The 142,641-nt window shown below is 44.8% G+C and overlaps 2 protein-coding genes across 3 annotated transcripts; one reads left to right on the forward strand and one right to left on the reverse strand.

The window, feature by feature from the left end:
- The first annotated feature begins 16,957 nt into the window (after positions 1 to 16,957).
- Gpr137b (G protein-coupled receptor 137B) lies at positions 16,958 to 55,447 on the forward strand. The gene is made up of 7 exons (XM_075970211.1): positions 16,958 to 17,445; positions 36,894 to 36,943; positions 42,016 to 42,238; positions 44,412 to 44,561; positions 46,004 to 46,132; positions 47,902 to 48,026; positions 49,599 to 55,447. Exons 1-7 carry the CDS (start codon positions 17,077 to 17,079, stop codon positions 49,708 to 49,710), a joined length of 1,158 nt encoding a protein of 385 aa, XP_075826326.1. The 5' UTR covers positions 16,958 to 17,076; the 3' UTR covers positions 49,711 to 55,447.
- On the reverse strand, positions 55,317 to 94,660 carry Ero1b (endoplasmic reticulum oxidoreductase 1 beta). Of its 2 annotated transcripts, none has more exons than XM_075970210.1 (17): positions 94,366 to 94,660; positions 84,814 to 84,933; positions 80,544 to 80,627; positions 78,932 to 78,973; positions 76,968 to 77,050; positions 76,365 to 76,438; positions 72,572 to 72,692; positions 72,421 to 72,467; positions 69,941 to 69,952; positions 67,518 to 67,544; positions 65,572 to 65,664; positions 65,185 to 65,431; positions 64,280 to 64,349; positions 63,640 to 63,726; positions 61,962 to 62,095; positions 57,964 to 58,020; positions 55,317 to 55,602 (listed from the first exon to the last, which is right to left on the reverse strand). In XM_075970210.1, the coding sequence occupies exons 1-17, from the start codon at positions 94,465 to 94,467 to the stop codon at positions 55,587 to 55,589; spliced, it is 1,416 nt and encodes a 471-aa protein (XP_075826325.1). In that variant the 5' UTR covers positions 94,468 to 94,660; the 3' UTR covers positions 55,317 to 55,586. The 2 variants fall into 2 exon arrangements, with proteins under 2 accessions (XP_075826325.1, XP_075826324.1); XM_075970209.1 differs by having other exon boundaries at positions 55,317 to 56,894.
- Between the last annotated feature and the right edge of the window lie 47,981 nt (positions 94,661 to 142,641).

A 142,641-nucleotide genomic window follows, 5' to 3' on the forward strand; every position in this document is an offset into this window, starting at 1 on the left:
GACAGAAGGTCCTTCTGTCCATGTGTTGCTTTCATTGGTTAATGAATAAAGAAACTGCCTTGGCCTAGTTGATAGGGCAGAATTTAGGTAGGTGGGGAAGACAGAATTGAATGCTGGGAGGAAGAAAGGCAGAGTAGGAGAGAGACACCATGGACCCGCTGGAGATAGACTCTGGGAATTTTCCCTGGTAAGCCACTGCCATGTGGCGATACACAGATTAATAGAAATGGGTTAAATTAGCCGGGCGGTGGTGACACATGCCTTTAATCCCAGAGGCAGGTGGATCTTTGTGAGTTTGAGTACAGCCTGGTCTACAGGAGCTAGTTCCGGGCTCCAAAGCTACAGAGAAGAAAGAAAGAAAGAAAGAAAGAAAGAAAGAAAGAAAGAAAGAAAGAAAGAAAGAAAGAAAGGGGTTAAATTAAGATGTAAGAATTAGCCAATAAGAAACTAGAGCTAATGCCAAGCAGTGATTTAATTAATACAGTTTCTGTGTGGTTATTTCGGGACTAAGCTAGTCAGGTGGCCGGGACAAACAAATGGCCCTCCTTGCCACAGAGAAGCTTCTGAAGCATCTTTAGGCCAAACTTCTTCGAAAGGTGCTTTCCCTTGAACTCTGTAAAATCTCGTCACTTTTTCTTAAGGATTTCTGGGACAGCAGCAGAAACTTTCCTTCCCTTCTCCGGCACAGCCTCCAGGGTCCCCGCAGGAAAAGGAGCTGTCAGGGATCTTTCCATGTGGACTTACGCATGTGCTGCTTGCTGACCCTTCTCTTCTCTTTGGCTGTTTCACTGTGCAGTAAGGCAAGTGTGCCTCAACTTAGACTTACAATAGAGCATCATGCCCATAAGCCCATGGAAAGATGAGAATTTTGTAAGCTGAAAATGCATGCAACCACTAAACCACTGAGCTGACTATTAGGGCTGGAGAATGTCCCATGGTTTCCTGGAAGTCTTGGGGTGACTCTCAGGGGTGCTTCCTCAAGAGCTTTCACCAGTTTGGGGGCAGTCTCTTTCACTGGGACCTGGAGCTACTGATTAGACCAGGCCAGCTGACCAGTGAGCTCTAGGGACCTGCTCCTCCCTGCCAGTCTAGTGCTGGGATTGCAAATGCAGGTCACTATGCCCAGCTTTTCCACATGTTCTGGAGACCAAGCTCAGATCCTTGTACCTGCTAGGCAAGCACTTTAGCAACTCAAATATCTCCCCAGACCCTTTGTGTGTGTGTGTGTTTGTGTGTGTATGCATGTATGTGTGTGTGGTGTGTGTATGCATATGCATACTGAGGCAGGGTTGGCGTGGACTACATGGTCTAAGTGACCCCTACTCAGAGCTTGTCATTCTTCTGTCTCAGGTTCTCCAGAGTTGGGGTCACAGGTATGCACCTCTTCCAGGATCTAAATAATACTTCATTAAAATTATCTTTTCTACATTTCTCTTATAAAAAGGTTTTCAGAATTGACTCTGTTAAAGATCAGAATTTACTGTTTATCAGTCTCACAAATGATGAAAAACCACAAAATTCCAGCAGATGGCGCCAAGATCCATCTTTCACACAATCCCAGACCCACCTTTGAGAAAACAAAGATTCTTCACCCACACGGGCTGTGCCACTGAAGAAAATTCTGGTAAAATGGTCTAAAAAAAAAAGTTACAAAAGTTGTAGTCCTAAGAGATATAACCAGAAGTTAGATGGCCCTGTAGAAAGGCCTCCCATCCACCACCTGCCTTGCTCCCATAGAGAAAACAGCCCAAACCTTCAGGACACTTAGGCTGGCTTTACCAGACTGTGGCAGCTGAAGTCCTTGGCCCCCTAGGGCTCCCTGGATCCGTTAAGCCCACAGCTCTGTTCCAAACTTCCACCAGGATCCAGATGCAGAGGCAGGAGAGGGTGTGGCCTGTCAGGTTGGAAGTGCTCCCCAAATCCAGGAGTAGAGGACTGGCAATCAAGGGAACCAGAAACTGAGGCAACTAAATAAATACTTATGCCATCTTTCCTACAGTGTCCCCTGAATACATTGTCACCTCAGTGTAAAAACTGTACATTAAGTGGGTCCTGCCTTTCAGGAAGATTAAGGCCCAGGGGAAACCGGTAACCCTTGGAATATTTAGGGGAGAAACTGGCAGACTGGCAGCTTTTGTGAGCGGGATTGCCCACCCTGTGCCCAGAGCTGAAGATCAAACATCCACCAGCCCCCACCTCAAGCCTCTACCCCCCCCCCTTCCTCCAGGCACACACCTCTAAAGTCAGGACGGGGAGGACAGTCCCCCAGGGTTGTGTTCAAGGTCATGCTCTCTTTGACATTCTCTGAGGGGGGTCTTTGAAGGTGTTGCTCAGAGTTTGGTTCCAGTGGGAGAGGTGTTTGTCTGAGCTGCTTTTGTGGAATGCTGTCCTCTGGCCTTAACACAGCCACGGCTTTCCCGCTGTTAACATTCCATCCTGGAGTTAATGGTTGCTGGGAAGGAGCAACATTCTTTGATGGTATAGCCTCGCACTACTGTAAGTAACCTCTGGCCCATCCTCCTTTAAGTTAGCCCTAATTTAACTCATTGGTTCACCAAGCTAGACTTGAGTGGAAGTATTTCTTCGGTCTGGTGCTGATGGCCTACTGGGATAACAGGGTTATTGGGATACAGGGCTAAGCTCAGGAAACATCAGCCCAGATGTGAGCAAGCTGCAGCTCCTACCCTGACGTAAAGTGCTTTTCCAGGCACCACGCCATGATGGTCTGCTCTTTTTGAACCTTGAGCCAAGAAGTCGCTTCTGTCCGGTAGAAGCCAACTATACACCAAGATAACGGAGTGTCCGAAACCTGTTGCACAACGAGGAGGCCTTGTGAATCCAAATTTGATGGGAGATCCATGAAATGGTTCCTTTAAAAAAAAAAAAAAAGACAGGCTCTCTCTGTGTATCCCTGACTGTCCTGGAGTTCTCTATATACACCAGGCCTCGAACTCAGAGATCTGCATGCCTGTCTCCCAGTGGCTGGTATTAAAAGTGTCAGCCACTTTGCCTGGCAAGACACGATTCTTATTTGCTTATTTGTCTATTCACTTGCTAATGTTTATTAATATTTCCCTTATAACCAGACTCTGTGTTAGCCAGTTAGTTAGAGAGGAGAAAAGAGGGCGGGCTTCAGAGCTGCACAAGCACAGATGTATCCAAGAAGCCAAGACTATAAACTGAACATAATCCTGTGCCCCTGGCTACTCTCCCTGGACTATCTCTCAGGAGACTTGTAGACTCAGAAGGTGCAAGCCAAGTGATCTAGCAGAGGGGCCCAGCTTACATGAGAGTATCTGCTTCAATACGACGACTCCAAACGCCCAGAGCACATTGAAGATCCTGCTCTGATTCTTTGGACCTGTACAAGATTAGCAAAGGTTTATCCTAATTTCAGACCCACTCCTGAGAATGCATTTTTCGGAGCTTTGCTAGGTAGTGGGCCCCTGTTCTCTGGTACTATAGTATGTTTTCAAAACATACAGAAGAGAGAAGAAAAGACTTCCCTGGGAAGGAAAATTAACCGAATGTTTCACCGCTCCTATTAAGTTTGGCAAGAGTGACTCTATTCTAGAATAAATAGATCTTCTACTAATCACCGAAAAAAAGAAAGAGGAGAGAAAAACATCTTTTAGACTCAAAAGTTCTTAGGCAACAAGCCCTTTTCCTACAGGGAAAGCTAGCGTATTTTTCTCTTCCTCCATCTTTTCCGATCTAATCGCACCCAGGAGCCTGAGTGGGTGGCACATTCCTATAATCTCAGAACTGAGGAGGTAGAGGTAAAAGCTTAGGAGCTCAAGGTCACCCATAAGGAGTTCAAGGTCAGCCTGGGCTTCTTGCTGCTGTCTTAAGAAAACAAAAAGCAAAATCCTCACATTTGCATTGTGAAATAGACTGCAGCTAAGATTATTCCTTGACTGAAGCCCATGGCTCATAAAACCAAGACAAGAAAGCTATCCCTGCAATGTTGAGTTAGATGTCTAAAAAGTAATATACATTATATGTATGTGTATAAATCTGGAGAAAATGAGTTAAGATGTTTGTGAGTGATATCTCTAGATGCTAGTGCTGATCATTTTAATTTTCTTTCTTGACCACGTGCATTCCCAGTACTAAATACTGGGTCTCAGGGTGTTGGAATTCAAAGACCCTTTGGTGGGAAGGCATTTCTTCCATAGATAGGCTGTGCGTGCTAACGGCAAGCAAGGGACTCAGCCCAGGAGTTGAACACATTTTCTTTGCAAATATATTTGAATTGCAAATATAACCAAATTTAATGACTCTGGAGCTCAGGATCTGCCTTTGGCCAGCAAGAGCTCAAGACTGGATGTTGACGTAAAGAGGGGAGGAGGTGCCAGGCTGTGGTGGCATACACCTTTAATTGGAACGCTGGGAAGGCAGAGGTGGGTGGAGCTCTGTAAATTTGAGGCCAGCCAAGCCTACATAGTGAATGTCAGGTCTGCCAGGGCCACATAGTGAGACCCTGTCTTTACAAAGTCAGGAGGAGGCTGGGCGTGGTAAGTTACCAGGCCTTTAAGCCTTTAATCCCAACATGTGGGGAGGCAAAGGCAGGTGCATCTCTGTGATTTCGAGGCCAGCCTGGTCTACAGAGCAAGTTCCAGGATGGCCAGAGCTGTTACACAGAGAAACCTTATCTTGGAAAAAAAAAAAAAAAAGGTCAGGGGGAGAGGAGAGAGAGGGAAGAAAGAAGAGAAAGGGGGAGGACAAAAGGGAAAAAGGAGAAGAAAGAGGAGGAAAAAGGAGGGAAGGAGAGAGATTGAAGAGGAAAGAAGAATAGTAAAGACTAGGGAAGTAGGTGGGAGAGGAGGAAGGAAGAGGAGGGAGAAAGCAGAGAAGTGTGTGTGTGTGTGTGTGTGTGAGAGAGAGAGAGAGAGAGGGAGAAGATAGATGCTAGATAGATGATAGATAGATAGATAGATAGATAGATAGATAGATAGACAGACAAACAAACAGACAGACAATGGGAGAGGGAGGAAAGGGGCTTCCTTCACAGATGACTATGATTTCATCTAAATACTGATTATTTAGACAAGACTGTTAATTCAAGTTGGCTGTGACTTCCAGGGTAGCCTACCCTGGAGCCCCCAGGGAGGCCCACAAGATGCCATCCTGCTGAGCTATGGGTCAATGCCACTATCCTTTATCCTACATGCAATAGTGTAGGATCTACCTACATCCCTTTCTTGCAACATTGAAGTCATGATGGGGAGAAAAAAGATTTACAAACTAAGAAACTGAGGCCAAATGTCCCCAAGCTGGCCCCAGGGAGCTGGCTGGACACCAAAGGTCACTTTAGGCAGCATCTCTCAGTGGGTCATTGCTAGATGGAGAGCATTTGGGACCAACCTTGCTGTCCATGGCTGTGTGTCTTTGGGGAGCACTTCTAACCTCTCAAAGCCTTCTCTAGCCACTTACATCAGGAGAACAGAATGATAAACTACAGGACACAATGAGGAATTGATGCATTTGCTTGTTTGTTAAATATTCCTTGGGGCTGTTTAATTCCAACTCCCTACCTTACTCACCTTGATTTTGTACCCTCTGACCTCAGAGTAATTCTGGTTTGTGTTACTCTCGGGGAGAATAGAAACAGGAGACCGAGCCCTTGACTCTGAGACCTTCCAGTGTCCTTAGTTCATCACGCTTTAGGCTAAGTTTTCTGAACCCCAACAAGCACACATGGTTATAATCCTGCTTGCTCTTCTGAGATCATATACCCATGAACTTATACTCATGAACAACCAGTAAGCCAATGCCTGCCTGCCTGCCTGCCCGCCCTCCCTCCCTCCCTCCCTCCCTCCCTCCCTCCCTCCCTCCCTCCCTCCCTTCCTCCCTCCCCCCCTCCCTCCCTCCCTCCCCCCCCTCCCTCCCTCCCCCCTCCCTCCCCTCTCCCTCCCTCCCTGCCTTCCTTCCTCCCTCTTCTTTGTCTTCCTCCTTTTCACCCCACTGTCTTGGTCCTCACAATGGAACCCAGGTCCTTACACATGCTAGGCAAGTGCCTCTCTCTAAACCACATCCTTAAGGTCCACTCGGCACAGATTGGCCCAGAATCCGTTCTGTAATCCCGTGTGTCCTCGGCCTCAAGCCATCCTCCTACCTCCTGTGCATTAGGATTGCATGTGTGAGCCACCACATGGGTGTTGTCAATCAAACCCCATCCTCTACAAAAGCAACTAGTGCCCTTAACCACTGAGCCATCTCTTTAGCCCCCTTGTTAAAATTTTAAAAAGATTTTTAAGCATGTGGGTATTGTCTGCTTGCCTGCCAAGTTATAACTATCCCATAGTCTCAGAGCTGGCCATGGTGGCCAGTGTATTACTGCATCTAAGCGGTACACACACACACATACACACACACACACACACTGCCTGGAACAGCCCTCCTTCAGCTCCCACAAGTCCCATGGTGTGCACAGAAATGGCGTTTCCAGTCTAGCACTTGGTCCCTTACAGCCTACTGTTGTGGGGTCAAGGGTCATGGAGCCAGAACCCAGACCAGAGCAACCTCCCATAGCTACAATGTCTTTGCTAAGTGGTCACCAGGAACTGTCCTTACCCAAGCAGAACAGAGCTGGCTGCTGCTGGTCCCAGCCCCCACCCCCATCCACCTCATGGGGCTGAACAGAGTCCAGCATCTGGTTGTACATTAAAGGACAACAGGCCAGTTCCTAGGGCAGTGGGGACAGTAGGGAACTACAGCTTGGAAAGCTGCCAGCTCTGGGGGCCACAGGAACAGGCACGGCCTCATCCAGGTTTAATGGGCTGGTGATTACCAACAGGCAGCATTGCCCAGTGGCCCAGACTTAGACACAGGGTGTGCTAGGCCAGTTCTGCTGTCTGGGAGCTGGGTATTGTTGGGTGAAGGCCTCTAACTTCTCAGACCTTCCTTTAACCATCTATGAGCCGGGAGAGCAAGACAGTCAATTAAGGGAATATAGGGAACACTGTGACGTATTTCATTCTAAGACCTGAAAAAATAATTGGTTTTAGCTGGGAGAGAGGTGGTGTAATCCTAGTACTTGGGAGGTAGAGGTGGGAGGATCAGGAGTTCAGGGTCATCTTGGAGCAACATAGTGAGACCCTACCTCAACAAAACAAAGAACCATCGCGGACAGCAGTTGGCTTTGAGCTGAGCATGGTAGTGCATACCTGGAAAGCGGAGGCCGGAAGATGATGAATTCTAGGACAGCATGAACTCCACAGGGAGATTCTGAAAGAGAAAATGGTTTTAGTGTGCTTGCTTGCTCATTCTGTTCTCCTGTAGTTATTCTAAGCCTGAGCTTTCCCAGCTCTGACTGCCTGGGACACCGTTAGCTCACCACCAGACCTCTTTGCGGCTGCTCTCTTCAAACCCTTCCTTCCTGTCTTCCTCGTGTGTGTGTGTGTGTGTGTGTGTGTGTGTGTACGCACGCACACTTGTGCTTATACTCATGAAGGTCATGTGTTTGTGAAGGCCAGAGGTTGAGGAAAGGTATCATCCTCAACTAGCCCCCTACACCTTTTTTGAGACAGGACTTCCCACTAACACTGAAGATAACCAATTAGGCTAGACTGGCTGGTCTGTAAGCTCCCAGGATGCCCCTGTCTCCAACTCCACAGCTCTGGGATTACTACCATGCTGGGCTTTTCACATGGATGCCTGGGATCAGACTCAGGTCCTCAAGCTCGCGTGACAAGTGGTGTATGGGACACCTCTCCAGTCCCCACACTCTTCGTCCTTCCACACCGCTTCCTGCTTGTCCTTGGAGCCTCCCTACCTCTTGCTCCATCCTGGGACACCCAGCCCTGAAGCTGTCAGCCCTCAAGTGACTGCCTTGTCACAGCCATTGTGTCCTAGATGCTGTCTTTGTTAGGGTTTCTGTTGCTGCGAAGAGACACCATGACCATGGAAACTCTTTTTTTTTAATTTATTTATTTATTAAAGATTTCTGTCTCTTCCCCACCACCGCCTCCCATTTCCCTCCCCCTCCCCCAATCAAGTCCCCCTCCCTCGTCAGCCCAAAGAGCAATCAGGGTTCCCTGCCCTGTGGGAAGTCCAAGGACCACCCACCTCCATCCAGGTCTAGTAAGGTGAGCATCCAAACTGCCTAGGCTCCCACAAAGCCAGTATGTGCGGTAGGATCAAAAACCCATTGCCATTGTTCTTGAGTTACAGGCCTATCTCACTCATGGAAACTCTTATAAAGGAAAACACTCAATGGGGGTGGCTTACAGTTCAGAGGTTTAGTCCATTACTGTCATGGTTGGAAGCATGGCAGCATTCAGGCAGGCATGGTGCTGAGAGTTCTACATCTTGACTCACAGGCAGCAGGAAGTGGTCTAAGACACTGGGTGGTATCTTGAGCATATATGAGACCTCACAGCCTGCTTCAACAGTGACATACTTCCTCCACTAAGACCACGCCTACTCCAACAAAGCCACTCCCACCACTCCCTTTGGGGGCCATTTTCTTTCAAACCACCACATGGTTTTGCCATAACAGAGAGCTGGACAGGAGGAACACAGACCCAAATCCACTCATTACCACTAATGCAACAATTGCTCAAAGCTCTCAGTCTCCCCACCGAACCATGTTCTTGCCATTGTTACTCTCCTAATAACTGGCCGTGTCAGGAGAAAAACTATTTCCCTTTTAGCTCTTAGTTTGGGTGGATCCCATAACATAAAAGAGATCAACAAGTAAAGAATGAAGAAGTGGCACCCTGGTTAGTTATCCAAGATCCACAGGAGCTACCCAGAGAACTGAGTAAAACTCATTGCCTCTAAAACCAAGAAGGAGCAGCATACGGCATATGGGAACTTCTGGGGTTGGGGATGGCTCAGAGTAGGGAGTCACCCAGGAAAAGTATAGAAGTAGACTTGCTAGCAGAATTAAATGGGAACTTCCTCTGATAAGACTTAATCACCCTTTCCTGTTCACTGATGTTCTCACCCATGTGGCTTTGTTTCTAGACTCAAATGTTTTTATAAAAGACTTCCTCTGTGGGCTAGCCCTATGCCTGAAGTTTGCTTGATAGTCCTTATTCCATGGGTTGTATCTAGGTGATGTAATCTGCTATACCTAGGATCTTGTACTGTGGGCACTACCCTGGAGGCACACATATCCGTGGTCAATCATTTTCATAGATGCTGAGGTTCACTGGAGTGCAGGCTTGGGGTTCTTACAGGCTTGTAGCAAACCAGAGATAGTTCTTGTCTGTTGTACCTGTGCCTAGAGCCATCTACTTCTTGTTCTTCCCTTAGGACCCTGTTATGGTTTTAAGTAAATGCTGAGTGAAGGTCCTGAGTGGCGGCAGTGGGCAGCAGGCCATGAGAATATGCTGCAGGCCCCCAAAAGGTGACAGACAGCTGGTCCTGAGACCATGGCAGGCCATGAAGGCAGCCCGGTCCTAGGCAGGAAGCTATGTGGCAGGTGACAGACTGAGACGAATAGGCACACCATACAGAGTGAAGTTGAATACTTAGTGGGTTATGGAAGGGAAGAGGAGGAGGGGAAAGAGGCAGAGAAAGAAAGAGAGAGACAGAGAGACACAGAGAGAGACAGAGAGGGGGAAAGGGGAGAAGTTGGGAGAAGGGAGAGATAGAAGCTGCCTCGTCGAGAGGGGGAAAGAACTCAGGCTGGAAGCTGAAGATCAGCTTGCCTCAGCAGACAGGGGAGGAAGTGGGTGTGACTTGTCTCTTAAAGGGACAGAGCAGACCATTACAGACCCCAGTGCTTCCAGAAGTCTCTCTGACTCAGCACGCCTACTCCCTTCACCCACAGGGGCACAGCAAGTGTTTTCTGGCTCCCACCTAGTAAGGGACTCTTGCTGACCCGCAGCCAGCCATGGTGAGGTGGCCTCCGGTATTAAAGGTCACCGCTGAAGCCACAGGGTGATTTTGTTTTCTTTTTTCCTGGTTCCTCAGACAGAGCCTCCTGTAGTCCAGGCTGGCCTCAGACTTGCTACATAGTTGAGGCTGTCCTTGAACTTTTGACCCTCCTGCTGACACCTCCTGAGTGCTAAGATTACAGGCCTTCCTTGTTGCACCTAACTTGGCTTTGAGTTCTTACCACGGGTAGAGGGAACACTCATTCCATGACCCCCATACTGCCTCCTAACTCCTGGACCTCCACTTCTGAAAAAAGCCCATGGCTTCCCAGGTGCCTTCCTTCCCAGCCTAACAACTTCTTTGATTGAATTCCTTATGGACAAAACCCATGCTATTGTTTTTGGAATGGGATCCCTCATCGTGTTCCTGTCTTGAAGGTACAGCCAGTAAGCCCTTCCTTCAGGCTGGACCACTGCATTCTTGAGGACACTTGAGAGCTTGTTCAGAGGTTCTAGCAGCTACTCACGTACCCTTGGCCAACGACTGGTCCTCCTCTGTGGTGAAGGTCATCCACTTTGACTGAGTGCGCCACTCTGGAATGGACGCACTTGGAGTTCGGGAGGAAAGGGACACCACTAATTAGCCCGATCATTAGTATTGATCCTGGCAATCAATGGGGTTTCAAGTGTTGCAGCCACATGGCCTTCATATCTTAAGTTCTTGCTGTATTGCTGTAGTCTGGAAGGGTTAGTCTATTCTGAGGGCATCTATCCTGACCCGGGCCTGTGATGGTCAGATTCCACCCTTGGAGCCCTGGGATGGCGCATGCTCCCCTCTCAGGGCCCAGGCTTGCCTTGCTCAACTCGCCTCCTCTCCCTCCCTTCCTTGTCCTCAGATGAAGCAAGCTGGGCGCTCCCTGGCCTGTGGGCTGAGAGGTCACTCTTCCTTCAAAAGCACAAAGCCCTCACTGTGCTCTGAACCAAAGGAAAATGTAAATGGAGTCCTGGGTGTGACCAGTCCCTGGGGCCCCAGAGCAGGCCTGCCCTTGTTTTCTCTTTTAGAGGGCTGAACAAGAGGGCCATACTTACTTACATACATACTTAAAACTGTAGTATGTGAGTGTGTGAGCATAGTCATACGCTGGCTTATGCGTATCAGCAACCCAAAGGGCAGGGTACTCACTACTGCTCAAGGTAACCAGAGATGCCCTAAAACTTAGGGATCAGAATTGAAGGCAAAGTAAAGTAAGGCTCACTTGAAGTTCTCCAGACATAACTGAGTATGCTGGTGCATACCTGTGATCCCAGCCCTTCAAAGGCTGAGGCAGGAGGATTGTGCTTTTGTAGGCAAGACTAGGCTAGGCTGTAAGACCTTACATCAAAACACCAAAAAGGAAAAAAGGAAAGGAAGGAAGGAAGGAAGAATAAAAGCTGGATATGATGGCTCATTCTTGCAATCCCAGCATTCAGGAAGCTACGGCAGGAGGATTGCTCTGAGCCTGAGGACAGTCTGGCCTGCTGAGAAATCCCTTAGCCTTCCTTCCTTCTCTTACATCCTCACTGAAGACAATAGCTCACAGACAATGCCAAAGGCCATTATGATCTGATCTGATCTGATCTGACTGTGGTGGCTATGAGGACTGACTGTTGTGGCTGTGATGGCTGTGGTGACTGTGATGACTGTGATGACTGTGATGGCTGTGATGACTGTGATGACTGTGATGACTGTGGTGACTGTGGTGACTGTGATGACTGTGATGACTGTGATGACTGTGGTGACTGTGATGACTGTGATGACTGTGGTGACTGTGGTGACTGTGATGGCTGTGATGACTGTGGTGACTGTGATGACTGTGATGGCTGTGATGACTGTGATGACTGTGGTGACTGTGATGACTGTGATGGCTGTGATGACTGTGATGACTGTGATGGCTGTGATGACTGTGATGACTGTGATGACTGTGATGACTGTGATGACTGTGATGGCTGTGGTGACTGTGATGACTGTGATGACTGATGACTGTGATGACTGTGGTGACTGTGATGACTGTGATGACTGTGGTGACTGTGATGACTGTGGTGACTGTGGTGACTGTGATGGCTGTGATGACTGTGATGACTGTGATGACTGTGGTGACTGTGGTGACTGTGATGGCTGTGGTGACTGTGATGACTGTGATGACTGTGATGGCTGTGATGACTGTGATGGTTGTGATGACTGTGATGACTGTGATGGCTGTGATGACTATGATGACTGTGATGACTGTGATGACTGTGGTGACTGTGATGACTGTGATGACTGTGATGACTGTGATGACTGTGGTGACTGTGATGACTATGATGGCTGTGATGACTGTGATGACTGATGACTGTGGTGACTGTGATGACTGTGGTGACTGTGATGACTGTGATGACTGTGATGACTGTGATGGTTGTGATGACTGTGGTGACTGTGGTGACTGTGATGGCTGTGGTGACTGTGATGACTGTGATGGTTGTGATGACTGTGATGACTGTGATGACTGTGATGACTGTGGTGACTGTGATGACTGTGATGGCTGTGATGGCTGTGATGACTGTGATGACTGTGATGGCTGTGATGACTGTGATGACTGTGATGACTGTGGTGACTGTGATGACTGTGATGACTGTGATGACTGTGATGACTGTGATGGCTGTGATGACTGTGATGGCTGTGATGGCTGTGATGACTGTGATGACTGTGATGGCTGTGATGACTGTGATGACTGTGATGACTGTGGTGACTGTGATGACTGTGATGGCTGTGATGGCTGTGATGACTGTGATGACTGTGATGACTGTGGTGACTGTGATGACTGTGATGGCTGTGATGACTGTGATGGCTGTGATGGCTGTGATGACTGTGATGACTGTGATGACTGTGGTGACTGTGATGACTGTGATGACTGTGATGACTGTGATGACTGTGGTGACTGTGATGACTGTGATGGCTGTGATGGCTGTGATGACTGTGATGGCTGGGATGACTGTGATGGCTGTGGTGACTGTGATGACTGTGATGGTTGTGATGACTGTGATGACTGTGATGACTGTGATGGCTGTGATGACTGTGATGACTGTGATGACTGTGGTGACTGTGATGACTGTGATGGCTGTGATGACTGTGATGACTGTGATGGCTGTGATGACTGTGATGACTGTGGTGACTGTGATGACCGTGATGACTGTGATGACTGTGGTGACTGTGGTGACTGTGATGACTGTGATGACTGTGGTGACTGTGGTGACTGTGGTGACTGTGATGACTGTGATGGCTGTGATGACTGATGACTGTGATGACTGTGATGACTGTGATGACTGTGATGACTGTGATGACTGTGATGACTGTGGTGACTGTGGTGACTGTGATGACTGATGACTGTGATGACTGTGATGACTGTGGTGGCTGTGATGACTGTGATGGCTGTGGTGACTGTGATGACTGTGATGGCTGTGATGACTGTGATGACTGTGATGACTGTGGTGACTGTGGTGACTGTGATGACTGATGACTGTGATGACTGTGATGACTGTGGTGGCTGTGGTGGCTGTGATGGCTGCGATGGCTGTGACAACTGTGGTGACTATGATGGTTGTAATGGCTGTAATTATGATCGTGGGATATGCTGGTGATGACTTTGTTGACTTTGAAGGCTATGGTGATGGCATTGACTGTGGTTTGAGTACTGCTATGATGATTGCAGTGGTGACTAAGATGAGGGTGAAGGCTGTGATGACCGTGAAGGCTATGATGATGGTAATGGTTAGGATGACAGTATGGATTGTGGTGATGGTAATGACTATGATGACAATCATTACTATGGTGACCATTTTGCTCTGATGCTAGTGATGATTAAGGGTTGTGTTTATGTCATGAGTGAAAGGAGGTGAATGGATGGCATCCAGCCGTGGAAATGTGACCTCCCTCTAGTGGCACACCCAAGGGCAAACACTCACAAGCTAAGACCCTCATGTGGATTCCCCCTGATAAGGGACCTGATAGAGAGAAAGGGAGGACGGTAGCTGTGGCTCAAAGTTAGAGCACTTTCCTAGTACTCACCACACCTTGGGTTTTATTCACAACACATAAAATAAAATAAAAAAGAAATGGAGATTATACAGTGTACCTCAAAGTGAGGAGTCACTAACACCATCCCTACCTTTAAGACCATCTGCATAACAAGGACTCAAACTTCTACTTTATTTTTTCCTTGCCATGTCATAGGTAAGTTTCTCTCTGTTTGATGTAAGCATACTTTTCCACTTGTTTTTTTTTCTACTTTTTTTTTTAAACAGGCCAGCTAGTGATAGACATCTTAGTACTTAATAAAAACAACCATTTGGTTAGTTACTTTTCTAGGTGCTGTGAAAAAAATACCCGATGAAAACAATTTAAAGAGGGGTTTGCCTGGACCCACAGTTTGAGGATACAGACTACCAAGTTGGAGAAGGCACGGTAGAAGGAATGTGAAATGTTTGATCACACTGTATCTATAGTCCAGGAGTAGAAATAGATTAATGCTGATGTTCAGCCTGCTTTCTTCCTTTTACACAGCCTATGCCTCCAGCTCATAGAATGGTGCCATTCATGTTTAGGATGAGTCTTTCCAACCCAGTTTACTCAATCCAGTACCTTCTTCACAGACACGCCCAGAAGTATGTTGCCTAGGTAACTGGGGATCCTGTCCAGTCAACAGCCAATATTAAGCGTCACCCTATGCCTAGCTATTGTTGACATCCTTTTGAACATGTGGTGCAGATGGATTGTTCTCTCTCAGTTCATTCTCCCTTCATCCAGAATATCGAAAGTATGACTTTCAGAACTTTAGAGCACCGTATAGAATGAACACTATCTCTCAGCCTCTTCTTGCAGCTCGCCTACTATGGCAATCCAATTCTACCAAGCAGAAATCAGATGCATGTACATAATTTCTGGGATGGCTCCATAAACCAGAGGGGTCAAATGCTCGTCAGTCCTCTCTTCTTTCTGATGCCTGCATGGCTGGGGCCACAATCGTTGGAGAGCAAGCAGCCACCTTGGATCAAGAGGTAGTCTGCACAGTGCAGGACAAATGTTAAAGGTTGTTTTTTAAGGACAAATTATGTTCCTTCAGTATAATAAAAGAGAGGGTTGTTTTTACAGTGGGCCGAGGGAGCCGATGGTAATCAAGACAATGTTTCTATCACTAGGAAACTTACGCAGATATCACTATGACTGATAATCAGGCAGGGGTGTTCTGGAAAGACACAGAGCATTTAGCCTAGATGACCGGCACGTGGTAGATGTTGTTGTCTACTCGATGCATTGGTGCTTCAGGAGGTAGAGGCAGGGCGGTTTTGAGCTCAAAGCCCAGTGAGTTCCAGGATAGCCTGAGCTACAAATCGAGACCTTGTCTTGAAGACAGTTTCTGGAGGAAATGTTCCATACAGATAGGTGAAACGATTGGGCCAGAGATTGAGGAAGGCATGAAAGCGTTGTCTTGTCTTGCCCAGGCTGTTGGCAGGTGTTGGTACTGTTTACCCTTCCTCGGGAGTTCAGTAAGCGAGAGGCTATCGGTCCTGAGAAGGTGCGTGTGCAGTTAAGGAGCCTCAAGCTTGAGAATGACAGGCAGGTGTGATCTTTAGAAAGCTAGATGCAGCTGTGCTGTGCAGAACCCACTGGAGTGAATCAAATCAGAAGCAGGCAGACCAGCTGGGTACCTACCGGGGAAGATTAGAATCAGATAAGGCACACTGACCTTGTTTAGTTGGAAGCGTGTGTGTAAATCGCAATTTTGAGGAAAAGCCAGCTTCATGTTATTTCTGGCTTTTTGAGCTAAAAGAACATACAATTGGGAATGAAATTGAATATTGGTCAAACATGAGAAAGGGAACCAGGAGAGACGGAGCTGTCTCTTGGAAAATCTGCTCTTTCCTTCTGCTTATTCTAATTGCTCACCTAGTTACGCCTGCACTCTTGTAACTTGGTTTCTTGAGAGCTCAGAAATCATCCACGCCCAACACTACCACTATAAAGTAGTGTGGCACAGGGTTGGGATAAACAGTCAACTTCACCTGAGACAGAGAACCTCTGAGCAGCAGCAGCTGAGAGGAAGGACAGGGTATCTGGGTGGATCCGATTGCGCTAGTCTCACCTAGTCCTTGCTGCGCCTCTGCGCTGACAAGAGCGCAGCCGCACTAGGGCGTGCAGTTAGGTGTTTCGGGAGAACACTGTGCAGCTAGGACTAAAAGCAGTAGCTACCAGCACAGACCGGCGAGAAAGTCCAGCCTTTTGACCATTTACATTTAGACTTCAGCAGCGTCGCAGAAGCTGGCCAGTTCGAGGTCACAATTTTATTTTTAAAGGCGGGTGACCGCGTGGGTGCACGGGAGAAGGAACTTGCAAAGTGGTTTGGTTTTTAAATAAAAGAGTGAACTGCAAAACCAGGCATCAGCAGAAAACGCGAGGTCAAGAGAGCAGACACGCCCCCAAGACACACCTCCAACGAAACAGCAGGGCTGGACTCCCACGTCTGGAGAGCTCAAACTCGTGGTGGGGTCAGTGGCGTGTAGTTTGTGTGTGAGAGAGCAGATGCTCAGGTCGGGGACACAGATTTCCTTCGTTACCAGAAGGCACGGGAAGTCAAAGAGATGCACGGATCAGGGGTGCGTGCTATAAGGGGGCGCACGGCGCACAGTGCGGGGGCAAGCGGATGCTCTTTAGCGCCATCGATGGGATTGGGGGAACACACGGATCCCAGTTATGGATGTTCCCTAGTCCCATCCCCAGACCCAGCCACGGGATAATGGGGAGCACACGGGTCGGGGGCACAGATTTTTCTCTAACCCCAGGGTTGGGGTCCTGAGAGGCGTGTGAACCCAAATTAGGAGGCGTAGTGCACCCGCGTACGGATCACCCCTAGTCTTGGCCGTTGGTGAGCACAGTCACAAGGGTACTTGGCACGCGAATACCGACCCGGCTTCAGCTCTCAGGCCGCTGTCCCCGGGACGCGCGCACCAGGGGCGCGCGGGACCGGGATGGGCGGGCCGGGTGCGGGCGCGCGCTCCTGGGGGCGCGGCGCTGCCAATCGCAGACAAAGGCCGCCCAGCAGATCATGTGGTGCGGCGGGAGGAAGTGCGGCTTGTTTTCCCGGCTGGGCTCTGGAGCGGCGGGTGCGGCGCGATGCACGGGTACCAGGGAGCGGACGGCTGCGAGCCCCGATGAAGCCCGAGCGGCCCCAGCCCGATGGAGGCGCCTCCGTGGGAGCCGGTGCGCAACGACTCGCTACCACCCACGCTGAGCCCGGCCGTGCCGCCCTATGTGAAGCTTGGCCTGACTGCGGTCTACACCGCCTTCTACGCTCTCCTCTTCGTGTTCATCTACGTGCAGCTCTGGCTGGTGCTGCGCTACCGCCACAAACGACTCAGCTACCAGAGCGTCTTCCTCTTCCTCTGCCTCTTCTGGGCCTCGCTGCGTACTGTGCTCTTCTCCTTTTACTTCCGAGACTTCGTGGCGGCCAACTCGTTCAGCCCTTTCGTCTTCTGGCTGCTCTACTGCTTCCCCGTGTGTCTGCAGTTCTTCACCCTCACGCTTATGAACTTATACTTCACCCAGGTGAGTCCCGAGAGAGTCGCTCATCTGCTGGGGTCGTCTTCCATCCTTCAGGCGGGGACAGGTGGAGAGGGTGGTGGCTTGGCGCGGGTCCTGGGACCATCCTATCGTCAGACCTTACTTGCAGGTGACCCCACTCTATTCTGAAAGTAGGGAGGACTCACCGGGTACTGGGAGTCTTCCGTGCACATCGTATTCGGTGCTGATGCAAGGGGTGCCTGAACTCTAGTTTCCCTTGTCTCCCTTGCTCGTCTTTAGACACCCCTTAGTCTGGTAGGCCATTTGAGTCTTGACCCCACTTTGGGGCCAGACACGGCCTATTGGAAGTAATGGTGGGGCGGGCTTGGTTTTGATGAGATGTTTTGAACCTTTGGGATTAGGAGCCCTGCTGTACTGTGAATTAGTAACTCATTCCACAGGATTGCTTCACCAGGGCCGTCTGGTGGCACGCCCAGCTCCCCAGCTGCAGGAGGTTTTTGGCTTGCTGTCTGAGCTCAGCGGAGAAGCCCCAAGAAATAAGTCATAAATTGAACCTGGGCTCTTTTTACAGGCTCACCAGCTTCGTTTTATGAGACCTGGAGATAATAAGCTAAAGGATTGCATGAGGGCTCCTGTGGCTGTGTCTTTACTTAGTGAAAACACAGTGATTGCAGGAGGCTTTACAAATACCAAGCCAAGTACTTCTCCAAGGTTTTAATGACACTGCAGCGTTATCCTTGCCTTCTCCAGTTCCCTTTAGCTTTCCAGGCACTAAAATGCCCATTTTCACAAAGGCCCTGTCCAGGGGGCAAGCTCTGTGTCACCTGGTGGGAGTGATTTAAGTATCTTCTTCGTGGCAGAGGCCCGTGCAAGCAGGCATTCTGTGCCTTTGAACAGTTGCTCTGTTTTCAAAATGTTTTGATGAAAAGAAACGTGTGCTTTTTGGGGTGCAGGTCAGGGGTGCAATGAATAAGGGGTCTGACTAGCCGGGGCAGAGTTGTCCTGGTATCGTAGAAACTGCTGACTGAAAATATGGAAGAAATAGTTTTGCCTAACAAATACCAGATGTGTTGGTGCACACTTGAAATCCTGGTACTTGTTGAATGGAGGCAGTTGGGTCAGGGGTTCTAGGCCAGCCTCAGCTACATAGTAAGTTTGGGGCCACCCTGAAGTGTCCGAGCCCTTGTAGGGAGTCTGAAGGAAACTAAAGGGGAGAGAAGGAAAGATACCGGACATGTCAGGTTTGGTGGTTCGTACCTGTAATCTTAGAACCTGGGTAACTAAGCCAGGAAGATTGCTGTGAGTTCTAGCTTAGCCCGAGCAACAGATGAGACCCTGCTTCCCCTCCTCCAGTCAGATGGAATATTTAACGGAGTATGTATGTTTATATAGTGCTATTTAATTATATATATATATATATATATATATATGGTCTCTGCTTGGAGCCTTCTTTTTTTTTAAAAAAAATTTATTTATTATGTATACAATGGTCTGCCTGCATGTGTCCCTGTAGACAGAAGTTGGCACCAGATCTTATTACCGGTGGTTGTGAGCCACCATATGATTGCTAGGAATTGAACTCAGGACCTCTGGAAGAGCAGTCAGTGCTCTTAACCACTGAACCATCTCTCCAGCCCCTTGAAGCCTTCTTAGTGGTCCTGTGGGTCAGCATATTTTCTAGTCCAGGAGTAATGGGTGTGGCTCTTCTGGTGCTGCCTTTAAACTCTAGAACCAGTCCAGGCCATGGCTTCATGACACACAGGTTTTGTAATTGAGTAGAAATGGGTGGTTCCTGCAAGATGCAAATGGGATGTAAGGCAGTGTCATTTGGAAAACCGTGTCTCAGATGGAGATCTTATCTCTGGTCCCTTCTGAGTGTGCTGCCCTGTCTCTCCGGCAGTCACATGCCAAGCCTGCTCTTAGAGCCAGATTAGGGCCCGGCTGGTGCATTTTCTGCACCATCTGCTGGTTGTTGAGTAAATGCTGAGCAAGAGGAAAAGTGACCAGGCAGACAGAGCCACTTGTCAGGGGGCTCCAAGTCACCATCCTTGTTTTCTTTATGTCCCCCAGGTGGGAGGACACAGTAGCAAGGGGGCGTTTGTCTGAGGGCTCAGGGTAGGAGAAGACAGCACCACAGTGAGGACGTTCCTAGCTTCCTGACAAGAATTCTGGTCCTTCTGGAGAGTTAGGAAGCTGACTCTTGGACTCCAGCCTGCTTTGCCATCTCTTGTTCTCTGACATGGGTTCTCAGTCACTAGAAGTGCCTGGAATGTGGCTCTCCAAGGATCCCCGTGCTTGAGCTCATTTCAGACCACGTAAATCCAGCTGTGGGGGAGAAGTTGTGTGCTGGCTGGGCCCAGTGTGCGGGTCTGTGGTCTCAGCTCTTCAGAGGTGGAGACAGGAGGATTACTGAAAGTTCAAGGCCAGGGTAGACTACAGAATGAGACTTATCTCAGTCTGCCTAAAAATAGTCAAATCCAGTTGAGGCGATAAGGTCTGTACACACATACACACATACACACACACACACACACACACACACACACACACACACACACACACCGCATCATGACTTGAGGGGCTGGAAGACTTGCACAATGCGATGCCTTCATCCCCAGGGATGGGGGTCCTGAGGCAGGGGACTGGATAGAAGAGAGCTAGAAGGCCCAGGGGTTGGAAATGATCAAGAAAGGAGTCTGGGAGGTAGAGGGAGCTGCCTTCTGATTGTCACATCCTTAGGCCTGGCACGCTCATGTCACTTACAACCCATGAACTGTTCCTCCTCCCAAGACTCAGAAAGAGGCAGCATTACCACGAAGTCAGCGTCCTGTGTGGAGTGCCCCCACCCCTGGAATGCCCCGCGGTATTTTTGTTTTACACAAAGAGCGGTTTGGAGAAGGGCGTGTCTGCTCTCAGCCTGTTGCTGCCCTATGAGGAGCAATACCTTGCCTGGTAGCTCAACCTGTCTGCCCTGGTCCTGTTCTCACTCTGCCCCTGTGGGTGACTGCTTTGCGAGGTGGGTCTCTGCTTCATTCCGGCCCACTTTCTGCTTCTTTTGAATGAAGCCTTAGTGGTGGTAGGATCCCCTGCACTGCTTAGTCACACAGACGTTGGGCTGGCGGTCGGATCCCCCATCTGGGCCCTTTTGCCTTGCCGGACAGAAATGTACCCCCATCCTGCGCGCATGCGCAGAAAACTGAGCCAGGCGCTAGACCCTGGCAGGGTGAGCTCTTCCAGAACTCTCTTAGAAGTCCACTTTCCGTTGCTATTTATACCCATTGGGCCCACCCAGTCTCAGATCAATGGGTGCCTGTTGAGGCTACTCAGGGACTCTGAGGAAGGGGCTCTCATGCCAGTGGGCTCGTGAGACTCTCCGTCTCAGCCACACCTTCTGAGGTAGCCAGGAAGATGGAGGCTGGCTTGGCCTGCTAACCGGAGTGTGTGTGCTATCCCTAAATGTCTGAACTCTATTCGGATAGACCTGTTGTTCCCAGTGATGGGTCCTTGCACCAGCTCCAGGGGCCGGCTGAGGTACACACAGCTTGCGGGGGTGCGGGGGTGGGGCAGACATGCGCGGAAGCCTTGGACCCAGAGTCTGACGAGCTCCACATCAGATCACGCTTTTAATGGTTAGGGCCTGATAAGACTGTGACCATGAAAGTCCCTGTGTGGGGGCATTGTGTTGTCCCCCTCCCTGGGCTATAGGGCAGATGGTCCAAAGTAAAAGGTCTCTCAGCTTCTGCACGGGGCAGGTCTATCTGTAGAGCAGAGGGTCATGAGGTGGTTGGGGCTCTGCTTGCTTTGTGTCCCAGACACCTTCCTAGGAATTTCCAGTCCAGGACTCCAATTTTGGAGGCTCCTGGGGTTGGTTGGATGAAAGGGTACAGGCTTCTCTTGGACCCTCTGTGGTCTGAGGAGAGGAATGGAGGAGTGAGCTCTCTGTGGGGAGAGGTGGCTTGGCGAGTGGACATTGACTTGGGAAGTAGGAGCCACCAGAAAATGGAGTCTGTAGACTATGTCACCATGCCACCAGGAGAACGGGGTAGTGGATTTTGGACAGAGTGCGTTCTTACTGTGACTTGTAGCAGTCAGTTCAGTCAGAATTTATCTGTCAAGTACTTGTTGTGTGTCAGGCCTCTGGGAGCTGGGAGGGAGAAGCTTCTAGGCCTCTTGGTGATTATGAAATGGTCTAAAGCTTGGGAAACAGACAAGACAGATCTTGCTGACTCCAGGTATCTCATGTCAGAGCTGGGACTATGCCTAGCCTGGGCTATGCACCCCACATGGTCCAGGTGCCTTGGCCCTTGTGCTCATACCCCAGGCTCTCGGTCAGCTAGAGCTGTGTGTATTTCTAGGTGTGCATTTGTGCGTCTGCCTGTGTGACCACAGGTGCAGAGGTTTTGCCCACCCTGTACTCAGTTGCGCCTGTGCTCTGCTTACCTGTCAGGGTCTGTGTGCATCTGTGAGAAGTTGTTTATGCATGCATGCTATGCATGCTTGTGTGTCTTTGTGTACAAATACTTGCATTTACATGTACCTGTGTCTCCGTGTGCCTGTATGTGAACCCTATGTGTGTCAGCACGCAAGTTTGTGTATATGCCTGTGTGGGGGCAGCTGTGTAGATCTGTGAAAACTCGCCCGTGTGCGCATGCTTGTCTTTGTCTTGTGTGTACACTTCTGTGCATGTCTGTATGTGAACACCTATGTCCCTATCAGTATACATGCTTATGTATGTTTTTGAGTACATGCTTGCTAAAAATGCTCGTGTGTTTCTCTAAATATGTTTGTGTGCTCCTCTGCATGTTTGCATGTGCTAGTGCTGGGATGCCAGTGTGTGTGTGTCAGTGTGCATGTCTGTCTGTGTTTGTCTGTGAGAGCCTGCACTCACTATCACTCCTCCTGTCCCCAGTACCTCCTGGGTAGAACCTTCTATTTGAGCAGGACAATTGCTGCCCCTTCAGCAATTTTTTTGTTTGCTTGTTTTGTTTTGAGACAGGATCTCCCCAGGTTGTCAAGGTTGGCCTTGAACAGGCAATATAGCCCAGGCAGGCCTTGAACTCTTGACCCAGGCTCCTGAGTAGCTGGGATGTCAAGTTTGGGTTACCAGATATGACTTTACCATCTTGTTTTCCTCTCTTTCCCCAAACTTCCTTTGCATGCTTGGCGCTCTGGGAACAGGAAGACAGCTCTGTAGCAGCGGTTCTAGTCCTCTGACCCCGGCTCTGTTCAGTGGTTCTAGTCCTCTGACTCCGGCTCTGTGTAGCAATGGTTCTAGTCCTCTGACCCCGGCTCTGTGTAGCAGTGGTTCCAGTCCTCTGACCTCGGCTCTGTGTAGCAGTGGTTCCAGTCCTCTGACCCCGGCTCTGTGTAGCAGTGGTTCCAGTCCTCTGACCCCGGCTCTGTGTAGCAGTGGTTCCAGTCCTCTGACCCCGGCTCTGTGTAGCAGTGGTTCCAGTCCTCTGACCTCGGCTCTGTGTAGCAGTGGTTCCAGTCCTCTGACCCCGGCTCTGTGTAGCAGTGGTTCCAGTCCTCTGACCTCAGCCCCAGCAGAGGCTTGGCTGAGGAGACTGCACGGCAGTAGTTAGGAGCTCCCAGTGCTGGTCCCTTCCATCTCAGTCCCTGCCTTTGCATGGTCACACAAAGAGACATCAGGGCAGAGCCCTGTCCTAAGTTGGTGTCATTGTGTGAATGAGCTCAGTGACCCATACCAGGGTGCATCTGCCCGCCCTCACTATCCTCAGGCCCCATACCTGTCCCTAGCCTGTTAGATGTTCCTCCTGCTAGCTGCTCAGCACTGAGCCCAGCATGGGCAGGGAGCGTGCGAAGGGCTGAGCAGGCACGCAGTGCCTGTGCAACACTCTGCAGAACCTCCTCGCCAGGGTGTCTGGGGTTTGGGGAAGGTCCGATCTGTGTCCACTTCCTTCAGCCCTTCCTGGTCACCTTGGATTTCCTTGTGAGGAGGAAGCCCTGCCAATCTTGAACTCCAGGTAGCCAGGGCTCCTAAGACAGAAAAACAGCTGCACCAATGGCTGACTCAAGCAGCACCTATGGGGGCTTTGGGGGCTCAGAGATTCTAGTTCATTCTTCAGCTGAGATCTTTACCTGGGAGGGACGAGCGAAGCCTAGTAGTGTCTTCACCAAGATATCCAGTCCTCAGACTTCATGTGGAAGATGGGGAGAAAGGAAGGGGTGTCAGGTACTGGCCAGGACATCAGGCCTGTGAGCCACATGTGGCCTCTGTCACATAGCCCTCTCCTCCTTCCTTCTATTTTCAAATCATCCTTTATAAAGGTAAAAACCGTCCTTAGCACACAGATTTTAAAAATAGCCTTCGGGATGGACTTGGTCTGTGGACTGTAGTTCGCTAGCCCCGGGGTTAGGACAAACCTGTTTGTTTTCCTGGCTCTCACACCTCCTTTAGTTTGTGGGGTTTGTTGGAGCAAGTCCTGCAGGCAAGTCGCAAGCCTTGGCTTTGCTCAGGAGAGTATCACTCATTCAGCGCCCAAGTTTTTACTACCTCTTTCCCAGGAGGGCCACACTTCCAACATACAGACAGATCTTTGGGGGCAAATCATATCCAACCCGTGGCTTCCATTAAACAGTCACCCCTTCCTTCCTCTTCACGGCAGCCTCAGGCTGTCCTTTCTGTCTGGACATTACACATCATTACACAGCAGAGGAGTCATACAGCGTGTGACCCTCTTTGTCCAGCTTCTCACACTTAGTCTGTTACGTATTTGTTGTTCATTTCACAGTGCTGGGAATTGAACCGAGGGCCTCCCAGATGCCATAAATGTAATCCCTTTAAGCTATATCCTTAGTTCTCTTTACTTTTTATTTTGAGGCACTAAGTTGCCTGAGCTGTCTTGAACTCATTCTGTAGATCCAGGCAGGCTAACTTGTGTGTCATCTTCCCAAGTAGCTAGGATGACAGGCCTGTACCACTAGGCAAAACTGCCTTTCTACTTGGAACCAGCCATCCTTGGTGCCCTCCCTTGTTCCTGACACGATACGGACTTATCCCTCTCCTCCTGGTTGCTGTCCTTTAAAGTCCTACCCAGAAGCTGGGCCTGCTGGCCCAGGCCTATCAGTCCTGCCACACAAGAGACTGAGGCAGGAGGATCAATATTTTAAAGCCTACCTGGGCTGCAGAACGAGTTCAAGGCCAGCCCGGGCAGCTTGGAAAGTTGTTGTCTTCAAATAAAATAGAAAAGGAGGTTGGGGATATAGCTCAGTGGAATAGCACTTGCTTGGTATGCTTAAAGCCCCAAGTTCCATCCCGAGTGCGAGAGGTGGGGGAGAAAAAAGCCTCAGCCAGGCTGCTTCCTCTTCAGGAGTTCCCATAGCTATTCCTTCTTTGTAGAACACGAGGAACTCCATCCAACACCACATGACCCGCAAGGTCACGGGTTCCTGGGAAAGTCTATAAACCTCCGCATTTGCCTTATTTCCGAAGCAGAAGGCTACTCCGTGGGGGAAACCTGGGCATTTTTAGTGCTAACTTGTTTCGTAGCTTTTGCATAATTTACTTTCCAGGAAGGAATCCTGTGGTAAGATACAGTGTGTCGCTGCTGTGTGCTGACCAGATGACCCTTCTTTGTGGAGCCCTTGGGCTTGACTAACTAGTTCCGCCAGTCACTTGGTTAATCTCCTTTGGATCATGTGGCAGTTGAGGAGTCCCGGCTACTGGACTAAAGGTTCAGTGATCGTGGCTCACTGTGAGAATATGATCATAGCACTACAGCTCGGTCACTCCTGGGACTGAGAAGAGAGCTCGTGAGGGAGGCTGTCCTCGGATGTTAGTCTGTATGCCGAGGCAGGTGGACAGTGCTTCCCCGGTCTGCTTGGAACGGGCAGTAACAGGAGGGCAGGGCGGTGTGTAGCTCAGACTGAAGCAGTCCTTGAGTCAGCGAGGGCACCTCTGCCTCTTCTCTGGACATGAGGCATGTCTCCTTAGAATGAGGCTGCACTGATGGTCTTGGGTACCTGAGGACAGAGGGTACAGATATCTCTGGGACAGCACCCAGATGAACGTCTTTCCACCTCAGTTGTATGGCAGATGCTGAGCCCGTCTGAGCCTGGGACTGGGCTGACTCTGGATCCAGCTTGCAGCAGGACAAGAACAGGGAGAAGCATTTGGCGTGCCCTTGGGTTCAACTTGGAGAACTTTCCATAGGAGGGTAGCCTTGACCTCACTGTGTAGCCCACGCTGGCCTCAAACTCATCATCTTCCCACCTCAGACTCCTTAAGACTGGAATTACAGACATGTACCACCACGTCTAGCTTCTAGCTGCCCTTCTTAAGTGACGGGATGAGTTTGTCCTGGGGGACCATGCGTACAGTGTCGTCTCTATAGGCCCAGCTCTGTTGCCATGGACACGGGCTAGGTGTGGGGCTGCAGACCCTCTCTGGTCCCAAAGCTGTATCTCTCACCCGGAAGGAAAACTAACAAAGAATGCAGAAGCACTCTCACTTCACTGTCTTGCACTGCTGACCTCAACTGCAGATCCCCTAGGGCGACTCCGAATTCTCCTGGGAATCCTGTAGGAAGGGCCACACTCTGCATCTGATTTCAGGGACCCTGACCGTCTGTGGTCCTGCTCGGTGAAGTGGGACGCTCAGGGCCCGTGGACACACACCATGAGGCAATGAGATGATACTGGTGCTGGCAGGCAAGGGAAGAAGGAAGAAGACCAGGGCCTGGGGGGGGGGAGGTTATGTAATTTCCCCAGTGTATCAGGAAGTGGGCAGTGCAGCGTGGCCGTGAGTAGGTGCTCACGTGCCGCTGAGTCCCTCACCTGGTTGAGTAAGAGAGCTCCTTTTATGGGTCAAGAAAGCATCCAGGCTAGTCTTTGGGCATTTAGAATCGAGGTTTGAAGACAAGCCAGGTGATCCTGAATCCTAGTAGCCATGTGGGCGCCACAGGACTCCATAGCGTCTCAATAGGCAGGTGTTTGGCATTTCACTCACCGAGGCCTCAGGAATGCACCGGGCAGGTGCTGTTACCCGTCCTATTTTAGGGGTGCCGGAGGAGTAGTGAGGTCAGGCACCTGTCCCAGATGCACAGCTGATAATTGGTGAAGCTATCGCGGTTCAAGCCTGGGTTCAGCTCAAGCCTCCCCACTCTTCCCCTTGTTCCTCCCCTTGAGATGGATGTGTACAGGTGGCCTGCGAAGGCACGGTGACTGTGGCGCTAGGCGAAGATGCAGGAACTAGAGAGCCGTTCCACTGAGCGTTGTCGTGGGTGGACACGCCAGCTGTAGAAGACTGCGGGAGGGATAGAGACATTCATAAGAAATACAGCCGGTTGGTGGTGGCTCAGACCTTTAATCCCAGCACTCAGAGAGGCTGAGGCAGGCGGATCTCTGTGAGTTCCAGGCCACCTTGGTCTACAGAGTGAGTTCTAGGACAGCCAGAGATACACAGAGAAACCCTGTCTCAAAAAAAAAAAAAAAACAAAAAAAAAATAAAAAACGAAAAGAAGAAGAAAAAAAGAAACACAACTGGTGTGTGACAGCCCCATCGTTTCTTCTGCATACGTACATATACACAGTAAAAGTATAAACCAGCCTGAGTCGAAAACAGTAGCCTCAGGGAAGGAATCACCTTGGCAGGGAACAGAACCAAGCAGGGCTTAGCTGGCAATGGTAGCAGTTTTATTAAAATCAAAGTGCAGAGCTGGAGAGGTGGCTCAGTCAGTCAAGTGCTTGCTGTACAAACATGAGGACTTTATTTCTGATACTCAGCATCCACATTAAAAACAAGCAAACAAATAAGCCAGGCATACATAGTAACATATGCCCGTAATCCCAGCACTGGGGAGACAGAGACAGGAGGATCCCTGGAATTGCCTGCATAACCAGCCTGGCTTAACTGGACATTGCCAAATTTAGTGAGAGATACTGTCTCAAAAAGTAAGTTGGACACTGGTTTAGGAAGACTTGTGATGCTGACCCCTGGGGCGTACACACTCACGTTCTCTCTCTCTTCCTCTCTCCTACTTGGGACAGACATACAAAGTGTTACTATTGGAAGTGAATGCTGGGCATATGAATTACTCTCTGTGCATGTGTGCATACGGAATGTTTTGAAATAAGATGTTTAAGTGGCTGGGGATATGGTGTAGCATATGTACGAACTCTTGTATAACATATGTATGAACCAAGTAAAAAGGATGTATGGGCCTTAGAGGTGATGGTGCGGGCCTGCCATCCCAGCTACCCTGGAGGCTCCGCGGGGGGGAGGGGGTCTGGAGTTCACAGCCTGTCTGGTCTTCAGAGTAAGTTCAAGGCCACCCTCAGCACCTTACTGAGACGCTATCACAAAACAAAAAGGGAGAGGGATGTAAGGGATGTGTAATTCAGCAGGAAAGATGCAAGCCTGTCTTCTTAACATTGCCAGACCAGCCCACATACATACATTTACAAACCTATGTGTGCACAGCTAACTTCCCAGCTACTTCTAAGGGCTCCCCAGTGCCTTCAGCCCACAAGGCAGGGCCATGGTTGGCAGAGGGTAAGGGGATAGTGCTGCGGCCCCAAGCCTATCTTTTCACAGGATTGGGTACAGACTCTTAAGAAGGTTATATTTTGGAAGGATTTTGAAGGTTTCTGTAGAAGAATTCTTTTTTTTTTTTTTTGTGGGAGTGGGTGATTTGCAAGTAGGATCTCAATATACAGCCCCAGACTAGGCTCAAACTCGAAATGATCCTTCTGCCTCAGCCTGCCAAATGCTGACATTACAGGTACGTACCCACACCCTGCAAACAAAGGAGGAATTCCAAATTAAGTATAAGTTAAGAAATGTCATGGAGCTCTTGGAACATAGTGGGAACGGCTGTGTCTCTGGAGTCAGCAGGTTTGCAAAGGACACTGTCACACATGGGAAGGTAGGTGATGCGGGCTGTTTCTACCAGGACCAACTATTGTGACATTAGTGAAAGAGAATGCCAATGCCAGCGTGAAGTAGTGGTTGAAAACACGGGTTATGGGGAGTTCAGAGGGTGTGAGCCGATCTGTGACATCAACAGCCTGAGATTTATTAGGGGAGAGAGGCAGAGGTCAGCCACTTCTCAAAAGAACTGCGTCACACGCAAGGGCCTGTCATCTGGAAGGGTGTGGCGAAGAGCCTGGGGTTCCTGGGGGGTCTTGAGGTTAATTATAGTTGAGTGTAGTGAAGAAGCCCGTTCAGGGAACCATGCAGGACCCCCACATTCCTGTCATCTGTCAGCTGCAGCCTTTTAAGGCTGAAACTCAGATGAACAGCCTTCACCATAGAGAACAAGTCACTGAGTGCCACCTAAGACCTGTGTGACACCCTGCCTGGACCCGCTAGGACAGACAGACACTGAGAGGACTTATTACTGTCTTTTCCGCGCCTTCCCTTTCCTCTTATTGGAGATTGAACCCGAGTTCTTTTGAATGTGAGGCAAGCTTGCTATCACTATGAACCCCGGCCCTTTTTGCTTTTCATTTTCAGACAAGTCCTCACCCAGTTGACCAGGCTGACCCTGGACTCAACTCTGTACCCCAGGCAGACCTTGAATTTAGATCCTATCTCGGCCTCCTAAGTGGCCTGCATCATAGTATAGTGCCCAGCTCCAGGTAGAACTTAAAGAAGCAGAGGAACTGGGTATGGTGGTTGTGGGACTGTCAGCTCTGTGCCTGAGAGACAGAGGAAGGGGCTTGAGCCTTTTAGGCCAGCCTGTGCTAACCGATACCCCCTCCCCACAATAACAAAAGGCTGATGAAGTGAAGTTAAAACTAAAAGGAATTTACAGGCCCCTTTGTCTTGGAAAAGGCCCAAGAGACAGGCCTGTAAGACCTGAGGTGACAGGCCTATGGTGTCTCTGATGAGATTGGTATCCTCCTCCTTCAGGCCATTCCTGCTGTCTCTCTGTCCCGTTGGTGGGGGAATCCCCTGAAAGCCCTGGTCTCAGTGTTGGGAGGGGAAGGAGGAAATGCCCAGTTCCTGACCCAGCTTCTCAGGGTGTCTGGGAGCCTATCTTGGTCAGTGTTCTGCTGTGAAGAAACACATGACCAATGTAGGTGGAAGTTTCTGTCCTGGCCGCCTGCTCCTAAAGAACCATAGTTTTAATATTAATTATCAATGCTCAGCCAATAGCTTAGACTTGTTACTATCTAACTCTTAAATTTAAATTAACCCATATTTCTTATCTGTCCTCTGCCACATGGCTCATGTCTTGTTACCTCATTTTCTATACATCCTGATTCCTTTTCATCTCTGGCATCTCCTCTGACTCCGCCCTTTTCCTTCCCAGCATTCTTAGTTTGGCTTTCCCACTTAACTTTTTCCTGTTCAGCTATTGGCCATTCAGCTTCTTTGTTAAACCAGTCTCAGTGACAAATCTTCACAGTGGACAAAAGGATTATTCCACAGCAGACCAAGGCGATTCTTATAAAAGAAAGCATTTAATTGGGTGCTGGCTTACAGTTTCAGAGGTTTGTCCGTTATCGTCATGGCAGGAAGCATGGCAACACACAGGCAGACATAGTGCTGAGGAAAGTAGCTAAGAATTCTACATCCTGATCCTCAGGTAGCAGGAAGAGAGAGAGTTCAAAGCCCAATGACACACTTCCATTAACAAGGCCACACCTCCTAATCCTTCTAATCCTTTCAAAACAGTTCCACTTCCTGGTGACTAAGTATTCAAATATATGAATCTACGAGGCTACTCTTTTTAAATAATTTTTATTATATTTTTTTACTATGTAAAACAATTTTTAAAAATATTTATTTATTTAGTATGCAATGTTCTGTCTGTATGCCTACAGACCAGAAGAGGGCGCCAGATCTCATTATAGATGGTTGTGAGTCACCATGTGGTTGCTGGGAATTGAACTCAGGACCTTTGGAAGAGCAGGCAATGCTCTTAACCACTGAGCCATCTCTCCAGCCCCTATGTAAAACAATTTTTAAATTGAAATATATTTCGATCATATTCTTCCACTTCCCCAAGTCCTTCCAGATTCTTTCCCCATCTCTACCCACCCAATTTGAAGTTCTTTCTCAAAAAACAAAACCCCCCAAAACCAAGAAAACAAAATAAGCCACCACCCAAAAAGAAGCAAAATGAAATGCCAAACTGCAACCAATTAAAAGCATACAAAAAAAAGTGACATCCATTATATGCTGGTCAACTACTCCTGAGCATGAGACCTGTCCTGCAGTGTTGATATGCCCAGTGTCAATCCAATAGAGAAAACTGATTTTCCCTGTCCCAGCAGGTGTAAGTGACAATTCAGTTGTTAACCTTTACCATAGGGACTAGATTTTCCCTCCTTCCTTTCTTCCTTCCTTCCTTTCTTCCTTCCTTCCTTCCTTCCTTCCTTCCTTCCTTCCTTCCTTCCTTCCTTCCCTCCTTCCTTCCTTCCTTTCTTCCTTTAAAAAAATACAACAAAGTAAAATATAATAAGATAAAGCAAGAACTATCAAAAACAAAAACTATGACATCAAAGCTGGACAACACAGACCAAGAGAAGGCATAACAACCAGAGACCCACTTGTTTGCACACTCAGGAATCCCATAAAAACACTTCACTGGAAGCAGTAATATGTACGAGACCCATGCTAACTCAGCTCTGTGAGTTCAGATGAACTCCTGTTGATTCCGAGGGCCTTGTTTTCTCGGTGTCCTCCATCCCCTCTGGCTCCTACTCTTTCTGCCTCTTCCACATGGTTTCCTGAGCTCTGAGGGGAGGGATTTGATGGAGACATGTCATTTAGACTGAGTGTGCCAAGGTCTCTAACTTTCTTCGTAATGTCTGGCTTTGAGTCTCTGTATTTGTTCCCATCTGCTGCAGGAAGAAGCTTCTCTGATGATGGCTGAACAAGGCACTGATCTCTGAGTATAGCAGAATCATTAGGAATCATTTTATCACTGCATTCTTTTTTTCTTTTTTAGCCTAGTTTTTTGGTTTTACCTTAGTCCCTGGGCTGTCTAGTTTCAGGTAGTGTCAGGGTATGGGTTCCATCTCATGGAGTAGGCCTTCAAGGTCAAATGAGTGATTGTATGATTAGTGGTAGCTTTGTGCCAGCATTACCCTATTTGCAGACAGTGCACCATTGATGATAAAGCGTTTGTGGCTGGCTTGGTGTTTACATTTCTCTTTGGATGTGTGCGGAGGACTTCCCTATGACAGAGACCCTGGAACGGAGGGAATGAATGCTCTGTGCTGGTCCCAGCTGGACATCTATGTGTTCAGTGAGTTGTGTGGTGTTGTCTTCAGCAACGGGGCCTTGCTGTTAGTTGTGGAGAGCAATCAATCACAAGCTATAGTCTTGGTGACAGCCTGAGTTGTTTGGGGATCCCAATGGGGCTTCTTTGGGCAACAGCTCCATTAGATGTAATCCAGTCCTGGTACTGGAAGCTTTTTGGTGACAGGAGATGGCCAGCTGGACTCTGTTTCCTTGTGGGGGCCGCTCTTACTCAAACCACCCCAGGCCATGGCCTGGCTACTCATCCTTTCACTGGGTCTCCTGCCTCTTTCCTGCTCAGATCTTCAGTCTTAAAATTTTAACCAGGGCCAACTCACACCCTGAAATAACCTCTGCCTGACATGTCACCTGAATCCATTTTTAAAGAGTGATTATGTCCAGATTTGACTCACGGCTCCCACTTCCCTCTGCCTGGGGTTCTGGGTACGCACTTCCCTCTCCGGCCTTCCCCAGCTGCCAGACCCAGTGGCCACAGTCACAGTGCCTCACCTCTCCGCACACGTGACAGCCCTCCTTGTCCCACAGTCCCCCAGACTGACCTTGACTGTTTGAATAGGCCGGTCTGACTCCTCTCTGTTCCTCTTAGCAAAACAAAACAACAGCTTAACTAGGGGATAATTCACAGCCCACGATTCCTCTACTTAAAAGGGCACTGCAGTTAGAGTGGTACAGCTATCACTACAATCACCTGTCACCCCAAAAGGAAGTCCCTTTCTCCCCACCTAACTGCCCAGACAGCCATCCACCTACAGCATGGCTCTGATTTGCCCATCTTTGCTTCTGCCGAGAGCAGTTCTCCTTGGAACCCTTCTATGGTTTTAACCTCCCCAGCCAGGGCCAGGCTGGTGTCTCGCAGCCCCTGATCCAGCCTTCCTGCTGTGCCAGAACTCCAGGAGGCTCCCAGGCTCACACTTCCACCTCCGCTCCTCTGTGTCCTCACAGTTCCCATCTCGCTACCCCACACCTCCCTGTAATTCTACCTTCTGCCTACCTACATCCTGTCAAATCCCACGAACCCACAATTCCAAGCGCCCCCCTTCTCTATCCTCATATCTTTTAGCTCCTCACGCCTTCCATGTCTGCTCACACTCCCCACATCTCAACCTCACCCTCCCCATACTCCCCCCTTCTCTCTCCTCACCTCCCTTCCTTTCTTCATATCTCCTCACATTTTACCTTTTCTCATCTCCTTCACTTTTGTACACTCGCATCTTGATGCTGTCCCACACCTCACTACAAAACCTCACACCTCTCTCACCTCCTCAGACCGTCCTGTATCCCACCTCTCCACCCTTCCCTCACCTCCTCAGACTGTCCTGTACCCCACCTCTCCACCCCTCCACCCCTCCTTTACCTCCTCAGACCGTCCTGTACCCCACCTCTCCACCCTTCCCTCACCTCCTCAGACTGTCCTGTACCCCACCTCTCCACCCTTCCCTCACCTCCTCAGACTGTCCTGTACCCCACCTATCCACCCCTCCTTTACCTCCTCAGACTGTCCTGTACCCCACCTCTCCACCCTTCCCTCCCCTCCTCAGACCATCCTGTACCCCACCTCTCCACCCCTCCCTCAACTCCTCAGACCGTCCTGTACCCCAACTCTCCACCCCTCCCTCCCCTCCTCAGACCGTCCTGTACCCCACCTCTCCACCATTCCCTCCCCTCCCCAGACCCCTCTGTACCCCATCTCTTTACACCTCCCTACCCCTGCCTTTGATCATCCCCTCTTTTATCTGACACCTCTCTTGGTCTCTCACCTCCACACCTCTCAGATCTCCTCACACTCCCTGTCAGCCCACCCTGTCAGCCCGCCTGCTTCCTTTCAGACTTCCCCACCTCACACTTCCCTGCTTGTCCTCAGACCCTTGCACCTCCTGTCTCCTCACTTCCCCTCAGACCTTCCTGGGTCTCACATCCTCCACACCTCATTACCCATCCTCATGCCTGATTCAATGTCTTTCTTCCTCTCACCATTTCCTACACCCTCCATCTTCTCTTCCCTCTTCTTTCTTCGCTGGTGTTTTTTAGGGTATGCCTGTTTGCCTTCAGGTCAGGAACCAGCTCTTCCTTTCTACAGTTCTTCAGAGGTCAGCCAAGTGCCTGCTGCCTCCGCTGGCAGTCCTTTGAGGGGCCCATTAGAATTGTTTCCTTAATCTCTTGTTGAATTCACCCCTTAAGCAGTCAGGTGGTGGGGTCTCCTTCCTGCACCTTTTGTGGCTCTGACTTTGTATCCCTCAGGATATATATGCTGTCAACAGCTCTGTAAACTGCAAGAGTGATTCATCTTTGCCTCCCCACCGAGGAGCTTCTTGTATTCCCAGCTGAGCTCCTGGAGTCAGTGCAGGCTCACAGAGGTGGGTAGTGGGATAAGAGGCCCCAAGGACCAAGGCTTCACGTGAGGCTGGTTTCCATCAGTCTTTAATGAAGGCCTGCAGACAGAATGGGTGCACAGGACAGCCTGGAATTATTACTGCTTTACAACTTAGCGCAGAGTGTATGTCTTAATTAATGAGGACAAAATTATGTTCAAAGTCTTTATATTTGCATTGATCTATCAGTATGCTATCTATCAAATATTCGTTCTCATGTCACTAATATCTCGGTTTCAGTCGTCAGTCATTTCTGTAAACTTTAGGGAACTTAAGTTTTAGGACAAGGGAAGAGTTCTGAGCACAGTCTGAGGAGCCTGGCTGCATTCAGACGAGATGCCGTTGCCACACTTGCAAAGTGGGTGAGGCTTTTGTTTTGATTTTGGTTTGTTGGCTTGGGAGGATCACGGTGGTGTCCTTCTATCTGGGATGACTTCTTCCCTTCAGGCAGGGAGGAGACCTTAGTGGTGAGTTAGGGTTGGTAGCTTAGTGTCATCTTGATAGCGGCAGGTGAGAGGAGCGACTTTCCTATTTAGTGTATTCCTTGGATTCATGTCCAGGGGCTAAAACTTGGATACATTTTAAATGTGCTCTTCCTAATTAATATTATTTTTTATTTTTATTTTTTTGGTTTTTCGAGACAGGGTTTTGCTGTAGTTTTAGAGCCTGGCCTCGAACTCAGAGATCCGCCTGCCTCTGCCTCCCGAGTGCTGGGATAAAGGCGTGCACCACCACCGCCTGGCTGCTCTTCCTAATTGTTGTTGCCATTCTCGTTGGTGTTGTTACTGATTCTCAGGCTGCCATGAACACCCCATCTCTACCGCAGGGCAGTGTTCCCCGGCATCTGGTCTCTGAGCGGCCATTAGGAAGACTGAGTGATGAAATCAGTTTGGAAAACTCTGACGTACAGCATGTTTCTCTTAGAGACTGACATTATAGCACTCTTTTTAAAGGCTCTGAGAACTCCTGTAGGGAACAGGTATTTTCTGGGGCCCCAAGACAGGTCAGTGGGTAAAGATGCTTTCTGCCAAGACTGATGGCCTGGGTTTGATCCCTGGGACAAACCCTCCGTGACAGACTCACAGATGCTCTTTGACCTCCACCCATATTCATGCACACACAAATGCCCATATTCATGCACACAGAAATGATTTAAGAAGATAAGTATGTTTTCTAATGTTTCTACATGTATTTGCTCACATGACCATATTCTCAGTTTCCAATACTGTTTATTATTGATTACCCGGTCTGTTGGAACAGTGTAAAGGTTTTGCCTCAGAGCTAATCCTCACACGTGGGTTGCCGTGCTGAAGCAGGTGAATGTTTCCAAGATGTGTGTGCTGGAAATGGGAACCCTGCCCTTTGTGTGGGGCTGGGAAAGGATTTTCATGGGTCTTGGCTAGGGTTGTTGGGTCTCCCCCGAGTTCATTCATTGTGTCCTTCACTGAAAGTGGGCAGGCAGAGCTGCAGGGCCAGGGACTTCTAGAAGCAAAAGAAGCATTTCCTTATTTGTAAGGTACATAGTTGGTGGGGCTGTGTTGACCAAGGGACTGTGGGGACTATTTTGGATCTCTTGAATGAGGACACCGTTCTGCACATGCCAGAGAAAGCAGACACAGCACTGGCCAAGGCTGGGAGTGAGCTGGGATCCCACAGGAGCCCTGGGCCTCCATTCATAGTCTTTCCCATGTCTTCGTGTGACCTAGGCCACATCTGCGGCACTGCTGAGGGCAGAGATGATGGTGGCCCAGTCAGAGACTTGAGTCCGCAGCTTGTAAGTCTGTGCTCCCGCCAGCTGCAGTTAGAGACTATTTTAGTAGGTCTGCATATCTGGACACATTTTCTTCAGTGGGACTGTAAGCCATCGAAGGCAGGGCTGGTCTTGGCCTTCTCTTTGCTGACAACATCATGCATGGAGCCGAGCTCATGGGATAGGACCACTCACATGTGTCCAGGCTGGCAGTGTGGCTCCCAGGGGCACCATGGGTAGGGATGGTTAGTCTCACGGTAAAGCCACTGAGCGTTGGGGATTTGTAGATAGTGAGTTAAAGAAAGCTACAGACATTGAATGAGCCTGACTGTAGCACAACATTAAACAAAGTGATGTATTTTTTTTTTTTTTGAATTTTTTCGAGACAGGGTTTCTCCGTAGTTTTTTTTTTTTTTGTTCCTGTCCTGGAACTAGCTCTTGTAGCCCAGGCTGGCCTTGAACTCACAGAGATCCGCCTGCCTCTGCCTCCTGAGTGCTGGGATTAAAGGCGTGCGCCACCACCGCCCCGCAAAGTGACGTATCTTTATGATAAGATAAAGCACCTTTTTTGTGCGTGACAAGAGTCTTGCCTTGGCTGGCTCTAAATTTTTGAATTTCCTGAGTTTGGGGATGGTGGTCAAATACCACCGTGTCTGCTTTAAAAACACCCCTTAAAAGTCTTTTCTGTCTTTTCTTCATTGGCTGGCTATTTTAATGAAGGTTCCCCCCCCACACACTTTTTTTTGTTTGTTTATTTTGTTTTAGTTTGGTTTGGTTTGGTTTTCTGCAGTCCTGGGAACTGAGCCCAAGACCTTGTTGATGTTAGGCAAGCCCTTGCCTGAGCTCAGGTTTTCATTAGCATCCATCCTCGGTCCGTACTTTACGTTTCAAGACAAGGTTTCACTGAGCTGCTGAAGCTGACCTTAAACTCACTTCGTAGCCTGGGCAGTCCTGGAACCTGGTGCCCTCTTCACCTCAGCCTTTTGAGAACTGCTTCTCAGTGTCGGAAAGTGCCCGGTACCTGGCTGTGAAAGGAAGGGGACTTAAGTGACGGTGACATCTTGTTGCTAAACACTTTAATGCCCCAATCTTCCATGTTTTTCTGTCATTGCAGGTGATTTTCAAAGCCAAGTCAAAATACTCTCCAGAATTACTCAAGTATCGGTAAGTACCTCAGAACGTTGCTTCTCAGACAAAAGGTCAAAGTGTACAGAGTGTGTACACTCACCCTCTGTAAACACCAGACAGCCCTGCAGTGGTCCTGTTTGCCTAATGGAGTGCTCTCCTTGCTCATGAGAGCCGGCACATTGCTGGATTTGCTGGAGTCCTGTGGAACAGTATGTACACACACACTCACTCACTCACACACCCACATACACACCAGGCTGGAGTCCTGTAGAACAGTATGTACACACACACACACACACACACCAGGCTGGAGTCCTGTGGAACAGTATGTACACACACACACACACACACACACACATACACACCAGGCTGGAGTCCTGTGGAACAGTATGTACACACACACACACACACACACACACACACACACACCAGGCTGGAGTCCTGTGGAACAGTATGTACACACACACACACACACACACACACACACACACACATACACACCAGGCTGGAGTCCTGTGGAACAGTATGTACACACACACACACACACACACACACACATACACACATACACACCAGGCTGGAGTCCTGTGGAACAGTATGTACACACACACACACACACACACACATACACACCAGGCTGGAGTCCTGTGGAACAGTATGTACACACACACACACACTCAGTCACACACACACATACACACCAGGCTGGAGTCCTGTGGAACAGTATGTACACACACACACACACACACACACACACACACACACACACACACACACCCCAGGTTTGTCTTGCACACTCTGTCCTCCTTCCTCAGCCTCCTGCTTGCTGGCTTTGCAGGTACTTACTATCATGCTTGCTTCAAACATGTAACTTTTGGTCTGGTGCTCGTTCAGCATGCATGAAGTCTTGAGTTCAACTCCTAGTACTTATAAAAACCGGATGTGGTGCATACCTATGATCTCTGGACTCTGGAGGAGGAAGCAGAAAGGTCAGAAGTCCAAAGTCATCTCAGCTAGATACCAAGTTTGAGACCGTTCTGGTTTATTCTAGAAGCCCAAGAGAAGGCCATGGTCTGAGGGACTCCTCGAGTGACATGCTCAATTAATGGGAAAAGGTGATTGTGTATGTTCCTCCAGATGGTCTGTGACCTTCCCTGCATTGTTAGAGAAAGTGGTCATTCTCCAAACCTAGAGTGGTCAGATTTGGGTCAGGTGTGATGGTACACACTTGTAATCTCAGCTCTTGGGCTCCTGAGGCAGGATCCTGTGTTCGTGGCCTCCCTGTGCTGTGAATTTTGAGCTAATCTGGGCTCACGAGACCTATTTCATCAAAGATAAGCAATAGTGATCAAATTTGGCTATGGGGACATAGTTTAAAAAGAAAAAAAGGCCTCAGAGGGGGCTGGGGCACATTGCAATCTTTGTGGGCTTGCCCCAAAGCACTCCCCCACCACGGGCACAAAACACTGGAAAAGTGAATCCTTGTGTCACCACAGAAATGTACACAGATTTCACTTCCACATCCGTGGAGTCAACATCAGTGGGCCAGAAATAGGCTGATGTCATGGGTCTGCGGTTCTGAGAGTGTACTGCTCATCCAGGGGACCCGAGTTCTATCCCCAGAACCCACGTGTAGAGAGTATAAAGAGAACCAGCTACCATAAATTGTCCCCTGATTTCCACATGTGTGCTGTGGCACATGAACCCACATACATACATTATATACCCCCCATGCACTCTAAAAATATGACCTCCCCACAAAAGAACCTCCCAGAAAGAAATTGCATCGGTACTGAACATACACACATATTTTCTTATCAGTCATTTGCTGTCTGTTGGTTATCCTGCATGACACAGACTTGATTTAGGTTATACAGGAAAATGTGCATAGGTTCTGTGTAAACAGGCCTTTTTATGTAAGGGTTGTCCAGGCATCCTTGGATTTTGGTGTCTTTGGTGTCCTGGAATGAATCTCTTGTAGATACTGAGAGATGACTGTGTATGTAATGAGGATTCTACAATATTTATTCAACGCTCAATCTATTTAAATGCTTTTGAGTGTGTGTGTGTGTGTGTGTGTGTGTGTGTGTGTGTGTGTGTGTATTTGTGTATATGGGGATGCCCGAGGACGCTGGAAGTGTTGGCTCCCTCTGGAGCTGGAGTTATATGGTGCTGTAAGCTGCCTGCTGTGGGTGCTGGGGATTGAACCCAAGTCCTCTGGATGAGCACACACTCTCATAACCACAGAGCCATCTATTTGGCCACCAGAAGAGTTATTTTTTCATTCCCAGTCTGTATCCGGGAAACAAGTTCAGAAAACTGTGCGTGGATTGGGAGTCTGTGCCCAACACTGCCTGCAGTTTGTCTGCTCTGATTCTGTCACTGCTGCTGGGTCGTTCTCTGTGTGTTTTTCCTCCACACTGTTGAGCTGGAGCTTTATCCACTAGATGCTGGGGCGTTGGGGCCAGGAGGTAGAGTATCCTTAGTCTCAAAATTACAAATACCGTCAACACCAGAGCACCTGAATGTGCTGATGAAACGTAATTGTTTTGTTGTTGTTGTTTACACTTGGGGTCTGTTCCTGAGATACCTCACTCTAATTTATATTCCCAGCTTTTAAAACAACTTAATTTTTTTTTAAAGATTTATTTATTTATTAGGTGTACAGCATTTCTTCCACGTGTGCCCGCATGCCAGAAGGGGGCGCCAGATCTCATTACAGATGGTTGTGAGCCACCATGTGGTTGCTGGGTATTGAACTCAGGACCTCTGGAAGAGCAGTCAGTGCTCTTAACCACTGAGCCATCTCTCCAGCCCCCAAACAACTTAATTTTATAATTAATTAATTGTACTTGGGATTAAACCAGGGCTTTGCCTAGTTGCAAGCATTTTGGATGAGGGATACTCGGTTTGCAATGAGTAGAAAGCTGTTTTATGGTAACAGCCCAGCTTGTCTGTGCTCTGCACCGCATCTCCCATCACGGTGCTAACCAGGCTGACCCTGCTTAGCTTTTGTGGCCTCTGGATTAGTGATGCTCAACGTGGGAAGAAATGAAAATGATGCTGCCTTCGTTTGCAGCTCCTCCACCTCCCAGGACCTGCAGTGATGTGAGCCGTTGAGGTTCTGCGTCTTCCAGAAAGAGCAGTCTGACCTCTTGTGTTTTTTGGGGTAGGAGTGGGAGTCTGGGATGGAGTTTTAGTCCCCCAGTGCCTGTGTCCAACCCCAATCACATACTCCTTCTGGTATGTCAGGATCTCATTTCTCTGGGCCACATGTTCCTCCTTCCAGGGTACACACACACTCTGAGCTCCTTGTCATTAGAGCTGGCTTCCCCTTTTCATCAGATGAGCCAGGAGTGCATGTGGCTCTGGGTACAAGGCTGTGCAGGGAGGCATCCATGGTCCCCTGGAAAGATACCCTTCATTCATGCCAAATTGTTTCCAGCAAGAGGATGTTGTAGTTTGGGAACCAGAGGGAGCCAGGTTCAGGTATCTCACGCAGGGTTTTGGGCCTGAGCCCTTCCTTCCGAGGCGAGGTTTCATGTATTCAAGGCTGACCCCCAGTTCATTAGAATGTCACTGAAGATGGCTGTGAACCGCTGATCCTTTCCTGGTTCCACAGGCGTGCACCAGCACTCCCGGCTAATCAGCACTGGGAATCGAACCCAGGGCCTCATACGTGCCAGGCGAGCACACTAGCGGCTGAGCCACGTTCTCCCATCTCAGAACATACAGAACAGCGGCTGGAAACCCCGCCTGCGGTGGCGTGAGCACAGTCAGGCCTCAGGCTCTGAACCTTGAGTAGGTGGGGGCAGGCATGACTTGGTTCTTAAATCTCTCTGGTTGTCAGTCATGAGAAACCTGTGGAATTTAAGTGTGAGGGACCCAGGAAAGCAGAGAAAATGGAGGGTGCGTGAGGGTCAGAGGCAACAGAGGTCTCTGTAGCAGCTACTGGGCTGAGCTACAGGCTGTTCTGGAAGCCAAAGAGCAAAAGGCTTTGTGGGATCACGGCTTCTAACTGGTGTTGAGACTAGAAGCATAGGTCACTTGCAACAGTCTAGTGTGTGTATGTGTGTGTGTGTATGCATGTGTGCAGGGGGCGGGGTACATGCATGCATATGTGTCCACTTATGCACTCAGAGGCCAGAGGAGGACATTGATGTTGTGCGTCCAGCTCTATCGCAGTCCTTATTCTCTTGAGGTCGTCTCCCACTGAATCTGGAACTAGGCCAGACAGTTCCCATCTGTCACCCTAGCCACCTCCAGTCACTGGGCTGCAGGTGTGTACGGCCATGCCCTTTTTGTGAATGTTCTGGGGATGTGAACTAGGGCTGAGCGAAGCCCTCAATGCCAGTCCGTTTTTGAGCCACACGATTTCCCTCTTTTTTGCATTTCTACCACGTGGGTCTGCGGGAAGAGCTGTAATGGGAGTGTGAGAGGAGCCTGAGGCGAGACCCCGAGCGCCAGTGAGGCGGAGCAGTCTGCGTCACCTGTGGCGGTCTCTGACATGTGTGTAGCTCTGAGAAACTGTAAGCGGGAACTGGTGGGGAAATGAACCGCCTATGGCTTGGCTCTGCAGTTTGATAAGAATAATCCATTTAGCATTTATTAGTTGCCGTGGCAGGTTTGTGTTGTGGTTTCCTTGCACTGTTAGAGCTCAAATCCAGGTCTCTATGCTAGGCAAGGGTTTTGCCACTTAGCTGCGGCAGGGTTTTTTGTTTCGTTTGGTTATTTTAAACCTGTATTCATTTTATGTATGACTGTTTTGTCTGAGTGTATCTGTGTATACCTCGTGTGGGCCTGGTTCCAGTACAGGCCAGAAGTTGACCTTTGGGCTGGAGTTACAGACAGTTGTAAGCTGTCATGTGGGTGCTGGGAATTGAACCCAGGTCCTCTGGAAGGAAGAATTGCTGAGCTGTGTCTGCAGCCCCGGTGGCAGGTTTTTACTGATAGAAGCTCTCTGCAGCTGGTGAGTGTGGGGAGGCATACAACACATATGCAAATGATGTGTTAACTACATCCAGCTGTCCCTTAGCATTTGCGAGGGATCGGTTCTGCGACCCAGAATGTAGCGCTCAAGTAACATCCTGGTGTCTCGTTGTCCCCAGGTTACCCCTCTACCTGGCCTCGCTCTTCATCAGCCTTGTGTTCCTGCTGGTGAATCTGACCTGTGCTGTGCTGGTGAAGACGGGAACCTGGGAAAGGAAGGTTATCGTCTCTGTGAGAGTGGCCATCAATGATACACTCTTTGTGCTGTGTGCCGTCTCTCTCTCCATCTGCCTCTACAAAATCTCCAAGATGTCCCTAGCCAACATCTACCTGGAGTCAAAGGTAAGGTGGGAATGTGGCAAGTTCCTTATTCTGAAAACGGCTTCCTGGCTTGCACCTAGGGCACAACAGATCTTGCTTGCCCTGTGGCTCACTGAACTTTGTGTGAACTTTTATTTCCGGGTGGCTTAGCACACGTTAAGTGTGTAAAGTTGTTGGGAAAGCTCAGTCTGGTTTAGAGCTATATCTGTTGAACCGTTAACTCATTTTTGTGGTGCTGGAGATCAAATCCAGGGCCTGTGCATGCTACGCAGCATCTCCCACTGAGTTACAGCCCTGCACATTTGAAAAATTCTTATTTGGAGACAAGGTTTTTGATGTTTCCCAGGCTGGCTTTGAACTCAGCAAAGGCTAGCCTCAAACTTGTGGTCCTGCCCCTAAGGCCTCTGAGTAGTTAGGACTAGCAGAATGTACCATTAGGCCTGGCTGAACCCACATCTTAATGTCTAGTAGTATAGCTATACCAACAACACTAATAGCATGCTTGTGTCTAGTGTTGTCTGTCCTTGGTCCCTTGATAAACACCCTTTTGGGGATGGGGTAATGGGCTCAAACTCAGGGCATAGTGTATATCAGCCAAAATCTATACCACTCAGCTCTGTCCCCAGCCTTTAAAAAACAAAGAAAAAAAACAAAACAAAAATCATAAGACAGGGTCTCGCTGAGTTGCCTCAGCAGGCCTTGAACTGTCACCAGGCTGGACTTAACTGGTGATAACCCTGCCTCAGCCACCATCACTATAGCTGGGATTATGGGCTTACACCTCCAGGCCTGACTTGACAAGCATTTTTAGCGGGAGTGTTAAATCCCACTTAATGGATAAGGAAACAGAGACACGCCCAGAGAGGTCAGGAAGCTTGTCCCAGGTCAGCAAATGAGGGCCAGGGTTCATGGCCTCCATGGTGACTCCTTGCCGGTGGAATGTTCCCAGCGCTTGCTCTGGGACAGCCAGGGGGACTGGCCCCTCACCTCCATCCTCACCCTGATCACTCCTCTGGTCTGGCCCTGTCAGTTGTGAGGAGCCTGGGATTTCTCCAGCGTCTGTGTTTTAGCTGCCCTGTGACAGACCTGCTGTCGCCTTCCTCTGGAACTCTCAGGGTCTCCGTGTGCCTTTGGCCTGAAAACTGCAAGGGTTGTCTTTAGGGAGGGTCAGTAGATGAAGATCCCTACCTCTAGCCCTCACAGGGCACCCCGTGATTCAGCTGGACTCATGAAAATCCTCCATTAGCTGGGCCATTTTACATTTATTTTTTGCCATCAAGTTCATTATCTTACTTCTAATACATGCCATCAAGTTCATTATCTTACTTCTAATACATGAGTTGTGCATAAAATTTTGAAAAAACTGTTTTTAAAAGGGAGGCTTAAACGGTGGATGTCAGATATTAGCTGACCCGTGACAGATGATTCTTCAGTGCAGGACGCAGTCAGTTCTGCTTTCCTGTGGTCCTTTATCAGGTTCTGCCTCAGTTAAAGCTTCATAAAGAGGAATAAGTCACAGACAACCCGTGACCCCATCCCAGAGGCCGAGCAGGACTCCTGTGCTCCCAGCCTTGAAGGTTCTAGACCTTGAACAAGGCCGTGTGTATCCTGACCGGGGCTTGCAGGCTGTGCCAGGCAGTCAGCCAGGATCTTGTCACTGAACCGTGGGACTTAAGGAATCCCATGAGCTTTGTGACTTTCTGGCTCTTAAGATCAAGGCCTTGGGGGCTAGGTGATGCCCCAGCCAGTGATGCGCAAGCATAAGGACCTGACTCCGACTCCCCCAGAAAACACATTAAATGTGGAGTGCAGCATCATGCGCTCGTAATCGCAGTGCTCAGCAGAGGGGGCAGGAGGACCAGCAAGCTCCAGGTACAGTGGGACCCTTTCTCTAGCACAGGGGAGAGTATGACCCAGGAAGACACTAAGAGACACACACGGAAAGAGGCCTGCAGTTGACCCTCTTAGTGGCATCGTCCCAGTCCCACGTTTTAGATGAAGGGAACAGAAATCTGAGAGGAAGGGGTGCAGAGGCAGCAGGGTCAGGAGTGGGATGCTCTGGGTGACACCAGGGACGGGGTCAGTGGCCCACTCCTGTTGGCTTTGTCTTCCAGGGCTCATCGGTGTGTCAGGGCTCACTGGGTGACACCAGCGATGGGGTCAGTGGCCCACTCCTGTTGGCTTTGTCTTCCAGGGCTCATCGGTGTGTCAGGTGACCGCTGTCGGTGTCACCGTCATCTTGCTCTACACCTCTCGGGCCTGCTACAATCTGTTCATCTTGTCCTTTTCTCAGATCAAGAATGTCCACTCCTTTGATTATGACTGGTACAATGTATCAGACCAGGTCAGTGGGGGCGTGACAAGGTGCTGCCTCAGTGGGGACCAGGTCAGTGGGATGTAATGAGGTGCTGCCTCAGTGGAGACCAGATTGGTGGGCAAGGTATTGCTTCAGTGGGGACCAGATTAGTAGGATACAGTGAGTGCTGTCTGCTGGAAAGCCAGACTCCCCGTTTCTGCTATTGTCCAGTCCTGCCCTGTGGGAGTTGATGGCCCACTGATGTGCAGACACAGATGAACCTCTGTGGTAGAGAAATGAACCCCTCTAGTAGGACTCTGTTGGATTGCTTTGCAATACTTCTTAGGGTTATCTGGAAAAGCAGCAGATACCTAAAAGTGTGTAAGTCCAGGTATAAGATGTCAGCAGTGCTCACAGCTGGAGCTGATTTAAGACGGTGAGATAAAAAATTACCTCAGTGAGCTAAACCCACAATGGCTATACACATTCTATCCCTGGAAAAGATGAAACCACGACTGTAACCTAGCAACCCTGGCCAACCCTGTCCCACAGGTGCAGCAGGGAGAAAGCTGGGCAAGGATGCTCAGGTCCACATGCCGTTTAAGGAAAACCAGACATGAGAATCCTAGACCTTAAACAGTGGTTGATTCCAGAGGTGTTCATCATACACATAAGGGTTTTCAAGAGCAGACAGTAGCGCTGGTGCACACCACTCAAACCATCACTACTGCCCACTTGACCTTTTCCTCTCCCCAAACTGAAGCTTCATCAAGCAACAGATTTGTTTTTAAGTTACTTCTGTTTTTCTTTCAGCCAAGAGCCTAAAACCTCTATGTTTGGGTGCGATGGTTTTGGTGGTTTCAAGCACCTGCACCTCCTTGGGGAATGGGCCACAGCACTGGGCTGAGCTGCGGTTGTCAAGGAGATGTAGGAGACATGAGTGCCGTCTCCCTAGGGAGGAGTGAGGCAGCCTTTAGCATGATGTGCTGGAGAAGGCTTGAGGACCAGGCTGTGGCTCAGTGTTCTCTTCCCAGTAATGGGCCGGGAAGCTGCCATATCCAGTTCATCTCTACTCTGGGACCTTCCCTCCATGAAGCCCCCGTGGCCCTCCCCTTGGGCACTTCCTTGCTCAGGGGACTTTTCCTGGACAAACTGCCTGTGATCAGCTCTTGTGGGAACAGGGCGTGGCTATTGTTGTGAAGATGAATCTGGGCAGACAAGCTACTTTCCTTTAGAGGAGGAGTCTGGGCTGGGTGTGGGCTCTGGGTTCATCCCCTGAGCTGCAAGAGTAAATGAGTGGCCAGTCATAAATAGCCATCTAAATGGCCTCCATGTCCTCTAGCCGGGGCCTGACCCATCACTGAGACCAGGTTTCAAAGTGTGGGCTTTAGGAGGGGCCTATCACTGTGCCTAGGGCTGATCTCTGCTCTGTGTCCTCCACCACTGGTTGCCTGAGGTCTCCTGACTTCATTTTCCCCACTCTGGAACAGGCAGACCTGAAGAGCCAGCTGGGTGATGCCGGCTATGTAGTGTTCGGCGTGGTGCTTTTCGTGTGGGAGCTCCTACCCACCACCTTGGTGGTCTACTTCTTCCGAGTCAGAAGCCCCATGAAGAACCTTGTAAGTACTCAGTCTCTGTTTGCTGGCACCCCAGCACCCCTAATCCTCTTGAAACCAGCAAGTAGAATTTCCCTCCTAGTTTTTCAGTGAAAAGTGACCATTGTGAGGTAGGCTCTTCTTTCTCTTTAATTTTCATTTCTTTTATAAAATAAAATGTGTTTGGGGGTTTAGCTTTAAGAGAATTAAGGTACATCTCATGGCTCAGGAACTAGTGAGAATCTTGGACCTTAAGCAGAGTGCGATCACAGAGGTGGTTATCATACACTCAAGGGTTTTCAAGAGCAGACTAAGGATTCCCACTGCCACACAGTGTTCACTGCCCCCCCCCCCCCCAATGCTGCTCTTTTAGCAGAAGACGGAGGGAGGTATGGCAGTTGGTAGAGTACTTGCCTGACATGCATGAAGCCTTGGGTTTCATCCGCAATACCACATAATCCAGGCATGTAATCCTAGCACTGGGGAGACAGAAGCATGAGGATCCGAGTTTCAGTCATATTTGGCTACGTAGTTAGTTCAAGGCCAGCCTGAGCTACATGCTACTTTGTCTGAAAAAGACTGGAGACTCACTTTCTCCCAGAGTGATAGCAGCTAATCAGGGAGTGGGAGAGCAAGGCAGTGGCGTCAGTGACCTTGCTAGAGCCACCCACTTGTGTTTGGCCACATCTGCTGAGCCAACCCTCTAGAAGAGAAAACCAAGTCAAGTTCAGAATCCCCTGGAAGCCTTGCCGCACCATACAAGCTGGGGTACAGCTTTGTCTTCCTGGGTCATACACTCGGGGGAGGGGCGGCAGTGTGAGTGATTGCGTCACAGAATGATGCACGTAGACACGACACAGCTCCTGGTCCATACCTCTGGGTGGTCACTGCTGAGCCAGGCACAGGAAACAGAGTAAGGTAAGGGGGGATGGAATCCAGCCTGGCTCTGCCTTCCCTGCCAGGATGGACTCCAGCAATGCCCATGTGCATTTTTTTGGAGGATTCAGTTTGGGGCAAAAGGAGGAAAGATCAAGGAGGGACCCCCCACCCCCCGAGAGCCCATGTGTTTATATAGGTCTCCACATGGACTGTCTGCTTTAGTTTGGGGAACTTCTTGTCGTTTCGAGATAAAAAGTCTGCTGTAGAATACAGGCAACAACAACAACAACAAAAAATATCCTGCTGTAGAATTTGAGCTTGAGACAGAACCTCTTGCCCCAGCCTCCCAAGTGCTGGGACTGTGAGTGTGAACGGCCATGCCTGGCTATTTGGACATATCTGTGGAGGATATGTAATTCATATGAACAGTAATCCACCATTGGAACTAAGAACGCCATTGTGAGGTTTATACAGGCTTATGTTTTTTGCCCCTCTTCTCTCCCTGTTACCCTCACTCCTCCTGATCTCCTTTGTCTCACCAACTAGTCTGTCCTCTTCCTGCTTTCTGGTCCTTTTTTTACAAACTGCCTATAGATCCTTAAAGAAAGCAGCCCCTCCCTCCTCCATGATGTATTTTGGGGACTGGGGATGGTAGCTCAATTGGCAGAATGTTTGCCTAGCATGCAGAGAACCTTAGGTTCAATCCCAAGCACCTGAGAGGTAAAGGGAGGAAAATCAGCAATTGAAGGTCATCTTTGGCTACTGAGGTTGAGGCAAGCCTGGGATTCATGAGACCCTGTTTAGACAAGAAGAAAAAGCGAAAACAGGCACATTAAACACTCTAGCCAATGGCAGCACTCCTTCCTCATGCTAGCAGGCAGTTGTGGATGCTAAATGCTAACGTCTTCTTCCAGACCAGCCCTGGGATGGTCCCCAGCCATGGATTCAGCCCCAGGTCTTACTTCTTTGACAACCCCCGAAGATACGACAGTGATGATGATCTTGCCTGGAACATTGCTCCTCAGGGACTTCAGGGCAGGTAAGAGCCTGCTTCTGGTGGAGAGAGACTACCCCTGACAGAACTGCCCTGCATGGGACGTAGCCAGGGGTGAGAGAAAACCAACTTTAGAATCTTTAGAAGATCCCCTACTCAGTATTCCATGGAATGCTTGATAGCTGTGCTGATTGTAAAGAAATCAACCTTTACTTAGGACTCCTCCGAGCCTCCCCAGAAAGCGCCAGGGTATTTGCTGCTCGAATCACTCAGTGGAATGTGAACTGGGACATCCAGGCAGACATCTCTGATCCTCTTCTAGAGCCAGAGAATACATGAACAATAATCACTAGAGTGAATATATTTTAAGAACCAAAATTTTGAAATTTGCCATTCTTAAACAGTAATTTAGTAAGATATTCACAAATATCGCCTCATTCAGTGTTTGCTACAACCCTATGAGGTCAGTGTAGTTGAGTTCTCATGATTCAAGACCTGTCTGAGGGAGTCCCTTTGCTGGGTAAGCAGTGTGGCTGGCCCTGGAGCACACTCAGTGTCAGAGCACATGGGAACTGCCTCCCTTTCTTAAAAACTCACTAGCAGACTGGGCTCAGTCTGTTCTGGGCGCTTACACGTGTTAACATTCACAGTGGTGTGTGTGCTCAGGGCAGTAAACAAGCTGTACCTGGCTGCCTTCAACTAGTTCCAGTCTGGATAACAGCTAGGAAAGGGGAGGATGGGAAGCACCCGCCCGCCAGGGCCAGGAGCAGCCCTCATGGCTTCGGTTCCTCCTTACCTTGTGCGCTATCTGCCCAGTGCTCAGAACGCGGTGCTTGCTTTGCTCTCTGTATAACAGAGAAAGTCCTTGGGAATGAGAAGAGAGCTCTGAGAGGACCTTGGTTTGGGATACAAAGCTGAAACAGAACACATTCCTGTCTCCTTGGGTAGGGAGGAGAGATCCATGATCATATAAAAATTAAAAGCAAGGTAGCAGTTAAGGAAAAGCACAGAGCAGCCATGTGTAGAGTACAGTCCCCGGAAGCAAGCCAGTGTGCAAAGATTACCCTCCCAGAGTTCGGGCTCCACTTCTGCCTAAAATTATTGTTCTCTTACCTAGCTACCCTGCTGGAGCATCCCTAACCTTTTCTTGTCAGAAGTTAACAAGAAACAAGAGCAGAGTAGAGAGTACTCACCCTGTACACAGAGAAAGAAAAGACTGTATTCCATGATAGAATACTGTTTTCATTTTCCTCTGAGTTCTAATGAGATCAACCCTGACAACAGCCCAACAAGAAGTTACTAATGTCACTCCTGGCCCACAGATGAGGAACTTGAGATTTAGAAGTTGTCTGTCCAGAATGTACGGGTAGTTCACTATAATGCTACTGTAGGGTTCAGGCACAATTTTTTTTGCTAAAACTATGTTCTCTACAGTGGCTAGTTTTAGGTTCTAGTAGTTTGAGTTCTGAGCACTGCAGAGTCCAGTAGACTTGAACACAGGCCGCCAGAGCTGTGTGTAGCTGTTGGTTGGAAAATGGGCTTCAAGACACTTGCTGAAGAACTCGGGTCTGTTGCTAATGTCAAGCCCCTGAACTGGTTTTGTTTGTTTGTTTAAAGTTTTGCTCCAGACTACTATGATTGGGGACAACAAAGTAACAGCTCCCTGGCCCAAGCAGGAACTCTGCAGCAAGACTCCACTTTGGATCCAGACAAAGCCAGCCAAGGGTAGTACCAACTGACAGTCCTGTGCAAGAGTCCTCTGTTGGAAACCTTCAGCCAGACTGGATGACAGCTGAGTTTTTAGGGCACTTTTCCTTATGAAACAGGACTCCATTTTTTTTTTTTGCAATAGCTTTCTCAAGGCTAGGTAGGACTAAGCAATAATTCAGAGTGATAAACTCTTAACTTTAGTACTAGCAGAGAGCCTGGCTATTTCAGTGGGTATAATTTAAACTTTTAAAAGAGATTCTGGACTTTTATAAAGATGTATTTTATATAACTTAAATACTAATGCTAAAGTATACTAGGTTTTTTCCTTGATTGTTATTGCAATGTTGTAGTTTGCACAGATTTTCATGCATAATTCACTTTAGAACGTATAGAATATGTGGTCTAACAGTTTAAAGATCCTTCCGTCTGAAGGTCATTGAAGGTCCCAGTGATTGTGACGCCTGTAACTGCCACTCCAGTGTTGAAAGTCTAGGGAAGCAGGGGACCGCGGTCTGTAGTAACAGGCTCCACAGCAGCAGTCTCTCCTGAACCCTGCCCACAGCCTGGTGCTTCTTCACCGACAGCACTACTGTACGCACTCCAGGAACAAACGGAAGCTGTCAAGATGCACTCGCCAACATTAGCCGGCCGCCTCGGCCGTGTGGGTAGCCACTTTGTAGTTTTCTTCAGCCCAGTTTAACTGAAAACTCACTACCTCAGGAGGAAGGCGAGAGTGCCTTCCCTGACTCAGCCAGTGCTCGCTATAGCCAACAGTAAGCCACGGGTTCCCCACAGAGTGTTAACAATAAACATTTCTGGCCCTCAAGCTAAAGGACTGTGGACTCCTGACAGCTTTTCTGTAAGCATGCCTGTTATTGGATGAGCCTGACATGGTGCTCACTGTCTGTGATTTTTAAACAGGTTTTCAACGTCTGTTGAAAGCTATGGGCGTGAAAAAGTGGGTTCTGCCTATGTGGTAGCAGGACCCCCGTCTCAGCCAGATAGTGTTCCCAGACAATGTTCCCACGTGCTATCTCAGGGCTCCCCTGGGTGCACCCTAGAACCAAAATGGCAATCCCGGAGGCTTAGATGCTCTGGCTTCTCACAAACTGCATCATCTGGTCACCAGGGCCGGAAGACAAGTCTCGCTCACAGGCTCTAGCCCACTTCACACATCTCTCCTGCTGTCCTAGAGTTCAGGGATTTAACAGGGACAAACCCACTCTCTTCTATTTAGATGGTTTCAAATGGGTCGTGATTGGATAGAACACCACGTTGAAGACCTACACAGCCCCTCACCACATCTTTGCTTTCGAGCATGAGCAAACATCTGGGTTACAAGCCATCCTCAATGGTTATTTGCCAGGGTGAACTCCACATGGAGGCCTGACTCAGTAGTTTACAGTAACAGTGTATAAGACAGCTTACCTGTCACTGTACCTGCAGGTGTTCACTGTTGCAGCCAGTGCCTGTGTCCTTGTCTAGCAGCAGCATCAAGATAGTTCTGGGTGCACTCATTTTATAGCACATGCACACTAGCATTTTATAGCACATAGCACAGTTTGTCAGAGAAAAGACAGGCACCCAGCACTGACCAAGCTATGATCCACTTTTACGATAACGCTGTCAGCATTCATGCCAGCTGTTTATTTTTTATTGAAAAGGACAAAATGATATGTCTATGGAAACTCACCATTGTTTAAAAAGACTATTAACTCTTAAAGGCTGTCCCCACAGGCTGGAGTATAAACATGGTGACCGTGGATCCCATGTAGGGAAAAGAGGAACAAAACTGCTCCAAATGTGTTAGATTAAACCTGGGGAAAGAAAAGTTCATGTTTACACCACCATGAAATTAAAATCCTGGTAATATTACAGCTTGAAGTACACAGGGTCAAGCCGGGTATTATGCTTGCAATCCCAACACTAGGTCAAGTTTGAGTGCAGCCTGAGCTATAGCAGTACTCTGAGATGAACAGGTACATGAGACAGAGGGAATCCCACCAAAAATGGTACCAGCATTGAGGTCTGCCGTAACAAGAACAGGACACACACGACTTGGACTGCTGGGAAAGTCATTTGCCCACAGAGCTAAGGATCTGGCCAAGCTATGTTTGTAGCTACCATTGACTGGCAAATATTCCATTAGACTTGGTTAACAGCCAAGTGTTAGGAGTTGTGAGCTACAAGTTAGTACGCATACATCCAGGTCACATTGTTTTCCTTGTGGCTGCAGCAAGGATGGAATCCAGGACCTTACTCATATATGGCCAATGCTCTACCACTGAGCTGTATCCTCTGCTCTTGACAACTCTGTCTTGACCGTGTCAGACACATAGTAGCTGTTCTGGTCCCATGTTTATCTGCATAGATTGGAAGGCACTATGGTTTGCCCAAATTCCCAACTGTTTTTTTGTGAACAATAGTATTGAACCAACACTTCACCCCTATGAAGAACAAAAGCAGCATTAATTACTGTGGGCACTTGAGAAGCACTATGAGAACCTCACTCGGATCCGCATAGTGTATTATGTATTACTAGAACGTTGTGTACCCATATGCATGTGTACTTGCACAGTGGCCATCAAATCTTGGCCTTACACCCGCTAAGCAAGTGCTTTGCCACTGAGCTACATACATTCCATCCCTGTTTGTTCTACAAGGTTACAAATAACTTACCAGATTTACAAGTGAAGACAACTATTTTAGAAAAGAATCCTCTCACTTTTACCGGTCAGAGATGCGCCAGTGTCCATTTCCAGTTTCCAGTGTGAGCTATCCACAACTGATGGGACCAGATGGAACAGGCTCGAGTCAGCTCTCAGCAAAGACTAAACCAATATGGCAAAGTGAGAAAACTTTTAAAATGGGACTGTGAAGACAAGCTGTGTAATTCAGTGTCCACTGGGTGTCTCTGCTGTACTGGGCTGGACTGACTGCAGTTGTCATGAGTTTGAACCTGAGACAGCACAGAGAGGATCGCACATACATTAACTTCCTCTTATCTCCTGGTAGGGAGAACAAAATGCCTGGTACTTGCCATAGCCATCCCTATGTCCCAAACTGTTGGACTCCCAATACCTTTATCTTGTCCTTGCCCTGGGTAGGTACTGTGTTCAGTATGGACTCATGCAGTCCAGGCTTGTGCTCCTTGGATCCAAATGTAGGGTCTTGGCAGCTCCTACGGATATCCACAGTTGCCTTCTCCAAACCTTCATCTGCCCCTGCTCTGTTTTCTGATGTAGATACCTCTCCTGTGGCTTCTTTTCCCTAAGTCTCATCTGGTTAACACCTCAAATTCTGACTTCCTATGCTCTCAACAGACCATTTTCCCCTGCACTTTAGCCCAGTTAGAACTGGAGTTTAGAGGCCCACTTTATTCGGCTTATGAGCCTCAAAATTCTTCCCTTTCTACCAACCCTTGTTCATGTAACGGTTACCCATGTTTCTGACACCCACTAGTATTTCCCAGTCATGATGTTTCTTCAAGACCCTAACTAAGCATAAAAGGGTGCTTGCATTCAGATAAACAGTGCTTTCCCAGGGCTGCTGTGTCTGTGGAGCTAAGCCTCCTTCCTGAAGTTCCCTATAAATAAACTCACCAGCCCCCTCCAGGCTTCAAGTCTACAGGGCAGAGGCCTGTCAAAGGCTTTGCCCAGCTGTAGGCACATCCCAGGCAGGTTGGCCTATGTGGTTTGATGAGGTCCTGACTGGTAGCTGTCAAATCGCTTTCCCCAGTCAGCGTTCTGACAGCATCAGGAGGCCACCTGGACTGCTGGGAACCTTTCAGGTGGCACGTGGCCTCAGTGGCATTTTCTTCAGGTGTGGTCTTACTATAATGGAATGGAATCTGGTTGGGCTGTGGAAGCTGAGCTGTGTGGTGGCAGGAGTGTTTGTTTCGCTCATTGCTACATTCCCAGACCCCTCGAGAGTCAAATCCCGTTCTTTTCAGAGCTGCCCTTAAGTAACTCTTGTACTTTTACCAAGCTTAGCACTCACTGAAGGGCTCCCCGACTTAGCACTCACTGCAGGGCTCCCCCACTTATCACTCACTGAAGGGCTCCCCGACTTAGCACTCACTGCAGGGCTCCCCCACTTAGGAGTCTTTAACAGATACCCAATTTGTTTTTAACAAATAAATGGAGGAAGGAATTTTTTTGTTGTTGTTGTTTTGTCTTACTATATGAAGGTAAGTCCAAAATCATTCTTGGAGACTTTGTCTTACTTACCAGGTGAACTCTGACTTCATGGGTGCTGTTTCAGACCTCTATGAATCGCTCCATTTAGTAAGAGTGCTCAAATTCTCCGGGTAGTTAAAATCTAAAAGGGTCTTTCCAGTGTTGAGGCTGAGTTAGAAGAATAAAGCAAAACCATAAACACGTCAGAAAAAAAAATACCAGTGGATTGCTGTCTTGGTCAGAAGTGGGGAAGCTATTCTGTGAGTTAATATAGAAGCTACCAAAGAACCAGTAAATCCGACTAGAAAACAGCATGGAAAAACCATTAGAGCAAACAAACCCAAATAAACTAGAAGACAGCCGCTCATCACACTTGAAGGACCAATACTAACAGGTGAGGTTCTTATAATCACGTGGTCAAAACGGACAAAGATCAGTAAGCAGAGCCAGGAGATGCCTTCACATATTAAAAGTTATTCATTTTATATAGTTTGGCAGACCCCAGTGTCTCTGACAGGGATGTTGTGGGTGAGCAGCACTGTCAGACTGTAGGTGGTGTGTGAACAGAACCAGCCTCTGGAGGGCAGACTCCGTCAGTGCCTTTCACAACGCAAAGTGTGTGTCGTCTTTCACTTTTCAATACTTACCGTAGCGATGCACGTACAAACGTGACATGACATGTGGACAATGCCCAAGAATGGTACTGTTCAACTAAATAAGACACGGCCATGGTAAGGATGCCCAGCAACCACTAAAGTGAAAAGGCGTCTGTGCCTTGTGGCCATTGCAATATCAGGTGATGAAAAGCAAATGGTGTGTATGTGACGTCACTTCCGGATAGAGAGAAATAAGGCTTTCAATTTATATATGTTGGCTATTTTTTTTAAAAGTATGGATGGAAATACACAAAGCCCAGGGAAGAAGGCATCTGTGTGCACTGTAGCATTGTATTTTTGGTATAAAATGTATTTTTTAACCATATGAATGTACCACCTATTCCTATTCAGAAAGTTAAATAAAACAAGCATTGTTTTTTATAAAGCCTATGGCTCAATACAAATCAAAGAATGCCAAGGTTCCTATACTTTGATTGAATGGTAACAGGCCTTTACAGAAATGACACAAATGGCCCTCGTTATCATCATAGAGGCTCTAGGGCTGATGGGTCTGGTGGCACTTTCAGGCTCCACAGCCATGAGTTGTGACTTTGGCTGAGTCTCAACTCATCTGTTTTTATGCTTTAGGAAATAATTGTACTTACCACCTAGTGTGCTGGTGACGAGCTGACGCATGTGGCACCCTCAGCACAGGCTGCCAACACCTGACATTGTGAGTGTGAGAAGTTCCCCCTCAGATGATGTAGATGTATATTTTCTTCCTGATTCTTAAGTTATAATTGATTGCTTTGAAATGGAGGAGGAGGAGAAAAAAAACAAAGCAACAAAGATTGCAGAAACATGTACTTTAATTCATGGTCTAGATTCTGGTGGGTACAACAGTGAATTATATGGAATTCTCCGAAAACTCAAAGTTGCACCTGTAGATGTTACTTCAAATAAAGGACATGTGGATTTCTGTGCTTGGCTTGTACCACGGAATTTCCATGACACCGTGTACCTGGTCTGAGCCTTCTGGTGACTAGCCTTGGCTTCTGCAACTGCGGGGAGGCCTACTGTGAACTGTGTCCAGATGTCCAGCTGAAGGTAGCTGTCCTTCGTTATACACAGTGGCACCTAGGCAGAGTCGAGAAATATGGCATAGCGTTTCACACACACAACACAGAGGCCCAACATTCGACTTGTCAACTTTCAAAACTGACATCTTGTTCTGGCTGATCCGCCACATAATCCAAAACAGGAGGCGTACTGAACACTGGCCATTTTAGTATGTACAGTCTGTCTCACACGAATGCCATTACAGGAAAACAAGCGTAGGCCACCAAGGAAAATACTTGCTCTTCTTCACGTTGATTATGTCACCAGCTATACTCATTCCCATCGGTCTTGCTTGTCAGGTGCTCGAGTTTTACAGTGGGTGATGAGACACAGACAGACAGCATGTTGTGGCTCAGCTGTCAAGCGCTCTCAGTGTAGGCAGTATCCCCCAGCACTGGTGCAGAACTGCAGCCTCCTAGGGACCAGCCTCATGCCCAGCTCAGCGGCTGACAGTCTCCACAGTCCTCAGATACATGGAAATACAGGCCACGCACACAATCGTGATGTAAAAGTTATCCAACGAACATCAACTTAAGAATACTTCCTTTACTGAGGAAATGCAGTGAACCTTGAGTACATTCTAACTTAACCACAGCTTTTCAATTTCCTAGAACACACTCCAATACTACTGTGTGTCCTAAGCTTGAAATAAATCACAGTTAAGAAAAATTCAGCAAGTAGAAATGAAGATTTTTTTTTTCTTAAGCCAATAGTGTAAAATAGCATCTAGCTGCAGTAATGGTAAGGAACATTACCAAAATGACCTCTGCATTTAAAATAAAAACAAAGTGCAAAATTTTCACATTTCCTTACATTCTAAATGGACACTACAGAACACTTCTTACTGATGCACTAGCGAGGTCACTGGCATTCAGTTTGTGGGCTTTCTGTCTTACAGTGGCCCACTCCCATCACACGGCAACACTTGCAGCTCTTTAAAATAAAAAGCAAAGAAAAAAACTGAAAGCCAGCTTAAAAAAATAATCTACAAAATTCACCACTATCAATAAAACATTAAGTTTATAAAGGTTAGAAATTAGGAGGGAAATAAGTAGTGAGGCCTCAGTCCCCCATCACCCCTCCACAGTGGATGACGAAGCACTGAGAGAGGAGGGAGCCAACTCAATCTGGCACACACCATGAAGTCACAAGGAAGACAGGTCAGACTTTGGCAGATAAGATATGGGTTTAAGAGCACTTACTTACTGTTTACTTCAGAAAGACGGAATCTAAGGAAAAGCGAGACTTTGGACTCGCATTAATTCCACACAGATAAAAACCTTTCAAGTAATTTCATTATCCACTGCCACCTTTAAAAGAACCAAAATTTAAAATATTTAAAGACTTTAAATCCCAGGTTTAAAAAATGACAGTCTAGGGCCTTCCAGTCCTCTACTGTCTTAAGTCACACCACGGACGGCTCATCTGGGATGAACTGAAGATGGAGAAGGGGGGAAGTGACACTCCTGCCAAAGCATCTCACCAGACAGAATCACACCAAGAGGTAGAGGATTGCATAGATTGTGTCAAAATCAAATATTGAAAATGTTTAAAACAGCAAAATTTGTGTATAATGCAATTAGCATTATAAACCCACAGGATCCCATTCAAATTTTATGAATAAACAATCCATTAAATAAATAGGGCTCTTCATAAAGTAACTGAGAATGTTTATAATTAGGAGAGGAATGAAGAAGTCCAAAGAAGAGGAACTGTAGGCTTTAGGGAACGGACACTCCACTCTGAACCGGCCTGGTGTACACAGGACATCTGGCCAAGTAAGCACGGGAGGGCACTTACCCACTTCTACCAAGGCAGGTCCCTTCAGGCCAAAACAAAAGCAGCAACAGCAACTAAACATCTTAAAGTGGTCGAGTCCTGGGAAATCATCCAGAACCTCTCTCACTAATCACTGAAAGGCCTATTCATTATAGTGACAGCCCCGCATCACAGAAGAGGACACAGTGTCAGGCAAGGTGGAAACACTAACCACAGCACTGACAACGTTCTGTCACTGAGACCAGCCCTAGCAGCACTGGTTCCCTAGTTCTTCTACCACAGACTCAATAGTCTTCTCAGGATAAACACAGTCATTTAAAGTTTGACAACAAGGAACGCAGGGTAATACAATACAAACAAAACCAATGTGAAACAAACATGGGATTAGTATAACTTACAATTTTAAAGTATATACTTCATTTATAAATATCTCTAATCGATATTCTATAAGGATCATAAATATTCAAGTGAACATTTGAATTTTCTCTTTAAGAGTTCAGAATTCTTGAAGTCTTAGACACTTTGTCTGCTCAAGGTCCAAAGTTAAAAGGCTTCACACAGTCCGTTATGTCTACAGAGACATAGAAAAGTCTTCATTACCTCCTGTGCTGTAATAGCGCTTTAAAGTTCTGTAATTCTCTTATGCTTGTAGAAAGCCTACAGGAGGAAAACAAGTGCATGTTAGTAAGGACAGCGATGAGATGTGCACACATTAGAATAGCTAATACCGGATCCTTGAGCTGCATAACCTGGAAGCAAAAACCTAAAAGAACCAAACACTAAATATTGAAAATTCTATTTTATTTATTTTATTTTTCATTGCATATATTTGGGTTTTATTGCTGGAAAACATGCAAAACTAAAACTGAGATAATGCTGAACATCTACAAAGTTCCCAACTACAGAAAATGCCAAAATTCATATGTTCAAATCTATATATCACAGAGACACTGAGTGTGCTCCCTTCCACTGTCTGAAGAACTAAGTCCAGTATACAAAGTGACGCAGGCAGGAGGATCTAGGTGTTTAGAAGGAGGTAGGCACCATAGTGCTATAAGGTAAGTTAACCCTTACTTGAGCAGACAATTGGGGGAAAGCCTAGATATAAAATCTTTCTAGGCCTACCCTGTATGGAATATTTTAGAAAAAGGAAGTTACTTTATATTCTTATATCAAGCCTTTCAATCTCTGGCCTCTGGTTTTTTGTTTTGTTAACTTTAATTGGAACTGGATTTATTTTCATATATGTATACAATGTGCTTTAAATATATTCTACCCTACTTCTGCTTTCTCCATTCTCATCCCTCACCCATCTCATTAATGTTTTGTTACCCTAGATAGTTTTCTTTACTTTAATGTCATTTATACAAACATGGTGTGTGTGGGGGGGGGGGGGGCAGAAACTGCTCATTCATTTCCCAAGTGCCCAGACTCAAATAATAATGTAGAAACTATATTAATTACAACATTGCAACACTCCTTGGTCAATAGCTTATGCATATTTCTAGCTAACTCTTACATCTTAAATTAACCCATTTCTATTAGTCTGTATATCACCATGAGGCTGTGGCCTACAGGTAAGGTTCTGGCCAGCAGCTGGTGTCTTTCTCCTTCAGCAGCTACATGGCATCTCCCTGACTCCACCTACTTTCTCTCTATATCTCTGTTCGGATTTCCACCTGGCTTTACTCTACTAAGCCATTGGCTGAAACAGCTTCTTTAATAACCAATGGTAATAAAACATATTCATAGCATACAGAGGGGACTCCCACATCATCTGTGTTGTGTGTGTGTGTGTATAAAATCTGTATCCACAAATGACAGAAAACATCGTCTTTCTAAGCCTGATGTGATTCACTGTCTTGAGTTCCATCCATTTTCCTACAAAGGGTAAAACATCATTTTTCTTTATACTATAAAACAAATTCTGTATATATACTACGTTTTCACTATAGTATTAGACAATGATGGCAACTGGCTCCAGGGGTGGTAAAATGATTCAGTTCTAACTCTGATGTATACTGTTTGTAGCTCTCTTGGAGCCAAGGCAACTCTGACCTAGTATGCGGTCAGGAGTAGAGAAACGTGTTCACCTCACTGACAAGTGACTCATGGGATGCCTGTTTTGACAAGAGATAAAAAGTGCAGAGAGAGCACAGAGAAACAAAGGATGGAGCAAACCTATGAGAATTCCGTTTTAAATAGTTATGCTGTAATTCCATTAAAAGTGACAAATCACAGGGCTCTGGTTCTTTGGGCTTGCTTAGAAGGGCAAAGGAAGCCAATTCACCTTCACATCAAGACTACAGATGAGAGCTAGGTGTGGTGGTGCATGCCTTCAATCCCAGCACTCGGGAGGCTGAGGCAAATGGATCTCTGAGTTAGGAGGGAGCCTGGTCTACAGAGTGAGATACAGGACAGCCAGGGCCACACAGAGAAACCCTGTCTTGAAAACAAAACAATAACAAAGACTGTAGATGAACGACAGAAACAGTGCCATGCATGGCTCACAAGGTCCCTCCCAACTTCCATTACTTATCTACATTTATGGTACTGTGTAAGTGATTGCTGGCTCAATGAATAAACAGGCAGCTCAAACCCAGAAATAAAATTCTGGGATGCAAAGAAATGAAAAACCTACAAGTTCATTTTTCCTAATGTAAAAAATTCAGGGTTAATCAAACAAAACTCCAGTATGCTTTTAATCCCAGCACTCAGGGAAGCAGAGACAGGCAAATCTCTGTGAGTTCGAGGCCAGCCTGGTCTACAAAGTGAGTTCCAGGACAGCCAGAGATACACAGAGAAACCCTGTCTCAAAAAAAAAAAAAAAAAAAAAGACAGCCAGCTAGCAGGTCGCAGGTCGGTTCTGAAGAGGAGCCAAGGTTTGCTGAGATGCACTGCTGGCAAATGGCAGGTCAGGATCCCAGGACTCCAAAACCGGATTCCTAGCCAGCATTCCCTAGAGGAGAAGGGGCTCTAGACAAGAGCTGAAGCTAGGAGGGACATTTCTGAGAGCCAGTGAAACTTTGATGGAATGTTTAGTTTGATTTTTCCTTAATTTAATTTTTATATTAAAATGTTTAAGTTATTTAAGACATTTTTCATTTCAATTAATTTACATTTTACCTAGTTTCTTCTGTTATTTTTCTTCAAACCTCAAAAATGTGTAGGCTGAATGTATCCTGAGATGTGAAACATCACCAGCTGCTACCTTGTGAGCTGTATCTCAATTAGCACAGACATCTTCACATAGAGAAGATGGACACAGCAGCTCACACCCTAGCACCCAGGGCTGAGGCAGCCAGAGTTCCAGGTCAGCTTGCACAAGAGCAAAACCCTGCCTAGATAAAAACACGTGGAGGAAACAGGTGAAGGCTTGGCATTAAGGTGGGACATATCTAAGTTATCTTTAAGTGATTGGTCTCCTTTGAATTTAAAATCATACTCATAAAACATACACATTAATCCCTGTCATCTGGTTCCAGTTTAAAAATAAATTTTCTCCATGATGTGACTTACTTTGCCCTACTGTTACAACACTGCATACAATTTCCTGATTCTTTTCCTTCGGCTTTATAACCCTCAACACTGCATAAATCTCCCTATAAATTCAAATTATTTTTATACCCATTTCTGATATAAGAAGCAGTGTATGTGTATGTATATACTTTCCTGATACAGAAAGAAATGGGGCAGGTATGTGGGAGAGGACTCCCACACACTGTGTAGGCAATACAGGGCAGGGAAAGGGCTTCATATCTTTGATTACTTCTCCATCACATTCTCCTCCTGTCTACTACTATACTACAGCAGGCAGTAGCTGGTGTAGGAGGTCCTTCTTTCTATGTGTTGCTTTCATTGGTTGAATAAAGAAAACTGCCTTGGCCTTTTGATAGGGCAGCCCTTAGATGGGCGTGGTAGACAGAACAGAATGCGGGGACGAAGAAGGCAGAGACAGAGAGCCGCCATGGAGCCAGCCGCCAGGTCAGACATGCTGAATCTTTCCCAGTAAGCCACGGCCTTGTGGTGAACACAGATTATTAGATATGGGTTAAAGCAAGATGTGAGAGTTAGCCAATAAGAGGCTAGAAATAATGGGCCAGACAGTGTTTAAACGAATACAGTTTCTGTGTAATTATTTCGGGTATAAGCTAGCCGGTAGGACACAGCCCGCAGCTCCTCCATACTACAAGTAGCCAACTAAAATAAAGAATATTAGGAGACTCTTTCCCCCATCAAACTGAGAAGTTAAACTGAAAGGCACTGGTACTGGAAACTATCAGTTCTTCCTGGGACTGACAGAGAACTGACTGTAAGCCTGAAGGACACACTAAACAACCTATTTAAGTTTTTTTTTTTTTTTGGTTTTGTTTTGTTTTGAGACACACTTTTTACTACTTAGACTAGGTTGGCCTTGAACTCATGATCTGCCTTCCTCAGCTCCTCAAGCTGGGGTTGAGTGTGTGCCATCACACCCAGCATTCTAATCTTCTGTTAGCAAGCCAAACCAAAGCATACCTTTGGGGAAAAAAGACAAATCTGTGTAGTATAGTGAAGCCTTGAGGGAGTCAGGTCTCAGCTGTAGGTGCAATTCTTACCTTCCAAAAGCATTTAAAAGAGCAACTATTTCCTGCCGAGTGAGCTGGAAGCCTTTAGATGGACTGTTCTCCGGAAGTTTCTGGATTTCTTTTTCAGAGAATAGTATCTTCAAGGCAGTTCCTAAACCCTGAGTCTAAAGAGAATATTCATAAACTTACAATTAACATCACACAATAGCTACTATGAAGAACTGCTCAGTAAGGACACTGAACACCCTATGAGGGAGCTGGAGACATGGCCCAGCAGCTAGGATGCTTGCTGCTTTATCCACTGGCTCATAAGCACCTGTAATTTCAGCTCCAGGGAATCTGACACCTTCTACTGGCCTCTCTGAGCATGTGAGAGCACATGTGTGTGCGTGCGCACACACACACAGCCCTAAATATAAACAAGGGAAATAATTTCTTTTTAAAATCCTATGAGCCGAGTGTTATGACACAGTGCTGGATTATGCACGGAGCAGTGTCTATTCCCTCACAGGTCACATGCACACAGACACAACAATGCTCAGGAAAACTTGAGCAACCTGATGCTTGCTGAGCATGTTTCTGTTCCAGATGACTGAAGTGCCTGTTTTTTTTGTTTTTTTTTTTTTTTAATTTTCGAGACAGGGTTTCTCCATAGCTTTTGGTTCCTGTCCTGGAACTAGCTCTTCTAGACCAGGCTAGCCTTGAACTCACAGAGATCCGCCTTTCTCTGCCTCCCAAGTGCTGGGATTAAAGGCGTGCGCCGCCACCGCCCGGCTGAAGTGCCTGTTTTTATCATCAGAACCACAGTGCTGACTCGGAATCTTGAAAGCACTACTATTTTTTTTTTTTTTGTAGTGTTAGGGGATCAAACCTGCTCTACCTCAGCTCTGTACCCCAGACTTCTTAAACACAGTTGCTGCATTTAGAACCTTAGCAATTCAAAGTTCCAAGAGTACTGCAACAATAAGATAGTTCTCAGCACTAGAGGAAAAGAAAATCTTGATTTCAGCACAGTTTCCTTTAAAATAATCCTATCTCACCAGCTGGTGCAGAAAGATCACAAATTTAATGATGCCTTGAGTACAAAGCAAGATGGGTATTTAAAAAAAAAAAAAGAAAAATACCCAAACAAAAATTTTGTCTTTTGCCTTTCTGTACTTATCATCATCTTTGGAAGAAAATAAGGTAATAATCCTCTGTACACTAAAGATTAAGGCCTGACCCACAGAACTTTAGCATTTTGTGCTATGCAGCCTTTCACCACTGAAACAAGCCATGTCCAAAATTTAATGTTTAGGGCTTATATAGCCAACTTTAAATATGAGTCTAAGATGGTACTAAGACACGGAATACAAAAATGTGCTTGCTCATGAACCAGTTTAGTAGTGTTGTCTTCCAGTAACAATACAAAAAAGCCATGCTTGGATCTCCTTGTTTCCAAACACTAATTCATTGAACAACAAATAAATCTTGATAAAACTAAGCAGCTGGGCAGTGATGATGAATTCCTTTAAGCCCAGCACTTGGGAGGCAGAACCAGGTGGATCTTTGTGAGTTCAAGGCCAGCCTGTTCTACAGAGCTAGCTCCAGGACAGCCAGGGCTATAACAGAGTAACCCTGTCTCTAAAAACAAAAAACAAAAATAAAACTAAAGTAAGCAGAAAAATGTAAGGCTATGAATAGTCTGAAAAGGAAAGACAACACACACCTGTAATTTCCCCCACAATCTGCATTTATCACATCCCACACAGTCCATGATACGGGAGATGTTCTTGAAATGTAACCGGAATTCCTCCTGGTGTGCAGAAAATACCAGAATTAGAGTTTTAAAATTAAGCTACATTTGGTTGAATTACATATAGAATAAAGTTTTGACATTTACAAGCGATTAAGTTGTTTTTCAACAGTAAAAGCTCTGACTCTGTATACACAACATAGTATGTCACACAACAGACATTAATAGAAGCCAATATCCCTGGTGCACATTTAACACGTTTTACTGAGAAGACACCTAAGCAAGGGCTAGAAATTTAACAGTGTGAGAGAGGCCTTTACTTGGAGGAACTGAGTTGTGGCTTACATTGAATGGCTTCTAAAATCTACTTTGTCGGGGTATTTCCTCACAGCAACAGAAAAAGGAACGAGTATAAAACGTAACTCTGGCTGTTGGCCATAGAACAGATCCAGTTGTAAACCACTCAGTGCTATGCTGTGACATAGGTCCTCAATCAACAGTGATCACTATAGGAAAATCTAATCAGACGAGCATCAAAGTGTTGGACAACTAGGAAAGTTTGGATGAATAAGATGAAAATACAGCAAATGGCTCCCACAATACCCCCGGTTACCTTTAATGACTTGGCTCCCTTCTTGTCACCTGCAAACATGGATTTCTCATCAAAGTGCATGGGAAAAGACCTGATGAAATGACAAGACTATTAGTAAGTTACTAGTGAAAAGTCCAAGGGCTTGTCCTGGTGTTCTAAAATTTTATAACCTTACACATATTTAAAATCTGCTATTTATGATGTAGGAGGGTGACAGTTCACGCATACACAGTAAGACTACAGCAAGCTATTCTCTCTCTCTTTTGGGTTTGTTTTTTCGAGACAGGGTTTCTCTTTGGAGCCTTGTCTCGGAACTTGCTCTGTGGGCCAAGCTGGCCTCAAACTCACAAAGATCTGCCTGTCTTTGCCTCCCAAGTGCTAGGATTAAAGGCGTGTGCTACCAACAACACCCAGCTAAGACTGCAGTATCTTAAGGAAATTAGTAAAATTATTTACAAGTGAAAAGCAATCTACAAATATGCCAACATTCGTATTCTTGTATACATTAATGTGTAGTCTACTTTAGTCCTTCACCATCTACCTTTTCCTTTGTGCCTTTTGTAACACAGAGAGCATTGTTTTACAGACTACAGATGATTTGAACAGTTATGTTCCAGAAGGAAGCGAATAGCGCCTTGTATGCTCACTGTAATTCTTATGCACTTACTATGACGCTACAAGTTTAAGCAGTAACTGAAAGAATACCAAATCAGTAGAGCATTTTGACGCTACATAAAATCTTTGGTTCTTTATTAAAATATACATAGCCTATTTGCAAGTGTAAACCCTTCTGCAGCCAAGCTTCAGGGAGGCTTTTTACTCAGCATCACTAAAACTACTGTGGTAATATTGCTCCTGCGTTCCTCGGCTCTGCATCTCTCTTTGCTGATGTCTGGAGGACTCCAAAACTGACATTTAAGTCTTACTTTGTGTCCTGAAAGATGCTAAGAAGAAGAGTCTTGGTGTCGGCATCTTCTTCCAAGTTGCCAGTGTAAAGATCAACAATTGAGCGCTCAAAATAAGGGGCCACCTTTGACAAAGCACGAAGCTCAATCAAGTATAAAAAGTAGAGATTCTTCAACCTTCTTGGACCTTCCCCCTTTGTTTCCACAGGATCAAAGCGGCGTTTGAATTCTTTGATGTTAGGTCCCCAACTAGGTTTACCCCAGGTTTCTGAAAATAAAGAGAAATATATTGTCTTTTAGTATAAAAAGCATTTTTTTGTTTCGTTCCGCAGAATATGTATTTTACTTTCCAACACTTTTTACAGTATCTTAGAAGTAAAACAGTCTTCATTTACGAAATCTGATTACCTTCCAGAAGATAATTTGCACACAGATGTAAATTGATGCTGGCATGTAGTCCTGATATAAGCTTATAGAATACTCTCTTCTCAAGACACAAACCTATTCAGAAAAACAGAAAGAAAAAAACAAACCATGCCCATTAGATACAGAATATTTAATCAAAACAAGCAGTACCTGGGCTTTAGATTAATATTTAAGAGCACTGTTATGGCTGGAATATGCAGTATCCTGCAGGCTTAGGTTTGGGATTCTTAGGTTTGTTTTGGTGGGACCTAGCTGGAAGAAATACAGCGGTGGGAGCAGGGCCTGAGGGGCAATGTTATTCCTGTCTGCTTCCTGTCGCTCTCTGCCTCCAGCCTGCAGTACAACTGCTCTCTGCCACACTTTCCATCAGGATGTTCTTTTCACACGCTCAGGGCCAAGTAGCCATCCAGTGAACCCTCTGAAACTCTGAGCAACATTAATCCTTCTGCACGTGAAAAGTTTCTGTCAGCCATGTTGTGCTGTGAGACAATGGTCTTAGACCTTCAGGCCCAACCTGGTGACTGTGCCCACGAAGAGCAGGCAAAAGCTTCTACCTCTTGCTCTGAAGTAACACAGAAAGCCGTCCTACAAAGGCAATTCTACCAACTTCTATTCTAATGATACATAGCAAGTTCGACCAGCAAATTTAGGAAGATCACTTCTATATTTAAGAGCACTTAAATTAATTTTCAATGATGGGTTCAGGGGACACTGAATATATGTAAATATGTTAGATTTTCACAGCTGCCCTGAATTAGACTATCTCTTGGCTGTTTTCAAGAACTTCTCCATCAACAGCGTAGGTGGCAGCAGTTACTGTCACAGCTCCAGCTGAGGAAACAACTTCAGAAGAGACTGAGCCAGTTGCCTGTACCTAGATGAGCTCTTAGGAACCACACACTCACATCCAGTGTTTCCAAGCAGCACAGTGGGGTGGAATAGTTGGTGCACAGGGCCTAAGGTCAAACACTGTCAGATTTCATTTTCCGCCTCCATTGTCAACATTCAAGTGTCTCTCTCTCTGAGTCTCAATCAGGAGTGTTCAACTTACAACTCATGTGTTAACTCATCCCAGATATCTATAAATGCAGTCCAACATGCTTGTAGACCCCAGTATCATGTCACAGTGTCAAATGTTGGACGCCCCTGATCTTACTTTCCACATTGTTCATCTTTAAGGTAAACTTAAGCTTTGCATCATTTTCCAACACAACTCATAATAGTAATCACACATGTTCACTTTAAAATGACCAATATATATACATATAAGTGACTAAGAACAAACGAAAATTATGTTCATAAGAAACACAGGCAGCTAACAACTCACAGAATCAACTACTTAGAGTTTAACACTTTGTTGGAAGCTATGGCTATAAAACAATGACTTCCCTCTACCACTCAGCTTGCTAATTCATCCTCCACCAATATAAAACAGTATAGTGCAATTTCAAAAGCATCATAATCCCAGTTACTAACCAAGGCTGTTAAACTCCTAGAGTATCTAGCTTTTAATTCATAGTATTTTATATTGGTAATATGGAAAAGACGAAGGATGAAAAATGTGCTATAAACTATATTGCTTTAAATTTTCGTTAGGCAAATGTGGACTGTATGAACATGGGTACATATGTACCATCTTCTACATTTAATTCTCATTGCCTTGTTTTATATATCACAAGTGTTTCCTTTCTAAGAGAAATCCCCCTGCTTTAAAAGCACACTTGTTTGCTACTTACATAGGTTAACACCAAGGAAAACCCAATAACCTGTTTAGCCTGCATATTCATCTGGTACTGATTTTTGACTGCCAACATCCTCAAGGTTTTCACATAATTTTATCACAAAATATAATAAACTAAACGTTAGTTTCTTTCAAATATTGTTGAGTATCAGTTGTCTAAACAATGAACCACAAATAAAAAGTTTACCTTCTAGCCAGGTATAGAATGATTCTCCTTAAAAAAAAAAAAGAATTTGGTTAAAATATTTTAAACATTTGTGTATAAAAAACAAACTTAGATCACTTAAGGAATACCTCTAGGGATGCCTACTTCTTTAAATAGTAAAGTGGGCATACATTTCTAGGAAAAACCCATATATAATTTAAATAACTCTGGAGAGTGTCCTTACAGATATCTTAATTATTAAAATAAATAATTTTAGTGTAAGTACTAAAATATATCTTATTTACTGAAAGTTTAAATTCAAATGCATGGGAGTAAACACTTAATGAACTTAAATCTGTCCGAGGTAACAAACATAGTATTATACCAGCAAACAATAAATACAAAAATTAAATTATAATTACTAAATTTTTCCTAAGCCAATAAAGCGAGGTGTGTTTCCTCAATAATCTAAGAATAAACTTCAAAGGATAACTTTCAATGTAATTCTTGCTTAGAGTGACTGTGACCCAACTGTATGGGACCTAAGACATCTCCTGGGACCCAGAGGAAGGTGGTAAGGAGCACAGAACTAGGGTACCACAGCAGCCGTGAGCTGTCTAAACCAGAGGTCTGCTATACAGCATGGTGACTAGAGTTAGCAACAATGTGTTGTGTTCTTACAAACTGCGGAGAGATTTCAAGTGGTTTTTGACACAAAAAAGTATGTGTATGTATATATATATATACACATACATACATACAGAGAGAGCACTAATCTTGTTTATCTATTCCCTATGACACATGCTTCCAAACACTGCTGATAAATGAACAAAATTTTGTAATTAAAAGACTGAAGATAGCTTCTGGCTCAATAATGCTCTTCTGAGTTAGGAAGGGAAAGAATGGCAAGTGCTGCTGTACTTCCTGAGAAAATGACAGAAAACCTCGCCCAGAGGTCCTGCCCAGTCTCAGGGACAAGCCCTGGAGCTCCTCTGCCTCCTGAGTGCTCCCCATTCCACCACAAAACAGCCGACAGCCTTTGCAGTACCTCCTCCTCCTCCCCTTGCTAAGGGCTGTTACCATCCCACTTCCTTACCTCCACTGCTAGCTCCCATTTGGACACGACGAGGCCTCTTAACCCATCCCTTTAACGACTTCAGTCTTTCCACTGCAGACCAGTCACAGGGCACTTACTGCCCAGCTCTCAGGTTCATGCCATTCCTCCGACAAGCCTGCACTAGCCAGGTTTGATCTACACCTGCTCCTGTACCTCAGCATTCACCTCACAGGCCACTTCTTCCAGGAAGCTTTTCTCATCATGTCCCATCACACACAAAGTGCTTTGTTGCACCCTTACTGAGTTACAGCTGCTGGGGAGGGGCTGTGTCTGAGTTTCTGTATGCTACTGAGTAGTGTTTATTTACTGAGTCACACCTGCTGGGGTCTGTCTGAGTTTCCGTATGTTACTGTGTCGGTGTGTACTTACTGAGTCACACCTGCTGGGGTCTGTGTCTGAGTTTCCGCATGTTGCTGTGTCGGTGTGTACTTACTGAGTCACACCTGCTGGGGTCTGTGTCGGTGTGTACTTACTGAGTCACACCTGCTGGGGTCGGTGTGTACTTACTGAGTCACACCTGCTGGGGTCGGTGTGTACTTACTGAGTCACACCTGCTGGGGTCGGTGTGTACTTACTGAGTCACACCTGCTGGGGTCTGTGTCTGAGTTTCCGTATGTTGCTGAGTCGGTTGTGTACTGCATTTGCTTTCTCCTCTGTGCATCCTTTGCTCACAGAGGGAAGGTGTGCATTTTATACATCCTCCCAGTCTGTACAATGCTACTGAACACAGGTAAGGAGACAGCAACTGAAATAATTTTCTGGCTGTTTTGCAGCCAAATGCTAGTAATTAGTGTTTATGAGATTAAGCACTACATTGAAAACTGAGAATGTAACTTTCAAAGTCAATAAGTAAATAAAGAAGTCACAAATTATCTGGTAAAAGTAACTTTGCTACATTCCCTCAGAATCTTCAGGTAGATTAAACAAATTATCCATAGTGTACATGCGTGGAAGGTGGGGTCATGAGTGCCGCAGCTGTGTGGAAGTCCCTGGACACGTAAAGGGATCTGCTCTCTTCCACCATCATGTGGGTCCTGGGGATGGACTCAGGACATCAGGCTTGGCAGAAAATATCTTTACCACCAACCTTCAAAATTTTGTTAACAGAAAATGGGGAAGTGGACCTACTTTCTATACTAAACATTTAAGTAAAATGGTCTCTAGGCTTTTTTTTTTAACATAAAGACAACTTCATTATTTTAAAAAAAAATCTCATTTTTGGTCACCATTCATTTCTGGAAAAAAAATAGGCTAAGCCACTTGCATTTGGTGAAAAGAAGAAAAACACCAAAAGTTAATAATAAAAAGGTTCCTCCCATGGTTGAAGTAAACATGAGTTTCAACTCACCATCATCTTCCCCTAGAGGAGAAAAGAGAAAGAACATTACAAAGTGCCTTACCCTGCCCAGATTCAGTCCCACAATGTTAACACACAGCTTATCCTCCCTGCTAAACTTTTCACCAGACCATGAACTCTGATCACTATTGCAGGCATCCTGCAAATATGAGCCTTGTCTGCAGGCCAAAGAGGGCAAGATTCCCACATTCTATAAAACAAACAGAAGGGAGGAGGGAGACAGGAAGAAACTGACAAGGGAGAAGGAGCTGGGCCTGGTGACACTGCACAATCCCAGACACTTGGGAGGCTGAGGCAGGGCGGCAGCACTGAGGTCAAGGCCTGGGCTCTAAGGTGAGTTCTAGGCTGGGGTGGTGGCTCAGTGAAACTCTGGGGAGCTGGGGATGCAGCTGTGATAAAATGTGAGTGTGCGCGAAGCCCTGGTTTTCATCTCCAGCACATTAAAAGATCAGGAAGCAACTGAAGTGGGCAGAGGCAGCTAGGCTCTGTGCTTATCAAATACACAGACATCCTTTCAGTTTCCATGCTTGGGACTCTTTTGCTCAGACAGAGTCAACAACTCTCCTGCAGTGGGAAAGGCCCAAGAGCGGAGCTGGCTCCATGCTGCTCACCTCTGTGCCTTTGCCTGACTGATTCTGGTAGAACAGTTTATTTTTCAGAAAAAGATTCTGTTGCTCAAAGACTTTTGGAAAATTAGTTATAGAAGCCTAGAGCTCCCTGGCGGTGGTGGCACCTTTAATCCCAGCACCTGGGAGGCACAGGCAGGTGGATCTCTGAGTTTGAGGCCAGCCTGGTCTACAAGAGCTAGTTCCAGGTCCCAAAGTTACAGAGAAACCTTGTCTCGAAAAACCATTTTTTTAAAAAAAAGGAAGAAAGAAAAGAAAAAGAAAAAAGAAGCCTAGAGCTGGCACTGCTTCAGGAACACAGTGGAAGAAATGCTGAGCAAGCAGAGCCCTCTACTGCCAAGTCAGTAGAGAGCCCTTCTAGCCTCACCTGTCAGCGGGAGCTGTGCTTCCTTTAGAGGCCCAAACAGGCTACTTCCACACCCCTGCTTCCGCTTGCCTTTAATGGTCTCCTATTTTTTTCTTTTCCTCCTTCCTTACTCGCATTGTTGATTTTTTACTCTCCTCATCTTTGTAGTAGTTTCTAGTCTAGTTTATGGTAAATGGTAAGTGTTTCTTTGGATTTGACATCTTTTGTTAAACAATTGTATTTTCTACTTTGAAACAAAGTCACCACAGAAAAGGTCTGAAGGAGGGATGGCCTTTTGTCCTTTATACAGCTTCCCCAGTGTCAATTTTTGTTTTTTTTTTTTTTTGTTTTTTCAAGACAGGGTTTCTCTGTGGTTCTGGAGCCTGTCCTGGAACTAGCTCTTGTAGACCAGGCTGGTCTCGAACTCACAGAGATCCACCTGCCTGTGCCTCCCGAGTGCTGGGATTAAAGGCGTGCGCCACCACCGCCCAGCCCCAGTGTCAATTTTTAAAACATTTTGTGTAATTAAGACATAAAAGTTGAAAACATAGAAGTTATGACATAAACAGTAAGAGACAAAAAAATAAGTCATGGCCACTCTGCTCATAGTCCCAACTTTTGCTAGTCTGTTTCAGAACGAGCTTGGAGAACAGCATTTGCCTTGACAGAGTCAGCATCTAAGAGCAGTGCTTATGTCAACCACTCCACATCCATTCAGGTCTCGGGCCCAAGGTATAAATCTACTTAGGCATTTCAACTTTTAACTCAGTCCTGGCCTAGACTCTGGAATAGTAGGTCAGCTACAGGGTCAATCCCAGGGATTAGCTGCGCCTAGATAAGAGGATGAAGATGTCCGCACTGACCACAGCATGCTACACCATCTGAACAGCACATTAGCTATACATACATGTACCTTAAATAGCTATGTTTTTACAGTAGGTTTGTCTGGTACTACAATCTTACAGTAGCATGTGCTGTGGACTAAGTTCTGCTCAAACATGGAGGTTGGGGAGGGGTCACCACAACATGAGGAACTAAAGGTTAAGAGCCACTGAACTGGAATGTTTAAAAATGGGGGACAGGGGCCAGGCAGTGGTGGCGCACGCCTTTAATCCCAGCACTCGGGAGGCAGAGGCAGGCAGATCTCTGTGAGTTCGAGGCCAGCCTGGTCTATAATCGCTAATTCCAGGACAGGTTCCAAATCTACACAGAGAAACCTGGTCTTAAAAAATCAAAAATAAAATAAAAATAAAATGGGGAGAGGGGACAAGGCCCTCATTCTCTTCTTAATTTACTGCTGTGGGGCAGGACCTGAGCCTCCAAAGTAGAAATTTCTCAGGAAATCTGAACAACACATCCTACAACCAGGCTCCTAGCTTAAGACCAGAAGACATCTAGTCTATTAACTCATGCTTGTCTTAATCACTAAAATTAAAATATAAAATTGCTGGTTTACTGTTTTTCAATTTGAAAAAGCATGAAATGTATGGAAAACCCACCTCGGCTGGGTGCCAGAGGATTTAAAGGACGATACACAGATCGAGGCCTAGAAAAGAGCACAAAGCGCAGCTGTAAAATGGTTTGGCTTGTTAAACATCCCATTTCCCAACAGAAACAGACATCTGCTTCTCCCTCTCCGTCCTCCATTACTTGAAGCAGTTTTCTTCGTAGATGCTGTTCCACACCCTCCACGCCGAGGAGCCCTTGTAGCCAGTGTACCGCTCTGGGTTCAGCAGCAGGTCCACGTACTGCGCAGCAGGGGAGCGCTCATCTGCCAGAAACAGCAGCAAGACCGCTCAATGTCACTATTCACCTACAGGTCACTTCCAGCTCACACTGCTGCGTGGTTAACTCCCGTGACCGCACTTGACCCTGAATTTGTACAACTTGGACAAGTTACTCAAGAGAGGGAAGAACAACTTCTTCCTTTCTTTGGCATCTCAAAGTTCACTCAAGTAACGCGACATTTTCTACCTTAGTTATAACCACCCAGGAATAAAAAAGAAATAACAGCATCAGATTTATGTGATTTCTTTTCTTTCTATAATTACCTATCTCAACAAAGACTAGGAAACATTATTTTGTTACATCTTCTATCACAAAGATTTTTCCATTATTCTCTACAGAATGAATGATCTGGTCATTAAACTTCCTCTTCCTTTCCTACCTGACACTGTATTTTTCTGTCACTGAACAAGATCCATTAGTTATTCAATGACTATGATTCCCATAATCACAGGGGAAGCTGGCAACCTAACACAGCCCATTTGAGGACTACCTGCTATCACGATGGAGGAGGGATAGAAAGTTAACAACAAATTGTTACTATTAAATGAACTGAATAAAACAGGTAATGAAAACATGATTTTACACAATGCAAGATTTTATCTCTAACCCTAATCCCAAAGATATTGCACTACACAAATTAGGCACAAGAAACAAGTTACAATTAGATATTAAAAACTCACAAGCAATTTAATTTGAATTGATGTCATTAATTTAAAAATCCTAATAAAAAATAAAACCTCAAGTCATGAGGTCTTAAAAAAGCGTTTCTTTTTAGGTCTAAGAATGCAGGAAGTAGCTAATTGGTACAGGAACTGGTGAAGTTGTGGTTTCTAATACCTGCAAAACAAACACAAACCTTAAGAGGAAAAAAGTATGTTTTCCCCCCTTTTTTGTAATTAAATAAGAATTGCTAAAATTTATTATTTAAGTTCTACTTTTTTCCAAGAGTACAACAAAAGACAAGTTTACTGGGTATATTTCCAGGGAGCAGGGCCAGGGCAAGAACAGAATGGCCTGCCTCACTTATTTCTAACTTCTGTATCTTTTATTTCTAAGTCTTTATATATGGGTATTTTGCCTGCATGTATGTTTGTGCACCACACATATGCAGTTCCCACAAAAGCCAAAAGGGGGTGTCAGATATCCTGTAGCAGAAGCTATAGATAGTTGTGAGCTGCCACATGGGTGCTGGGAATTGGAACCTCAGGAAGAGCAGCCAGTGCTCTCAACTGCTGAGTCATGTCTCCAGCCCCAGTTATGTATTTTTATTTTCTTTTAGCAGTTTTTAAACTCATCTGTAAAACAGATTAGTTATATAAAAAACTTCTTAAATACCACCGAAGGTCATTAATGTATTCTCTGATATAAACATGCGTGCACACATACATACTCTGAGTGTACACATGTGAAACTAAACATGTTCAGGGTATGCTATGAATGTGTGGGCGACACTAACACCAATCTCCTCACCCCAGAAAACCCACTCTGCTATAAGGGGAGAAGATTCTGACAGCAAACCATGACGATTTACAGTATATTTTAGTGGGTCAGCAATGTAGCTCAGTGAATGCATACTTGTCTAGCATGTGTAAAGTCCACAGATGTGTGTATGCACGCGTGTGTGCGCTCTCTCTCTCTCTCTCTCTCTCTCTCTCTCTCTCTCTCTCTCACACACACACACACACACACACCATCTAATAAAGTGTTTTAAGGAAACTTAAAAAAGGTGTATAATCAAATTACATCAGCTTAAAAAAACTCCTTAAATAAAACTTTTGTTCTTGGTTTTCCTTCATTTTAAAAATCTTTTAATACTTTTTAAAATCACGGAATGGGTAGTATTTGTTAACTTATGCTAATAAGGGGGTTGGTAAGCTACCCAACGGCTATCTTTTCTGTTTGACCATGCTAACCATGTAGACATCGGAGGGTAACCTCGTCTGCCTGTTCTGCCTCTACCTTGAGATAAGGTTCTTACTGTTCACCATGCCCTACCTCATGTGAGTGCTGGAGATTCAAACTCAGATCCTAGCACTACGCTCTATATAGTTAAATACTGGAGCCATCTCTCTAACTACTGGAGCCATCTCTCTAACTCTGAGTAGAATTTTATGAAATGCCTCCTTTTAGTGTAATATACAGTCACAGAATAGAAAATCTCTAAAATAATCATGCTTAATCTTTTAATGTAAAAAATGATTATAGTGGGTTTTGTTTAGTTGGCTCATCTTTTTAAGATGAGGTCTAACATAGCCAGGATAGACTTGACTTCTATGCAGCCAAGAACGACTGTGAATTTCTGATCCTCCCTCCTCCGTATCTCAAGCACAAGGATCACAGGCATGAGCTGTGGCCTAAGAAATGCCTCTGGTGCTAAGCACTCAGCATACCTGAGTGTCAACCCGAGCAAACAAAAGAACAGCGACAACGACTTGAGGTGCTTCCACTCACAGAAGGTGGCTCTGGCCACCCATCAGTTCCACCCATCACAATAAGGACGCCGCTCTGCTTCTGTATGTGTTACATCTAGATTATCATGGCAACACTTTCGCCTCAGTCCTCATCTTGATTCTGCTACAGCACGAGTCCTCCTCGTGGGAAGATCTGGGTCACGGGTGGGCTCTGAAGTTTCAGGAGACTCCAGCCATTCCTGGTATTCCCTCTCCCTGCCTTATGCTTGAGGATCAAGATGGAAGCTCTCAGCTATTCCTGCCACCATGCCTTCACTCTCCCACCATGGGCTCTAGCCCTCTGAAACTGTTAAGTCCAATTAAGTGCTTTTTAAAAATGTTATCTTGTATAAGCTGCCTTCGTAGACTTTTGTTTTGTTTTGTTTTTTAAACCACAGCAATAGAAAACTAAGACAGTCTAGGAATCCTCTTCAATCATTACAAAGCAGTATGACCACCTTAGATCCCTAAAGGACTTAGGAAGTTTCTGCTGTCCATTTCCATGCAGGTCGAGCCTCATGTTCTTTCCTACTTCCCACAAGTTTAACTCTGCACTAAAAACGAAAGAGAGGCCAAATGAATGACTTGAACGCACAGCATAGTGCAAATATTCTCAGGCAATTTGTGTTTCTGTAATTTTCTTTTGCTAAGAGAGGCAGTAGTTACTTGCCTGACCGATTCTGCCCATGTGCCCTTCTAAGGGATGCTTGGAAAGAGAGGGCTACGAGGAAGTCAAGTCAGAGTCCTCCCTGGTACTGCAGGAATCGCTATGGTTTATTGAGACCTCCACCAAATTTTTATGGCCTGTTCACAGAACCAAGTGATCTGATGAGAAGGCCCATGGGATATGGCATGCTGGAATGTTCATACAGGTTTGGGACTCAGATCTAGAACTGTATCATGTCTCAGCCACTTGCTATTATATGATCTTGGGCAATTTATTTGCTTTTTGAGGCTAAAGTTTCTCAGCCATGGAACAGTATACAATCTACTAAGGAAGCTATAAACATCACAAAGAAATAACCTATCTATAGCACTTAGCACTGGGCCTCAAACGTAACTCTCCCAATTAATGCCAGTATCAATGGTAAGGTCACCACAGAGAGAGATCCAGTGTTAAACACTAATTTAGGTCATATTTTCAACAGTTTAACTGTCTCAGAAAAGGCTTCAGGTTAAAGTGAAGATGAAACTTATTTTATTACCATCAAGTTCACAAAAGTGATCCTGTGAGTCGTCATATCTCGCCCAGTCAATGAATGCTTCTTTGCTTTCATTACTACGGGAAGGAGGAATAAAAAAATTATATTTGGAGCTGAAACGTTAACATTGTATTCTAATGAACAAAAATAGAGACCATTTCTTCAGAAGATGCCACAAAGTCTAGCAATAGTAAATGAAAAAATGATGAAAAAAGTCATGTGAAAAACAGAGTTCTCAATTTTGATGAGTTGTTTATACTTCTTAACTACTTTGAAATGATTATTAGCCCTTGTTAGCACACAACTGACATACAAACTGCAGTAATGTTATTTTTTTCTAAAATAGAATATCAGCTTATTTTCTGAATTCTTTAAATTCAAGTTATTCTATTTTTATAGAACCCCCAAATATTAAAATCATGACTTGGGCTGTGGTGATGCACACCTTTAATCACAGCACTTGGGAGGCAGAGGCAGACAGAGCTCTAAGTTCGAGGCCAGTTTGTTCTATAAAGTGAGTTACAGTGCAGCCAGAGCTACACAGGGAAACCATGCCTTGGGGAAAAAAGTCACTGATATTAACAAACTAAGTACAACTAAACTTGCCTTAATGTGCTATTGATGGCGCCCAGCTTGTTGGCCTGCTCACAGTCTTCCAGTTCCTTGGTATTGTTTGCCGCCTGTGAATACTACAAGAGAATTCATACAAAGTTAAGTGAGAGTGATTAGCTCTTCTTTAGCAGACTCTATTAATGGTGACGTGTTCTATCGTGAAAATCCTTACTGCGGATTTTTACAAGGCCTGAATCTGTACCTATTAAGTGAGCAAAGGCAGAAAAAGCCACAACAGTTAGCATGCGTGTGCTGGTGATGATGTCATCTGGGCAAGAGACTGGATAAATATGTATCTAGACTTTTACAGACACGCAAGTCCTTAGAACAGAGTCTTCAACTTAGGCCATATCCCAAGGAAACATTTTTTATATTATAATCATCTTAGTGTTTGTATCATTTTAAAATGCTGAGATACACAGACCTTACTGTCCAGCATCCCACTTCTCTTACAGGACTAGGGAAACTATCATGTGCTCACAATGAAGTCGGGGGCAAAAATGCCAGTGCTTCACTGCAACAGGAAAGAACCAGAATGACTGAAATGTCCACGTACAGGGAGGCTACTGTTAGTCACACAAATGACTAGCACACTGCTGTGAGGGTGAACACACAAGATCCAGTGTGTCAACAGAGAGAGGTTTAGGAGCAAAAACAATGAGCCAAAATGTAAACTGAAAAGTATTTCCAACTTGAAGAAATTCATTACTAAAAATTTTAACTTCCCACAAAATAATCTGTATATTATTATACTGCAGGCACATGCTCTGAAAGTGTGTTACTTATAGACAGATACGTATGTAGTAAGAATAGAACCACATACGTAACTTCAGGAAATGGATGGCTCTGGGGAGGAGGAAGTAAATAGGATTAGAATGGTGTTAGGAACAGGGGGTGGGCTAGACTACCTTGATATGCTTTGTTTAGTATAGCTTTGCAGCCAAAGTAAAGATGAGCAAGTGAACAACAACAATGCATGGAAGAGATGGGTAGAACAAGGAGACAGCATACAAGGCAGAGAGAGAGAGAGAGTGGAAGATCTTCATCGTGTGTGTGTGTGCAGTAGAGGAAAATAAGAGTTAACTGCAGCTAAGAACACAGCTTACTCACTGTAGCACCAATTCTAATTGGTCTTAATAATAAAAACCCAGAGTCAGATATTAGGGGGTGAAAGCTGAATATCAGAGAAGCAGAGCAGCCAGCCACTAGTTTTTACCTCTACAAAATCATCAGACAGAATGGGATATCTTGTTTCTCCAAGTCCTCAGACTGAATGCTGTCTCTACGAAACCGCCTGTCTCCTCCTGCCTTATATTCATTCCTTTCTCCACCCAGCCATATCACTTCCCATCTCCACCTCCCTTCCCTAGTACTGGGATTAAAGGTGTAAATCACCACCACTTGGCTCTATGTTTCTTTTAGACTGATTCAATCTCGTGCAGTCCAGGGTAGCTTTGAACTCACAGAGATCCATCTGACTCTGTCTCCTGAGAGCTGGGATTGAACATGTGTGCCACCACTGCCTGGCCTCTACGGCTAACTAGTTTGGCTAGCTCTGCACTCTGATATTCAGGCAAACTTTATTTATTAAAGCACAAATAAAATATCACAATTCATTTTTAAAAAGCACAAAGAATACCTTAACATCATTTCCAAGTACTTGGCTCAAAATATCTTGGCAATAATTTTCTTTATACAATGTAATCTGAATCTAACTGAAACAGAAGACCAAAAATAGCTACTAGTATTTTTGCTGCAGTTAAAGTTTAGAGTTTTTCTATTTAGAGATTCTGCAAACAGATGTAATTTCAAAAGAAGCTAGGCATGCATGGCCCCAGCACTTGAGTCAAGAGTTAATAATTTGAATTCTAAGGTCTAGTGGCTCCATTCTTAGCTAAATTCATGGCTCTCTACTGCCCCCCGTATCCAGAAATTTTCAAGGAAGAAAAGTAACTTACCTTATTTGAACGCCCAGCTTTAATTCCAACTGGAATTTTACTCTTAAAAGAAAAATAGTAACATTACTTAGAAGACAATCAGAAGGGACGGCTGCTATGGAGGGAAAGAAGGGGAACAAAAAGAAACTGATCTACTTTGTTTCCTATGTTTGACTTCTCTTTCTTTCTTTCTTTTTTTTTTTTTTTTTGATTTTTCGAGACAGGGTTTCTCTGTAGCTTTTTGGTTCCTGTCCTGGAACTAGGTCTTGTAGACCAGGTTGGCCTCGAACTCACAGAGATCTGCCTGCCTCTGCCTCCCGAGTGCTGGGATTAAAGGCGTGCGCCACCACCGCCCGGCTATGTTTGACTTCTCTATTTAAAAAATTATAGTTTGAGTGTTTTGCAGCGTAGATGCATGAACACCATGTGCATGCCTACTGTCTGTGGCAGCCAGAGAGGACAGACACTGATCCCCTGGAACTGTGGTCATGGATAGCTCTGAGCTACCATGTGAGAGCTGGTAACTAAAGCCAGGACCTGTGTAAGAGCAGCAAATGCTCTTAACCCCCGAAACATCTCTCCAGCGCAAGCATGTGGTCAGCTAATGATATGTGACGAATGCCATCAAAATGAGGCTCAGAATGGTATCAATATCCTGATTTAGTTCATTCTGCTAACGTTATATACAAAAAGTATTGCTTCTAAGAAATACAGCAGTATTTAGAGCATCCAGACATAAAGGACCAGTATGCAGCATGCTCAGACGGTTCGGGGAGTACAGCAAACAAGGGACCATGTGCATCCAGGGGATCTTTCCTGCACGTCTAAGATCACTTTCCATGAACATCTTATCTTGTTGGAAAAGAAGATAATTTTGCAAGAATCTTCCATTTACGATGACAGTGGTCTAGACGCTCTTTCAAAAAACTATTTTCAATGCCCACAAACTAGCCTGATTTGGTAAGAAAAGAACTGAAAATTTAAACTATAGCTTAAAACTAATTGTTATTGAGGGAGAATCATTTTAAGTTAATTATGTTATATGTCAAAACTGAAGTATCAGAACTTGGAGTTTATCTCAGTGGTACCTGCCTAGTATGTGTGAGAATGTAGGTTCCTGTTGTGTGTGTGTGTGTGTGTGTGTGTCTCAGACAAACCCCACCCACATATCCCTAAAATGTAACATTATCTTGGTAGGAAAGACAATGTTTATGTTTTATTTATATGGTAGTAAACATATTTTTAAAGGTTAAAAGAAAAAGCAATGAAACTTCACTCTAGGCTGTACTTTCTCACTTCATGCACTGAAATCCCCATTTTAAATGTGACATTTAAGGTCCTGAACTTCTCTTTTTGCCTATGAAACAAGATCAATGAAGCCCACTGCAGGTCTAATGCTAGAAATCCTTAGGTCTCCCTCCCATTTTAGAATCCACAAGACTTACATCCACACCACATCACCAACACCACTGGACACAAGAATCCCTCAACTCATCTTTCAAGGAGTCTAGTCATACGAGCTGAAAGCCTATGAGTCTGCCGGTAAGTCCAAACACAAGGATACAGGATTGTGATATTTTTAAAGCCCACGAGGAAGTCCCCCTCCATTATTATACTCTTTTAATTACTGTACCTCTGGACAGGGCTCCACATGACAATCTTTTATTGAGCAGTGGCCATCTTCTGCCCAGAAAGGACATGGTCGCTTCAGATTAACCTTTCGAGGAAAAACAAATCAACATTAGCAATTGGGTATGATAATTACAGAATGTTTGCCAGTGTCACTATGGTGACATGGTAGCGATGAGGAGAGAGGAGCTTCTTGACCCTGTGGCGCATACACAGCTCACATATTAAATGACTGCAGCTTTGCAGGTACCTGGGTGGCATGTTAACTTTTAAAACAAAACGACTATGGGTTCTCTGACACTGGAGCAGAGGAGCAGCTCGAATTCACTGCTCATCTGAAGTACAGTTGTCACTGGGCAGCATTTTAGAATGACCTTAACATTCTCCAAATACCTGCGGTCACCTTAGCATCGGGGTTCCCACACCCCCTTAGTCAGTGTGTACTGAGCACTGGCTATTTGGTCAGACATCAGGTTAGGCTCAAGGCAAAAGAGAGCTTTCTCTTCCTAGGACTTATAATATCCTGAAGAAAAGAGAAATCAAATAATCGCACATTGTAGTACATGTTTCAAAGGAAAACCCAAAGTTCTGTAGTAGTGCTGCTGATGGATGGAGCCTCTGAAGCAGTCGTACGTTAGGAGAATGAAAGGTGGTGGGCATGTGTATTTGGCTACAGCAGTGCAGAGCTTTGTGGTGCTAAGAATGAAGAACCACCAGTTCCACCATTTTTAGTGGGTAAAGAATGGACCAAAAGGACGGAGGTCAAAAGGTAAATACCGATTTCCAAATTCTTCATACAACAGGAAGCTGGTAATCCAACAGGACTTGCAGATGTTATTGCCCAAGCTAAAAATCAACGTCTGTTTCCTCTCTTACTTGTTACTACTTTTTACCACCCTCACTTGCCTCTTGCTTAAGCTACCGCAATAGTTTTCCACCTTCTGCACACAGCAACAGTTACATCAAAACCAAGGCAGTCCCTACCAGTGTCTGCTCAGAACTTCATCTCCCTTGGAGCAAATCCAAGCCTGCAGCAGCTCTACAGGCCCTACTCTGTAACCACTGGCATCTGCTTCTCCTTCCCTCACCTATTACACTACATTTCTGCTTGACATGCTGGGTTCCTGGAGTCCCAGCGCCTCTATACTGCCCTTTCTCTATCTGCTTTGCTCCTACAGAGGACTTTTTCTCCATCTTACTCAGGTCTCTCAACAGCAGCAGGCCTTGACTAGACCCTCTAAAGTAGTACTTAGAATGCAACCACCCCCAATATATTGCTGTATGGTTTCTGTGTGTTTGTATATGTGTTTGTGTATATGCCATGTGTACATGCTCATGTTTTTAAAGCTGACTTACCTACCTCTCCAATCCTACTCCTCATTCACCTGCTTCTGTGGTCTAATTCTTCAAATAAACTAAGCTTACTCCTGTGTCAGAACTCTTACATCTACTCATCAATTTCCTTGGGATGTTTTCTGCAGATCTCACCACTACTCACACTTTTACATTAGGAAGGTCTTTCTCAAATATCACATTAGCATAAACGCCATCCTTTCCTGACCATTTCATCAACGCAAGGCTACTTATCTCTATATCCCTTACCCTCCCCTGCTTCTCCACAGCACTCACCTTACGTCTGACATTACTGTCTATTTCCTTATTGTTTGTCTCTCCAAGCAGAACAAAGCTTTGCCCTATTCACTGCTGTACCCACAGTGCTAAGACTAGAGGCTGTCTGTCACAAAGCCATCAATATGACAATTGCCTAGCTGAAAAGGTGAGCGGCTGCATCTACCTCCTTGTTGGCTGAATCCCAAGTCTGCATGTGTTGAAATCAACCGTTATTTTTGCTTACTTAACTTTCATTTTCTCTTCTTCTGTAGCAGTCTTCTAATTCCCTTGACAAACAATCATTCCTCGTGTCTCTGAATGGCACTGTTACCCAAAGTATACTTTCTTCTTTTGGTAAAGGTATCATATGACAACCTGGACTAATCATTTTCTCCTCCAGAAATTTGACTCTTGTATAAAGAACAAAAAATACGGGAAAACAGCTAATGTGGCCTGGAAGTTTGGTGCAGGGCTGATGGTACAGCTCAGCGGAACAGTGCCTGCCTGAATGTCTAGTGGCCAGAACCCTAGAACCACCACAGTTTTGGTGGTGTCCTAAAGATGACGCCACTAGAGTCTGCTCCACTTTCAGCTTCCCTGAAGTGCACTACTTCAGTTTGTCTTTCAATTTGTAAACTACTTAATTATTTTCTCTCTCAAACTTCTATTTTTTAGTCAACACGAGTGCCCTACTTAGGATTCTCGGGCCTATTATTTCTTCATTTTAAAAATGTGGATAACAAAATTTTCATATGAAGAGTAAACGAGATAGCCATTCATCCAAATACTCAATTCCTCAATGGGCCAGGCTTTGTATGGATACAAAACTAGAAGATGCGATACCCAAAGGGAGGTGTGAGTGAGGCCGCGACACCCAAACGAAGGCGGTCTCTGACAGCACCCACAATTTCTACTTATTAGACGGAACCATATGAAACCGGTATGTTTAACCATTTCATATGATTTCTCTAATATTATGAAGGAAGCAGCTACACATACTTGTCAGGCATTTCATGTTCAGAAAGCACCTGTCTTATTTGTATGAAAAATGCCTAAAGATCAGCCACAGTGTAGGCATAGATTCACCAACTGTACAAGCTCTGTTAGGAGTGCAAAGGAGAAACATTCACTCCTTTCTGGATATTCTTGGTATTTGTGGGCAAAGGAATGGGTTTCCAAATCTGTAATTTTCTAATTTATCTTTTGGACACAACCTACAACTGCCAAAAGACTACATTTTTTATCCTCAAAAATATTTAAAGAGCTAAGATAATATATTCAGAATCAAGATTAAAAAGGAAACCATGTTTAAATTTTAGAACAAATTAAAATGAGAATTATATACCAACTAAATTCTGAGAACAAGAAGACCACAGTAAAGTCAGGCATAGCTTTAAAATGCAGTTGTAGCTGGGCGGTGGTAGTGCATGCCTTTAATCCTAGCATTTGGGAGACGAGGCAGGTGGATCTCTGTGAGTGTGAGGCCAGCCTTGTCTACAGAGCGAGTGCCAGAAATATATATTTGTCAAGTAGATTCTGTGAGCGCACATAGAGGAACAGGGGAGTGCATATGGTCAAAGGACGTGCTGTACTTGAACCAAAAGGCCACCAAGAAGCCCACTGCTTTGTACAATGAATATACACTAATAATTGTTTTTAATTCCCTAGACTACACCCTTGGTATTTTCTCCTTAAAAATGTATAACTACAATTGTTTCTTTGAGTTCTGATTGCTGACATAGTTAGAAGACTGCTATTGCTTTTCTGGTATTTCCAGAAGGGCCAGAGACTCATACTAGGTTAAAAACAGATGAGGGTGTATCCTCCTTGTAACATCTCTTGGTTTGCAGCCTCCATGAAGCATGCCAGTGACAGTCTGTTACTCTGCACTGCTTACGACACTCCCCTTACACAAACACGATGCCCCACTGAAGCCTTGTTGGGGAATATTGTTTTCAGGCGTGTGACTTTTGTTTACACTGCATCTGTTTAACTCTGTGAAGCTGTGTTACTGTGCCTGTCCGAATAAAGAGATGACCGGCCATAGTGAGGTGGTAGCAAGGACAGGCAGGGCTGGCAGGCAGAGAGTGTAAACAGAGGAGTGAAGAGCAAGAGAGAACAAGGAGAGGAGAACATCAGGGGCCAGCTACCCAGCAAACAGAGAGAGAAGTAAACAGAGTATACAGAGTTAAGAAATATAAAAGCCCAGAGGCAAAAAGTTAATTTAAGTTAAGAAAAGCTGGCAAGAAACAAGCCAAACTAAGATCAGGCATTCATAACTAAGAATAAGCCTCTGTGTGTTATTTATTTAGGAGCTGGATGGTGGGCCCCCCAAAAAAAGCCAAAAGAGTGAAAAATTCATACAACGAAGCCTGGATAGTTCGGTCCAGATCACAGAACCTATGCTCACAGAGGCTGACGAAGTCCATGTGGGCATTTGAAGCATCTGTAAAGGAGGAGTCTTCCATCTCAAAATCAAAACTGAAAGAAAAGTGAAGGGGGTGCAGATTCTTGGTATGTAATAAAATCATTTTTCCACTATGATGCTTTTATAAAATTTCATTTTTAAAAGATTTATTTTGAAAAACATAATAAAACAGTCACATTTTCAGACAACTACATAGAAATCTTTGGATTAACAGAATTAAAATTTTCCATCTTACCTTGTAATAACGAAAATAGTCTCGCTCTTGTAACTTTTTTAACTTGGGGAAGATTTTGTAGGTGTTGAAGTTATCAATGCTGTCAATGTCACACAAGCAATCATCCAGAACTCCAGTCACCTAGAATGTACAAATGTTTCAACTACAAGATAGACAAATTACTAATGTTTATACCTTAATAAATCTATTATTCTAAAAATTTTATTCATTCAAGTTGACCAGTTTTACTGATTAAGGTTCATAACATTAGGGCCAATGGAAGGGTCTAGAGGGTAAAAGTGCTTGCTGCCAAGTCTGACGACCTAAATTCAATCTCCCTCCATACGGTGGAAGGTGGGAACTTCTGAAACTCTCCTGACTTCTGTATGCATGCCATGCCTCATGTATACTCTGCCCCAACAATACACGAAATAACTAGCTGTAAAAAATACTTTTAAGATTCATAACATTAGAGCAGTTACTTTTTAACTATGACAGTTGAATATAAAAAACAAAACAACAAAAACCAAGAAAATTACAAATTATCTACTTTGAAATACCCAACCTTTCAGGGCTCAAAACAGGAGATACTTCTCTGCCTTTCCTCTGCCTAACCACCAATAAAAATGCAAGTAGCCACTGGATTCCAGACTAACCTAGAAGTCACAGCCTGTAATGCCACTGCTGAGACCACCTGCATCTTTCTTTTTGGCTGCCGTTTATGTGCTAGGCATGGTGGTAAGAGCTTTAGTGTGTCATCTCATTGACTCTTAAAAACTATCCTGCAAATAAGGTATTATGACCCTCATTGTAAGGAATTACAGTTTAACAAGCTTACAATTGTTTACATACCCATGGAACTTAACTACCAATCTATTAGGCTTTAAAGTCTGTTCTTCCTCACCACTCAGAGTACTCATGAAGCCAAAAAGAGAAACAGGTATATAAGAGGTGAATTCTGAGTCCTAAAATTCCATAAGCCATTCTTCAATTTTATTAAAAATGATTCTCTATATGTAATCCCAGAAGAAACCTCCTAAGTAAAACACAGCATTCCCCAAAGTTATTTTATGGTTTCATGTACAGAATGTTCTGAAAAGTATTAGGAATGGTGGAAAGTGTGCTAGTCTCCAGGGTTCAGGGACTGGGTAGGGTATAAGAGCTGGGATGGGAACAAGACAGTGTGGTGATACAAAGGAACAGACAGTGAGACGGCTCAGCAGGCAAAAACCCTCCCCAAAGCCTGATACCGGAGTTCAATCCCTGGATCCCACAGTGGAAAAAATGAGCCAGTTCCCGAAAGTTGTCATCTGATGTCCGCATGTGTCCATACCTACATGTGGATTGTGCATGCATGCACACACACAAACACAAATGAGGACGGTGGAACAGGATAGATGCTTGAAGTGAGTGTCTACACCCACACACTGCATACATGCACGCATGTGTGCACACACACAAAGATGTTAGGAACAGGATAGATGCTTGAAGTTTACATCTACACCCATACATTTCATACATTCACGTACACGCACAAGTGTGCGCACACAAACACACATGAAATGATAATGATGAGGGGAGACAGGAACAGCATAGATGACCGAAGTGATTACCCTGATCCATATTTTCACTGTGGTGGTGAATGCATGGAACTGCAATGTAATAAAAATGTGAATACACACAAATAATGTACACAGAGTCCAGAAAATGCAAATCATCCTATCAATGGCAATGTCCTGTTTCTAACTCTGCAGTCTATCTTTACAAGATGTTACCTTTGTGATAACTTGGTAAGGGGAACGTAGCACTTCTCTGTATTATTTCCTACAACTGCACAACAACTTGCATCTCAGTTCAAGGTTTTAAGTAAAAACCAGAATGGGACTCTGTCTATTAAAAGTTCTATTCATAGCCAGGCAGTGGGAGCACAAGCCTTTAATCCCAGCACTCGAGAGGCAGTGGCAGGTGGATCTCTGTGAGTTCGGGGCTAGCCTGGTCTCCAGAGCGAGTTCCAGGACAGGTGCCAAAGCTAAACAGAGAAACCCTGTCTCGAAAATCAAAAACAAAAAGTTCCATTCATGAAGGCTTTGGATGGAAGGAGACACACAAGCAGTGAATGGAAGTAGAAGACCTAACCAATTCTTTTTCTTTCCCAAAGTAGAACTGTCTCTTTCAACTCCCTCCCACATGGAGGCAGCAATGCTACCTTTACATGAAGAACAAGGGCTGGCTGTCCAGCATTTGGGCTCTGGAAATTCAGCACTTAACACCCTAGAATCCTCTAACTCCAAATTTCACTGAACTTCTAGGTTCTCAAGTGACAGGTGTGTAGGGGTGTAGGTGTGTGTGTGTGTGTGTATCTGCTTTCTAAAACACTTTTTCTAAGCCAGGTATTGGTAGCTGTCTTAGTAAGGGTTTTGTTGCTGTGAAGAGACAACCATGACCATAGCAACTCTTATAAAGAAAAACATTTAATTGAGGCTGGCTTACATTTTCAGAGGTTTAGTCCATTATCATCAAGGCAGGCCGACATGGTGCTAGTGAAGGAGCTGAAAGATCTACATCATGCAGCAGGAGGAGGAGAGATTGTCACACTGGTTGTGGCTCAGCATAATGAGACCTCAAAGCCTGACTCCACAGTGACACACTTCCTCCAACAATAAGGTCACATCTACTAATAGTGCCACTCGCTATGGGCCAAGCATTCAGAGATATGAGTCTATGGGGCCATACCTATTCAAACTACCACTGTCCCATATAACTCTTTCCCAGCACCTGGGAGAAAAAGGAAGGTGGATCTCTGTGTTTAAGACCAGCCTGGTCTACAAAGTGAGTTCCAGGACAGCCAGGGTTACACAAAGAAAGACTGCCCCCCAAAAGAAAACAAACAAAAAAAACCCTTTAAGTAGTAACTGTTCTTTCTTAGTTATTTTTTGTTTGTTTGTTTGTTTTTTGAAACTGAAAACTTTTGGTTTGTAAACCATCATATTTTCTTTAAATGTTTTCAGGGGCTGGAAAGATAGCTCAGTCAGCAAAATGTCTGCCACACAAGCATAAACGTCTAAATTCAGATCCCCAATATATCATAATAAGCTAGGGAGACAGCACTAGGGAGGCAAAGACTGAGGAGCCCTGGGGCTTGCTGGTCAGCCAGTCTCACTGAATTGATGAGCTCCAGCTTCATCAAGACTATCTCAAAATATAAGGTAGAGAGAGATTGATGGCACCTGATGTCAACTCTAGCCTCCACATGCATGTATGCACACACATGCCATTTTCACTGTAAGAAGGATAAATTGCTATTAATACATATCTGTAATTTTTAAAGACTACTCAGATAAACCTATGTCACCAAAATTTTGAAATGTAGATGTGAATATTGCCTGTATCCTTGAAGTTCCTTCTCAATTACATCTACCCTTTTAAGAGGTTAAAAATCAAGCTTACTGTTGTGATCTATTTTTTTTGTAATGCATCCATAAATAATTCCCATGTTCATAACATTAGTATCATTTCCTCTCAATTCTTCTGCAAGGTGCTGCTTTTGCTAACATTTTTACTTTGGCATTATCTATGAGAGTAAGTTTTACTTGTAGCTAGCTCGTTCACCTTTCCTGTTGTAAATGCTGTATAGTATGAAGACCAACAGCTTATCTATTCTATTTTGCTCCATGCAGAAGGAAGAACAGCCAGGGGTATGTAAGTCCTGATTCCTAAGATTCAAGTTCACAAATATAATCTTTTTGTTGTTGCTTTTATTATTTTATTTTTTGAAGCATGGTTTCTCCGTGTAGCCCTGGTTGCCCTGGAACTTGCTCTGTAGACCAGGCTGGCCTCGAACTCAAGAGATTCACCTGCTTCTGCCTTCTGAGTGTTGGGATTGAGGTGTGTGCTACCGCTACCCAGTTCACAAACTTAATCTTAAGAGAATATTGATTGCCGGGCGGTGGTGGTGCACGCCTTTAATCCCAGCACTTGGGAGGCAGAGGCAGGCGGATCTCTGTGAGTTCGAGACCGGCCTGGTCTACAAGAGCTAGTTCCAGGACAGGCTCCAAAAAAAACCCCACAGAGAAACCCTGTCTCGAAAAACCAAAAAAAAAAAAAAAAAAAAAAGGAGAATATTGATTTATAAAGCAAGAGTCTTTAAAGATGTGATCAGGGACAGGTAAGATAGCTCAGTGGGTTAAAGATGCTTGCCAGGCAAACATGGTTACTTGAGTTTGATTCCTGGAATCCATGTAAAGTTGGAAACAAAGAACCAACTTCTCTGATCTCTACATGCATATTGTGGCAAGCAGGTATACACATGTGTGCACACAGACACAGAAAATTAAAAAAGGAAAATTTAAAGATATGATTAAGATCTTAAGGCATGAAGATTATACTAGATTACTCAAGGGAAACAATAGTTAGCAGAATCAGGAGAAGGCAGGAGAAATGAGAAGAGGATACAATACTGACATTAAAGATACAGGAAGAAGTCACAAGCCAGAGATAAAGATGCCTTTAGAAGCTTGACAGAAGTACAAACAGTTCCCAGCTACACCCTCCAGGACTCCCACCTTGTTGGTGTCATAATTTTATCACTGTAAAATTCATTTTCAAATTTTTGGCCCCCAAAACTATAAGATTAAAAAATTATATTGTTTTTAGTGAATAAATTGTAGAGATTTGTTAAAGCAGCAATCAGGAAACAAATGTATTCCATATTGATTATAAATTTGACTAAAGAGCAAAGGTACACAAATATCTTTGTACATATATCTTCGGATACATGTGCAAGAGTTTCTTAAGGTGTTAATCTTGGGTGTAAAAGTACATGTTCAGATTTACAGGGGAACAGCAGGCTGACTTCCAAAGTTTTTATATCAAGTTAGTATCTCACCACCGATGATCAGGAGCTAATGTTGAGACATGCCCTCCTGAATACTTAATATTAATCTATGATTTAAATTTTACCAATCAAGAAACCACACAGAGGTATGAGGGAGTAGTGGATTTTTGTCCTAATGTACTACATTCATTGCTTTCTGGTTCTGAAGTATGAGATGCTTGACATCCAGATGTAAATGCTGGCAAATAAAAAAAAATTGGATATGGTGATCTAGAACTGAGATTTCTTGTCTTCAAACATAAACCTGAAACTAAGGTATAGATGGGTTTTCAAAACTAAGCATCTAGGTAAGATAAACAAGATACAAACCCTGAAACTCTAGGGCAGAGTGTTCTAATGATAGACCAGCCCACTACAGATGAAGTCACCAGGAGCATTAGCAAGAAATAAGTACTTAAAAGAGTTAGAGTTGAGCTGTGAAAAAAAAAATATTCTGCTGATAGGTAAAACCTGAGGTTTCACAACTAATGTATTGACAATAAAGACACGGCAAGCTTGACAAGAGAGAGCAGCTTCAGGGTAGTAGCAGAGGAGTTTGACTATAAGGAATAAGCTAAATAAAACAGGAAGAATAAAGTTAGGCTAAACAGAACGGGAGAAAATTAAACAACTCGAGAATTTTTCTAGCTATAGAATTTAAAAAAGGAGGAAGGGGTAGCTCAATCAGTAACGTGCTTGATGAGGGCCAGAGTTCAATCCCCAGAACACGAGATCATAGGATGACAGTAAGCAGCACCCATTAGGGGAAGGAAAAATTAAAGACCTAGGGAAAAAGAAGACATGAAGGGACCCATTCCCTTGAGTGGGAAAGAAGAAATGGCCCCTAATAGAAGAGCACACGTGACTCATCCGCGCTTGTAACCAACAATCACACAGCTGGCAGACACCAGTTAAAAGTCCATTACTCTATAGCAAGTTCTCCTTTGTTAGTAACGAAGCTGACGGGGGCAGAAGAGCAGATGATGAAGGATTAAGCTGAAAAATCTGTAATTTAAATTTCTTCAGCTGGGTGTAATCAGCTATTTAATTCATCCTTTGAGTTTCAAATTTTACTTTTTTTTTTTTTTTTTTTTTTTTTTTTGGTTTTTCAAGACAGGGTTTCTCTGTGGCTTTGGAGCCTGTCCTGAAACTAGCTCTTGTAGACCAGCCTGGTCTCAAACTCACAGTGATCCGCCTGCCTCTGTCACAGACAGCTCAGGCTAAGAAGGAACCAGCTACCTAACTGATACTAACCTTGAGCCTGCTTCCTACCTCTTGAGAGAGATTACAGGTACACACCACTACATTTGGCTTAAATTTTACTTTGAAAACTTCAATTTCATTATTTTTGATATTCTGGTCATTCTTTTAGATCTGTTTTTTCATACTTCTATGTGATTTTTTTATTTAAATACATTAAAACTGATAGTAAGTTACTTACATAAAAATATCAGAACCTAAAGTCATGTACTGTCTCTGGTGTTTCTACTATAGATATTCCTCAACTTTCTATGAGAAATCTTCCCTAATAAGCCCACTAAAACAAAAAATATCAAATGGAAACTCAGTTAAGACACACAACCTGCCATTCATCATCGCACAGAAACACAGGGCACAATTTGGGGTGTACAAGTCGTCTGCCCTTGTGTTTGCCTAGCTGATCAAGACTGTGGCTCTCTGTCCCTACCCAGCACTGAAAGTACGTAGCTAGTCAGAGAAGAAGAAAAAAATCAAAATATGAAATAGTTTCTACCAAGCAGATATGGCTTTCTAACATATGTAAAGTTAAAAAAACATATTGTAAATTCAAGCATCATAACACAGGGACTATCTGTATCGGATTCACGGTGCCCTCTTGCCTTGTGGTTTCGGTGATTACTTTTTTTGGCACACTGTTAGCTGTTTATTCTACTGAACACTATCTCTGAAAAAAATCTTAAGTCCTTGAGCTGAAAATACACTTCTCTAGGAGGAAGAGATATTTTCTTTTTCTGAGAACTTGGAGGACATGAACCTGGGCTTGCCGTGAATTCAACTTCTAACCAAAGCTTATCCTAGCACACACAAGTGGTACAACCTTTGCCTGAAAAGGCCTGTGAAGGCTGCTCACAGATTCTCAACTGAGTTTTCATCCCTTTCCTTTAATAAGTTTTTATTTTCCCCTTTACTCAAAATGGGACTCATTTCTCATTCACGCTTACACTAAGAATGTAGCTCTTAGGGTCCAGGATTTATGTATGTGTGTGTGTGGGGGGGAGCTTAGGGAAGACACTAATGTTATTTCTTACCAATTCCACCCCCCTGCGAAGCTGTGAGACTAGAAGCTTGATCTCTGGGGTTAAAAGACACCCTGAGGTAATGGGAGTGTCTGACTTCCATTTGGTGGGGAGCTCTGTGTTTCTTGATTTCATGCCACCGCAGATGGGCATTTTAAAAGATTTCAAACATATCTGACTGAAATATCCTTTTACAGGAAAACCGTATGTAACATGCCATGAATCATATTTGCATTTCATTTATAAGAAAATGGGGCATGAGATATACAAATGAACATCCTTTCACATGGTCAAGAATATTTTCCTGCTTTCAATATAGAAAGCAAAGTACTCATTTCCTTAAATGACTTTGATTTCTTGAGAACAGAGGTGTTTTTCAAGAGTTCTAATTTCTTCCTTTTATCTTTATGGGTTTTTCTTTTTTCTTTTTTTTTCCTTACCAAGTTTAGGATGCATGAGAAGTTTTAAAAAAAAAAAGAAAAGAAAGTCTTAGTTCCACTTTCTGATTTTCTGGTCACTGCGTCTCTATACTCTGAAGCAAGTATGCCAATTACTACTGTATAGAGCAGAAGCGGCTCCATCAGGGTCCCAGCTTATGTCACTTAACAAGTCAATTAAGCTCTCTGAAATTCACTTACCATCACAGCCTCAACCAAATAAAATGTAATATATAATTAAGCATGTTACATTTAAGTGTTATTAAAAACTATATACTAAATGTTATTAAAAACTATATACCAAACCACTGAAAACAAAATATATATACACTTTTGTAGACTTTTTAGCACAGTGATACATTGAAATGCACTGATATTTAACTGTTGAGTATATATATTCATCTCGATATAAGGAAATAGAATTACAGGTGCATTATAAACCACTAATAAGTATGATTATTGGTAGCTGGAGAAACCTTAAGTGAAGCTTCTAGACTGGTGATAAAATACATAAACACAAATTAAAATATGACATATTAAGCAAGAAAATGAGAAATCAGACTTTATAAAAACATCTAAATGTAAGGTCCACTCAAACCGGATAAACTAGTAACTAGAAAATAATTTTGCTATTGATGGCCTGGGAAATTTATTTTTGCTAAGTCTAGTAAATACATCCAGAATTCTATCATAGTGTTTTCCAAACCAGGCTAAGATGTGGTGGAAAAACCAACTTCATTACAGACACTCACAAGGCTTGTTTAAAATGCTTATTCCTTGCTCAGTTCCAGATGGACTCAGAATATATCGAAGGGGGTCAGAGAATCTCCACGTTTAACAAAGAGTTTCTTTTCCTTTCCCTTCCTTCCTTTATTCTGGTTGGTTCGGTGTTTAGTTTCTTGAGAGTGGGTCTTTCTATGCAGTCCTGGTTAGCCTGGAACTTGAATGAAGACCAAGCTAGTGACCAACCTGTGGCACTCCTGGTTTTGCTAGGGTTACAGGTGTGCACCACTGTTCCCAGATGTTGCTTCTTTTTAAAATCAACTTATCCATTTAAAGAACACTCATATGGACACAAACAGAATATTCAAGCATTCTAGGAATTAGTGCTCGGCATTTTAACACCAAGAACAAAGTTAGAAAAACATGTTTACATGGTTACCCTCATAGTTACCATTATTATTATTATTTTAGCAATGAGCGTTAATTGCTTCAAACTACATGCCCCTCATTACCAGGCCATCTGAGACACTTGTTTTGATTCAGTTTTGGCTCTCTGAGCTAACACTTTGCAGCAGGTGCAGACAAGATGCAGCAGCATCTGGCAACCAATTCAAATCTTACTTTAAAAAGCAACAAACCCACCTCTCTTCAAGGCAAGAGACAGAGATCAGCTAACCCTGGACTTTCTAGCATATAGAGAACTCTACACTTCATCGAGGCAACCCTAAGGTCCAACGGACTCTCCAGGGAACAAGCCTTTCTACGAGGGGCCCACAGTCAGGGCCCAGACCCTCCAGTGTCCTTAAGTGGGCTCACCTGGCAACGCCACTTTGCATACATAGGACAGGTGGGCAATAATAAGGCGGGTAAAGCCTGGCACTCTCTAGTACACAAGTTCAAGGAAGTGAAGACCAGTCCCCCTCTCCCCCTCCAGTCCTCTCAGGAAAAGGATGGAGAGCCTCCCTGTCATCTCCAGAGGAAAAGGTGTCCCCCACCACCCCGCCTCTTGCTCAAGACACCGAGGTTTTCCTCCCCGTCACCATCACAACGATAAAGCCGCTAGCGCTTACTGGCCGTCACCATCTTCCTCTTCCGTCTGCCTCCGCCACGCGTGTCGCGTCCCCGCGCCAGCCGCGCTTTATAGACGTTTCCCGCACTAGCCGGTGCGGTTCTCTCAGTCCCAGACCGGCCACTCGTACCTCCCCCTCGGCTCCTCGGCGACGCCGGCACGGCCCGTCCCCGGCCTCCCGCCTCTCCGGCTTACCTGGGTCTTGATGAGACTTGGGAGGAAGCTCAGGGTGACCAGCAATTGCACGGCGGCCGCCGCCCCCTGCCCGACGACGGCCCGGCGGAACCCCGGACTCATGGTGACCTCGGCCGCTCGGAGCTGGGGAACGGCGGGCCGCCGCGATGACGACGGCTGGAGGCAGTGCCCGGGAACCGGGAGCCTCCAAGACCCGAGGTCTGCGCGCCGGCCTCAGGATGGAAACGCTCTACGGTCCCCAGCAGCAGCGACTGATGTACCAGCGCTGCGCGCCCCCGCTTCATCCCAGGAGGCCCCGCCCCCGGCGTCCTCAGTTGTGATCACGCCCTCTGTGCAAAGCCTTCTGGGAGTCGTAGTCCCGGCATCCCCACCTCCACCCACCCACTCACGCGCTCCGGGAAGGCCTTGAAAATGGAGAACTACGGGCTGGGAGGTGCTCTGCCTCCCTGAGGCGGGGCTCTGCGTCGGCCAATGAGGCGGGACCACGAGGGCTCCAAAACACCCAAGAACGGGCGGGAGAGCCAGTACTGTTTTAGGGGTTGGCGGTGGCAACTAAGCCTCTGTTTCGTTGCTCTGGAAAACGAGGCTGGGGGGCCCTCAGGGCTTCCGGTATTGAGCCGGTTGTTCCTTGTCACCGCTTGTCCTTTTGGAGCCAAGACATTCTCAATAGGCAAGATCTTAACCTGCTGTCCCAAGAGCTTTCTTTGCCTCCTGTCTCACCTCTGCAGTCACCTAAAACCACCTGGCATCTTGTCAAGGTGGCTTCAGAACCTCCTTCATGTCACACGCCCCAGAAGTGAATGCCATTGCCTGGTGTCTCCCCTACTTCTCTACTAGCACAGGAAAATCTATAACGCACTTTAAAGCATGAAGAGAACACCAAACCCACACAGCGGAAAGGAACAATCAGGATAAAGGCACAGAATAACTAGAAGGGACGTGGGCTATTCTAAAATTACCACCTTCTAGTTACAAGCATTGCAGCTCGGATGGAAAGGTACCCTGGCAGTCGGGAGCCAAGGAATACCACAAAGTCAGTCTCGTGGTCTTAATTACACCTCAAATATTGTCCTAGGACTATGTAAGGTTATGTACATAGGCTTCCTGTAGTGCCTAGCAAATAGGAAGTATTCGATAAATGGTAACCGCTAGCTTTGTCAATATCCCTGGGTTATAGGAAACACTTTAGGTAGCATGTATCAATTTGTCATTGTTGATGTAACAAATGACCAGAAATTTAGTGGGTGAAAACAAACAAATGTATTATCTTACATTCTGGAAGCTAAAAGTTCAAAATGAATCCACAGTACTGCATTTGTTTGGAGTATTCTAGAGAGAACCATATTTCCTTGCTTTTTGCACTAGAACTTTTTCTAGGACCACTTGCATCCTAGAGTCAGGACTTCACATAACACAGTGGCATAGCCTGCTTCCGTTGCCATGTGCTTTCTGACCCTATCTCTCTGGTTCCCCTGCAGATAAAGACCTATTGCGTGGGGCCCACCCAGACAATCCAGGCAATTTCTGTATCTCAAAATCTTTAATCATCGCATCTTCAAAGATTCTTTTGCCACCTCACATTTACAGGCTCCAGAGATTAGGGCAGGGACACTAATTAGTGGCTGCCCACGAATCAACCCAGCCGTGTTTTATATCTTTCGGAGAGCATTCGCATACTGGATTCCTCCGGACCTACTGCGTAATCTGTAGGGTCAGCTAGACATGGAAGTTCAAGGACTCTTTGAAAAATGTGAGAACTTTCTAGACAATGGCAGCAGAGCAACAAACCAAGTGTAAGGCCCTGCAACTCCACAGTCTCCTCATGAAGCTAGCTAGCGCTCTTGGTCCTTTCCTCCTCCATTCTTTTGTCTCCACTCTGGATCAGGCCTTCTTTACTTACACAACCAACTTCCACTTGCTTCTCAAAGCTTCTTTTAGCTGGGTGGGTTGATATAGATATGAATAATTTACATTGGTATGGATTTTAAGATCAATTTTGTTATATGTATATGTATTTCTGATATTGATTAAGGTATTGTGATTGTGTAGTTCATTTAAAATGTAATGTATAATTAGGAAATATAGGTTGCTAATGGATAATCATCGATGATAGTAAAGCTTGTAGTCATGTTAGTTAGATTTTCTAGATATATAGAGATATATTTCAGTTAGATAGGCATTCTTCATATCTTTCAAAGACTGCAGAATATGGCATTTTAAATGTTTTAATAACTTAGGGCTTTTCATGACAATGAGACACGTCTGCTCCTGGCAGCACCAATCTACTTCAAGAGGAAGATGGGCATCAAAGAGGCTCGTTATGGAGTTTGATAGCCATTTGGGCAGGAAACTAACTGCTCTTGCCTGGACTGATGCATAAACTGGACACAAAGAACCCGCAGAGAGAAGACTGCTGAACTTGCCTAAAGGTAAGATGGTCTTTCAGGGTTCCTGACTCATGAAAGAGTCTGCGAGACATTATGCAGGACACAGCAGAAAGTGACTGAACTATCTTTGGAATTTCCTGCTTGATGAAAATGTCTCTGAATACTGTGGGCCTGAAGGCTGAAGATGGATGCCCCAACGGTACAAAAAAACTTTGGGTGACTGTCCAGGCAGCAAGATGTCTCTGTCATTTCTAGAGTTTTCTTATTTCTTGTTTACTTAGGTAATATTATATCCTTCTGGAGTCTTTGATGGAGTTGAAGACTGGTTACTTATAGTTTTCCTTAGTTATGATAAAAGATAAAGTAGATATAAATATTGTAACTATAATTCTTACTTGATAACTGTTTTGTTATATGTAATCTTACTATGTTAAAGTTAAAGCCTTTCTTTTTTGTTTAAACAGAAAAAGGGGAAATGATGGGGGAGAGTCTTCTGTTTTGTGTTAATTTTATTGGTTAAATAAAGAGACTGCCTTGGCCCTTTAATAGGACATAAAATTAGGTAGGCGGAGTAAACAGAACAGAATGCTGGGAGAAAGAAGCTGAGTCAAGGAGTCACCATGATTCTCCCACTCCAGACAGAAACAGGTTAAGATCGTTCCTGGTAAGCCAGCTCGTGGAGCTACACAGATTATTAGAAATGGGTTAGATTGATATGTAAGAGCTAGCCAATAAGAAACTGGAACCAATGGGCCAGGCAGTGTTTAAAAGAATACAGTTTCCGTGTAATTATTTCAGGTAAAGCTAGCCATGCGGGCAGCTGGGTGGCAGGAAGCGGCCAGCTGCCCCTACTATTACAACAGTGGGTGGTGGTGCACACTTTTAATCCCAGCACTCAGGAGGCAGAGGCAGGCAGAGCTCTGTGAGTTTGAGGTCAGCCTGGTCTATAAGAGCTAGTTCCAGAACAACTCCAGAGCTACAGAGAAACCTTGTCTCAAAAACCCAAAAAAAAAAAAAAGGATAAAAAGCTGTCTTTTTCCATGCTTCTCATTTTGTTGTGCTTTGGATATGCAGGGGGACTTTCCATGACCCCCTTTGTGCTTCATTTGGCCCTGGTAACATCATGGAACATGGCCATAAATTTTTTTTTTAGTTAGAAACTGTACTATTTTATTATTTATTTTGGTAATTTGACACAGTGTTTCTATGTGTAGCCCTGACTGTTCTAGAGCTTGCTCTGTAAACCAAAGTGGCCTCAAACTCAGAGATCTGCCTGCCTCTGCCTCTGGAATACTGGGATGAAAGGTGTGCTCCACCACCGCCCAGTGTAAATTGCTCTATTTTAAAACCTCAGGTTTTTAATATCTGCTATCAAGGGCAGAAGCTACGACTATCATTCAGAGCACTTCAGGGTCTCTGTCACTGAAGAAACACTTGAGTAATCAATAACCGTTTGCAAAAATTATAATGGAGTCACATGGCACACAGTATTTGTCTTCCAGCTCAGAAACTTGACATTTTCCCCTCTTGGTGAGTAAAATCAGAAATAGGCGTTTTCCATGAGAAAGGAAGGTACTGAGGGTCACGCTGACCAGAGCTGTGATCTGTTTTCGTGTTTGTTGTAATAAGCAGTGTGAAGAGATTGTGAAGCACGAGCTGCTGCCACAGTTTTAGCCTTGCTGTTTACTTCTGCTTTCTTTTTTTTTTTTTTTTCAGAATAGGAAAATTTATTACTGTGCTTCCATTGCCAGAATTTAAGATCTTGGTTTTTCCTTCTTGCCCTTGTCCAGGGCCAAAAGGGACATATTGGCTATTTTAACAGCCTTAAAGTGGACTCCAGGATTGGCCTTCAGGCTGTGCCCAAGTGGGCTTTCTTGTATTGTTTATCATGCCACTTCAGGTCCTGTCGGTGGCTGTGGAGCTTCCTGGCAGTCCGGAGACCACAGCACTTGCCCATCTTGCCGACACCACGGGCCCGAGAGAAAGTTACTTCTGCTTTTCTTAAAACCAATTACACTGCAACCAGCATTCGGGCAAGCGTTGCCTCTATGACGCCAACCTTGCTTCCTACCTATCATCCTCAGTTTCAAACTTCCCATCCTAATGATGGGGTTGAAAGTTGAAACAGGAAGGCCAAACCACATCCCTTTAATGGCAAGCTATAGGAAAAATTCAGATCCAACTAAATTTAAAAAGAAAAATAATAGTAAGTAGAAAAATAATTACAACTCATGGGATTGAACAAGGCCTCACCACTTACAGCCTTGGAAGGGCAAGTCCATCAGGGTGTAATTCGGAGACCAAGAGGGGTAGGGACTACTGGCTGGCCTTTTCCAGAACATGGCCATTGTACTGACTCACTGCTTCCAGTTACTTTTTGTCATTTTTCTCTCCCATTCAGATCCCTCAAATTTAGCTAAGATAGGCCATACTGGCTGGTTTTGGGTGTCAACTTATCACAAGCTAGAGTCATCCGAGGAAGGAGCCTCAGTTGAGGACATGCCTCCATGAGATCCAGCTGTCAGGCATTTTCTCAATTAGTGATCAGTCCATGGTGGGTGGTGCCATCCCTAGACTGCTGATCCTGGGTTCTGTAAGAAAGAGGCTGAGCAAGTCGGGGGAACCAAGCTAGTAAGCAGCTCTCCCCTGTGGCCTCTGCATCAGCTCCTGCCTTTGGGATCCTGTCCTGTTTGAGTTCCTGTCCTGACTTTCCCAATCTGAAAGTGTAAGCCAAATAAGCCCTTTCCTCCCCAACTTTCTTTTTGGTCATGGTGTTTCATTGCAGTAAATGGAACCCTAACTAAGACAGAGGGGAAGAGAAAAAAAAATAAAGAGAAACAGAGAGCACAAAAATATTGACAAGCCCTCAGGACTACAAAGAATGGGAAGAGGCTAGGAACACAGATGCACAGCAAGACCCACTCTTCCATTGTTAACAGAGGGAAAGAGGCTGGACCCGCAGAAGCGATAGCTGCTTTCCTCAGGAAGCCATTCTATAACTGTGTGTGTCTTCACCTCTTCCCCCCTGTGGGGGTAGAGATTGAACCTCGGGCCTCACAACTAGTCGAGTGCTCTACTGCTGAGCCGTATCCCCACTCTTCTTCATATTTTAATTTTTAAATAATTTTTATTTGTATTTACATGTACGTGTATGTGCCTACTTTTTGTGCACATTGTGCATGTCTGCAGAGGACAGAATAAAGTATCAGATCCCCCCAGAACTGGAATTACAGGAGATTATATAAAGATGCTTGGAACAGAGCTGGGGTCTTCTGTCAGAGCAGCAAGTGCTGATAACCACTGAGCCATCTGGCCGATTCCCTTACTTTTTTATTGCTAAGTTGCCTAAAGAGGCCATGGAATTTCAATTCTCCTGCCTCAAGCCTCCTGAGTAGCTAGAATCGCAGCCTGTGCCATCAGGTCTGGCTTTCAATTCACTTTTATTTACCTTGGCTTGTATTCACACATCCATTAAATCTTCTTAGATGTCCTGGTCTTCGGGTACACTGGAAAGTATACATCAGGATACTGGCCAGCCAAACGTAGCAATATTATGTTCTTGCAGATAATGTAATTCATTATTTACAAACCACCTGGCTTAGACAAGCCTAATTATCTGGAACTAAGCTGAAGGAAAATTATCTTTTTAAGTGGAAAAAATACATGAGCCTTCCAGATCAATTCTGGGAAGGGTGAGGGCCAGCTTTGTCAATTAGTACAACTCCTTCAGGGCAAACAGTGAGGATTTCTCATTGATGTGGTTGGGATAGATTACAGTTAATTCTGTGGGAGAATCAATCTTAGTACAGATGATGTATTACTTTTCTCATTGCAATAACCAAATACCCAACAAGAAGCAATGAGGGAAACAGGTTAGTCCATCATGGGGCTAGGGAAATCCACAGAAGCAGGCGGACAGGCTCTGATCTGTAGTAGTGGGAGCATGAGGCTGTGTGGTCATTTCTCAGTGGACTAGGAGACAAAGGAAACATCAGGCTATAAGACCCATTTTCTCCTTGCATACCGTGCGTGCGTGCGTGCACACACATGCACACACACGCACACACACATACACACACACACACACACACACACACACACACACACACCCCAGAAACTGATTTCCTCAAGCCAGGTCCCCTTCTAAAGGACTCGCAACCTCCCAAAACAATGCTATCATCTGACCAGGGATTCAAATAAAGGAACCTCTGGGGACATTTTATATCCAAATACGACCGGTGGTAAGCCATGATTTTATTTCCTGTAACTCTCAAGGGAGCGTAGACTACTAACTGAGCATGAGTGACCCGAGTCTGTTTCACCATTTGGAAAGGATCATGTGAATGGCACTTAACATCTCCCCAGCCCTTTGTTTTTGTTTCATCTTGCTAGTTTCCCAGACAGGCCTTGCCATTTTGAGCCTCCTTCCTCTACCTTCTGAGGAGCTGGGATCACAGGCCTCTGCCACAAGGCCTGGTCTTCAGATTCCCTCTTCATGGAAGACTAGGAGATGGCTTATTGGCTATGCAAGCACAAAGATTTGACTACTATCCACGACCTTCACCCAAATCTGATAATTTTATGGTCTGAGTTGGAGTCCGCTTTTCTCATGTATAGATTATAAAATTTTAGGCAAACCTATCTCGCACTATATTCTTTTTAAATCCCAATCCCTATGAACAGCAACTGATGTCTATGATTGCTGATTAGCCGTGTTGTTCACTGTCTCATTTATTTTAGGACTTGCCAGGATGTAGGGCCCCTGAATGTTTCTTGTGGAGAACTGGGTAGTATGTGTATTTTGGAAAAGAATATCCCTGAAATTAGAAAGACAGCTTTTCATTGAGACATGAACAGCAGTATATTTGGAGAACAGAGAAGACTGGGAATAACAGACTGCCACACTGCTGGAATCTCATTACCAGAAATGACTACTTTATAAAAGTTTTTTTTTTAAGTATGCGTATAGGTGTTTCGTCTGCATGTATGTCTGTGTACCACATGGGTGTGCAGGACTCAAGGAGACCAGAAGAGGGCATCAGATCCTCCCACCCCCCTCCGACTAGCGTTCAGACAGTCATGAGCAACCATGAGGGTGCTGGTAATTGGACCCAGATCCTCTGGAAGAGTTGCCAAAGCTCTCAGCATCTAAGTTTTAACAGTTTCCCTAAAGGAAAATAGGGTGCAGCAGCGGTGTGTGTGTGTGTGGGGGGGGGGGTGGCTGACAAGAGACAATAAAAAAGAATGAGTCCTATCAAAATGTTTTAGACTCACATATGCAACTAAGACCTTGATAAAATTAGCTTTTGCTGTTGTTGTAGCCTCGAGGACTTTGTCTGCTGCTGCTGCTGCTGCTGGTTTGTGTGTTTTAAGCAAAGCCTTACCTGCTACCTCAGGTGGATGACCATGATGTCACTGACAAAGTGACATTAAGTCTGCACATTTCCCAGGTGTCTTCAAGTGCATGGTGTTTCTTTGATGGCTCTGTGGCACGGAGAACGCCTGACTTCTAATGAGGAATATCTGACCAATGGCTCTAAATAAAAGTCAAGGCAATTGAGTGGAAATTTGGTAACACCAGTCATTTTTTTTTTCAATAGCAAGCTGAATTGTGATTAATGAACCTGCAAGGTGGCAATCTGATGTATTTAAACAACTGTGTTGATAGTCCCAGCATGTCAACAAATGACCAGAGGGACAGATTTTTTTTTTCTCTTTTCTTTCTTAATGGGATCGCCATCTGTGACTTACAAGGGACTTTTTTTGCTTGATGATCACATCTCTGAATTATAACTGAGGGGATTTCTTCTCCTTTTCTTTTGTAATGAATTGGAATTAAAGGTAATGAAAACCAAAGAGCTTGGCTGGCGGACGGCTCTGTATTAGCTATTCTTCCTTTAAAGTGTTCCTTGTGCTCCTTAGTATTTACCCAGCTGCAACATTCAAGTGTGTTTACTAAGTAGTATTAAAACTGATAGACTTGAGTCTGTTAAGAAGCTTTGCTATTCCCAGAGGGATTAACAGGTTTTATGCAATTTGGATAAAACCTTCTTTTGTAGAACAGATTCAGTTATGTTACTATGCTAAAAGGAAATATTTAATCTCTTATTTTCTTTGTAATACTGGGGGTTGACACTGGGATTTCAGCCATGATAGGCAACTGACCTGACACTGAGCTATACCCCGAGGCCTCTTTTGACTTTCTGTGTTGAGATATGGTTTTTATTGAGTCGCTTAAGCTGGCCTTGAACCCGTGCTGTAGCCCAGACCTGGCTTAAATCTGTGATCTTCCTTCTTCAGCCTTTCAAGTAGCTAGGATTACAGGCCTGTGCCACTAGGTTTAGGTTTATCTGTAATCTATGATTTGATGGGAGTGGGACAGTTAAATAAATAAAAACGCTAGAATCATTTTCGTGCCAGCTTCCCCCTCTCACCTTGTGATAGTCAGTGTTGTTAGGTCAGCAGCTGTAGAACCACCTAGGAGAGAAATCTCTGGGGATGCCCATAAGAGAGCTTCTCGATTGGGTTAGCTAAGGTAGGAAAGCCAACCCCAACTACAGACAGCGTTCCTCCATGCACTGGGCTTCTCAATAAAAGGAGAATGCAAGAATACCATCCTGTGTAGGCCCAGCTATGACAAGCTCAATAGAGGCCTGAGTCTCAGTAGTTTACCCTAAGGGAATACCTGGTTCCGAGAAAGACCACAAACTGAGACTACCCAGGTACCACCCAGGAACAGACTATCCAAAGGGAATTCCTAACGTTCCAACCATTGTAGATAGGATCACCTGCCAGCACACACCCTCCGCTTTTTACCATGACAACCCTAGACAAATGTCAGCCAATCAGGATTGAACCTGTCACCCCACACCCTGCTAATGTAACTTTTCTGGTTTTTGTCTTTAAATAGTGCCCTCTAGAAGGACAGGGTACCTCCTCTTGCCATTGTTGCGCTGATGAGGTCCCTGCCAGCTTGTAATGTGCACACAATAAACTTTGCTTTTGAATTTCGGTGAGTCGGTCTCCCTGGTGGTCTCTTGGGGTTTCCATGGATTGGGCATAACACCTGCTTTGTGCCTTCTGCCTGTGGTTACAATATGACCAGTTGCATTACACTCCTTCTGCCATGATTTTCCTACAATGATGAAATGTACTCAAGCAATAAGCCAAAATAAGCCCTGCATTCCTTCCATCTTCTCTTCCGTCCTTCTTTCAGTAGCTTTTGTCATGTATTTTGCCAAAAGCAACAAGAAAAGTAGTAAATACAGTCGTGTAAGATCAGAGCCTTCACACTATCACAAAACTGTACGACCCCCTGTACACTGGCATTACCTGACTTCTTCCCACTTTCATCTACCCCCAACACACAAGCGACATTTTAAAAGGAAGAAGAGCTAATACAGAGTCACACACCAGCCAGAGCTAATCTCAGTGTAGGTGCACACTGGGAAATATTTCTTTAACATGAAAATGAGCATCGGAGGAAATAGAAATAGGACAAGGCCATTGTGGTGGTTTGAATAAGAACTTTCCCCCCATAGGCTCAATGTATTTGCATGCTTAGTCACCAGGGAGTGGAATTGTTTGAAGAGATTAGAAGGATTAGGAGGTGTGGTCTTTTTGGAGTAGTATGACCTTTTATGGAGGATGTGTGTCATTGGGGGTGGGCTTTGAGGTTCCAAAAGTCTATGCCAGGCCCAGTCTCTCGCTATCAGCTACTTGAGGACCAGGATGTAGATCCCTAAGCTACTCCTCCAGCTCTATATCTTCCTATATGTCACTATGCTCCCCACCATTGTTGTAGAATATTATTATTATTATTATTATTATTATTTTTTGGTTTTTCGAGACAGGGTTTCTCTGTGGTTTTGGAGCCTGTCCTGGAACTAGCTCTGTAGACCAGGCTGGTCTCGAACTCACAGAGATCCGCCTGCCTCTGCCTCTCAAGTGCTGGGATTAAAGGCGTGCGCCACCACCGCCCGGCTTGTAGAATATTATTTTAAATAGGCAAAGATGTGTTACATTTGTTTATGCTATGGAATATTACTTTACCTGTATAAAGTTATTACATTTGTTTATGCTGCATTTGTTTAATAATGTAGGGATGTGTGTTTAATTATTTAAAGGTGTGTTGCATCTGTTTCACCTTGCCTGCCTAAGGTACCTGATTGGTCTAATAAAAAACTGAATGGCCAACAGCTAGGCAGGAGAGGGATAGGCAGGGCTGCCAGGCAGAGAGAATAAATAGGAGAGAAGAATGAGAAGAAGAATGAGAGAATAAGAAGGGAGGAGAGAATGAGGGAGACACCTGGGGCCAGCCAGCCAGCTGCCAGTCAGCAGGCACAAGAAGCAGTTACAGTAAGATATACAGGAAGAAATTAAAAGGCCCCCAAGGCAGAAGGTAGGTAAATAGAAACAGTTAAATTTCAGTTAGAAGAGCTAGCCAGAAAAGAGTGAATCTAAGGCTGAGCATTGAAAACTAATAATATGGGAGCTGGCTGGTGCCCCCCCCAAAAAGCCTGATACACCATGATGATAATGGACCAAATTCTGAAGCTAAAGCTATAAGCAAACCCCAAAATGCTTCCCTTTAAAAGAGTTGCCTTGTAATGGTGTCTCTTCACAGCAATAGGACAGAGACTGGGACACTGTTCTAAGGGGACTGCAGAGAGGGACAGGGAGACCAAAGCTATAGACAGTGGTGCGGCTGTATGTGGATTCTGCCTGAATTCTGCCCTTTAATTAGTTCCCACCCTCAGCCACTGCGAACCTTGAGACATTTATTTCTCCGAATTCAGTAGTCTTTCCCTGAGTGAAATCGGGTAGATGCAGTGACTTTATCCCTGCCTTGTGCTGTTGCTGCTTCTCCAAAGGTCACGTTCAGACCTTTTCCCATTCATTACTGTGCTGTGGAATTCAGAAAATGATAGTTTCATACTGTGTAAGGATATTGAGTTCTCAGAGATCCACATCCCACCAGGGTCTTCTCCACTTGAGCAGGGTGGTCATCCAGTACTTAGGACATTTCATCAAAAATGAAAAACCAGGTGTGGCGGTACACACCTGTGATCCCAGTGCTGGAGAGGTAGAGACCAAGAATCCCTGGGGCTCAAAAGCTGACCAGCCTAGTCTGGTCAGCAAGCTCCAGATCAATGGGAAGCCTTGTCTCATAAAACAAGATGGCTTCTGGAGAACAACATTCAAGGCTGACTTCTGATCTCTGTGTGCATCTGCGTCCACATAGTCAAAATAAAATAAATAAAACACATACACAAAATTAATCCTGTGATGATGATGATGATTGGAAAATAAAAGACAAGCTTAGTACATACTCTTCAGGGCAAGAAATGTCATTCTCTTGCTCTTCTGGCTGGAACCCCTGGGCTTCTCCTTGAGTATGACTTCCCACAGTCCTGCACAGGGCTGTGATGAATCATCATAGGAAGGTAAGGTGCATCCTGGGGAATCCTCTAGATTCTCAAAAATGAGCTAAGCCAATTGTGCTGTTCCCCTCCCATGATTCCAAAAATTTATATTTTCTTTTGATACGGGGTTTCTTTGTGTGACAGCCATAGCTGTCCTGGAACTTGCCTTGTAGACTAGGCTGGCCTCGAACTCACAGAGGTCTGCCTACCTCTGCCTCCTGAGTGCTGGGATTAAAGACATGAAAAATTACTTTCTATTCTATTGTCCCATAAAATTATCCGGCTGCTTCTCAGAAAATTATATTTTCTTTCTTGCATCTTGGTGTGTGTGTATTTATGGGTGCATATTTACACGAAGGCCTAGTCATTTACACAAGTCAACATTTGTGTGTCATTCCGCAGTCAATCTCCTAATTTTTTGAGGCAGGTTCCTTGCTGAATTTGGATCTCACCAATTTGGGTAGCCTGGCTGAGCAGTGGGTTCCGGAGATCCGCCTGTCTCCACCTCCCCAACCCTGGGGATTCAGGCATGCACACTGCACCCGTCTTTTTACATGGTGGTCGGGGATCTGAACGCAGGTTGTCATCCTGGCATGGTAAGTACTCTGAGTGCCTACTGTAGAGCTAATGCCATGTGTCCCCCTGATGGAGCGGGATTTGTATGTCATGCCTTTGAAAAAAAACCCTGGTGAATGGGATTAGTGGCCTTGCAAAACAGACTTCAGAGGACTGTGGAGATGGCTCAGTAGTTAAGAGCCCTGGCTGCTCTTCCAGAGGACCCAGGTTCAGTTCCCAGATCCACATGGTAGCTTGAAACCATCAGTAACTCTAGTTTCAGGGGATTTGGCTTCCTTTTGTGGTCTCTGTGGACACCAGACATGCATGTGGTGCACAAATATACATGTAGTCAAAACATCCATGCAATTAAGCCTCTCTATATATGTGTATCTATCTATCTATCTATCTATCTATCTATCTATCTATCTATCTATCTACACACACACACACACACACACATATGTATGTATCAAAGAGGACTCTAGGAAGAATCTCAGCTGGAAAGATGGCTCAGTGGTTAAGAGCACTGGCTGCTCTCCCAAAGGACCTGGGTTCAACTGTCTGTAACTCCAGTTCCAGGGGATCTGATACCCTCACACCAACTGCACACAAAATAAAAATTTAAAAAAAAAAGAAGTCTTTGTTTTTTTGGGGGGGGTGAGATAGGGTTTTTCTATAGCTTTGAAACCTATCCTGGAGCTCATCTGTAGACCAGGCTGGCCTCGAACTCACAGAGATCCACCTGTCTCTGCCTCCCAAGTGCTGGGATTAAAGACGTGCACTGCCACCGCCCAGCCAGTCTTCATTCTTTCTACCATGTAAGGACACAACAAATAGGCAATAGCTTATGAGCCAAACCTGCCAGTCCTTTGACTTAGACTTACATATGACCTTTTCAACTAGAATATAATTCCATTTCAACTAGAATATAAGACCTGCCTCATTTTCCTCTGCACAAGGCAGAGCCCTGGACGTAAGAAAGTAACTCAGTAACTATTTGTTGACCTAGTGAGTGACGGCCTGGACCATGGACGTCTTGCCAAGGACTTTCCAACTCAAGGTCCATAAATGCCCTGCAGCTCAGTGCTACAAAAATAACCTTGTGGACAATGAGGATAACAGAAGCAGCCTGGCTTAGGAGGACAGGGATCCTGGTTAAAACAGCTGAAATAATACACAGAAGACAAGGAATGCAGCAAGGAGGTTCCTGGTGCCCAGGCAGCAAGAGTGCTGAAGTTGGTGACAGCTGTGCCTCAGCTGAGCCAGATTCAAAGAGTAAAGTGTGATCCTAAACAGAAGCAAATTAACTCAAAGCCATGCAGCTTATTTTCCAGTAGGTAATTAATGCCTCCCTACTCCATGTGCCCAGTTCCCCGGGCTCTCTGAGAATAGGAATGATCCAGTCAACACAGAGTGAAGCAAATAAGAAGCCCTGGTAAATATCCCAGCATGGGGAAAGTGTAGTTGACTCTAGCTGAACCCCCGAACTTGCTAATGACCCCAGGAATCCCGAAGTTAGGGGCTGGAGAGATGGCTCAGCAGTTAGAAGTAAATGCTCTTTCAGAGGATGCAAGTTCAGTTCCCAGACCCAGATGATTGGGAATCCCCTTCTGGCCTCTGCGGGCACCTGCACTTACATGCACATATATGCACAATTAGAAATATATTATTTAAAAACAAAAACTGAGCACCTGGGATGTTGTTCAGTTGGTAGAGTCCTTGCCTAGAATACATGAAACCCTGGGTTCAGTTCCTGGTACTGTGTGAACATAGCATGGAAGTTCACCACATGCATACATAATCAAAAATAAAATATATCTTTAAAAAGAAATATTGGAGTTATTTACTATAATCATGTTTGTAATCATTCTTATGATCATATATTGATCGTACAGAGCAAGGAGTTTCTTTATGATTACTTTATACATATACATATATAATGTACTTTTAATTATATTCACCCTCAGCTGGAGAGATGTCTCAGCAGTTAGGAGTTCTGGCTGCCATAAATCACACTCCCAGAGAACCTAGACAACAATGAGGACCCTAAGGGAGCTATACATAGATCTAATCTACATGGGAAATAGAAAAAGACAGGATCTCCTGAGTAAATTGGGAGCATGGGGACCTTGGGAGAGGGTTGAAGTGGGGTGGGGGGGAGGCAGGGAGGGGAGCAGAGAAAAATGTAGAGCTCAATAAAAATCAATTTTAAAAAAAGTACTGGCTGCTTTTTCAGAGGGTCAAAGTTTGATGCCTCACACCCGCATGGCAGCTCACAACCATCTCCATTTTCAGGAATCAATACGCTGGTTAATACTTGATCTACTTGCACATCAGAAAGAGCAGAAATGGCAATACTGATTCCCAAGGATCTTAGTCTCCAATCCCAATGTATTTCTACAAACTTATTCCCATAGCACAGTAGCTTCCTTACTCATGTGGACTAGGATTTACCCTCATGCTCTTAGCATTGCCTCCATTCTACTTCAACAGGGTAAGCTAATTCTGTATTTACTTTCCACTAAGACATAAAGTTGGAATAGGTGAACGGCCTAGAAAGAATGTTGTTCTATTTGCTAAACAGAAACATTTCTTCCTTATATATAACTCCAGGCTGAAAAAAAAATAAAGAGGGTGAATATGATTAACTTTTTAAATTTAATTTTATGTGTATGGATGTTTTGTCTGTGTGCATGTCTGTGCACCACATGCCTGCTTGGTGCCTGGCAAGGCCAGAAGTGGGTGTCAGATCCCCTGGAACTGGAGCTGGAATTACAGGCAACTGTGAGTCACTCTGTAGGTGCTGGGAATCGAACCCAGATCCAATGGAAGAGCAGTGTTTTTAACCACTGAGCTACCTCTCCAGCCATCAAAATATAGTATTTTTATCATACTAGCTAACAACATATGCCTTTTTGTTATTATTAACTTACTGAATCCTCACAACAACATCATAACTGGTAGGCATTTTGCTCTTTCTGCATCGTAGATGGCTTATGCATCTTTTCTAAATTCAGGCAGCTTCGAAGGAAATGGAGGAATCAGAATTTGCAAGAAGCCTTTTCCCCAGCACACTGGCTCTGCACCACCGTACAATCTTAGTGGATCTGACCCTTGCTCCTGACACCCTGACTTGGCTGTCATACTCCACACTCCCACCGTTTACAACTGAGAAGCCATGTTTGAATCAATATAGGAGAGGGAAGTAGAGAACATTCCAGGCTTAGAAGCTGTAGGATAAAAAGGCCAGCCAAAGAAACCTACCAATCCCTGAGCATGAAATCCAGCACCTTGACCCTGAACCCAGAGTCTGTGAATGAAACACTTTATCCCTAAACCCAGAACCAAAGAAACACGCCCTGACTCTGAAACCAGTGCCAAAGAAACACACTTTGTCCTTAGAATCAGAGCCAGTAAAAGAAATAACCTTGGCCCTAAGGTTAGAGCCCAAAGGCTAAAAAGGACCAGTGAAAGAAACACAGTTTGGCTCTGAAATCAGAGCCATCTCTGCCCCTGACCAACTAAACTAACCAATCCCTGAGCAGAAAATTTTCCCCTGGGGAAACTCCGTCCCTAAGAAGTCCTATATAAGCCCCTCTGCCTGTTCAGTTGCCGGCTGTCCTTCACCATTCTGGCAGGGGCAGCTGTTCTCCTGGACTCCTCCTTCTCAAATAAATCTCTTTCTCAAAAGAGACTTGAGTGAACATCCTCCTTCACTGGAGCGGAATAGAAAAGCGTTGCTGGGATGTCTCTTAGGGGACTGAGCAGAAAAACCTTGTTGATATGTTCCCTTAGGGAATCTGAGCAAGGCTGAGCAGAATGAGCAGGAAAAAAAATAACAACTTTCGCAGGAGTCGGAGAAGCTTGCTGCATTTATGCAGGGGCTTCCCGTTAGCAGAGTGTAGCAGAAGCAAAACCTTGGGCTGCAGAAGAAGTGGGTAGTGTTCCCTTAGGGGGACAGAGCAGGGCTCAGCTGGAATGGCTCTCTAGGAGAGAAGCAGGATTTCTGTATCCTGCCTGGACACCATCTACCACAGCATCCCAACTTCAAGTAGCCTTGCTTCCTGACAAGTCAGAAGATCTAGATTCTCTGAAAAAAAAAAACATGCAATACTTTTCTCCTTGCCCTTTCCCATCAGGACGACCCCGACATACACAGTCCCACATCCACTTTCATGTCAAACATATACGATGGCTCATTTTGTTAAACATAATGACCTTCAGGTCTACCTGTCCTGTCCTCCTGAAAAGGACATCACTTTATTCTTTTTTTTTTTTTTGGTTTTTTTCTAGACAGGGTTTCTCTGTAGCTTTGATGCCTGTCCTGGAACTAGCTCCTGTAGACCAGGCTGGCCTCGAATTCCCAGAGATCCGCCTGCCTCTGCCTCCCTAGTGCTGGGATTAAAGGCGCGCCCCACTACCGCCTGGCCATGATTTCATTCTTTATGACTGATGAAAACTCCCTTGTTGGAGCCAGAGAAAGGTTCCCTATGTAGCCAAGGAAGACTTGAACTTCTAAACTTCCTGCCTCCACCTCCTGAGTGTCAGACTCACATGTGTGCACCCCCACATCCATATTATAGGGTGCTGAGGTTCGACTCTAGGCCTGAGCTTGCTAGACAAGCACTCTACCAACTGCGCTTATATCCCCAGCCCCAGCCAATTCCTTTCTAACTTACTTTCAAACCCCACTGTGCAAAGAAGAGTTCTACTTTTCTAAAGAGGAAGAAGAAAGTTAAAACCCTTGTTATGTAATATTACAGCTGCCCAGAGGCAATGTCGCAGATGTCTTGCAGTTTCCCTAGCCTTCGCTTCCCATAATAACCTAATTTCTGTTGCCACAAGACAGTTTGTTATCAACTGGGACTCTTTCAAAGCCTTTGGATCATTCTCTCCAGTGGTCCCACTAGGTTTTACAGCCTCAGATTCGTTGTCACATTGCTTCTTTCTCCATCAAAAGAAAGCCCAATGTGGAGAGACTGCTCAGTCAGTAGCATGCTTGCTGAACTAGGAAGAGGACCTGAGTTTGATCCCCAGAATCCAGGCATGATGGGATGTGCCTGGAATCCCAGCCCCGAGGAGGTGAAAACAGATTGATTCCCCCAATAGATAATCCCTAGGGAGAGACCCTATCTCTAAAAAGAAGGTAGGCAGCGTCTAAAGAATGACCTCTGGTCTTCGTATACATAGGTTATTTGTGCGTACAGACACACACACACACACACACATCTGCAAACAGAAAATAAAAGAATTCATAGACAATGATGCTGACAGGGGCAGGACAGAGAATACAGATTCACATGCAGAAAGGGTACCTCCTGGGGAAGGATAAGAAATGCTTGGTCATTTCTCAGAAGAAAGGAGCCCAGTGTTCCTGCCATACTACCAGAGAGCTGGCAGCCTCAGACAAGGGGCTCACTCCGGGATTCATGGTGCATTGTGGCAAGCCAAGAAAGTCAGGCCCCACTCTCAGGAGCAACAGCTTGGGTGATAAGGGTGATAAACCTTCCTGCTTAGCAACATATAAAGAATGTTCCCAACTTTAGGGACATAAAGAAGACACCAATGAGCGTGACCATGTGTGTGTCTCCCACATCTTGGCATTTCTTCATCCATGACAGTGCCTCTCTGTCATGGTTATTCTGGGTCAGAGACTTCTGCTATTGACATGAAGAGGGTCCCCTGCTTCCTGGGCTCTCTGCCTGCTTGGGTCTGAAGCCCTGTCCCAGTTGTGAGATTCCGAATCCAGATCCTGTGGGTGAAACACCACAGAGTGCGAAGGCCGCGGGTACTTCACCGGTATTTATAAAGAAGGCAGCGAACTCTCAGTTGTTTGTTTTCTCCTACCCCTAGTTTTGATTTTACAAGTCCTCAGGATGCCAACATAGCTGCCATTGCTCCTGCACGATTAAGTGCTGACCGACTTTCTCCAGGAAGTCCAAGAGTGCATCCAGCTTTCTCAATGCATTTTTTAAGTTTTTAACTTGTTTGATATCTGATCAAGTTTAGGTTTCTGTTAGGGGTGGATTTTTTGTTTCTGTTTTTTATTTTTATATGTTGGGATGAATGTGAGCAGGCACCAGCACGCATGTGAAGGTCAGAGGACAACTTTGCAGGTGTCAGGTCTTTCCTTCCACTGTGTGCGCCCAGGGGATTGAACTCAGATCCTCAGGGCACAAGCCAGATCAATTTCTCTTTTCAAGTCCAAGGGCAGAGCTGGCGAGATGGCTCAGGTGATGACTGCACTTGCCACCAAGTGTGACAACTTGAGTTTGATCCCTGGGACCTGGACACTGGAAGGAGAGAACGGACCCCTGAACATGCTCCTCTGATCTCATGGCATATGCGCAGGCATCTACACATGCACACGCTGAAAAACTGTGATAAAGTCCAGGGGATAATGTAACCCACAGTGCACATTCACTACTTAGGTTTGTGTTTTATGCCTGTTTAATTGTCAGTGGCCACCCAGAAGAGAGACTCCTTCATCAGGAACCCCCTACTGATCAGCGCTCTCTGTCTCTCTCTCTCTGTCTCTCCCTCTCACACACAATGACCAATGAGCATTTGCTGCTAGAATCAAATACTGCTTACACTTCTTCACAGCAAGAGAAAATTATAAGTCCTAGGTACTTTTGCTTGGGTCTTATTAAATTTGAAGCCATCAAAAAGATCTCAACAGAATATGACAGTGTTTTGTTGAGAAGATGGCATCAGTGTGCATGCTGTTGACAATACAACATGGTCACCCATCAGCAGATGAAAGGGAGGAGCTAGGAAATATTAACTGATGGATCACTATGGCAACACCAGGAGGAAAGGGCATCCTCCACACAGGGTAAAGTTCTGAACATATACTTGGCATCATCAAGATGAATTTCTTCTGGGTAATTTTTTAGAGTCATTGTCTTGTACTACTAAACTGTTTGTGGTTTTCATTTATATTTTGTATTTCTTCTCTCTCTCTCTCTCTCTGTGTGTGTGTGTGTGAGTGTGTGTGTGTGTGTGTGTGTTTGTGCACATATGGAGGAGTTCTTGTAGGAACCACAGAACAACCTTCATTGTCACACCTGGGATGCCGTCCACCTCTTTTTGAGAGAGAGTCTCTCTCACGAGGCTCACCAAATGAGCTGGGCTGCCTGGATTACAAGGATGCTATCACACATGGCTTTTTCCACTTGGTTCTGGGAGTCACACTCAGAACCCCTGTGTGCGCAAGTACTTTTCTGACTGAGCCGTCTCCCAAGTCTCCTCATCTGTTATTTTTACTTTTTTGCCTACAACACCTGCTCTTCCTAGGTGGTCTTCCATTGCAGTACTAATCAGGCCCTCAACTTCCTTTTTTGTTTTTTAAGTTTACAGCACCAGATATTCCCAGGCAGTCTTCCATTCAAGTACCAACCAGGCCTTCATCTATTCTTACGCACAAACGGTGTTGTTCCTTTCTACAGAAACTTTGAATGTAAGGTTACATACTACACTTACTATGTATTTATTAAGAAACACAATTTCAGTTTTCCTTTGCTGGAGATATTTAACATACCTAAATTTTAATGTTTACATAATCCTACTGCATTACCACGACAGTGATGTCACCTTCTATGATCCTACTGCATTGGCACAACAGTGATGTCACCTTCTATGACCCTACTGCATTACCATGACAGTGATGTCACCTTCTATGACTTCACACTTTGTTTTATAAATTCACCAGGATATGTTCTCGTGAATTCATGTGTGCAGGAAAAAGTTCTTTATGTGCTTTCTCATACCTGTTTCAGAAAAATACATTATAGCTGGGCATGGTAGGACACAGCTTTAGTTCTAGGACCCAGGAGGCAGAGGCAGGTAGACGACTCTCTCTGAGTTTGGAGCTAGTCTGATTTCCATAGCAAGTTCCAGGCCATTTAGGGCTATATAGTGAGACCCTGTCTCAAAATAAATTATGTGACTTTAAAGGACTATAGTTTTAAAATCAGGGTTTTATGTATTTCACGCTGGCCTCAGACTCACAGAGTTTGTTTTATAGCTGAGTCTGACCCTGAACTCTCTGCTTTTCCTCCTCCCACCTCCCAAGCGTTGAGATTACAGGTGTGTACTGTCACACACAACTGCAGAACTATTTCTAAATAAAAAGTGAGTCCTGTGTCTCCTGTGTTCTGGACATTTCTTTTGGAAGGCTTAGATATGGCATTTTGGACAAGGCAGCATGACAGAAGTGACCTTTCACTGACAAAAGACATCAGAGCTTTTCCCCAGAAGGTCATCAGATCAACATTGCAGAGAATATAGCAGTGTAGGTAACCCCATGAGGTTGGGACTTCATTCCCTTTAGGTGTCTGTTCAGAAAAGAGGTTGCTGATATAGAAACAACCCAAGCGTCTGTTGATGGGTGGCTGGGTGGATGGATGGATGGATGGATGGATGAATAAGCCATGATGCATTATGTAGGCAGTAGAGTCCATTAGGTTTTACCTGGCAAAAATAACCCAAGGGAAGAAAGGTTTGTTTTGTCTCATGGCTTCAGAGGGTCTTACTTCCTCAGACAAGAAAAGGAATGATGGAGTTCATGGAGTTGGGAGTTTGTAGCTTATTTGGATCACCAGAAATAGGAAGCAAAGAGTATAACATTAGAACCAGGGGCAGGTATAGCTTTCAAAGGCTCGCCTCTGCTGACCTGCCTCTTCCAGCCAAGCCTGACCTCCTAAAGTCTCCTAAAATCTTCAAAATAATGTCATGAGTTGGAACCAAATTTTCAAAACACGAGTTATGGAGGAGTGTAATAGTTACCTTCCTATTGTGAAAAAACGCCACGACCCAACACCATCTTACAGAAGGAAAGGTTCAATTGGGCTTATGGTTCCAGAGGGTTAGGGTCAACAAAGAAGGACACAACTTGGCATCAGGCAGATGACATGGCAGCTGGAGCTGGAAGCCGCAAGTTCCCATCTTGAATCTTAAGCAGGAAGCACAGGAAGGAATCTTGAAATGATGCCGTCTTTTGGAAGCCTTAAAGCCCACCCCTAGTGAATACTCTCTCTAGCAAGGCCTCACCTCCTAAACCTACCATACAGCACCACCAACTAGGGACCAAGTACTCAAAAAACTGGACCTAAGAGGAACCTTGTCATTCAGATCACCACGGGAAGATTTCAGATCCAGATCTGAATATCCCACAGCATTGGAATAGTACTCAGCTCTAAAGAAGAATGTGAACAAGGACTTGCCATGTGCTATATCATGGATGGGCAATAGGCCAAATAGTCTAGTTTCATTTCTGCTGCTGTGTTACAACACTGTAACCAAAAGCAGATCAGAGGAAAAGGTTTACTCCATCACAAGACTTACAATTTATCACAATCTGTTATTGAGGGGAAATCAAGGCAGCAGGAACTTGGAGCAACTAATTATAACACATCTAGGAACAGAGAGAAATGAGTGGACCCATAGTGCTTTTCCTGTTTGCTGGCGTCTGGCTTTCTCCTTCTTTGTATGGTCCAGGATCGCCTGCTTAAGGAATGGTACTACCCACAGTCTCCTTATACCAACAATCAAGACCGTGTTCACAGGCTGGCTTGATCTAATCATCCTTCAACTAAGACTCCCTTCTTAGGCGATTCTAGGTCGTGGCTGATGTTTAAAACTAACCATCACTCCACACATTGAAAAGTATTTCATGATCTCTCATGGGGAATCAGAAGTAAGGAAAGAAAAGGAGGACAGTAAGAAAGGAAAAAGAAAGAAGGGAGGGATGGATGGAGACATGAAGGAAGAAAGTGTGGATGGGAACTCCTAGAAAAGCCGTGTCTGTGGAATCTGACTGAATGGAACTGCAGTACTGGGGGAAGACTTGAATGTTACGGGTTCAGGGGCTAATTATCTTATCCTGGGCTAGTTCTGGCTCCCTCTGAATCTGAGCTAGCATCCTGTGACTAATAGATTTAAAAAAAAAAAACTTATAATCTATTATCTTAGCACACCACTAGTCCCACCAACCCCAAAGCTTAAAATGTCATCAGAAAACATGTTCCCTTCTTGCCATAGCCTCCTCTCTGATGTCCCCACCAATGTATCTTAAGCTTGTCTTGATTTATGACATTCTTTGTTCTGTAAAACTATAAATTTTATGAAACTGCTTGCATGTTTGAATGGAATTTGGGGATAACCTAAATCTGTGTTTCAGGGCCATGATCACTAAAAATGTGTCCAGGATAAACTCTCTTGTTCCGTTTACAATGAGAGCTGTGATTTTTACATCAACAGAAAGAAGGGAAGAAGGAAAGGAAGACTAGAGGGAGGAGAAAGAGAACTCAAAGATACAGAGAGAATAAACAGTTCTAAGAAGCAGAAGAGGGGAGAAACAGGCACAAGGCAGTGGATATGTAAGATAAACAAGTCTAGATACCTAATGGACCTTGGGAAGACAGACAATACAAATCTGCTGCATTTGGGATGGATTCTAAGTGAATAGATGTTAGCTGCTGTTGTCATGGAAACAAAATGAGTAACTGTGTGATATGTGGATAATTAATGTATGTGGATATGCTAGTTTCCTTCCAATATTTTCACTACAAGTGTAAGTGGAGACTCTGCTTTGGTTTCCTGGCTGCCCAGACCCGAATAATCACACAGAAACTATATTAATTACAACACTGTTTGAACAATGGCTCCAGGCATATTCCTAGCTAGCTCTTATATCTTAAATTAGCCCATTTCTACTAATCTGTGTATTACTACAAGACTGTGGTTTACCTGGTAAGGTTCTGATGTCTTTCTGTTTTGGAAGCTACATGGCATCTCTGGCTCTGCCTTCTTCCGTCCGGCATTCAGTTTAGTTTTCCCACCTACCTATATTCTGCCCTGACATAGACCAGGGAAGTTTCTTTATCAACCAATGGTAAGAAAATATATTCAGAATATAGGGAGGGGAATCCCACATCAATACAGATCCCATAATATCATTTTGATACCTTGAAGACACATACTGAATTCAGTTTTCTTTAAAAAAATAAGAAAATCAAAATCTTTTTTCAAACCCAGACTTTACTTTGTACATACTAACACTCTTCTAGCTAGGTTACATCCCAAGTCCAAGAGATCGGGCAATCTTGTCAGCTCCAGGTTTTCTCCTCTGGGTGGGGAGGTCATTTGTAGCAGAGGTTTCAGAGTTGCTGTTAGATTACTCTATACTCAAGGGCAAGTGTGAACTAAATTTCTTTGAGTAATCTCATTTGGTTGGTGCTAACAAATGCAGGGTCGGTCATTCAACAGCCGAGGCTAGGTTTATTTGTCATCCTAATAAACGAAGGAAGGGCTGAAGGACAGTTCTGTTTCCACATGAAAGTGTTACCTTGAAAACATAATAATGCAATTTGCATTTTAAATATCAAGATGCACTGGATTGATGAGCCAACTGCATATTAATGCTTATGTATTCTGTGTTATAAAGGGCCGCCTGGTGATTTGTCTCTTGGATTTATATCTGTGAGTTCTTGTTTGCAATTATTAAGTTCCTGACCTTTTCCTAGGACTTCTTTCTTTCATTCCTTTCTTTCTTTCTTTCTTTCTTTCTTTCTTTCTTTCTTTCTTTCCTTCCTTCCTTCCTTCTTTTTCTTTCCTTCTTTTTTCTTTCTTTCTTCTTTCTCTCTTTTTCTCTTTCCTTTTTTCTTCCTTCCTCTTCCTTTCTTCTTTCCTTCCTTCCTCTTTCTTTCTTTTTTATTTATCTTTCTTTCTTGTATTTTTTGATACAGGATCACACCAAAGCCCTGGATGGCTTTGAATTCATTATATAGACCAGGTAGACCTAGAACTCCTAGAGATCTGCCCACCTCTGCCTCTGAGTGTGGAAATTAGAGGCATGTGATACCACTCTCTTGCCTATTTTCTTTCATTTGAAAAGTCATAGAAATACAAAGTCAACAAAGTGAAAGAGACCTTTCCTTCATCCCTCTGAAATATTTCTTAACTATAAAATTTTCTTCTTTTTACTGTATAACATAGAAAAACATGAGGTACTTCAGGATCATTAACATTTCTTTCCCAAGCTTGTTTCAAACTCCTTCTATTGCCAAGGATGACCCTGAACTCTGGATCTTCCTGATTCTTCTTCCTGAGAACTGAGGTGACAGGCATGCCCCAAATCCAGTTAACGCGATATTATGAGCAGAACCCTGGTTTTCATGCATGCTAGGCAAGCACTCTATCCAGTGATTGAACTATACACTTCACCTTAGGATCATTAGAACTTCCAACAAGTAATGTTTTGTGGTGGAAGATCATTCTGAAATAACCAGTATGTCTTACACTGGAGTTTAATGTAATAGGTCTCTCTCTCTCTCTCTCTCTCCACACACACACACACACACACACACAAGACAGTCTCAATAGCGTGATCTTCCTGCCTCTGCGTCCTGAATGTTGGATTACAGGTGTGCCACATGTCCAGTTATACTTAGATTCCACAAAAACTCAAGTAAGAAAAGAACTTTTGTACCCCTTCCTCTTCCTGAACTAATCAACTTGGGCTCAGTTCTGAGTCCATGGGAAAAACAAAACCCTTCTTTACAGGAGAACCATCAGCCAGGTGCCAGCTGGAACACTCCCAATGGCATTAAGTAACTCCCCTAAAACAACAAACAAGGACATGACAGAGATGACAGTGAGCTTTATCAGGTTTCCTTAAATGGACAATACCAGTTTTGTTCCACTAAATCCACAGCACCTAGCTCCTTGTGGACACACAACAGCAAAGGTTAGCCAATTAATGCCCTAATTTCTTTAGAAGCCCAAAGTAGTAGCATTAACTACTGTTAAAGCAGAGGGTCTTGTGTCAGTCTGTGAAAGACAGAAACAGACGAACTTTCCAACCTCCAAGACTGTTGTCTTAGTTACTTTTCTATTGCTGTGATAAGACACCATAACCAAGGCGACTTATAGATATATTGGGGGCTCACAGCATTAGACAGAGGGAGTCCGTGATCATCATGGTGTGCAGCATGGCCTCAGGCAGGCACGGTGCTGGAGCAGTCACTGAGAGCTCCCGTCTCGAAACACAATCAAGAGGTAGAGAGTAAGGATAATGGGTTTTCTGACCCCCAATAACAGGTTTCTCCACTGATGCAGTAAGTTAGATCAAGCCAGATTAAAGGGAATAACAAGTTTCTTTGAGCAAAGAAACTCTTAGGCAAGATCAAGGCTGGAGAAGCTGCACCCCTCAACCCCTCCAACTAAAGCAGGGAGACTTTATAGGTTGTAGGTAAGGGGTGATGACCTGTTTGCCACAAGCTGGGTTTGTGCCCAAATATGGGGTTGGGGGGGGGGAGGATTTGGGCCGCTGGCCGTAACAGGGGAGGAAATTGCAATAGTAGCCAAAACTGTGGAACTGGGCCTTTTGTGCCTTTTCTTTGTTGGAGACTCTCTGAGCAGGTGGTGTTTGGAGAGAGACAAGAATGGGCTTTCCAGGTCAAGAAGGAGCACAATGGAGGTTCCAAGTGAACAGAGAGAGCTAATTCCCCTCCTAGCGGCACACCTCTTCCAACAAGACCGCGTCTCCTAATCCTTTCCAAACCCTTCCCTAAACTGGGGATCAAACATTCTTATATGTGAGCCTATGGGATGAGCCATTCTCATCCAAATCTCCACATTCATATAACTCCACAGATGAGTCCAGGATATGAACAAGACTGAATTCCCCAGCCTATGGAGGACAAGGAGGCTGCGCTCAGAGACCCGTGGCCTCAGCATTTGGCCACTCCCCACTGTTCATATAAACACCCCAAATTCTAACAGTCTGCCACCACTGAAAGGGTGGGCAGCAGCAGGAACTAGGAAACTGAAAAGCAACTCTTTCATTCATCTCGCTGTGAGCACAGGCACCAGGAAAGCCAGCTGCCTGTGTCCCAGGGGCCACTGTAGCTCTACAGTTCATGAAGGTCACAGGAACTACCATGCCCATATGGTCATGCACAGGCCTCATTTGCCACAAGGACCTGCCACTGCTTGGATGCTTATTGCTTCTTCATCTTCTACAATAGCTGCAGATCTACCTTGCTATCCCATCTATTGCTGATGGAATGGGATCGTTTAGTCCCGGTGACAATATGTCCCTGAGGCAATATCTCAGTCCTGATTAGTCCCCGTTTCTAGGAACCTGCTTCAGACACAGTGATCAGAATTGATCTCTGTGTCTTGCTCAGGCTGGCCTCAGACTCCAGGGGAGCCCAGGCCTGGTAAAAGGTTCTATGGCTCCTCAGGAGCATGGGCTTCACCATCCTGGTCAATACAATTGATTTGAGCTAGGAAGATGACTAAGTGGTAAAAGTGCTTGCTGTATAAGCTTGAGAACCTGACTTTAGAGTCCCAGGACCCACGTGCAGCCGAATAAAGTGGTTTCCTCCTGTAATCCCAGCGTGCATGGGAGGTGAGACAGGAGACGCCCTGGGAGCTCACAGGCCAGCAACGTGGAGTGTGCAGGGCTGAACTGCAAAGAAGAGGCTCCATCTCAAACAAGGTAGACAGTTAAGACTGGCTCCCAAGGTTATCCTCTGATCTACCTACGCATGCACATTGGTGGCTCCGGGGCACCTGTGCTCACACGAGAACACGCACAGAGAAAAATTTCAGGCAAGCAGACACGTTATTTGAACAGATTTCCAAGCCTATCAAAGATGCTCTCTGAGAGATCAGACCTTAATCCACTGAGAGTTCATGATAGATCTCCATGAGGGTGAGGAGCTGCCTTCAAGTCTGTCAGGCCAATGTTTAATCGCAACTCACAGCTGTTACAAAATTCCCAGGTGCTGCGTTCCCATGGTGTTCACAGTTTAGCTCAGAATCTCATAGGGGGAAAATCTTCTTTAATGATCTCTTGACACAAGAGCCACCAGCCATGGGTACAAAGTACACTGATAAGGTAGCTCGAAGCTGGAACATTTCTGGACTGCCAGGTGTTTGCAAGTGGTGTGTGCAGCAGCTAGAACGGTGATGAATGCCTGGTAAGGTCAGAAACCATGTAACACGAACAATTGCCCTCCAGGCAGGTACTATTATGAACCCCAGCTCATAATTTATCAAGAAATAGCAAAGAGAAGTAGCAAGATTTGAATCCTGAAGGTCTGACGTCACAATCAGGCAGATCCAATAAGCACCCAGACCTGATTCTAGTTTCGCCTTTGTGCTAGCCTGGCCCCCACCTTGGATAAGCTGCTTACATCCAGGGTCATATTCTTCACCTATAAGTTCAGAATAGTCCCACAGTGCTCCTGTGAACTCTCCTCTTGTTAATGAACTGCCTACTTGACCATTTGTCCAGAACTAGGGAGGAGGAGCTAGGGAAAGGGCTCAGTCAGGAAGTGCCTACTACACAAGCCCGAGGACTCCAGTTAAGTTCCCAGACCCACTGTAAAGGGCCTAGGTGGGGCAGCACCTGCTTGTAATCCCAGCGCTGGGGAGGTAGACAGGTGTGTTCCTGGAGCTCCTCAGTCAGCCAGACTAGCCTATGTGGCAAATTCCATGCCAGTAGGAGATCTTCCATTAAAAAAATAAAAGGGCTCTGGAGAGATGGCTCAGAGGTTAAGAGCACTGGCTGCTCTTCCAGAGGTCCTGAGTTCAATTCCCAGCAACTACATGGTGGCTCACAACCATCTATAGTGGGATCTGTTGCCCTCTTCTGGCATGCAGGTGTACAAGCAGTGCACTCATACATTTACACACATACACACACATAGTGGATGGCACCTGAGAAATGGAACACCCGTGCACATATGTGCATGCCCCCCCCACAAATAAATAAATAAATAAATAAATAAATTTAAAAGGCTTATGATGCTAAAACATAAGAATACCCTTCATCTGGCAAATAATCTACCAGGCTTCCAATCACATGTGGCTTTGGCATCTCAGAGACCACCATCTAAAGAGCAAAGGAAAATTCCTTTAGTCATTGCCTGTTTGACAGACAGTATAAGTACACGGTTCTTTCTGTGTCACTACAATGATTAAGCAATTGTACAATTAGGAAAATTGAAGTGAAAACTTACATTTTCTCGATACAATCAAGGATATTGTTGCCACTTGAATGCTGTGGGTTGAAGGTTTAGGAATCATCTCACTCTGTGTTCATGTCAAGGCCATGGGATTAAATGGAACAGGCAATTTAGCTGTAGTTTTGGAAGGAAATGCAGTTGTGATTAAAGGGCCGGCAGGTGTCTGGTAACTCACTACTTCTGTTTACATGGCATACAGAACACAGATATTGTGAGGTGGGTCCTAGACCTCTAAGGAGGCTGATGATTTATGTACTGAATTACATCTTGACTTAGACATAACTTGCAATTTGTGGTTAGTGATAAGATTGCTAGTATTTATTTTCTCCTTTCTTTGGCAAGTTCTCAAAATAAAAGGAACTAGAATGAGCCTATTGTTTCCCTTCTGTCTATTTACAGAGCTATAAAACTCAAGTTTGTTTTTTTTTTCACTAGATGGAGAGGAAAGATAAATTCGGGATAAAGTTTGAAATGATTAACTGTTCTCAAAAGGGGGTGCAAAATGAGAGCTGTCAGTGTGAGGAACGTTCGTTTGTATAACCAACATTGTGTAGGCTAGCGATTAACGAGTGCCGTTCTTAAGGGCGAAACAAGTCAACTGAGCAACTGGTAAAGCCAGTTCCGTTCCTCCTCCTCTTGGTTGCAGACTGTTCTCCACACAAAGCACAGCGCTGAATGTCAGTTATAATAGCAGGCATCAAACTCTGTATAATTAAAGAGCAGGCATCAGCAAGAATATCCCATCAAGAAGTGACAGTTAGCGAAAAAGCATTCCCCAAAGATCTTAGAAATTGAAACAGCTGCAGAAACAAACCCACAGCTGGAACCGTCCCAGAAGGCGCCCCAAGGGATGACACGATAAACCCACTGAGGTGTGTAAAGAAAGCATCAAGGAGGACCAGTACCCAGACATCCCATGGACGCAGCCGTATCCCTGCTCATCCTCTTGGCCACACTCAAAAAGGATTGAGTGGTTGGGCTTTTCCCACTGTGGGCTGGTCTAGGGCCCGGGTTTTCTTTTCCCATATGCTCCAAAGCCACCAGCCCCCAGGTTTGCGCCTGCGCTGCCCCCACCTGGATGCAAGTTGCTTAATGCCCTCCAGGTCAGAGTTCCCGGGTGGTTTGTGACTCCGGGTCAAAAGGAGGCACCTACCACGTGGGGCAGCAAGGAAACCAAGTGTGCGAGTGTAATTCGGAGACCTCATTTGCATAGATGCCGCGCCCATTCTGCTCACTACACACTTCAAGCTGAGCGGACCACTCCACTGCCCCGCCTATGGCTCCCCCACGACCAATGGCTGTAAACCACGTGGCCTCCAAAACAAGGAGAGAGTGTGACAGAAGTGCCTGCTCCTGTGCCTTCGGTGGCCATCTCGCCCCCTTCTGGTCTTCCACTCATCTTGTGTTGGGACTCTCTAAATGTTGCGTCCTGACTCACCAAACCTAGGCTCAGGCTTTTCAAAACCAGGACTCTCCTTGTGCAGACAAACAGACTCTTAGGATCTTAAGTTGAAGCTGATTTCAGAAATTGGGTACCCTGGTGGCTGTGCAGGTGCAAACCGCAGACCCAGACCTGCCCCAGAGCTGCTCTCCTACCTGGACTCCTGGGAAGCTGCTGCGATGCTGGGATAGAAGGACGCCAGCCTTTGATGAAAAGAAGCCCGGGAGGAAACTGATTCACGTCTAACTTGTATTAATATTACTCCAATCCCTAGTGCTGTTGCCGATAGCTTTCTTCTGCTTTGGGCTGGTGTCCAAACAATAGGACTCCAGCAGCTTCTCCCATGCTGTCTCACAGTTAAGTAAAGGGCTGGCAGGCTGCAAAGGGTTTGTACTAACGGAGTTAGAAGTAACTTTCCTACTAACTAGCTCAGTGCACAGCAGCTCCGACAGCCACTCAGTGCCTCCAACTCTGTGCCTATGAAGCCAGCTCCTGGCCACACACTGTCACAGAACCCATGTGTCTGAAAAACACTAGCAGATGGTACTGTTTATAAAACTGGACTCTGAACATGGCAAACAATGAGAGCTGATGAGACGCCAAGGACAATGGCAAGGGGTTTTGATCCTACGTAATGTGCTGGCTTTGTGGGAGCCTAGCCAGTTTGGATGTTCACCTTCCTAGATATGGACGGAGGGGGGAGGACCTAGGACTTACCACAGGGCAGGGAACCCTGACTGCTCTTTGGACTGGAGAGGGAGTGGGGGGAGGGGGAGAAGGGTGGGAGGAGGGGGAGAAGGGTGGGAGGAGGGGGAGGGAAATGGGAGGCTGGAAGGAGGTGGAAACTTGTTTTTTTTTTCTCATTTTCTCAATTAAAAAAAAAGATTTAAAAAAAAAAAAGAGAGACTGTCTTTACTCTGAGGTATGTAACACCTTTGTCAAAAGTTAGGAGACTGTACCTGTGTGAGTTTATTCCTGAGTCCTCTGTTCTATATGTGGGTCTACATGATTGCTTTTGTGCTGGTAGTTGGTTTGGTTACTATGGCTCTGTGATATTTGAAATGGATTGTTATGACACCTCCAGTGTTGCTCTTTCTGCTAAGGACTATTTGGGGTCTGTTTTGTTTCCATGTGAGTCTTAAGATCATTTTTCCAGTTCTGAGAACATCACTGGGATTTTGATGGGGGTTGAGTTGAATCTGTATATTAATTTCAGCCTTATTGCCATTTTCACAATATTCATAGAGAAGAATGAAACTAGATCTTTTTCTCCCTCAGTTCCCGCACAAAAATCAATTCAAAATGTGTCGGGGACCAGCCTCAACAAAAATACCACTTGTCGGGGTAGGGGCGTGGAGATCAGAAATATAAATAAGAGTATGAAGATGGAAAAAGAATAAATCAGAAACCATAGAGTGGTTGTTTGGTTGGAAGCATCACCCCGGCCCCCTGGCACCCCTTTATCCAAAGAGTCTGGGATGTTTGGTTGGAAGTGTCACCCCAGCCGCTGACATCCTTATATCCAAAGAGTCTGGAATGTTTGGGTCCAGGTGTCACCCCAGCCCCCTGGCATCCCGATATCCAAAGAGTCTGGGATGTTTGGTTGGAGGCTTCACCCAGCCTCTGGTATCCATTCTAAAATGTTTGAGTGGAACTTTCCATTCCAGGCCCCCTCCCCTGGGAGTTGCCGTAGCCCAGACTCCACCTTTGAAAAAGCCTGCCAAATGGTGACCCCTCCTCAGAGAGGATCAAGACCACTCCCACAGGCTATTTAAACTGCCCCCCAGAGACCAAACATGTGGTCTTCCGGTTCTCCCTTTCCCCTCTGTGTGGTTTCCCCGGCTTCCTTGGGGGGGGGGGGGCGCTGAAGGGCCACCCTGGAGCGCTGGCGTCCATTAAACCTGAGCTTTTTCTAATTCGGTTTGATTTGGTCTGATTTGGATTAATTGCATCGGAGGAGAGGTTTGTTGGGCTGTAAAAAACTTTACAATGGTACCAGTAGAGGGTTCCAGTGAATACTGAAATCACCCACGTTTAATTTCCAACTGCCTAAAATACCGCCACCCCAAGAAGTAGGAGTAAGATAAAAACTGCATTAACATGATACAAGGAAATGAGCACGCTAGTCAAAGGTCTCAGGCTGCATTCATAGTTAAACATTCTATTGCTAGAACAAAACAAATCACATTCATACCCTAGACCATAACACCACTCCCGGGGTGAAATCCAATGTTACCTCCTTAAAGAAACTGGAACCTTAGTTGGATCTTTAGACTTTTGTTTGAGGTAGAAATATATCTCTTCTCTATTCCTGAAATACAAGGGCTGGCTGTTAGCCACACCTGCTGACAATAACCTTGAGGCGAGCAGAACTCTCTGATCTGAATCTAGTTGGGACCTTGGTTTGAGGTAGAAATGCAATAACCTTGAAGGAACAGAGGTAAATTCCAACTCTCTGATGTTTGGTCAAGGTGAAAATAGGCTCACATTTTTGGACCTCCACCAGAATGGTTCAAAGACATTAAAGTAAGACCTAAAACTGCTACAAGGGAATATTGACAAAACACTTCCAGATATAGGCACAGGTAAAGACTTCCTGAAAGGCCTTCAACTGCACAGGAAACAACCCCAAGAGTTGACAAACAGGATTATGTGAAGCTGAAGAGCCTCTGTACAGCCAAGGAAGCTACCAACAAAGTAAACAGCCGACAGAGTGGAGAAAACAACAACTGAACTTCAAGCGAGGGATCAATGCATAGGATGTATAGAAAGAACAACACAAATTAAATACCAATAAATCTCTCAATCAATAAATGGGCTTATAAACTGAGCATATAGGTCTCAAAAAAGAGATACAATTAGCTGTTAAATATTTGAAATGGGTTCAACATCCTTAGCCATCAGAGAAATGCAAATTAAGACCACTTTGAGATTCCATCTTGCCACACTCAGAGGGGCTGTCATCAAGAGGGGGAAAAGGTAACACATGCTAGCAAAAATGTTGGGGAAGAGGAAGTTTATTTACTCTTGGTGAGACGGTAATCTTATGCAGCCACTATGGAAGTCAGTGTGAAGGGTCTTCAAAAATCTTGGTGTCTTAGTTGGGGTTACTATTGCTGTGATGAAACACCATCTTTTGTTGTTGGGGAGAAAGGGTTAATTTGACTTACATTTCCACATTGCTGTTCATCATCAAAGGAAATCAGGACAGGTACTCAAACAGGGCAGGAATCTGGAGGCAGGAGCTGATGTGGAGGCCATGGAAGAGTGCTGCTTACTGGTTTGCTCCTCATGGCTTGTTCAGCCTGCTTTCTTTATAGAAGCCAGGACCACCAGCCCAGGGATGGCACCACCCACAATGGGCTGGGCCCTCCCTCATCAATCACTAATTAAGAAAATGCTTTACAGGTTTTTTTTTTAGGGCCTATTCTTATTGAGGCATTTTCTAAATTGAGGTTTCTTCCTCTCAGATGATTTCAACTTTTAAGTTGATATAAAACTATCCAGCACATTTAGGTATGTATCAGGGACTCTAAGTCAGCACACCACAGAGATACTTGCCCTTCCATGTTTATTGTTAGACTATTTATAATAGCCAGGAAGAGCAATCAGCCTAGATGCCAAGCGGCAGATGAATAGACAAAGAAAATGTGGCACCTATACAAAAAGATTCTTATTCTGCCCTTAGTAGTAAAAGTGAAAATATAACATTAGCAGGAAAAATGGATGGAAATGTGGATATCACATTAAAGGAAATAAGTCAGCCTCAGAAAAATACATGTTTTCTCTTATGTACGGAATTGAGATTTAAGTGTGTGTGTGAGAGAGAGAGGAAACTAGAAAGGCGAAGAAGAACCAAGTGACAAAGCCTGGTTTTCATGAGGCTCCTGTGGAAAAACCCCTTGTCACTTGGTTACTTAATGTTAAAGTTGAGTCTGAACTGAAGCAGTCTGAATTCACAGCCAGGCTACCCCAGCTGTGCAGAAAGAAACATGTGACCTTGGGAACGCTCCTGACCTCTTGGCTGACTGCACAGAGATGCACTATGTGTGATAAGAGCCATTCAAGCTTTGAGCTTGTGGGACACTGGATGCTCACGATGGTGAGACCCTTGCTAACTGCATCAGTGACTTCTCTCCTTGCTGGGATGAAAGCAATTTAAGGAAGAGTTTGTTTGATTCACATTTTGAGGATACTGTCTGTTGGAAAGACATAGTGGTAGGAGCGTGAGGCGGTGAGCCACATGGCTTCCACAATCAGGAAGCAGAGAGGAGCTAGAGAGTTCACTCAGCTGTCAGGAACATATTCTGTTCTGGAGGATCTAAGTTTCAGATCCTAGCACATGTCCAAGCACACACATATGTAGTCTTGTAGTAGGTGGCGCTTGTTAGTTCCCAGTAATGGAGAATTGACAGAGACATATTGTTGCCTGAACAGTCACCCAAAGTGCTTCTGCATTATTGGAGCATCCATCTTCAGCCTTCAGGCCCATAGTTTCCATGAAGCAGGAAATTTCAAAGGCAGTTCCACCTATAGTAGCAGTTTGTTAGTCACTTTCTTCTGTGTCCTGCAGAATGTCTGGCAGACTTCTTCATGAAGCAGGAACCATGAAGGAACCATGAAGTCTTACCTTTAGGCAAGTTCAGCAGCCATTTCTCTGTGGGTCCTGCATGTCCAGTTCATACAACATAGCATTAGGCAGTCCAGGCAAGAGAAGTTTATTGCTCAATTGACTAGCAAACTCCATAAGGAGTCTCTTTGATACCCATCTTCCTCTTGAAGTAATTGTTGCTACCAGAAGCAGATGTGTCTCACTGTTATGAAAAGTCCTAAGTTCTTAAAACATTTTAAATGTCATATTCCTCTTTGAAATATTTGAAGATTATCTATCTAACTGAACTATATCTCTATATATCTAGAAAACCTAACTAACATGACTACAAGTTTGACTATTATAGATGACTATCTATAACCTATATTCCTTAATTATACATTACATTTTTAAATGAGTTACACAAACACAGTAACTTAATTAAGAGTAGAAATATATATATGAGGGTCTCATATCCTAGCATATATGTGTGTGTATCTCAGATCCTAGTATGTAGGTGTATGTGTAGGTGTGTGCATGTCTGAGAGAGAGAGAGAGAGAGAGAGAGAGAGAGAGAGAGAGAGAGAGAGAGAGAGAGAAGCAGGAAAAGAATGCTGGCTCTTGGCTCACTTCCTCCTTTTTGTTCAGTCTAGGACCTCAACTCATTGCATGGTGTCTCACCCACACTTAAGATGACTCTTCCTGCCTCAATTCACTTAATCTAGAAGCTTCCTCACAGTCATGCTAAAAATCATTTTTCCATGGACCCGGAAAGCCCTTTCAAGCAGACAAACAAGATAGCCCATTGCTCTGACACAACAAAACGGACGACAATCTAGGACAAAGGTTAGTGCTTTGGATGGACACTATTCCTGGGAAAGCCACTCAACTGTGCTCCACCCGAGTTCTTGTTAAAAGACAATGCATCCTTTTATCTCTCAGCTTTTTGACTGCTTCTAGCAGCGCAAATAAGCAGCTTCGAGTGTTGCTTAGGAAAGGGAGCCTCTCCTTACTCATCCCAGAGCTACAGACATTTTTTCTTCAACACCCTGGGTTGCCAGGCTTAGAGCATCTGAGATACTAAGTTTTGCCTTTGTAATCCTGTTTTATGAGGCTGGGTTTTTTTTCCCCCTTTGAAGACTAACTCCAAGTCATTTAGATGCTTAAGAGCCTAGACGTGGCACATTTTATTCTGTTAATGTGTTCTCCTCAAATGCCAAGTAGGGATCGCTCTGCCTTTCTAGGATGCAAACGCCGGCTTATGTGCAAACAGCTCACATTAAAGTGCCAGGCAAGCCTAGGAATTTTTTCTCTTGACTTAAAATAACTTTTTAGCATGCAAAGGAATAACTTCTTCATGACTTCTCCAAAGATACGATTCACTGTAACTTGTCCTTATTCTCTTCCATGACCTCCTCCCACCCAAGATGGCCCCTTTCCTCCCACTAAAGACTCTCATTCTGCTTTCATTGTGTAGATGTATGTGTCTCCATGGTGATTCTAAAGTCCATCAAGTTGTTTGTGTATCTATATGAGTGTGTATACATTTATGTAATCTAGATTAAATGAGAGAGAAATATGTGATATTTTGTACTCCTCACTATTCTTTCTATTTAAACTTTCCCATTAGTCCTGTTCTTCCTCTCTCTTCCATTTCCATGTCCGAGAATAAATACTGTATGCTCTTCTTTATTTATATAGGTAGGTAGGTATGAGTGTTTTGCCTGAATGATTATAATGTGCACTGAATTTGTGACTGGTGTCTGTAGAAGCCAGAAAAGGATGCTGGATTATCTGGATCTTGAATCACGGTTGGTCATAAGTTGCATGTGGATGCTAGGAATCAAACCCAGGCCATCTATAAAAGCAGCAAACTGCTCTTCACTGCTGAACGGTCTCTCCAGCCTCCTACCATATACTTTTCAATTTGTTATGGCATTGCAGGCTTTTGTTGCCATTGTGGGAACTGAAGGCAGGACCTTGTGCCTGCTAGGTAAGTGCTCTATATCTGAGCTGCATCTCAGCCTATGGTTACGGCATGTTTTATAACCCAGAATAAATTGCTCTCATAGTGAATGTTCTATGAGTTCCTGAGAAGGATGTGTATTCTGCTGTTAGATAAAGAAGCCAAGACATGTTAATAATATCAAATTGATAGGTGACTTTTTTTTTTCCAATTTTCACAGTATAGTTCTTTTAGGATAAAAAGTTTGCTTTGAAGTTACTTCACTCTTTCAAAAATACATCTCCTGAGCCAGTGAGATGGCTTGGTGGGTTAAGGCACTTGCTGCCAAGTCTGGTGACCTGAGTTCAATCCCTAGAACCCACTTAAGTGGAAGGAGAGAACTGACTCCAGGGGGCTGCTCTCTGACCGCCGCATGTGCACAGAGGTATGCCCTTGCCCACACACATGAACAGGCACACACACAAAATGAGTGTGTGTATGTGTGTGTACGTGTGTGTGTGGGGTGCATGTAGAGGCCAGGGTTGGCATCAGGTGTCTTTCTTTGTCATTCTGCACATTATTTTTTGAGACTATCTTTTACTGAACTTTTTCCTGGAACTTACTGATTCAGAGAGATTAACTGCCCATCAAGTCCACAGGATCTGCCTGAGTCTGCCTTCAGGGTTACAGACAGGGCTCCCATGCTCCCCAGCTGTTTTCCTGGGTGCTGAGGATTCAAAATCAGGTCCTCATGAGCAACTCTTCATCTCCCAAATGCTTACTTTTTGACTGGACATTTTAGCAGTGCTGTGATGGCATTTGCTATCCCACCTGCTCATCTCCTCACTTCATGCATGCTTCACCTGTCCACTAGAGGGCGCTGAAGTAATCAACTTTCAATTCTGTTTTTGCAACACACTTTGATGCGCCAAATGTTCCACACATAAAATTAAAGAGTATGGGTTTGGTGGCTATTTTTCTTTTTTGGAATTAGCTGGTTTTACATTTTGTAATGTACCTTTGTGTGCATATGTGCAGGGGCCATGTGTGTATGTGCATGTATAGGTCAAAGGGCACCCTTAGATATTATTGTTCCTCAGGTACTATTCACCTTGTTTGAGACAAGTTCTCTAATTGGTCTGGGACTCACTAAATAGGCTTAATCTAGCTGACCAATGAAAACAAGGGTCCGCCTGATTCCATTCTACCAGCCCTAAGATTACAAGGGCTTGACAATGCCCAAATTTTTTGCATGGATTCTGGGCATCAAACTCAGGTTCTTGATTTTCAGGGCAAGCACTTTTCAATGGCACCATTTCACCAGCCCTGTAATTCCCCTCTTTGGCTCTGATAACATGCCTTGCTCTAAAGTATGCCTTTTCAGAACTTAATGTAGTTATTTTGACCCTCTTTTGATTGGTGCTAGCACAGTTTATATATCTCCCACCCTTTATGTCTTTGCATTTAAAGTGGAGTTCTCATAGACAAGACATACTCAAATCTTGGTTTTTAAATTATATTTTTATCTCTTTATTTTATGTTCATCTGTGCATGTATGTGTATGCATGTGGACCCACACATGAAGACCAGAAAACAATCATTGGAATAGAGCTGTCTCCTTCCAGTATCTGGATTCTTGGGATCAAAGTCACATTATCAAGCTTGTTGGCAAGCACCTTGACCATCTGAAATTCCTTGTATCTTGCTTCATGATCCTTTCTAATACTCTGTCTTTTTTAATAAAGATATTTTGAGTTTTGTCTTTGTTGGCTCTTTGCTTTTGTTGTTGTTTTGAGACAGAGTCTCACTGTGTAGCTCTAGTTGTCTTGGGACTTCCTATGTTAACCAGGCTGCCCTTCAACTCACAGAGATTTCCGCCTCTGCCTCTGGAGTGTTGGGATTAAAGGTGTGAACCACCATGGCCAGATGACCTTTGTTATTTTTATGAGAGTTTTTAGCATAACTACTGATTCTAATTAACATATCTAGACCATTAATGTTTAAAGTGATCGTTGGTGCAAGTGGATTCCTGTTTACTGTATCTGTTTCTGTTTAATGCTTTTGATCTGTTTCTTTTTTTGTCTTCCACCATTTTTTTTTTTTTTTTTTGGATTTTCGAGACAGGGTTTCTCCATAGCTTTTTGGTTCCTGTCCTGGAACTAGCTCTTGTAGACCAGGCTGGCCTCGAACTCACAGAGATCCGCCTGCCTCTGCCTCCCGAGTGCTGGGATTAAAGGCGTGCGCCACCACCGCCCGGCTCTTCTACCATTTTCCTACTTGTAGTTTAAACTGAGTAATACGATTCCAACATATCAGCTGCATTACATTAAAAAATATTTTTGAGTGTTTATCCTAGAGGTTGAAATATACATTCACAACAAATACAAGCACATTTTCCAATAGTATACACTACTACCCAGGTAACATGGCACCAATGAGAACAGAAAAGTCCCCGTTCCTCTCCCTCCTGCTCCTTTCACCAGGTGTAGAATTCTAGGAGGGGTTTACTGACTAGCCATGCTCTCAGGTTTCCACTCCATGCTTCTCTTGATTGCACAGTTTCTGAGGAGAAGTTGACACTAATTCTCTTTATTTTAAAATTATGTGTATGTGTCTGTGTGTATCTACACCTGTGTGCAGTGCTCAAGGAAGCCAGAAGAGGGTATCAGATCCCCTGGCACTGGAATTACAGGTGGTTATGAGTTGCCTAATGTGGATGCTGGGGACTGAACTTGGGTCTTCTTTAAGAGCAGCAAGCATTCTTAACTGCTAAGCCACCAATCCAGCCCAACTTTACTGTTGTTTTACAATATTTTGGAATTTTATTTCCTTGTTATTTGTTCTGAAAATTATTGTGAATTTACATTTCCGTATGACTTTAATTTTCAATCAGTTTTAAGTTCCAAGAAAACATTGTTGGTTTAATTGGTTTTCACCAAATTTATAGTTTAATTAGGGAACTGTGAATATATTGATAACATTAAACTTTCTTATCTATTAACCAGGCATGGCAATTTTGCAAGATTTGTTTTGTTAGAGACAGGGTTTGCTATTTAGTCTTGGTCTACCTGGTACTCAGTATGTACTGCAGGTTGCCCTCCAAGCGGTAGTGATCCTTCTGCCTCAGCCTCTGAAGAACTGAGATTATAGGTGTTTGGTATTTGCTCTGCTTCTATTTTGTCAGATATTTAAGAAATGTTTTAACAAGGCTTCCTAGTTTTGTAATAATATTCTTATATATTTTTATTGAATGTGTTCCTGGTTACTTTATGGTTTCATTTGGCTATAGAATATCTTACTGTTCAACATAGCTGTTTAATAGTTCTAGCAGCTTCTCAGCTGACTCCTTAGATCTAAGTCCACCTTCTCAGCAGTGTATAAATTCCAAACAACCATTTGTTAAAGATGTTGCAGACTCCTATCACCAATCTAAGCCTGCAGTCTACATCCTGGGGTACAAGGTACAGGAAACCACATGTGTTGATAATGGTCACCAATAACACTAGTGTTGTAGGAGGCTGCTAGTTCATTTCCTAGCTGCCTAGACTTCTGAAATAAACACACAGAAACTGTACTAATTAAATCACTGCTTGGCCTAGTAGCTCTAACTTCTTATTGACTAGATTTTACATCTTAATTTAACCTATTTACATTATTTTATATTTTACCATGTTGTTCATGGCCTACTGGCAAGGTTCCAGTGTGTCTGTCTCTGGCAGCAGCTCCATGCTTCTCCCTAACTCCACTTCCTTTTTTCCAGCATTCAGTTTAGTTTTCCCCACCTAGCTCTACTCTACCCTATCACAGGCCTAAGACAGTTTCTTTATTAACCAGTGGTATTCACAGCATACAGAGCAGAATCCCACATCACCTCCCCTTTTCTGTTTAAACAAGGAAGGTTTTAACTTTAACATAGAGAAATTACATACAACAAACCAGGTATCAGGAAGAATTACAGTTATAATATTTATGTCTACTTTATTTTTTATCATATCTAAGGAAAACTATAACTATTTATTCTTCAACTCCATCGAAGACTCCAGAGGGATATAATATTACCTATGTAAGCAGGAAGTGCATTGTAAGCAACTTCTAAAACTCTGGAATTGATAGAGACATCTCATTGCCTGGACAGTTACCCAAAGTTCTTCTGTATCTTTGGAACATCCATCTTCAGCCTATAAGTCCATAATACCCCAGACTTTTCCACGAAGCAGGAAATTTCAAAGACAGTTCCATCTATATTAGTAGTTTGTCAGTCACTTTCTTCTGTGTCCTGCAGGATGGCTGTCAGACTCTTTCATGAAGCAGGAACCCTGAAGGATCGTCTCACCTTTAGGCAAGTCAGCAGTCATTTCTCTGTGGGTCCTGCATGTCCAGTTCATATAGCACAGCATCAAGTAGTCCAGGCAAGAGCAGTTTCTTACCCAAATGACTAGCAAACTCCATGAGGAGCCTCTTCAATTCCCATCTTCCTCTTGAAGTAATTGTTGCTGCTTGGAGCAGATGTGTCTCACCTTTATGAAAAGTCCTAATTTCTTAAAACATTTTAAATGCCATATTCTGTAGTCTTTGAAAGGTTAGAAGAATGCCTATCCATCTGAAATACATATCTGTCCATTAGAAAACCTAACTAACATGACTACAAGCTTGACTATTATAAATGATTTTATCTATTAACCTATATTTCTTAATTATACATTTAAATGAGTTACACAAACACAATACCTTAATACAGTATAAGAAAATTGACCTTAAATTTGTATCAATAAACCAAGATCCATACCAATGCAAATCTCTATAGCATATCTCCCTTTAAATTTATAAACAATCATTTAGGGAATTTGGGCATAGTTCTCTCCAAACTGCTTCCTGTTTATTTGTTGGGCAAAGTAATTTTTGGGGGTTGTTCATGGTGACCTTTGTGGGATTTTGGTCTATCAAACCACATTAGTCTGGAAGGATTCCACAGGTTCTCATCCTCTGTGGAAACAAAAGAAGAACCTCTTTTCCAAAGCAACATATCCTTAGACTCAAATTTTAAATTCAAGATACCTTTACCTTAGTTTAGCTTAGCAGCCTGTACAATGAAATGTCTCTCTGTACTTAGCTCCTTCACAGTCAAAAAGTTTAAAGAAAATACAATAATATACATAATTCAGATTCTCTATGTATATTCCATCTTTATGTGGCTTGTTTGCTTTTACTCTATTACTTCTTAATATTTATTATCTTTACTCCTTTAGTCTATGACTGTCTGTACTTTGTCTCTTTAAAGACTTTGTTTTATTTTTTAAAACCATTTACTTCCTTTTATAACTGTCTATACATTTTTCCCTTCTCTCTCCCAAGACTACGTACAGTTATCCAACACTGTGACCCAGTTAGAGGTCTTTTTCATCTGAGTTTGCTTTCCAGTACCCACATCAGGAGCTTATAACCACCTGTAATTCCAGCTCCAGGGGATCCACCATTCTCCCTGGGCTCTGCATGCATGTGGTTTATATGCATACACACACATTCACACAAACGCACATATGCACATACAAAATAAATGATAAAATAAAACTTAAAAAAAACAGAAAAAGATCTAAAAAGAGGGGATAACAGAAGGTAATGGAGAGAATGAAGGAGTCAAATATTACATATTTTCTCTTATATGTGGCATACACACAACATACAAGACATGAACACAGAAGGAATACTATGGGGGAAGAATGGGACTTGGGAGTGTGACCAGAAAGGATAATGGGGAGCACAATGACAGACATTTATGAAAATGTCATACTGAAAGCAATCATTTTTGTATGCTAAGAAAAATAAGAAGCCAGGTGGTGGCAACGTATGCCTTTAATCTCAGCATTTAAGGCAGAGGCAAGCAGATCTCTGAGTTGGAAGTCAGTCTTGTCTACAGGATGAGTTCTGGGACAGCCAGGTCTACACATGAAAACCCTATCTTGGTCAAACAAGTAAAAAGAAAACAAAAAGTCACTAAAAAAATAAAATAAAAATGAGAAAATTATTTATGCTCAAATGACAGTGTGCTTCTCCCAGTCAGAAATTAAACCAGGAAAGCAGATAAGTTTAAAGTTTTTAGCCCTTGGTTAACATTTTGGAATATAGATTTTTTCCAGATTACATTATGAATATGTGAAAATTGGTATGTAGCTATGGCTGCCTTCAGACACATCAGGACACCGGGGGTTTCAGATGAGTTCCCACCATACACCAGCACCTTTTCTCAGAACCACTGTGTCAGAACTCCTTGAAGAAGCAGCCTCAGAGAGGGCAGGCTGATCGTGGCTCCTGGCTTCACCAGGTACGCTCCCTCAGGCCAGGGAAGGCATAGTGGCTGGGGTGGCTCTATCCATGACTTGGTCACAACCACGCAGGTTAGGAAGCCGAGAACTGCACTGGAAGTGGGTAGGATTGTAAACCTCAGAGACCAGCTGCCTCCATCTGCCAGCCAGACACCACGTCCCAAAGGTTCCACGGCCTCCCCATATAGTGCCACAGATTAGGGACCCAGTGATCAAAACATGGGCCTGTGAGGGACATCCCACATTCAAATCCTAACAGCCCCATCTAGGTAAGATATAAATTTGCTTTAAGAAACTATGGTGTCCTGAGGGTCTGGAGATAGTATGGCTCAGTGGGTAGGAACATTGTTGACTAAGCATGAAGACAAAAAAGGTCAGGTGTGGTGTGGCCACATAGAGTTGTGTGCTGACCTGTACCCTCAGGACTGTGTTGGGTGGAGACAGTGGGGCCACCGAAGCTTGCTGGTGACCTGCCTGGCACTAGGGTCAGTGTGAGACTCTAAGGCAGAGCCTTCTGGCCTCTGCATGCACCCTGTATGCACACATACTTACACACAGACACAGATACCACACACACACAGGTTTTAAAAATTACAGTGTGCTGAAAGATTAGGTTCCCCACCTACCTTCGCTTCTCTGTTCCCCCTACACACAGCTGCCAAACTAATCTCTCCAAAACACCAATTTTCTTCTGCCACTCCAGTCCCAGCTCCCTGACTTCCTGTTGTCTAAAAACTAGCCCTGCATGCTTCTGCCTGGTGCTCAAGGCTCTCTAGAGCATAGATCCTCCCAAATGTTCCCCTCTTTTTCATTTTTTTTCCACCACCAGCTACATGTCCTGGACTAATTATCCAAAAAGTCACCCCCAGTTCCCCAAAGATGTCTTCCATAGCCATGTTCTAAGAGGCAATGACAAAGTCAACTGCCACCTCCTAGGGTCGGTGGTCAGAGGTGATACTGTCCAGCAGTGTCCTATTTTCATTTCCGCTGCTGTGATAGAAAAAAAAATGCCCCAACCAAAACAAAACAAAATTCACAACTTAGGGGAGAAGGGGTTGATTTCAGCAGCTGGCAGAGGAAAATGAACGCCTGCCTGCTTACATGCTGGTGCTCAGCTAGCTTTCTCCTTTCTTGTATAGTCTAGGACTATCTGCCGAGGAAATGGTGCTACCCACAGTGAGCTGGGCCCTCTCACATCAACTAACCCTGCTAAGAAAAGCCCTCATGGGCATGCCATGGGCCAACCTGATCTAGCTAGCTCTTCCCAGGTGACTCAAGGCTGTGGCAAATCGGCATGTAACATCTGGACTATCAATGCCATGGGCTGAATGGGACAGAGACTCTTCAGAAGGAAGCTGGGACACTGTGATGAAAAGCTAGGTGGTGAGGTGACAGAGGACTCTCTGCCTGCCTTGAAGTACTCCAGGTGAGACTGAGCGGATGAATGCTCCCCCCAAATGAGGAGACATTGCACCCTCTTGTTGGAGTGTTTCCCACTCTAACTGACTCCAGGAGGGTAGGCCAAGCCTGTCCTCTTGTATGGTACAGGGAAGCCTCTATTTCCCTCCAGGCATATGCTGTCTTTTACAGCTCAAGATACATTTATTTAGCTCAATTAGGAGGTGGCTGAATTTGTTATTTTTCTGCCGCTGTGATAGAACACCATCACCAAGACTGTTTATAGAAGGAACAGCTTGCTGGGCCCATAGTTCCCGAGGCTTCGAGTCCATGACAGCAGAGCCAAGGCTTTGTAGCAAGTGCAGGAAGCTGAGGGCTCATGGACGATAGCAGAGAGAGAGCCAATTCCAACAGACAATAGTGATTAAACTCTTAAAGATCACCTCCAGTGACAGTCTTCCTCCAAGACACTCATACCTCCTAAGCCTCCACAAATGGTGCCAATAACTGAGGACCAAGGATTCAAATGGTGGAGAATATGGGGGCGGGGGCATCTCATTCAAACCACTACCTTGGCCAAGGCCTAGTTTCCTTGGCTCATCAATACACAATGTAGCTTTTGGAGCCTTTGAAAGTAAGGAAAAAAAAATGTAAATCTGTGAAGTTTTTTAAACCTTATGCCACAGAAATTTAACTATCCCTTCAAAAGTATAATATAAACAAAACCAATATATCCTATGTAGGGTAAAAGGGCTAAGGAAAGAACGCCTATCTCTACCTGGCGACCAGGGCCAAAGGAAAAAAAACACCCTGACCTTGACTTGACCCCAAGACCAAGGCCAAGGAAAAATACTGTGACCTTGACTTGACACCAACCCCAGGGCCAAGGAAAAGCACTCAGACCCTGACTTGACCCCAGGCCCAAGACCAGCACTAAGAAATAGAATACCACCAATTCCTGAGCGTGCCTCAAAATCAGGCCACAAAAATCCCACCAATCCCAGGCCACCCCAGAAAACTCTACCCCCAAGGAATCCTATATAAACCCTGCCTCCTGCCCAGTACCCTGCTGCTTCTCACTGAGCAGAGGCAGCCACCCTCCTGGGTTTCTCCCTCTGAACAATCTCTTGTGTGAAGTTTGTTGTGCGGTGTGACTTTGTGGTATCCTGGGCTCCTGACTGCCACGATACTCTTCCTTCAGAGCTGGACACTTCCACTGGGGAAACCTTCCCGGCTACAGCAGAGCTGCAACATATCTGTTGGGGAAGCCTTTCCCTTCGGGGCTGGAACACATCTTGTAATGAATTAGAATTTAAAATGTAGATACTTATTTGACAGTGCTAAGAACTGAATCTCAAATCTTGCATATGGCAGGCAAGTGCTCTGCCACAAAGTACCATCTTGGTTCTTGAATTTTTTGTTTTGTTTTGTTGTTGTTGTTGTTTAAATCTCTCTTCTCTTCTTTTCTCTTCTCTTCTCTTCTCTTCTCTGTCTCTCTGTCTCTCTCTGTCTCTCTCTGTCTCTCTCTCTCTCTCTCTCTCTCTCTCTCTCTCTCTCTCTCTGTGTGTGTGTGTGTGTGTGTGTGAGTTCATGCACCCATGGAGACCAGATATATTGGGTCCTAGTGGAGCTGGAGCTACAGTCAACTGTGAGCTACCCAACATGGGTGCTAGGAACCAACCTTGATTTTTTCCGAAAGAGCAATACATGTTATTAAACCATAAGCCATCTCTTTAGCCTCAAAGCTTGGCATTTTCCTTGGTGCACAAAATTATGGAATATTTGCTGGTCTGGTGGCATAGGACTGTCATCCCAGAACCCCAGCACCTCTGAGGGCTTAAGCAGTAGAACGGCAAGTTCAGGACCGTTGCCTGGGCTGCAGTATTAGTTCAGGGCCAGCCTGGGAAACTCAGCAGGGTCCTATCTCAAAATAAAAACTCGGGGCTGGAGAAATGGCTCAGCGGTTCAGAGCACTGCCTGTTCTTCCAAGGGTCCTGAGTTCAATTCCCAGCAACCACATGGTGGCTCATAACCATCTGTAATGAGGTCTGGTGCCCTCTTCTGGCCTGTAGGCACACACACAGACAGAATATTGTATACATAATAAATAAATAAATAAATATTTAAAAAAATAAAATAAAAACTCAGATGAGGACTGGGGTACAAGTTTAGTGCAGGCCCTAGGCTCAGTCCCTCTCAAAATCATTAATGAATGCCATCATTTACCCCTCTGGTCCCTACCATATAGAAACAAAATATACTGAAACATTTATTGGAAAAAAAACAATAAAAGCTTAAGTCTGTTGTGAGCTTGTGTCTCCTAAAAATGGCAAAGAAGCTACACCCTTGATACCTCAACAACATGGCTGCCTAACCAAGACCTGAACAATGACAACACCAACAGATCTGCTAATGTAGAAAGGGAAAAATTTCACAGGGTCCCATCCCTAGATAAAGAATTGACAGCAACTAAGAAATGCTGAGATTGGGAGAAATATTCTTCCCCAGGGATGAGTGCACTAATTGGTTATCCATGAAATCACATACATTCAAGCAACACTGAAAGGACTCATCCAGTCATACACAAATATGTACATACATACATACATACAAACACACACACACACACAGACGCAACAGACGCATATATATATGTGTGTGTGTGTGTGTGTGTGTGTGTGTGACAATAATAATTGGAAATTTGGAAGAAAGCAAAGGGGGAATGGGAAGGGGAGAGATTGTAGGGAGGAGAAGGAAGGAAAACTAATATATTTATATTTAATTTTTTTTTAAATGAGGAAAACAAAAGCTGCTCGGAGTAGTCTAAATTGTAAGGAAAACATGAACTGCATGACAGTCACCTACTTGTGTGACAGTCACTGGTTACTCCTCTATCTTCCTTATTCTGCTGTTCTTCCCTTCTCTCACTCTCCCTTCACCTCTCTCTACCTCTGTCTTTCCTTTCTTTTTCACGCAATGCTGGCATCAAACCAACAGCCTTCAATATGCTAAGCAAATATCCTCGCACTGAGTCACATCCACTGTCCCCAGATATTTTCCTGTGTTTGTTATTTTGGTAAATGTTCACAGTCGTACAAACCACCTCAGAGTAGGTCTCTTGCTTGTGGTTTCATGCCCAAGAGCCAAAGCCCGCTGGTTAGACTCTGAGATGACCAAGTCGGAACAGGACAGATGGAGGTCAACTGAAAAGCTCCAAATCAACAGCATTGGGCATAATAGCCCATGCCTGTGGTCTCAGAGGAGGAGGTGGGAGGACTGGGAACTGAGGTCATCCTCAGCTACGTAGAGAATTCAAGGCCACCGGGGCTACATGAGACCCTTTCTCAATATATAAGAAACAAACAACTCTCCCCCAAAAACATAACTGGGCAGTGGGAGCGCACACCTTTAATCCAGCGCTTGGGAAGAGACGCAGGCAGATATCTGTGAGTCTGAGGCCAGCTTGGTCTACAGAGCTAGTTCCAGGACAGCCAAGATTACACAAAGAAACCCTGTCTCAGAAAACCCAAGAGCTGGAGTGATGATGGTTCAGTGGCTAAGAGCGCTCGCTATGAAAACAAAGGGGCTTGAATTCAAACCTCCAGCCCTCCTGTAGAAGCTGGGTGTGGCAACAAGTACCCGTGGAAGCACGCAGATCCTGGAGCTTACTGGCCAGCCATCCTAACCAGAATGATGAGCTTCAGAGAGACACAATACTATCTTAGGAAAGGAAGGAAGGAGGGAGGGAAAGAGAGAGAAAAAGAGGAAGAAACCTGACATCATTCTCTGGCCTCTCATGTCTGAGCACTTAAGACACATGCAATGCCAACCCCCAAATAAATAAACCATACACACATGAAACCAAAAACAAATAAAAAGCATTAAAGTAAGGGAAATATGATACTTAACAAAGGACTTCAAGACTGATTTGATTTGGGGCATTATAAGAAAACGTCAACAATGCCCAATTTTACAAGGGTAGGGACCAACAAGACGGTTCAGTGATGGAGATGTCTCCTGCTGAGTCTGATGCCCTGAGTTCTATCACCAGGACCTACAAGGAGGAAAGAGAACTGACTGACTCCTGGAAACTGTCCTCTGGCCGCCACATGTGCACACACACATGCAAGCTCTCTCACACACAACAAATCAGCAACTGTAACAAACT

The sequence above is a fragment of the Microtus pennsylvanicus genome, chromosome 4 (genome assembly GCF_037038515.1).
Source record: "Microtus pennsylvanicus isolate mMicPen1 chromosome 4, mMicPen1.hap1, whole genome shotgun sequence".
Taxonomy (NCBI): Eukaryota; Metazoa; Chordata; class Mammalia; order Rodentia; family Cricetidae; genus Microtus; species Microtus pennsylvanicus.

What these genes read in the sequence shown, in the direction of transcription:
- Gpr137b (XM_075970211.1), top strand. Translation starts at nt 17,077, where the DNA reads ATGGAGGCGCCTCCGTGGGAGCCGGTGCGCAACGACTCGCTACCACCC. An exon ending in ACATCTACCTGGAGTCAAAG is followed by an intron (nt 42,239 to 44,411) that starts GTAAGGTGGGAA and finishes TTTGTCTTCCAG; the next exon opens with GGCTCATCGGTGTGTCAGGT. An exon ending in GAAGCCCCATGAAGAACCTT is followed by an intron (nt 46,133 to 47,901) that starts GTAAGTACTCAG and finishes GTCTTCTTCCAG; the next exon opens with ACCAGCCCTGGGATGGTCCC.
- Ero1b (XM_075970209.1), bottom strand. Translation starts at nt 94,467, where the DNA reads ATGAGTCCGGGGTTCCGCCGGGCCGTCGTCGGGCAGGGGGCGGCGGCC. An exon ending in AAGCTGGGCGTTCAAATAAG is followed by an intron (nt 77,051 to 78,931) that starts GTAAGTTACTTT and finishes ATTCTCTTGTAG; the next exon opens with TATTCACAGGCGGCAAACAA. An exon ending in GATTGTGGGGGAAATTACAG is followed by an intron (nt 62,096 to 63,639) that starts GTGTGTGTTGTC and finishes TATTCTCTTTAG; the next exon opens with ACTCAGGGTTTAGGAACTGC.